Here is a 144,179-nt window from a genome sequence, read left to right as displayed (position 1 = left end):
ATAATAAGAGTTGGATCATTACTTTAATTTACATTTCTTTGACGTTGAATGATGCTTCACAGGTTGGATTGGCCTCATCTGTACTTTTTATAAGCTGGATGCTCATACCCTTTGCCTATGTGACACTGATATGTTTATCATAATACATCCTAGTATCTATGCATACTATACATGCCATGTTGTTAGGTTTCATTGAAACATGATCATAGTGGTGTTGAAGATACCTCTCATTTCTCTCTCTTTAGTCCTGAAATCACATGAAACTGTGGGTGAAGATTCTCCTGATAGTCCCAGAACACCCTCTCCATCCAGGAACCATGAGTAACCAGACAATGGTAACAGAGTTTATCCTGCAGGGCTTTTCAGAGCACCCAGAACACCATGTGCTCTTATTCAGTTGTTTTCTCTCCCTCTACTCAGTGGCCCTCACAGGGAACGTCCTCATCATCTGGGCCATCACCTTCAACCCTGGGCTCCATAACCCCATGTACTTTTTCCTGTTCAACTTGGCTACTATGGACATTATCTGTACCTCCTCCATCATGCCCAAGGCACTGGAGGGTCTGGTGTCAGAGAGGAGCTTCATATCCTATGGGGGCTGCATGGCACAGCTCTATTTCCTCACATGGTCTGCATCCTCAGAGCTGCTGCTCCTCACTGTCATGGCCTATGACCGGTATGCAGCCATCTGCCACCCACTGCATTACAGCACCATGATGAGCAAGGCATTCTGTAGCATGCTGGCCACCGGAGTGTGGGTGCTCTGTGCCTTCAACTCAGCCATCCACACAGGGCTGATGCTGCGTTTGAATTTCTGTGGCCCTAATGTCATTACCCATTTCTTCTGTGAGGTTCCTCCTCTGCTGCTTCTCTCCTGCAGCTCCACCTATGTGAACAGTGTCATGATTGTCCTGGCTGATGCTTTTTATGACATACTAAACTTCCTCATGACCCTCGTGTCCTATGGGTTCATCATTTCTAGCATCCTGAAGATGAGGACTTCAGAGGGGAAACAGAAAGCCTTCTCCACCTGCTCCTCCCACCTCATTGTGGTGTGCATGTATTACACCTCTGTCTTCTATGCCTACATAAGCCCTGTCTCCAGCTACAGTGCAGAGAAGAGCAAGGTGGCTGGTGTGCTATACGCTATGTTGAGTCCTACCCTCAACCCCCTCATCTATACTTTGAGAAACAAGGAGGTCAAAGCAGCTCTTGCCAAGTTCTTCCCCTTCTTCAGAAGTTAATTTGTGTTATCAGCAGCTCTTCTTCTTAGAGACTGCAGTTTTAGTGGGAATTGACCTTCCTGTGGTGGGTCTGAGGTGCAAGTTTCTGGAATGCAGGTAAGTAAGTCAGTCTCTTCCATCCCAGTAGAATGTCTGCATGGACGGGCTCAGGATTCTGTTGTCCTTAGATTGGCTGATGGAAGAGTGTGGCTAGGTTTGAGTCCACAACCTTGTGAGGGGTCTCATGGTCTGACTCCAGAATGCTTAATTTACAGGGTACAAAGCTTCCTAGGAGAAGAAAAGTGCTCCTAGTGCCTTAGGCTTACAGAATATGAAAATCTTTTCCTTTTCTTTCAAATGTACTATGCTCAAAGTGTAAATTGTTAAATCACACCTAGAATTTAGGTGCATGTACCTAATCAGAGTTAGGCAGGATGAGTGGAGTCCACAGCATTTGTAGAAATGTCAGACTGAAGAATTGCTTTAGGGTGACCACTGATCTCTGAGAAATCTTACCGTCTTACCTCATCTGCTTCCTTTGGAGACACTTCAACTTCATAAAGACAATTTGTTTTTGACTGTAATGTGAACTGTTGCTTCTCTTTTCCCTTTCTTTCTTACGGAGACTCAAAGTAAAACAGATTTGTAACATCAGAACTTTATCTTGAATACAAACATTCCAAGTATAAAAACTAATATGTGGTTTATGCACCTAGAAAAAATTGCCCCAAGGTTTTTCAGCCCTTGAATTTATTCTCAGTCCTTGAAGATATGACTATTTCTTTGGCCCACAGTTGAGACAACTGATATGATTCAATATTAACAGAAACATTGTAACATTGATTTCCTCAAATTTTTTCTGAATAAACTGAGTGGATAAGTTCTCTGTGCCCAGTGCTATTAAAAAAAATGTCCTGAAAAATCCATTGTCTTTATCATGATAAGAGAAGCAAGATGGGAATGTTAAGCGGTGTCTCTCCTACTGAATAAAAACATACCGTTGACTGTTTTAGGCAGAAGCTGAGAGAAGAGTTGGGTATTTGATTTCAATGGGACGAGTTGTCCTTCATTTTTCAACCAGTATTGTCATTATCCTTTATCAGAAGCACATTAATTCTGGGTAGGAAATTCAAGAATTTGATGAGTTGTGACGGACTGTGGCTTTGGCATGTAGATTGTTTAGGACAAGGGCTAATCTCTCCTGATAGAATTCTGAGCCCCCATTTACATGTTTGAAGTCCTCACGGGCCTTAAAGTCTTTTCATTGACCATGACTTTGAAAACTGGTAGCAAGGATTCCATTACTAATATGTTGCTTTTACATTTTCAACATGCCCCAAGGAGTATTTGTAGTGTTGTTCAACTTAGCTTCTTATAATTTTTACGTTTTCTACATTACACGATTGATTTTAAAAAGTAAGTAGTACATGGAAGTATGCTTAGAGTTTACGAGAAACAAACAATATAAAAAACCAGAAATAAGAGATTTGATCTATATTCTTAGAAAGCTGGTCACACAGTTAAACAGATATCAGAACCCACATTACTGAGTATGCAAAGAAAAGACATAAAGAGTATTGCATTTCACGCATGGAAAAATGGTGCTGTAGATGATCAGAGAGGAAGTATGAGTGTGGAAAGAGTCCTGATCTGGAAGGAGGAAGAACTGAGTTCAAATCCAGACTCTTTCAGAAGCACTCAGTCCATTTGAGGTCTAATTTCCTTCTAAGATGGATGACAAAAAACAACCTACAGATGCTGCCAAAATTTAATGAGATAATTGAATAAAATGATACAAAGTGCTATTAAGACATCATTGTTGTTAAGTGATCACTGAAGGCAGAGTGGCTAAGGCAACCTCAGTGCCACAGTCTCTGTCCCCTGTAGCTCAGAGTGCCTGCAGCGGTTGGCTGGGAAGGGTAAGGGTAAGGTGTGTGGCACCACACAGATAGGGGCTGTGGACAGCTGAGGACTAGGCTCTCCAAACATGATCCAGAGAGGAGAAGCAGCTGGGGTGCGTACATGAGAAAGCGTTCCAGTAACTGCTGATGCCAAAAGTAGATCTATGTCATTGGGCAGATGAATGACACCATCTCCATTCAGGAAAGTCCAAATGGGCATGTTCCCTACAGAGACGGGTTGTCACCCTTTCAACCTCAATGCTCTCCTGGTTCCCAAAAGCCCACCTTCCTCCAGTTCCAACGGTTTTTTTCCCTCTTCTCCAAAGAGGTTCATTTTAGTCTTTAGATGACCCTTCTCTGCTCTGTTCATCTTGTTCTTTCAGGTCCTACATGAGCAGCAGCCAATTCTCTCTACGTGTTCTTCCTGCAGGCAGAGCATCCCTAACTGCTGAGTTACTATTTTGCTTAGTGTCTGCTTCCTAGCAACATGTGTGTCCTTTTCCTCCAAAGGACCTAACAACTAAGACTTTGTTCTTTTTACAGCTTCTTTTCTAGGAACTGGCTCTGATTGCTGCCCCGTCCTTCACAAAATTCCTTTAACTGAGACAGAAACGAGCTTCTGCTTTCCTATAATGTTACCTCTTTTAACTTCTCCTGTGACAATGCAGACAAACTAGAGACCTCTATGCATTACACAGGCAACACCTCCTGTCACCAGCTGGCTGGTCAAAATATTTAAAAGATAGTATGCCACGATCAAGCAGGGTTCTCCCAGGGATGCAAGGTTGGTTCAACATCCAGAAATCAATAAATGTAATTCGCCATATGAACAGACTTAAACTTAAGAATAACACAATTATTTCAATAGATACAGAAAAAGCATTTGATAAAATTATAGCACGCCTTCATGCTGAAAAATACTAGAAAAATAGGGATAGTAGGAACATTCCTCAACATTGTAAAGGCTCTTTATGCTAAGTTTACCACCAATATCATTCTAAATGGAGATAATCTGAAAGCATTCCCCTTAAAAACTGGAACAAGGCAGGGGTGTCACCACTTTCACCACTTCTATACAACATCATCCTTGAAACTTTAGCCTGAGCAATTAGACCAATAAAATTAGAGTGATATGAATATGAAAAGAAGGATGCAAACTATCCCTATATGCTGATGACATGACTCTATATTTAGAGGAGTTGGGAAATTCCACCAGAAAACTTCTGGAACTCATAAAAGAATTCAGTAAAGTAGTAGGATATAATATCAATGCTCATAAATCTAATGCATTTTTATTCATATGTGTTGAGTCATCTGAAAGAGAATTTAGGAAAACTACCCATTCAAAATAGCCTGAAAAAAATTAAAACACTTGGGACTCAATCTAACAAAAGGGGTGAAGGACCACTACATTGAGAACTATAGAGCAGTAAAGAAAGAAATTAAACAAAACCTTAGAGGATGGAAAGATCCCCCATGTTCTTGGATAGGCAGAATTAATACTGTCAAAATGATCATTCAACCAAAAGTGCTATGTGAATTCAATGCAATTCCAATTAAAATTCCAATGACATACTTCATAGAAATAGAACAAACAATTATGAAATTCATTTGGAAAAATAAGAGACCCAGAATAACCAAAGCAATGCTTAGCAGGAAGAGTGAAGCACGGGGTAACACAATACAGAACTTCAACTATACTACAGAGAAATAATTTTTAAAAAATGGCATGATACTGACACCAAAATAGGCAGCTAGATCAATGGTACAAAATAGAGTACACAGAGACAAACCCACATAAATACAGTATTCTCTTACTAGACATAGTTGTCAAAAATATTCATTGGATAATAGGTAGCCTGTTCAACAAATGGTCCTGCGAAAACTGGAAATCCATATGCAGCAGAATGAAACTAAATCCTTACCTCTCAACCTACAAAAACTCAACTCAAAATGGATCAAGGACCTTAGATTCAGACCCGGGACTGTGCACATTATAGAAGAAAAAGTAGGTCCAAATCTTCATCATGTCAGCTTAGGATCAGACTTCCTAAACAGGACTCCGATAGCACAAGAAATAAAAGCAGGAATCAATAACTGGGATAGATTCAAACTAAAAGGTTTTCTCTTAACAAAGGAAACTATCAGCAATGTGAAGAGTGAGCCTACAGAGTGGGAGAAAATCTTTGCCACTCACACTTCAGATAGAGTCCTAATCTCCAGAATCTATATAAAGAAGACTAAAAACTTTACAGCAAGAATACAAATAATCCAATCAACACATGGGTTAAACTAAAGAGCGGAGACTTCACAGAAAAAGATCCACAAGCAATCAACAGATATATGAAAAAATATCCAACATTTCTATAAGTATGAGAAATGCAAATCAAAACTACCTTAAGATTTCATCGCACCCCAATTAGAATGGTGATCATAGAGAACACAAGCAACAATAGGTGTTGCCGAGGATGTGGGGAAAAAAGTATACTCATACATTACTGATAGGGTTGCAAATTAGTGCAGCCACTCTGGAAAGCAATATGGAGTTTCCTTAGATATTTGGAATGGAACCACCATTTGACCCAGCTATCCCACTCCTTGGCCTATACCCAAAGGATTTAAAATCAGCATACTACAGAGATGCAGTCACATCAATGTTCATAGCTGCACAATTCACCATAGCCAGATTGTGGATCCAACCTAGATGCCCTTCAGTTGATGAATGAATAAAGAAACTGTGGTATATATACACAATGAAATATTAGTCATAAAGTAGGATAAAATCATGGTATTTGCAGGCAAATGGATGTAGTTGGAGAATATCATACTAAGTGACATAAGCCAATCCCTAAAACCAAAGGATAAATGATCTCTCTCTTAAGTGGATGATGATACAGAATGGAAGGTAGGAGGAAGGCAAGAATGGAGGAAGAATGGATTGTATACAGGAAAAAGAGGGTAGGAGGATTGGGGAGAAGGAAAAATAACAGAATGAGACAAACATCATTACCCTAAGCACACGTATTATTACAGAAATGGTATGACTCTACTTCATGTACAACCAGAGAAACAAGTTGAACCCCTTTGTTTATAAGGAATCAAAATAAATTATTAAAAAAAAAGAATTCTTACATTCATTTCCTCAATTTTCTGTCTCATTGGATGTCTTGATCATTGGTTAACCATCTACTCCTTTTACCTTCTCTTCACTTTCCCCGTCATTACATTATAACTACATAATAATTCACCCTTCCTTTTTTGAATCTCATTTCTTAAGAATAGCATTTAAAATTCACTTTTATATTGAGGTCTTTTTTTCCCATTCCTATATCTCTAATTTCCTCTTAAATGTTTGTAGCAATTAAAAATTTCTTCCAAAATTTAATCTTCCCTTTTTCTGTACATATATCTTCCCAATTTGGCTACATCTACCAGCCTCCCTTGCAGCTGAGGCAACATAAGTACAATTTTTGCCAATCAAATGTGGACAGAAGTTCTGTGTGTAACATCTATCTCATGTGCATAAAATACATTGCTTTCCGTGAGTTCTCTGTTTCGTCACTTCTTTTATAAGGTGAATTGTAGAGCTTATGGCAACTTCATTATGACAAACCTAACAACAACCTACAAGATCAAGAATATTGACTGGGAAGGAATCTGGGGTCTTGAATGACTTGAAGGATCAAGGCTACCTCGTAGTCCGGAAATTTTCCCCTGACTCATGAGCACTTTAGATGATTGGGTGAGAGAAAAAACTTTAACACACTATGTATTTGCATCTCTTTATTATTACAGTTTGAACTTTAACCTAATTAATTTGTACACATTTATTCCAGAATGGCAACATATTGTTAGCATCTCAGGAAGAAAATCCCTTACTTACATACCTTTTATCATATTTTAAAAAAAGAGATATTTTGTTTGGATTTCACAACAAAAATGTAGAAGGAAGCTGTATCTGTCTAGACTGTGTCACGGGTTGTACACACTGACACCTCCATGGTGGTTGACAGAGAGAGGAAAGTCATACACAAGATCTATTAGCTCCACAAAGGTGAAATAAATTTTCTCAAGATAGTTGTGAATATTCTGAGTTGGGTTCATTCTATTTGGTGTTATAAAAATAGGAAAAGTTCTACTTGTAACCGTGTCTGCTTAGAATGGGCCCTTAACTGTAAGTAGACCTGCTGGTTTTATTTTGGTAACCTAGAGCCAGGAATATTTCAATATTTTCTGTGGCTATTACCATGATAAAGAAAACAACAAGAACAAATGGGATGCTAGAACTGCCTGAAATTTTGGGGTTTTAAATCCATAGCTCAACTCTAAGAAAAATCATATAAATTCTTAATTGCTATTTCTTTTTCTTTGTCATTTTTTTAAATATATTTCGAGAGTTGGTAATAGAGAGGCAATTGACAAATTACACAACAAGTAACTTTGGACTGAAATGACAAACCTTGGGATTAGATACTACCTTTGTCACAAATACTCTGTGTGACCAGGGTTAAGTCACTTAGATTCGCTTTGACTTTTCAATGAGCAGTTTGGACAAGGTCATCTTGAAAATGTCTTTCAGATATAATGATGCATGTTTGAAATTTTGTCCTGTTTAGAGTTTGTTTTCTGTTCTCAGAATATATTTACAATAGAAATATCTATCTTCATTTATAATAAATAGGCACTGGATTTTATATGGTTCTTGTGGAATTCCTTGCATCCCTTTAGAGATAAAATAATGAGGTAGTCAAATTTTTCTTTATTAATTATATACGTAGAAACAGTAATAATTGTACAGTTCTGCATTTATGGAGCTATGGAAAATAAATCGGAAGTAAGATAAAATTCCATGAAATGTAAATTGCAGTCCATGTAAAATTCAATCTATGTTTTGGAAAACCTCAATAAAATGAACATTTGAACTTCAGAGATTCAGTGCACCTATTATTTTTCTAAAGTGATGGAAATATTCTATGATATACTTTTATTTTCTAGGAAACTTGACCACCAAAATGTTAGATAAGAATAGAAAATAACCACTGTTTTAATTCCTATTGACTAGTCTCTGGGCATCATTGTGTTGTTTGACTTGAACAGGTGTATATTATTGTTTGATTGTATTGATTGCTATCTAAATTCTTTTCTTTCCCTTCAGATTCTTGGTAACAATTGGTGATTCTTGATGAGAATTAAAGCCAATGTCATCTGAACTTCCTGGGATGTTCTTACTTTCAGAGAAGGAATGACTGGCTGAGGTCCAGCAGGGACTTCATGGTCATCCTCATGGAAGGAGTCTTGGTGTCCTGACACTCATTTACCTAGCCTGGAAATCACAGTGAGTGGATAGCTATCTGAGGGTCAATTTGTTTCCTGAATGTGAATGGGTTTGTGAAAATTTTATTGTAACACACACCAGTTGAAATCCTTCATTTATGTAGCAGGTGTATTTAGATGTTTTTTTCCTAAACTCACTCTACAGCTGAGTTAAGAGAAAACACTGGGTTGAAGTTTCCTGTGTATCATAGGTTTTCTTTGTGCCTAGTGATGGCATGTGGCAGACCTGACCCTCGACTGCTCTCTAAGTGTTGGGTTGGATGCATTTTCCTCCTCCAGACTCTACTTCAGCACTACAGCTCTGGTGTGTCTGTCACACGTGATGTGGGAGGGGACCATGATGACTGGGGAAGTCGGGTGCTTGACACCCTGGGGGGATATTAGTGGGAAGTGGAGAAGCATGAGTGGGGTCAAGCCAAGTCTTCCTTTGTAACCGAACTCAGCTGTTCAGCCTACAGTGGTCCCTGGTGATGAGCAGGAATCAACCCCTAGGTCTTCAGCAAGGATCAAATAAAGTTAGTTCTTTCTCTACATCCCTAAGTCAAACTGGGTATGAGTAAGTATTCAGGATTGTTTGTGTTTGTTTTGCCAAACAAAAATGAAATCATCTAAAGCATATCATGTTTATTTCTACTTACCAAAATGCTTGAGCTGTCCTGATACCTTGCTCCTGGGAAGACACACAGACAGGACTTTGGTATTTTCATTAGTTGTTCTAGGTCATAATAAGTTTATGTATTTCTATTAAAAGAACAGTTTTCACCTCAATAAGGAGCGATGTAACACAAATCTTAGGTCAATATTTCTATAAGCCTCTTAATATTTTAGTTCTAAAAGCCCTGCAGGGCTTTTCAGAGCACCCAGAACACCATGTGCTCTTATTCAGTTGTTTTCTCTCCCTCTACTCAGTGGCCCTCACAGGGAACGTCCTCATCATCTTGACCATCACCTTCAACCCTGGGCTCCATAACCCCATGTACATTTTCCTGTTCAACTTGGCTACTATGGACATTATCTGTACCTCCTCCATCATGCCCAAGGCACTGGAGGGTCTGGTGTCAGAGAAGAGCTTCATATCCTACGGGAGCTGCATGGCACAGCTCTATTTCCTCATATGGTCTGCATCCTCAGAGCTGCTGCTCCTCACTGTCATGGCCTATGACCGGTACGCAGCCATCTGCCACCCACTGCATTACAGCACCATGATGAGCAAGGCATTCTGCAGCATGCTGGCCACCGGAGTGTGGGTGCTCTGTGCCTCCAATGCAGCCATCCACACAGGGCTGATGCTGCGTTTGAATTTCTGTGGCCCTAATGTCATTACCCATTTCTTCTGTGAGGCTCCTCCTCTGCTGCTTCTCTCCTGCAGTTCCACCTATATGAACAGTGTCATGATTGTCCTGGCTGATGCCTTTTATGGCATACTAGGACCCTTGTGTCCTATGGGTTCATCATTTCTAGCATCCTGAAGATGAGGACTTCAGAGGGGAAACAGAAAGCCTTCTCCACCTGCTCCTTCCACTTTATTGTAGTGTGCATGTATTACACTGCTGTCTTCTATGCCTACATAAGCCCTGTCTCCAGCTACAATGCAGAGAAGAGCAAGGTGGCTGGTGTGCTATACACTATGTTGAGTCCTACCCTCAACCCTCTCATCTATACTTTGAGAAACAAGGAGGTGAAAGCAGCTCTTCCCAAGTTCTTCCCCTTCTTCAGAAGGTATTTTGTGTTTTCAGCAACTCTTTTTCTTAGAGACTATAGTTTTATTGGGAACTGACCTTCCTTTGGGGTGTTTGATGAGCAAGTTTCTGGAATGCAGTTAAGTAAGTCAGTCTCCTCCATCCCAGTACAATATCTGCAATGGTGGGCTCGGAATTCTGTTATCCTGAGATTGGCTGATGGAAGATTGTGTCTGGGTTTGAGCCCACACCTTGTGATGGGTCTCATGGTCTGACTCCATGGTTCTAATTTACAAGGATACAAAAGTTCCTAGAAGGAAATGCTTCTAGTGTTTTAGACTTACTGAGTATGAAAATGTTTTTCTTTTCTTTCAGATGTACTATGCTCAATGTCCAAATTCTTAAATCACACCTAGAATTTAGGTGCATGCACCTACGAAAATTTAGGTAGGAGGAGTGGAGTTTACAGCATTTGGAGAATTGCTTTAAGGTGATCACTAATCTAAGAAAACTTCTACTATCTTACCTTAGCTGCTCCCTTGGAGACCATTCAAATTTACAAAGAAAATTTGTTCCTGATTGTAATGTGAGTTGCTGCTTCTCTTTTCCCATTTCTTCTTTATAAGTCTCAAGGTAAAACAGAATTTTAAGAATACAACTTTGCTTTGAATATAAACATTCCAAGTATAACAACTGATGTGTGGTTTATGCACCTAGACAAAATTGCCCCAAGATTTCTCAACCCTTGACTTTGTTCTCCGACCTTGAGGATATGACTACTTCATTGGCCTGAGTTGAGACAACTGATATGATTCAGCAGTAATAGGAAGATTGTAACACTGTTTTCCTCAAATTGTTTCTGAATAAACTTAGTGAATAAATTCTCTGTGCCCTGTGTTATTAAAAATCTGTCCTGGATAATCTATAGTCTTTATCATGATAAGAGAAGTAAGATGGGAATGTTTAACTGTGTCTCTTGTACTGAATAAAAAGATATCATTGGCTGTTTTAGGAAGAAGCTGATAGAAGAGTTGGGTATTTGATTTCAAAGGGACACGTTGTCTTTGATTTTTCAAGCACTATCGTCATTATCCATTGTGAGAAGCACATTAATTCTGGGTATGAAAATCAAGAATTTGGTGAATAGTGACTGACTGTGGCTTTTGCATGTAGATTGTTTTGGACAAGGGCTAAACTCTCCTGATAGAATTTCTGAGCCCCCATTTACATGTTGAAGTCCTTAGGGGTCTTAAAATCTTCTCACTAACCATGACTTTGAAAACTGCTAGCAAGGATTCCATTACTTATATGTTGCTAATATATTTTCAATATCCCACAAGGAGTATTTGTAGTGTTGTTCTACTTAGACTCGTAAAATTTTTATATTTTTTACATTGCACAATTGAATTCAAAATCGAAGAAATACTTGGCAAAGTACTGAGAGTTTAAAAGAAACAAATTGAAATACGACAATACAGAAATAGGAGATTTGATCTATATTCTTTTTTTTCTTTCTTTTTTCAATTTATTTTTATTGTAAACAAAAGGGACACATGTTGATTCTGTTTGTACATGGAGTAAGGCAACCATTTGTGTAATCATACATTACATAGGGTAATGTTGTTTGATTCATTCTGTTATTTTTTCCCTTACCCCCAACCCTTCCAGCCCTCTTTTCCCTCTATACAGTCCTTCCTTCCTCCATTCTTGCCTCCTCCCCTTTATTATGTGTCATCATCTGCTTATCAGTGAGATCATTCTTACTTTGGTTTTTTGAGATTGGCTTATCTCACTTAGCATGATATTCTCCAATTTCATCCATTTGCCTGCAATTGCCATAATTTTATTATACTTTATGGCTGAGTAATATTCCATTATATAAATATACCACAGTTTCTTTATCCATTCATCAATTGAAGGGTATCTAGGTTGGTTCCACAATCTGGCTATTGTGAATTGAGCAGCTATGAACATTGATGTAGGTGCATCTTTGTAGTATTTTGCTTTTAAGTCCTTTGGGTATAGGCCAAGGAGTGATATAGCAGGATGAAATGGTGGTTCCATTCCAGCTTTCTGAGGAATCTCCACACTGCTTTCCAAATTGGCTGCACTAATTTGCAACCCCACCAGCAATGCATGAGTGTATGTTTTTCCCCACTTCCTCGCCAAGACCTATTATTCCTTGTATTCTGGATAATCACCATTCTAGTTGGGGTGAGATGGAATCTCTGGGTAGTTTTGATTTGCATTTCTCTTATTACTAGAAAATTGAACTTTTTTTCATATGTCTGTTGATTGCTTGTTGATCTTCTGTGAAAGTCTGTTCATTTCTTAGCCCATTTGTTGATTGGATTATTTGTATTCTTGGTGTAGAGTTTTTTGAGTTCTTTATAGATTCTGGAGATTAGTGCTCTATCTGAAGTATGGGTGGCAAAGATTTTCTCCCACTCTGCTCTGTAGGCTTTCTCTTCACATTACTGTTAGTTTCCTTTGCTGAGAGAAAGCTTTTTAGCTTGAATCTATCCCAGTTATTGATTTTTGCTTATATTTCTTGTGCTATGGGAGTCCTGGTAAGGAAGTCTGATCCGGGGCCGACATGTTGAAGATTTGGACCTCTGTTTTCTTCTATAAAATGAAGGGTCTCTGGTCTGATTCCAAGGTCCTGATCCATTTTGAATTGAGTTTTGTGCAGGGTAAGGGATAGGGGTTTAGTTTCATTCTTCTGCATATGAATTTCCAGTTTTCCCAAAACCATTTGTTGAAGAGGCAATCTTTTCTCCATTGCATATTTTTGGCACCTTTGTCTAGTATGAGAAAATTGTATTTGTTTGGGTCTGTGTCCATGTCCTCTATTTTGTACCATTGATCTACCTTTCTATTTTGGTACCAATACCATACTGTTTTTTTTACTACTGTTTTGTAGTAGAGTTGAAGATCTGGTATTGCGATATTCCCTGCTTCACTCTTCCTGCTAAGGATTGCTTTAGCTATTGGGAGTTTTTTATTCTTTCAGATGAATTTCATGATTGCTTACTCTATTTCTGTAATGTATGTCATTGGGATTTTAATTGGAATTGCATTGAATCTGTGTAGCACTTTTGGTAGTATGGCCATTTTGACAATATTAATTCTGCCTATCCAAGAACATGGGAGATCTTTCCATCTTCTAAGGTGTTCTTTAATTTCTTTCCTTAGTGTTCTGTAGTTCTCATTGTAGAGGTCTTTCACCTCTTTTGTGAGATTGATTCCCAGTTTTTTTTTTTTGTTTTTTTTTTTGAGGCTATTGTGATTGGGGTACTTTTCCTAAATTCTTTCTGAAGATTAATTACTTAAATATAAAAATGATTTGAATTTATGAGCATTGATCTTATATCCTGCTGCTTTACTGAATTCATTTATGAGTTCTAAAAATTTTTGGTGGAATTTTCTGGTTCCGCTAAATCTATAATCATATCATCTGCAAAAAGGGATAGATAGTGTTCTTCTTTTCCAATTCATATCCCTTTAATTTCTTTGGTCTGTCTAATTGCTCTGGCTAGGGTTTCAAGGTCGATGTTGAATAGAAGTGGTGAAAGATGGCATCCCTGCCTTGTTCCAGTTTTTAGGGGAAATGCTTTCAGATTTTCACCATTTAGAATAATATTAGCCATGGGCTTAGCATAGATGGCCTTTATAATGTTAAGGAATGTTCCCACTATCCCCCTTTTTTTTTTCTAGTGTTTTGAGCATAAAGGGATGCCGTGTTTTATCAAATGCTTTTTCTGCAGCTATCAAAATAATCATGTGATTCTTGACTTTAAGTCTGTGGATATGATGATTTATGTTTATTGATTTCTGACTGTTGAACCAACCTTGCACCCCTGGGATAAAACCCACTTGATCTTTCTAATATATTTTTGTATGCGATTTGCTAAAAATTTGTTGAGAATTTTTGCATCGATGTTCATTAAGGATATTGGTCTGAAATTTTCCTTCCTCGAAGTGTCTCTGTCTGGTTTAGGAATCAGGGTGATTTTGTCTTCATAGAAAGAGTTTGGGAGGGTTCCCTCCTCTTCTATTTCATGGAATACTTTGAGGAGGATTGGAATGAGCTTTTCTTTAAAGGCTTTGTAGAACTCGGCTGAGAACCCATTATGTCCCAGACTTTTCTTTTTGGTAGGCTTTTGATGACTTCTTCTATTTTATTACTTGAAATTGATCTATTTAAGTTGTGTACGTCCTCCTGGTTCAGTTTAGGTAATTCATATGTCTCTAGAAACCTGTTGATGTCTTCGAAATTTTCTGATTTGTTGGAGTATAGATTTTCAAAATAGCTTCTAATTACATTTTGGATTTCACTCATGTCTGTTGTCATATTTTCTTGTTCATTCTGAATTTTAGTAATGTGAGTTTTCTCTCTCCTCTTTGTTAGTGTGGCTAAGGGTTTATCAATATTGTTTATTTTATTCAAAGAACCAACTACTTATTTTGTTAATTTTTTCTATTGTTTCTTTTGTTTCAATTTTCTTGACTTCAGGTCTGATTTTAACTATTTCCTGCCTTCTACTACTTTTGGTGTTGATCTGTTATTCTTTTTCTAGGGTTTTGAGCTGTAGTGCTAAGTCGTTAATTTGTTGATTTTTTTCTTCTTTTACTGAATACGCTCCATGAAATAAATCTTCCTCTAAGTACTGCTTTCATAGTGTCCCAGAAATTTTGTTATGATGTGTCTGTGTTCTTGTTTACTTCTAAGAATTTTTTATATCTCTCTTGATGTCTTCTGTTATCCATTCATCACATAATAGCATATCATTTAATCTCCTGTGTTGGAAGAGTTTCTGTTTTTTATTCTGTCATTTATTTCTAATTTCAATCCATTATGATCTGATAGAATACAATGTAGTAACTATATCTTCTTGTATTTGCTAACATTAGCTTTGTGGCATAAAATATGGTCTATTTTGGAGAAGGACCCTTGTGATGCTGAGAAGACGGTATATTTGCACTTTGTTGGATGGTATATTCTATATTTGTCAGTTAAGTCTAAATTGTTGATTGTGTTATTGAGATCTATGGTTTCTTTATTCAATTTTTGTTTGGAAGATCTATCTAGTGGTGAGAGAGGTGTGTTAAAATCACCTAGTATTATTGTGTTATGGTCTATTTGATTTCTGAAATTGAGAAGGATTTGTTTGACGTACATGGATGAGCCAATGTTCGGGGCATAGATGTTTATGATTGTTATGTCTTGCTGATTTATGCTTCCCTTAAGCAGTATGAAATGTCCTTATATATCCCTTCTGACTAACTTTGACTTGAAGTCCACATTATCTGATATGAGGATGGATACTCCAGCTTTTTGCTGTGTCCGTGTGCATGGTATGTTTTTTCCCATCCTTTCACCTTTAGTCTATGGGTATCTTTTTCTATGAGGTGAGTCTCTTGTAGGCAACATATTGTTGGATCTTTCTTTTTAATCCAATCTGCCAGTCTGTCTTTTGATTGATGAGTTCTGTCCATTAACATTCTAGGTTATTACTGTGATATGATTTGTATTCCCAGTCATTTGGCTCATTTTTGCTTTTTTGACATGACTTGGTTTCTCCTTTATTTGGCTATTCCTTTAGGCTAGTTCCTCCCTTTGCTAATTTGCATCTTTGTTTTTCATCTCTTCCTCATGGAATATTTTGCTGAAAATGTTCTGTAATGCGAGCTTTCTTTTTGTAAATTCTTTTAGTTTTTGTTTATCATGGAAGGATTTTATTTCATCATCAATCTGAAGGCAAGTTTTGCTGAGTATAAGATTCTTGGTTGGCATCCATTTTCGTTCAGGGCTTGATATATGTGATTCCAGGCTCTTCTAGCTTTTAGGGTCTGGATTGAAAAATCTGCTGATATCCGTTTTGGTTTCCCCCTGAACATACTTTGATTCTTTCCTCTCGCAGCCTGTAAAATTCTGTCTTTATTTTGTATGTTAGGTATTTTCATAATAACGTACCTTGCTGTGGGTCTGTTGTAATTTTGTGTATTTGGAGTTCTATAAGCCTCTTGTACTTGATTTTCCATTTCATTCTTCAGATTTGGGGAATTTTCTGATATTATTTCATTGAATAGATTGTTCATTCCTTTGGTTTGTTTTTCTAAGCCTTCCTCAATCCCAATAATTCTCAAATTTGGCCTTTTCATGATATCCCATAATTCTTGTAGATTCTGTTCATGATTTCTTACCATCTTCTCTATTTGGTCAACTTTGTTTTAAAGATTAAATATTTTTTCTTCAATGTCTGAGGTTCTGTCTTCCAGGTGTTCTATGCTATTGTCTATGCTTTCTACAGAGTTTTTAATTTGGTTTATTGTTTCCTTCATTTCAAGGATTTCTGTTTGGCTTTTTTCAATATCTCTATCTCTTTATTGAAATGATCTTTTGCTTCCCGTATTTGCTCTTTTAACTGTTGATTGGTGTGATCATTTACTGCCTGCATTTGCTCTTTCATCTCCTACTTCAATGCCTGCATTTGCTCTTTGATCTCCTCGTTTGCTTCCCTGATTGTTTTAATTATGTACATTCTGAACTCCCTTTCAGACATTTGTTCTGCCATGCTGTCATTGAATTTTATTGATATAGCATCTTGGTTTGTTTGGGACATTTTCTTCCCTTGTTTTCTCATATTGGTCAGATATCAGTGGGACTCTGAGATATTGCAGATTTCCTCTATTGGCTTATAGTGTCCCTGTAGATTTCCAGCATATCACCTCGTAATCTTCAATAGCCTGAAGTCTTGGAGGAACATGATAATGCAGTGTATCCGAAGAAAGCTGCCGTGGCCCGCTGCTGAGTGTGGTATTGGGGGATGGGTGTGTGCAGAAACCCTTTACTGGGCGGGTCTCCTCTGAGAAGCTGGCTGTGGAATGGGCCAGCCACCGGATGGAGCTGGGATGCTCGGGAAAGCATTTCGCTGCCCTGCCCTGCTCCGAAAGCTGCCCACTCTCCCGGCCTGCTGCCCGGGCAGAGCTTCACCCAGTGGGAGCAACTCACCCAGCCACTCTGAGTTGGTCCGAGTCTCTCCATACCCCCCTTATTGAATCCTGAGCTCTTGATTGACAGGAGATACAGTCACCCTCTAGTCCACCATCTTGAAGTCTCCTGATCTATATTCATGAAAGCTGGTCACACAATTAAACAGATATCAGAAACCACAATACTGAGTATGCAAAGACAAGACATAAAGAGTATTGCATTTCACTCATTGAAAAATGGTGCTGTAGATGCTCAGAGAGGAAGTATGAGTGTGGAAAGAGTGCTGAACTGTACGGAGGAAGATCTGAGTTCAAATCCAGACTCTTTCAAAAGCACTCAGCCCATTTGAGGCCTAATTTCCTTCTACGTTTGATGAGAAAAAAGCAAATACAGATACTGCCATAATTTAATGAGATAATAGAATAAAATGATACAAAGTGCTATAAAGACATTACTGTTGTTGTGATCACTGAAGGTGGAGTGGTGAAGGCAGCCTCACTGTCACAGCCTCTGTGCCCCCTGGCTCAGAGTGCCTGCAGTGGCAGGCTGGGAAGGGTAAGGGCAAGGTGTGTGGCACCGCACAGAGAGGAGCTGTGGACAGCTGTACACTTGCCTCTTCAAACATGATCCAGAGAGGAGAAGCAGCTGGGGTGCGTACATGAGAAAGCGTCCCAGTAACTGCTGATGCCAAAAGTAGATCTATGTCATTGGGCAGATGAATGACACCATCTCCACTCAGGAAAGTCCAAATGGGCATGTTCCCTACAGAGACGGGTTGTCAGCCTTTTATTCTGAATGCTCTCCTGGCTCCCCAAAGCCCACCTTCTTCCAGGCCTGACAGTTTTTTCTCCAAAAAGGTTCATTTTAGTCTTTAGATGACCCTTCTCTGCTCTGCTCATCTTGTTGTTTCAAGTCCTACATGAGCAGCAGGCAATTCTCTCTAAGCTATCTTGCTGCAGGCAGAGCATCCCTAGCTGCTGAGTTACTGTTTTGCTTAGTGTCTGCTTCCTAGCAACATGTACGTCCTTTTCCTCCAAAGGACCTAACAACTAAGACTTTGTTCTTTTTACACCTTTGTTTCTAAGAACTGGCTCTAATTTCTGCCCCCTTAATCCCGCAAATTTCCTTTAACTGAGACAGAAATGAGCTCTTTCTTTCCTATAATGTTACCTCTTTTAAATTCTCCTGTGACAACTCAGACAATTAGTGACCTCCACGCATTCCACAGGCAGCACCTCCTATCACCAGCTGGCTGGTGAACATATTTAAAGATAGTATGCCACAATTGAGTGAGATTTATCCCAGGGATGCAAGGTTGGTTCAACATCTAGAAATCAATAAATGTCATTCACCATATCAACGGACTTAAAGTTAAGAATCCCATGATTATTTCAATAGATGCAGAAAAAGCATTTGATAAAATACAGCACCCCTTCATGCTGAAAACACTATGAAAAACAGGGATAGTAGGAACATTCCTCAATATTGTAAATGCTATCTATGCTAAAGTCATGGCCAATATCATTCTAATGATGAAAAACTGAAAACATTCCCCCTAAAAACTGGAACAAGGCGGGGATGTCCTCTTTCACTACTTCTATTCAACAGCATCCTTGAAACTCTAGACCGAGCATTTCGACAGACCAAAGAAATTAAAGGGATATGAATAGGAAAAGAAGAGCACCAACGATCTCTGTTTGCCGATGAGATAACGGGAAAGTCCATCAGAAAACATTTAGAACTCATAAGTGAATTCAGTAAAGTAGCAGGATATAATATCAATGCTCATAAATCTAATGCACTTTTATTCATAAGTGATGAATCCTCTGAAAGAGAATTTAGGAAAACTACCCCATTCACAATAGCCTCAAAAAAAAAAAATACTTGGAAATCAATCTAACAAAAGGGGTTAAAGACCTCTAAAATCAGAACTACAGAACTGTAAATGAAGAAATTAAAGAAAACCTTAGAAGATGGAAAGATGGCTCATGTTCTTGGATAGGCAGAATTAATATTGTCAAAATGGCCATACTACCAAAGTCCTATACAGATTAAATGCAATTCCAATGAAAATTCTTATGACATTTTTCATAGAAATAGAGAAAACAATCATGAAATTCATTTGGAAAAATAAGAGACCCAAAATAACTAAAGCAATCCTTAGCAGGAAGAGTGAAGCAGGGAGTTTCACAATACCAGAACTTCAACTATAGTACAGAGCAAAAGTAACTAAAATGGCATAATACGGGCACCACAGTAGGCAAGTAGATCAATGGTACAAAACAGAGAACACAGAGACAAAACCACATAAATAGAGTTTTCTCATACTAGACATATTTGCCAAAAACATACAATGGAGGAAAGACAGCCTGTTCAATAAATGGTGCTGAGAAAACTGGAAATCCATATTCAGGAGAATGGAAATAAACCCCTACCTCTCACAGTGCAAAACACACAACTAAACATGGACCAATGACCCTCAAATCAGACCAGAGACCCTGCACCTTACAGAAGAAAAAGTAGGTCCAAATCTTCATCACATCAGCTTAGGATCAGACTTCCTTAACATGACTCCCAAAGCACAAGTAATAAAAGCAGGAATCAATAATTGGAATAGATTCAAACTAAAAAGCTTTTTCTTAGCAAAGAAAACTATCAGCAATGTGAAGAGAGAGCCTAAGGAATGGGAGAAAATCTTTGGCACTCACTCTTCAGATAGAGCACTAATCTCCAGAATCGAAAATGAACACTAAAAACTTTACAGCAAGAATGCAAATAACCCAATCAAAAAATGGGTTAAAGAAATGAGCAGACACTTCACAGAAGAAGATCTACAAGCAATCAATAGATATATGGAAAAGTTTTCAACATCTCTAGTAATGAGAGAAATGCAAATCAAAACTACCCTAAGATTTCCTCTCACCCCAATTAGAATGGCAACAATAGATGTTGGAGAGGATGTGGAGGAAAAGATATACTCATACACTGCTGGTGGGGTTGCAAGTTAGTGCAGCCACTCTGGAAAGCAATATGGAGATTCCTTAGAAATCTGGGAATGGAACCACCATTTGACCCAGCTATATCACTCCTTGGCCTATACCCAAAGGACTTAAAATCAGCATACTATAGTGATGCAGCCACATCAATGTTCATAGCTGCTCAATTCATAATAGCCAGATTGTGGAACCAACCTAGATGCCCTTCAGTTTATGAATGAATAAAGAAACTGTGGTATATATACACAATGGAATATTAGTCAGTCATAAAGTAGAATAAAATTATGGCATTTGCAGGCAAATGGGTGAATTTGGAGAATATCATGCTACGTGAGATAAGTCATTCCCAAAAAACCAAAGGATGAAGATATCTCTGCTAAGTGGATGATGATTCATAATGGAAGGTAGGAGGGAGGCAAGAATGGAGGAAGGATGGATTGTATAGAGAAAAAAAAGGAGTAGAATGATTTGGGAGAAGGAAAAATAACAACCATCATTACCCTACACACTTGTATTATTACACAAATGGTATGACTCTACTTCATGTACAACCAGAGAAACAAGTTGAATCAAAATAAATTATTAAAAACAGAATTCTTACATTCATTTCCTTGATTTTCACTCTTCCTGGAGGTGTTGATCATTTGTTAACCATCTACTCCTTTCACCTTCTCTTCACTTTCCCCTTCCTTACACTATAACTACATAATAATTCACCCTTCCTGTTTTGAATATCACTTATTAAGAATAGCATTTAAAATTCACCTTTATATCCAGGTCTTGTTTTTCCAGTCCTGTATCTCTAATATCCTCTTCCATGTTTGTAGCATTTTTAAATTTTTTCCAAAAGTTAAATCTTCCCATTTTCCTGTACATATATCTTCCCAATTTGGCTACATCTACCATCCTCCCTTGCAACTGAGGCAACATAAGTACAATTTTTGCCAATCAAATGTGGACAGAAGTTCTGTGTGTAACATCTGTCTCACGTTCATAAAATAAGATTTCTGTTTCATCACTTCTTTTGTAAGGTGAAGTGTAGAGCTTATGGCAACTTCATTACGACAAACCTAACAACAACCTACAAGATCAAGAATATTGACTTGGAAGAACATTGGGTTCTTTTATGACTTAAGGGATGAAGGCTACCTCATGGATCTGGAAATTTTCCCATGACTCATGAGCACTTTAGATGGTTTGGTGAGAGAAAAATCTTTAAGACACTATGTATTTGGGTCTCTCTGTAATTATAGATTGGCCTTTAACCTAATTAATTAGTACACATTTAAACCAGAATAGCAACATATTGTTAGCATCTCAGGAAGAAAAACCCTTGATTAGATATTTTATCTTGTTGATAAAAAGGAGGTATTTGTATGAATTTCAAAACAAAAAGGTAGAATATTTTTTTTAATTATTTCTACTAATGTCTCATCTACAATGACAACTACATAGTTTCTAAGATGGATTCATATACATCAATCTACTCCAAAAAAAATCAGGAAATATTTCAAGGACAATGTTCAATAGAAGTGGTGAAAGAGGGCATCCCTGCCTTGTTCCAGTTTTTAGGGGGAATGCATTCAGTTTTTCACCATTTAGAATGGATATTGGCCATGAGCTTAGTGTCGATGTTCTTTACAATGTTAAGGAATGTTCCCACTATCCCTTTTATTTGTAGTGTTTTGAGCTTAAAGGGGTGCTGTATTTTATCAAATGCTTTTTCTTCATCTATCGAAATAATCCTGTGATTCTTGACTTTAAGTCTATTGATATTGATATTACATTTATTGATTTCTGGATGTTGAACAAACCTTGCATCCCTGGGATAAAACCCAGTTGATCGTGGTGCACTATATTTTTAATATATTTTTGGATGCGATTTGCTAAAATTTTGTGAGAATTTTTGCTTCGATGTTCATTAAGGATATTGGTCTGAAATTTTCCTTCCTCGAAGTGTCTCTGTCTGGTTTAGGTATCAGGGTGATATTGGCTTCATAGAACGAGTTTGGGAGGGTTCCCTCCTCTTCTGTTTCATGGAATACTTTGAGGAGTATTGGAATGAGCTCTTCTATAAAGGTTTTGTAGAACTCAGCTGAGAATCCCGGACTTTTCTTTGTTGGTAGGCTTTTGATGACCTCTTCTATTTCATTGCTTGAAATTGATTTATTTAAGTTGTGTATGTCCTCCTCATTCAGTTTAGGTAATTCATATGTCTCTAGAAACTTGTTGATGTCTTCGAGGTTTTCTGTTTTGTTGGAGTATAGATTTTCAAAATAGCTTCTAATTATGTTTTGTATTTCACTCGTGTCTGTTGTGATATTCCTTGTTCATTCCGAATTTTAGTAATTTGAGTTTTCTCCCTCTTTCTCTTTGTTAGTGTGGCTAAGTGTTTATCAATTTTGTTTATTTTTTCAAAGAACCAACTATTTATTTTGTTAATTTTTCTGATTGTTTCTTTTGTTTCAATTTCGTTGATTTCAGTTCTGATTTTAACTATTTCCTGTCTTCTACTACTTTTGGTGTTGGTCTGTTCTTCTTTTTCTAGGGCTTTGAGCTGTAATGTTAAGTCGTTTATTTGTTGATTTTTACTTCTTTTTTTGAATGTGTCCCATGAAATAAATCTTCCTCTAAGTACTGCTTTCATTGTGTCCCAGAGATTTTGATATGATGTATCTTTGTTCTCGTTTACTTCTAAGAATTTTTTTATTTCCCTCCTGATATCTTCCGTTACCCATTCATCATATAATAGCATATTATTTAATCTCCAGGTATTGGAGAAGTTTCTCTTTCTTATTCTGTCATTTATTTCTAATTTCAATCCATTATGATCTAATAGAATACAAGGTAGTAACTCTATCTTCTTGTATTTGCTAACAGTAGCTTTGTGACATAAAATGTGGTCCATTTTAGAGAAGGATTCATGTGCTGCTGAGAAAAAAGTGTATTTGTTCTTTGTTGGATGTTATATTCTATATATGTCTGTTAAGTCCAAATTGTTGATTGTGTTATTGAGATCTATGGTTTCTTTATTCAAGTTTTGTTTGGAAGATCTATGCAGTGGTGAGAGAGGTGTGTTAAAATCGCCTAGTATTATTGTGTTGTGGTCTATTTGATTTCTGGAATTGAGAAGGATTTGTTTGACGTACATGGATGAGCCAATGTTCAGTGCATAGATATTTATGATTGTTATGTCCTGCTGATTTATGCTTCCCTTAAGCAGTATGTAATGTCCTTCTTTATCCCTTCTGACTAACTTTGGCTTGAAGTCCACATTATCTGAAATGAGAATGGATACTCCAGCTTTTTTGCTCTGTACATGTGCATGGTATGTTTTTTTCCCATCCTTTCACCTTTAGTCTATGGGTATCTCTTTCTATGAGATGAGTGTCTTTCAGGCAGCATATTGTTGGATGTTTCTTTTTAATCCAATCTGCCAGTCTATGTCTTTTGATTGATGAGTTCAGGCCATTAACATTTAGGATTATTATTGTGATATGATTTGTATTCCCAGTCAGTCATTTGACTCATTTTGTTTTTTGACATGACTTGGTTTCTCCTTTATTTGGCTATTCCTTTAGGCTAGTTCTTCCCTTTGCTGATTTGCATTGTTGTTTTTCATCTCTTCCTCATGGAATATTTTGCTGAGAATGTTCTCCAATGCCGGCTTTCTTTTTGTAAATTCTTTTAGTTTTTGTTTATCATGGAAGGATTTTATTTCATTGTCAAGTCTGAAAGTACGTTTTGCTGAGTATAAGATTCTTGGTTGGCATCCGTTTCCTTCAGGGCTTGGTCAATGTTGTTCCAGGCCCTTCTAGCTTTTAGGGTCTGGATTGAAAAATCTGCTGATATTCTTATTGGTTTCCCCTGAATGTAATTTGATTCTTTTCTCTCGTGGCCTTTAAAATTCTGTCTTTATTTTGTATGTTAGGTATTTTCATAATAATGTGCCTTGGTGTGGGTCTGTTGTAATTTTGTATATTTAGAGTCTTATAAGCCTCTTGTATCTGGTTTTCCATTTCATTCTTCAGATTTGGGGAATTTTCTGATATTATTTCATTGAATAGATTGTTCATTCCTTTGGTTTGTTTCTCTAAGCCTTCCTCAATCCCAATAATTCTCAAATTTGGCCTTTTCATGATATCCCATAATTCTTGTAGATTCTGTTCATGATTTCCTACCATCTTCTCTGTTTGGCCAACTTTGTTTTCAAGATTAAATATTTTGTCTTCAATGTCTGAGGTTCTGTCTTCCAGGTGTTCTATCCTATTGGTTATGCTTTCTATGGAGTTTTTAACTTGGTTTATTGTTTCCTTCATTTCAAAGATTTCTCTTTGTTTTTTTTTTTTTTTCAGTATCTCTAACTCTTTATTGAAATGATCTCTTGATTCCCGTATTTGCTCTTTTAACTGTTGATTGGTGTGATTATTTAATGCCTGCATTTGCTCTTTCATCTCCTCCTTCAATGCCTGCATTTGCTCTTTGATCTCCTCGTTTGCTTCCCTGATTGTTTTAATTATGTACATTCTGAACTCCCTTTCTGATATTTCTTCTGCTGTGCTGTCTTTGGGTTTTATTGATATAGTATCTAGGTTTGTTTGGGACATCTTCTTCTCTTGTTTTCTCATATTGGTCAGATATCAGTGGGACTCTGAGATATTGCAGATTTCCTCTATTGGCTTATAGTGTCCCTGTAGATTTCCAGTATATCACCTCCCAGCCTTCAGTAGCCTGAATCTTGAGGGAATCTGATAATGCAGTGCTTCCGAAGAAAGCTGCCCCTAGCCCACTACTGGTTCCAGGGATGGGAGCTGGTTCTGTGAGGAAAGGCTCTCACTGGGTGGCCTGTTCCGAGAAGATGGCTGTGGAAGGAGCCTGCCGCTGGAGGGAGCAGGGTTGCTTGGAGAAGTCTCTGGCTGCCCTTCCCTGGTCCCAGAGCTGCCTGTGGGCTGGAGCTTGCACTGGCATCGGGACCTGGAGCTGGCTCTGTGCAGAAATGCTCTCACCGGGCGGCCTGCTCCAAGAAGCTGGCTGTGGAACAAGCCTGCTGATGGAGGGGGCCTGGCTGCTTGGAGAAGTCTCTGACTGCCCTGCCCTGAAGCCACCTGCAGGCCTGCACCCGCTGCTGGGTCTGGGACTTGGAGCTGGCTCTGTGCAGAAAGGCTCTCACTAGGCAGCCTGCTCCAAGAAGCTGGCTGTGGAAGGAGCCTGCCACTGGAGGGAGCAGGGCTGCTTGGGGAAGACTCTAGCCTCCATGCCCTGCTCTGAGAAGCCGCCCCTGTCCAGGCCTGCCGCCCGGGCCAAGCTTCACCCGGTTGGGGAGACTCACCCTGCAGCTCTATGTTAGTCCGAGTCTCTCAATGCCTCCCCTTCTTGAATCCTGGGTTCTGGAGTGACAGGAGATGCAGTCACCCTCTAGTCCGCCATCTTGGATCCTCCCACCACTTTTTTTTAAGATGAGTAATATAGCCCAAATATTTGAACATAGAAAACACATCATTTTTCAGAGAAGTAATATATAACATTATGAAAATCACTATAATAATTCCTATTTGTTTTGCATAAGGGGTAAAAAATTGAGAAATGAGAATCTTTAAAAATATATGCACAGAAGTTAAATATTCCTAATACATATAGTGTGTAATCAAATTTATCAAAGTATTTGAAAATTTAATTAGGATTTTCTTTTAGTCATTATTTAAAATATTTAAAGAGTTTTCCATTGTCTTTCATTTTTTATACAAAGGAAACTTTTATTTTAAAAACTTATATCATAAAAGGATTTAGCATAGAAAAGAAAACCAGCATTACTGAGATTCTTCCACCATTGTCTGATTTATTTGTTCTCTTATTATTTGCAGATTGGGGAGATTGCTAGGTTAGAAAGAAAAGAAAAATGGGAAAGATTGAGCACCAGAATATTACTGCTAGAATGTTTAATTTGGTAGGATGGGGACACTCTTAATTTAAATGCTATTCATAGGAAGTGAGATTCAAAAAAGGAAGTGTGAATTATTATATAGTTATACTGTAATGAAGGGGAAACTGAAAAGAAGGTAAAAGAAGTAGATGGTTAACAAATGATCAACACCTCCAATAAGAGAGAAAATCAAGGAAATGAATGTAAGAATTCTTTTTTTTAATAATTTGTTTTGATTCCTATTAAACAAATGGTGTACAACTTGTTTCTCTGGTTGTACATGAAGTAGAGTCATACCATTTGTGTAATAATACAAGTGTATAGGGTAATGATGTTTGTCTCATTCTGTTATTTTTCCTTTTCCCCAATCCTTCTACCCCTCTTTTTCCTCTATACAATCCATCCTTCCTCCATTCTTTCCTCCCTCCTACCTCCCATTATGTATCATCATTGACTATCAGAGATATCATTCCTTCTTTGGTTTTTAGGGATTGGCTTATCTCACTTAGTATGATATTCTCCAACTTCATCCATTTGCCTGCAAATGCCATAATTTTATTCTTTATGACTGAGTAATATTCCATTGTGTATATATACCACAGTGTCTTTATTCATTCATTAACTGAAAGGCATCTAGGTTGCTTCCACAATCTGGTTATTGTAAATTGAGCATCTATGAACATTGATGTGGCTACATCACTGTAATATGCTGATTTTAAGTTCTTTGGGTATAGGCCAAGGAGTGGGATAACCGGGTCAAATGGTGGTTCCATTTCAAGATTTCTAAGGAATTTCCATATTGCTTTCCAGAGTGGCTGCACTAATTTGCAACCCCACCAGCAGTGTATGAGTATCCCTTTTTCCCCAAATCCTCACCAACACCTATTGTTGCTTGTATTCTCTATGATCACCATTCTAATTGGGGTGAGATGAAATCTTCGGGTAGTTTTGATTTGCATTTCTCATATTTCTAGAGATGTTGAACATTTTTTCATATATCTGTTGATTGCTTGTGGATCTTCTTCTGTGAAGTGTCTGCTCATTTCTTTAACCCAATTGTTGATTGGGTTATTTGTATTCTTGCTCTAAAGTTTTTTGAGTTCTTTATAGATTCTCGAGATTAGGACTCTATCTGAAGTGTGAGTGGCAAAGATTTTCTCCCACTCTGTAGGCTCGCTCTGCACATTGCTGCTAGTTTCCTTTGCTAAGAAAAAGCTTTTTCGTTTGAATCTATCTCAATTAATGATTCCTGCTTTTATTTCTTGTGCTTTGGGAGTCATGTTAAGGAAGTCTGATCCTAAGCCAATGTGATGAAGATTTGGACCTACTTTTTCTTCTGTAAGGTGCAGGGTCTCTGGTCTGATTCCAAGGTCCTTGATCCATTTTGAGTTGAGTATTGTGCAGGGTTAGAGATATGGTTTTAGTTTCATTCTGCTGCATATGGACTTCTAGTACTCCCAGCACCATTTGTTGAACAGGCTATCTTTCCTCCGTTGTATGTTTTTGGCAACTATGTCTCGTATGAGAAAACACTATTTATTTGGGTTTGTCTCTGTGTCCTCTATTTTGTAGCATTGATCTACCTGTGTATTTTGGTGCCAGTACCATGCCATTTTTGTTACTATTGCTTTGTAGTACAGGTGAATTTCTGGTATTGTGATACCCCTGCTTCACTCTTCCTGCTAAGCATTACTTTAGTTATTCTGGGTCTCATTCTTCCAAATGAATTTCATGATTGTTTGCTCTATTTCTATGAAGTATATCATTAGAATTTTAATTGGATTGCATGGAATTTGTATAGCACTTTTGGTAGAATGACTGTTTTGAAAAAATTAATTCTGCCTATCCAAGAATATGGGAGATCTTTCCATCCTCTAAGGTTTTCAATAATTTCTTTCTTTGCTGTTCTGTAGTTCTCATTGTAGTGGTCCTTCACCCCTTTCGTTAGATTGAATCTAGAGTTGTTTTTTTTTTTTTTTTCTTTTTTTGATGCTGTTGTGAATGGGGTAGTTTTCCTAAATTCTTTTTCAGAGGATTCATCACATATGAATAAAAATGCATTAGATTTATGAGCATTGATAATATATCCTACTAATTTACTGAATTTATTCAGGAGTTCCAGAAGTTTTCTGGTGGAATTTCCCAGCTCCTCCAAATATAGAGTCATGTCATCAGCATATAGGGATAGTTTGCATCCTTCTTTTCATATTCATATCACTCTAATTTTATTGGTCTTTCTAATTGCTCAGGCTAGAGTTTCAAGGATGATGTTGAATAGAGGTGGTGTAAGAGGACACCCCTGCCTTGTTCCAGTTTCTAAGAGGAATGGTTTCAGTTTATCTGCATTTAGAACGATATGGGCTGTAATCTTAGCATAAATAGCCTTTACAATGTCGAGAAATGTTTCTACTATCCCTGTTTTTTTAGTGTTTTCAGCATGAAGGGGTGCTGTATTTAATCAAATGCTTTTTCTGCATCAATTGAAATAATGGTCTGATTCTTTAGATTAAGTCTGTTGATGTGGTGAATTGAATTTGTTGATTTCTGGATGTTGAACCAAACTTGCATCCCTGGGAGAAACTGCACTTGATCGTGGCATACTATCTTTTAAATATGTTGACCAGCCAGCTGGTGACAGGAGGTGCTGCCTATGGAATGCCCATAGGTCACTAGTTTGTCTGTGATGTCAGAGGAGAAGTTAAAATAGGTAATATAGGAAAGCATGAGCTCATTTCTGTCTCACCTAAAGGAGTTTTGTGGAAGGAGGAGGGCAGTAATCAGAGCCAGTTCCTACAAAAGAAGTTGTAAAAAGAACAAAGTCTTAATTGTTAGTCTTTTGGAGGAAAAGGACACACATGTTGCTAGGAAGCAGACACTAAGCAAAACAGTAACTCAGCAGCTAGGGATGCTCTGCCTGCAGGAAGAACGCTTAGAGAGAATTGCCTGCTGCTCATGTAGGACTTGAAACAACAAGATGAGCAGAGCAGAGAAGGGTCATCTAAAGACTAAAATGAACCTTTCTGGAGAAGAGGGAAAAAAAACTGTCAGGCCTGGAAGAATGTGTGCTTTGGGGAGCCAGGAGAGCATTCAGGATGAAAGGCTGACCACCCGTCTGTGTCAGGGAACATAGCCATTTGGACCTTCCTGAGTGGAGATGGTGTCATTCATCTGCCCAATGACATAGATCTACTTTTGGCATCAGCAGTTACTGGAAAACTTTCTCATGTATACACTGCAGCTGCTTCTCTTCACTGGATCTTGTTTGGAGAGCCAAGTCCTCAGCTGTCCACAGCTCCTCTCTGTGTGGTGCCACACACCTTGCCCTTACCTTCCCAGCCAGCCACTGCAGGCACTCTGAGCCAGAGGGGACTGAGGCTGTGGCACTGAGGCTGCCTTAGCCACTCTGCCTTCAGTGATCAATTAACAACAGCAATGTCTTTATACCACTTTGTATCATTTTCTTCAGTTATCTTATTAAGTTTTGGCGGCATCTGTAGGTTGTTTTTTGTCATAAAACATAGAAGGAAATTACACCTCAAATGGGCTGATTGCTTCTGAAAGAGTCTGGATTTGAACTCAGATCTTCCTCCTTCCAGATCAGGACTCTTTCCACACTCATACTTCCTCTCTGAGCATCTACAGCACCATTTTTCCATGAGTGAAATGCAATACTCTTTATGTCTTTTCTTTGCATACTCAGTATTGTGGGTTCTGATATCTGTTTAACTGTGTGACCAGCTTTCTAAGAATATAGATCAGATCTCATATTTCTGTTTTTTCATATTTCTATTTGTTTTCTTAAACTCTCAGTACTTTTCATAGTACTTCTTATTTACTGAAATCAAGTGTGCAATGTAGAAAATTTTAAAATTATAGGAAATAAGTTGAACACCACTACAAAAACTCCTTGTGGCATGCTGAAAATCTATTAGTAACATATTAGTAATGAATCCTTGCTACCAGTTTTCAAAGTCATGGTTAGTGGAAAGACTTTAAGACCCCTGAGGAGTTCAACATATAAATGGGGGCTCAGAATTCAGGAGAGATTAGCCCTTGTCCAAAACAATCTACATGCCACAGCCAGAGTCAGTCACAATTCACAAAATTATTGAATTTTATATCCAGAATTAATGTGCTTCTGATAAAGGATAATGACAATACTCATTGAAAAACCAAACAACCTTGTCCCTTCAAAATCAGATACCCAACTCTTCTCTCAGCTTCTGCCTAAAGCAGCCAACAGTATGTTTTTATTCAGTATGAGACACAACATTCCCATCTTGTTTCTCTTATCATGATAAAGACAATAGATTTTTCAGGACATTTTTTTTTTTTAATAGCACAGGGCAGAGAGAATTTGTCCACACAGTTTATTCAGAATCAATTTGAGGAAAACAATATTACAATGTTTCTGTTACTGCTGAATCATATCAGGTGTCTCAGCTTAGGCCATTCAAGTAGTCATATACACAAGATCCAAGAGTAAAGTCAAGGGTTGAGAAATCTTGAGGAAATTTTTTCTAGGTGCATAAACCACAATCAGTTGTTATAATTTCAATGTTTACATTCAAGGCCAGTTTTGATTTTAAAATTGTTTTACCTGTATCTCAGTAGGAAGAAAACGGAAAAGAGAAGCAAGAGTTCACATTACACGAGAAACAAATTTTCTTTATGAACTAGAAGGTATCCAAAGGAAGCAGCTGAGGTAAGACGGTAAGATTTCTCAGAGATCAGTGGTCACACTAAAGCAATTCTTCAGTCTGACATTTCTACAAATGCTGTGGACTCCACTCATCCTGCCTAACTCTGATTAGGTACATGCACCTAAATTCTAGGTGTGATTTAACAATTTACACTTTGAGCATAGTACATTTGAAAGAAAAGAAAAAGTTTTCATACTCTGTAAGTCTAAAACATTTTACTTCTATTAGGAAGCTTTGTATCCCTGTGAATTAGAACCCTGGAGTCAGACCATGAGACCCCTCATAAGGTTTTGGGCTCAAAACCACCACCGTCGTCCATCATGCAATCTAAGGACAAAAAATCCCCAGCCCACAGTTGCAGACATTCTACTGGGATGGAAGAGACTGACTTACTTATCTGCATTCCAGAAACTTGCTCTTCAGACCCCCACAGGAAGGTCAATTCCCACTAAAACTGCAGTCTCTAAGAAGAAGAGCTGCTGATAACACAAATTAACTTCTGAAGAAGGGGAAGAACTTGGGAAGAGCTGCTTTCACCTCCTTGTTTCTCAACGTATAGATGAGAGGGTTGAGGTAGGACTCAACATAGTGTATAGCACACCAGCCACCTTGCTCTTCTCCGCACTGTAGCTGGAGACAGGGCTTATGTAGGCATAGAAGACAGAGGTGTAATACATGCACACCACAATGAGGTGGGAGGAGCAGGTGGAGAAGGCTTTCTGTTTCCCCTCTGAAGTCCTCATCTTCAGGATGCTAGAAATGATGAACCCATAGGACACGAGGGTCATGAGGAAGTTTAGTATGCCATAAAAGGCATCAGCCAGGACAATCATGACACTGTTCACATAGGTGGAGCTGCAGGAGAGAAGCAGCAGAGGAGGAGCCTCACAGAAGAAATGGGTAATGACATTAGGGCCACAGAAATTCAAACGCAGCATCAGCCCTGTGTGGATGGCTGCGTTGGAGGCACAGAGCACCCACACTCCGGTGGCCAGCATGCTGCAGAATGCCTTGCTCATCATGGTTCTGTAATGCAGTGGGTGGCAGATGGCTGCGTACCGGTCATAGGCCATGACAGTGAGGAGCAGCAGCTCTGAGGATGCAGACCATATGAGGAAATAGAGCTGTGCCATGCAGCCCCCATAGGATATGAAGCTCCTCTCTGACACCAGACCCTCCAGTGCCTTGGGCATGATGGAGGAGGTACAGATAATGTCCATAGTAGCCAAGTTGGACAGGAAAAAGTACATGGGGGTATGAAGTCCAGGGTTGAAGGAGATGGTCAAGATGATGAGGACGTTCCCTGTGAGGGCCACTGAGTAGAGGGAGAGAAAACAACTGAATAAGAGCACGTGGTGTTCTGGGTGCTCTGAGAAGCCCTGCAGGATAAACTCTGTTACCATTGTCTGGTTACTCATGGTCCCTGGGTGGAGAGGGTGTTCTGGGACTATCAGGAGAATCTTCACCCACAGTTTCATGTGATTTCAGGACTAAAGAGAGAGAAATGAGAGGTATCTTCAACACCACTACTATCATGTTTCAATGAAACCTAACAACATGGCATGTATAATATGCATAGATACTAGGATGTATTATGATAAACATATCAATATTACATAGGCAAAGGGCATGAGCATCCAGCTTATTAAATGTAGAGATGAGGCCAATTCAACCTATGAAGCATCATTCAACGTCAAAGAAATGTAAATTAAAGTAATGATCCAACTCTTATTATCCATCTTTCAATAAAGTTAGGAAACGTAGATATTGACTAGCATGTGAGGATGCAAGATGAAAGTCTTTCAAATGAAATGATGGCATTTGCAGGAAAAAGGATGGAACTAGAGACCATCGTGCAACTCAGAGGTTAAGGTTGTATGTTTTCTCTCATATGCAGAAGCCAGAGAGGAAAAGGAAAACAACAGTGGGGGTGGATCTCCTAAAAATCAAAGAGAGATCACAGGAAACGGACGGGGGTGTGGGAGGTGGGGAGAGAGGGAGGAAATGCTTGGAAGTGATCTTGGTCAAATGATATTGTTATAATGGGTGCATGTATGAATGTGTAACAAGCAATCCCATCAATATGTGCAATTAAAATGCATCAATAAAATGAGGAAATCAAATTATTTCTAATGATTAATTTAGAAAAAAGAAAACTGTTATGTCATTAGTAACTTACAAAACTTCATGTTCCATTGGAACCAAAATTTTTCTTTGTGGAAATTTATCCTAGGGAAATAATTTTAAACATCTTCAAGGTGTCAAAATAGCACTTTTTGTGATTGAGAATTTAAAAGTAATCTATACTCTTGAAGGCAAGTTTATTATGATATATTGATTCAATATAATGCTGGGCAGTTATAAAAACGGCACTTTGGAAGTGTTTTACTGATGCTTTTATAAACAGTGAGTCAGGCTTTGTGGCTGATGCTTGTAATCCCAGTAACTCCAGAGGGAGAGGTAGGAGGATTGCGAGTTCAATGCCAGTTTTAGCAACGTAACGAGACACTAAGAAACTCAGTGAGACCCTGTCTCTAAATACAATTTTATAAATGGTGGGGGATGTGGCTCAATGGTTGTTACTGTGTGTATTCACCCCCCAATGTATATTTTTTAAAAATCAGAAAAAACAAAAAGGAGAGTTAAAAATGCACAATGTGATCTCATCTGTTTCTATATTAAAATATATATCATATATATCCTTTTTGCAAGAATGCTATTAAAGTGATTATTAAATACATACAAACACACACACACACACACATAAATCTAGTGAGTGATAGACCAGAGTTTGAGCCATAGAAATGGACTATGATTGAATTTCCTTGATTTCATTGGTTTGGATTTTCCTATTTTCTTATGAATGACCTTTGTAAAAGGCTTGTGTTTCAATTAAGACTCCTAAGAAATCTTCTGAGACTCCTCATGTCCCTCAGAATTCTATACTGACTTGGCTCCATTCCTTGGGACTGCTTGGTCAAGTACCCACACATCTCTCACAGGTTGATGGATGTGCCCCATCTGTCTATGGACGACCTTCATGGACCATACCCCGTTCTTGGGTTTCAAACATGTTTGTTGAAATAATACTGAAGAACCATGTGGTGTGAATGAAAGCAGCATGATTTCTATTCTGAAGACAGCGCACACTAAGAGTTAAGATAAAAAGAGCTTGGTACCACGTCTGCTTTCTCTTTTTCAACTCCACTCACCAAAACAGTTAAGATTATTTTCATTTTAAATTCAGAATTACAATTTTGTTTCAACTTCACAAAATGCTTTCACCACTAAAATATTAAGAGGCTTATAGAAATATCAGCCTATGATTTGGGTTACATTCCTCCATATTAAGGTGAAGAGTGTTCTTTTAATAGAGAGACACAAACGTATTATGACCTAGAAGAACTAAAGAAAATACCAAAGTCCTGTCTGTGTGTCTTCCCAGGAGCAAGGTATCAGGACAGCTCAAGCATTTTGGTAAGTAGAAATAAACATGGTATGCTTTAGATGATTTCATTTTTGTTTGGCAAAACAAACACAAACAACCCTGAATACTTACTCTCGCCTAGTTTGACTTAGGGATGTAGAGAAAGAACGAACTTTATTTGCTCCTTGCTAATGACCTAGGGGTTGATTCCTGCTCATCACCAGGGACCACTGTAGGCTGAACAGCTGAGTTAGGTTACAAAGGAAGACTTGGCTTGACCCCATTCATGCTTCTCCACTTCCCACTAATATCCCCCCAGGGTATCAAGCACCCGGCGCCCCCAGTCATCATGGTCCACTCCCACATCACATGTGACAGACACACCAGAGCTGTAGTGCTGAAGTCGAGTCTGGAGGAGGAAAATGCATCCAACCCCAACACTTAGAGAGCAGTTGTGGGTCAGGCCTGCCACATGCCATCACTAGGCACAAAGAAAACCTATGATACACAGGAAGCTTCAACCCAGTGTTTCTCTTAACTCAGCTGTAGAGTGAGTTTAGGAAAAAAAATCTAAATGGACCTGCTACATAAATGAAGGATTTCAACTGGTGTTAGGTACAATAAAATCTTCACCAACCCCATTCACATTCAGGAAACAAATTAACCCTCACATAGCTATCCACTCACTGTGATTTCCAGGCTAGGTAGATGGTCACCTCCTCCAACTGGTCAATAGTGAGGTCAAAGTGTCAGGACACCAAGACTCCTTCCATGAGGATGACCATGAAGTCACTGCTGGAGTCAGCCAGTCATTCCTTCTTCTGAAAATAACAAAGATTATTTCCCCAGGATGTTCTGATGACATTGGCTTTAATTCTCATCAAGTAACACCAATTATTACCAAGGATCTGAAGGGAAAGAAAAAGAGTTTAGATAACAATTAATAACATTCAAACAATAATACACACCTGTTCAAGTCAAACAGTACAATGATGCCCCAGAGTCAAGTCCATAGGATAATAAAACAATAGTTATTTTCTATACTTATCACACATTTTGGTGGTCAAGATTCTTAGAAATTAAAAGTGTATCAAAGATTATTTCCATAACTTTAGAAAACAATAGGTGACTCAAAATCTCTGCAATTAAAATGTTCATTTTATTGAGGTTTTCCTAAACATAGATTGAATTTTATGTGGACTGCATTTTACTTTTCATGGAATTTTACCTTAGTTCTAATTTATTTTCCATATTTCCATAAGTGAAGGATTGTAGAATTGTTATGATTCAAGTTACTTAATTAATAATGAAAAAGTTGACTACTTCATTATTTTTATCTCTAAAGGGATGAAAGGATTTCCACAAACACCATATAAATTCCAGTGCCTTTTTATTACAAATGAAGAAACATATTTCTATTGTAAACACAATCCAAGGACAGAAAAAAGAAACTCAAAACATGACAAAATTTCAAACATGCATCATTAGATTTGAAAGACATTTTGAAGATGACCTTGTCCAGCCTGCTTATTAAAAAGTCAAAGTGAATCTAAGTGACTTAACCCTGGTCACACAGAGTATTTGTGACAAAGCTAGTATCTAATCCCAAGGCTTGGCATTTCAGTCCAAAGTTATTTGTTGTGTAATTTGTCAATTGCCTCTCTATTACCAACTCTCGAAATAAAAAAAAAAAAAAAAAAAAAGACTAAGAAATAGCAATTAAGAATTTATATGACTATTCTTAAGAGTTGAGCTACGGATTTGAAACCCTAAATTCTCAGTCAGTTTTAGCATCCCATTTGTTCACGTTGTTTCCTTTATCAGAGTAATAGCCACAGAAAATATTCAAATATTCCTGGCTCTAGGTTACCAAAATAAAACCAGCAGGTCTACTTACAGTTAAGGGCCCATTCTAAGCAGACACGGTTACAAGTAGAACCTTTCCTATTTTTATAACACCGAATAGAATGAACCCTCCTCAGAATATTCACAACTATCTTGAAAAATTCATTTCACCTTTGTGGAGCTAATAGATCTTGTGTATGATTTTCCTCTCTCTGTCAACCACCATGGAGGTGTCAGTGTGTACAACCCGTGACACAGTCTAGACAGATACAGCTTCCTTCCCATATTTAAGCTGATCTTGTCACAGAATTTGGACGTATCTTTAGCAACATCTCTTCCTGTCTGTGGGAGTCACTTGGGAGAGATGTTCACAGCCATTACTCTAAGTAGACCCTGAAGGAGCAATTAAATTTTAAGTCCCTATTTGCTGGGAACTTGGCTGACATGCGTGCTCACCCAAAGGCCAGTTGAAGCTTTGATCCAATGTGGGGCAAAAGGGTGTAAGCTTCTGTGGGGAGACACAGGACCACAATTGTTCCAGCTCAGAGTAACCACAGCAGGACTCTGGTGCTCAGGAAAATGTGATCACACCAAGGGACTGAGGAGAGAGTGATGGACCAGAAGCTAGATTCCTGACTGCCTTCCATGGAAATGAGGGGCCAGCTGCAACCACCCCTGAGCTCCTTGGCAAAACCCACTTCTGCTCACAGAGCTGCCCTCTCCTGGACCTCACTCAGCTCAGCTTCCTTACCTCCTCCCTTCTTCCCTTCCCCTATCCCTATATCTTCTCTGTGTGTGCAAATCCACCCAGATGAACTCCGTCTCCTCAGTCATACCATCCCTGATTCCCTGAGGAAACTGAGCACTCTGCCTGCTAAGCCTCTGTCACATCAGTAGTCCCCACCAAGCTTTGGTGGCACTATGGGCTTCAGAATCTTTACAGACCCAGGGTCCAATCTCATCTTGAAAACTAATGGTTGTGTGTCATAAACTCTAAAGAACTACTTAATAATATTAATAATAACAAAAAGACATCATTATCACAGTGTGTAATACATGAAAAGAGCTGGTCAAAGTTTTCACACACACACACATGTGCAAAAGCATACGTACATATACATGTATATATATATGATTTTTTCTTCTAGCAAGCAAAGTATGAATATCTATTTTCTATCATTCTAGGAATGTGCTCAAACATAACTAGTACTTAACACATAATTTAACACAAAATTGTGGATTCTAGGGCTGATTTGTTTGACCGAAAAATCAAGTGGGTTTGTTATTAATAAATATAGGTTAGTTTTACCAAGATCATATCCTAGGAACAAGAGCAAAACTTACCCCACTAATGGCTTTGGGGCATTACTCTTGTCATTTAATAGTTGTATGAATTTGTATAAGTCTTATGATCTCTTTGTATCCCAGTAGTATTCCTTTGATAGAATGAGATTAATAATGCCTATCTTCATGATTTTTCTTTGAAGTAGACTGATGTATATGAATCCATTTTAGAAACTATGTTAGTTGTCATTGTAGATGGGTCATTAGTAGAAATAATTAAAAAGAAAAATTCTACCTTTTTGTTGTGAAATCCAAACCAAATACCTCTTTTTTTTTTTTTTCAAAAAGATAAGAGATATGTAAGTAAGGGATTTTCTTCCTGAGATGCTAACAATATGTTGCCATTATGGAATAAATGTGTACAAAATAATTAGGTTCAAGGCAAAACTATAATTACAAAGAGACCCAAATACATAGTGTCCTAAGTTTTTTCTCTAACCCAACCATCTAAAGTGCTCACGAGTCATGGGATAATTTCTAGATTCATGAGGTATGCTTGATCCCTTAAGTCATTTAAGAACTCAGATTCCTTCCAAGTCAATATTCTTGATCTTGTAGGTTGTTGTTGGGTTTATCATAATGAAGTTGTCAGAAGCTCTACATTTCACCTTATAAAAGAAGTGACGAAACAGAGAACTCATGGAAAGCAATTTATTTTATGCAGGTGAGACAGATGTTACATACAGTATTTCTGTCCACATTTGATTGGCAAAAATTGTACTTATGTTGCCTCATCTGCAAGGGAGGCTTGTAGATGTAGCCAAATTGGGAAGATACATGTACAAGAGAAAGGGTAGATTAATTTTTGGAAAAAAATTAATAATTGCTATAGACATGGAAGAGGAAATTAGAGATATAAGAATGTGAGAAAAAGACATGGATATAAAAGTGAATTTTAAATGCTATTCTTAAGAATTGAGATTCAGATCAATGCTCATAAATCCATTGCATTTTTATACATAAGTGATGAATCCTCATAAAGAGAAATTATGAAAACTACCCCATTCACGATAGCATCAAAAAAAATAAAATACTTGGGAATCAATCTCACAAAAGAGGTGAAAGACCTCTACAATGAGAACTACAGAACACTAAAGAAAGAAATTAAAGAAAACCTTAGAAGATGGAAAGATCTCCCATGCTCTTGGATAGGCAGAATTAATATTGTTAAAAGTGCTATACAGATTCAATGCAATTCCAATTAAAATCCCAATGATGTACCTTACAGAAATAGAGCAAACAATCATGAAATTCATCTGGAAGAATAAGAAACCCAGAATAGCTAAAGCAATCCTTTGCAGGAAAAATGAAGCAGGGGGTATCGCAATACCCGAACTTCAACTTTATTACAAAGCAATAGTAACAAAGACGGCATGGTATTGGTACCAAAATAGATAGGTAGATCAATGGTACAGAATAGAGGACACGGACACAAACCCAAATAAATTTAAGAACTCAGATTCCTTCCAAGTCAATATTCTTGATCTTGTAGGTTGTTGTTGGGTTTATCATAATGAAGTTGTCTAATACTAGACAAAGGTGCCAAAAATATGCAATGGAGAAAAGATAGCCTCTTCAACAAATGGTGCTGGGAGAATTGGAAATCCATATGCAACAGAATGAAACTAAACCCATATCTCTCACCATGCATGAAACTAAACTCAAAATGGATTAAGGACCTTGGAATCAGACCAGAGACCCTGCAGATTATAGAAGAAAAAGTAGGTCCAGATCTTCAACATGTCGGCTTAGGACCAGACTTCCTCAACAGGACTCCCATAGCACAAGAAATAAAAGCAAGAATCAATAACTGGGATAGATTCAAACTAAAAAGCTTCCTCTCAGCAAAGGAAACTATCAGCAATGTGAAGAGAGAGCCTACAGAGTGGGAGAATATCTTTGCCAGTCATACTTCAGATGGAGCACTAATCTCCAGAATCTATAAAGAACTCAAAAAACTCTACACCAAGAATACAAATAATCCAATTGACAAATGGGCTAAGGAAATGAACAGACACTTCAAAAAGAAGATGTACAAGCAATCAACAAACATATGAAAAAATGTTCAACATCTCTAGTAATAAGAGAAATGCAAATGAAAACCACCCTAAGATTCCATCTCACCCCAATTAGAATGGCGATTACCAAGAACACAAGCAACAACAGGTGTTGGCGAGGATGTGGGGAGAAAGGTACACTCATACACTGCTGGTGGGGCTGCAAATTAGTGCAGCCACTCTGGAAAGCAGTGTGGAGATTCCTTAGAAAACTTGGTATGGAACCACCATTTGACCCAGCTATCCCACTCTTTGGTCTATGATAAGTGACGATAATACATAATGGGAGGTAGGAGGGAGGCAGGAATGGAGAAAGGATGGATTGTATAGAGGAAAAAGAGGGGCAGGAGGACTGCGGAGAAGGAAAAATAACAGAATGAGGAAAACATCATTGCCCTATGTACTTGTATGATTACACAAATGGTATGACTCTACTTCATGTACAACCAGAAAAACAAGTTGTACCCCATTTGTTTACAAGGAATCAAAATAAATAAATTATTTTAAAAAGTATTCTTACATTCATTTCCTCAATTTTCACTCTTACAGGAGGTGTTGATCATTTGTTAACCATCTACTCCTTTCACTTTCTCTTCAGTTTCCCCTTTCTTACAGTATAACTATATAATAATTCACCCTTCTTTTTGAATCTCAATTCTTTTTTTAAATATTTTTTATTTATTTTTTATTTTATTATTATTTTTTAATTTTAAACAAATGGGATACATGTTGTTTGTCTGTACATGGGTTAAAGGCATACCATTTGTATAATCATAAATTTACATATTTAAATCAGCATACTACAGAGATACAGCCACATCAATGTTCATAGCTGCTCAATTCACAATAGCCAGATTGTGGAACCAACCTAGATGTCCTTCAATTGATGAGTGGATAAAGAAACTGTGGTATATATATACAATGGAATATTACTCTGCCATAAAGAATGATAAAATTATGGCATTTGCAGGCAAATGGATGAAATTGGAGAACATCATTCTAAGTGAGATAAGCCAATCTCAAAAAACTAAAGGACGAATGATCTCGCTGATAAGTGGATTTTGACACATAAGGGAGAGGGCGGGAGGAGTTAGTGTTACGGTTAGGGTTAGGGTTAGGGTTAGGGAGGGGGGCAAGAATGGAGGAAGAAAGGACTGTTTAGAGGGAAAAGAAGGGTGGGAGGGGTGGGGGGGAAGGGAAAAAATAATAGAATGAAGCAAACAACATTACCATATGTAAATGATCAACACCTCCTCTAAGAGAGAAAATTGAGGAAATGAATGTAAGAATACTTTTTTAAATAATTTATTTATTTTGATTCCTTGTAAACAAATGGGGTACAACTTGTTTTTCTGGTTGTACATGAAGTAGAGTCATACCATTTGTGTAATCATACAAGTACATAGGGCAATGATGTTTTCCTCATTCTGTTATTTTTCCTTCTCCGCAGTCCTCCTGCCCCTCTTTTGCTCTATACAATCCATCCTTTCTCCATTCCTGCCTCCCTCCTACCTCCCATTATGTATCATCGTCACTTATCAGAGAGATAATTCATCCTTTGGTTTTTTTAGGATTGGCTTATCTCACTTATCATGATATTCTCCAACTTCATCCATTTGCCTGCAAATGTCATAATTTTATTCTTCTTTATGACTGACTAATATTCCATTTTGTATATATACCACAATTTCTTTATGCATTCATCAACTGAAGGGCATCTAGGTTGGTTCCAGAATCTATCTATTGTGAATTGGAATGTTGTGAATATTTTTTAAACTTTTTAATCATTTTTATTTAGATTTTAATTTTTTACAGACTGCATTTTGATTCATTGTACACAAATGGGGTACATAATTTCATTTCTATAGTTGTACGCAATGTAGATTCATACCATTCGTGCAATCATCCACGTACATAGGGCAATGATGTCTGTCTCATTCCACCATTTTTCATACCCTCCTCCCTCTCATTTTCTTCTACATATCCTAAAGTTCCCCCATTATTCTCTCATTCCCCACTCTCACCTCCATTATATATCATCCTCCACCTATCAGGGAAAACATTCATCCTTTTGTTTTTGGGGCTTGGCTTATTTCACTTAGCATAATATTCTCCAATTTCATCCATTTATTTGCAAATGCCATAATATTATTATTCTTCATGTCTGAATAGTATTCCATTGAGTATATATACCAGAGTTTCTTTATCTATTCATCTGTTGAAGGGCATCTAGTTTGGGTCTACAATGTAGCTATTGTGAACTGAGCTGCTATAAACATTGATGTGGCTGTGTTACTGTAGTTTGCTGATTTTAGGTCCTTTGGGTACAAACTGAGGAGTGGGATAACTGGGTCAAAAGGTAATTCCATTCCAAGTTTAATTAGGATTCTCTATACTGCTTTCCAGAGTGGCTGCACCAATTTGCAACTCCACCAGCAATGTAAAAGTGTGCTTTTTCCCCACATAAATGCCAACATCTATTATTGATTGTGTTCTTGGTAAAAGACATTGTAATTGGAATAAGATGAAACTTAGAGTTGTTTTAATTTGCATTTCTCTAATTACTAGACGTGTTGAACACTTTTTCATATATTTATTAATTGCCTTTTTGTCTTCTTCTGTAAAGTGTTTGTCCAGGTTCTTGGCCCATTTATTGAATGGGTTCTTTGTATTTTTGTTGTAAAGTTTTGTAAGTTCTTTATAAATTTTGGAGATAAGTGCTCTACCTGAAGTGCGTGAGGAAAAGATTTTCTCCCACTTGTAGGCTCTCTCTTCACATTCTTGATTGTATCCTTTGCCGAGAAAAAGCTTTTTAGTTTGAGTCCTTCCCATTTATTGATTCTTGCTTTGATTTCTTGTGCTTTGGGAGTCTTATTCAGTAAGTCTGATCCTGAGTCAACAAGATGAATATTTGGGCCTACTTTGCCTTCTATGAGACGCAGGGTCTCTGGTCTAATTCCTGTGTTTGATCCATTTTGAGTTGAGTTTTGTGCATGGTGAGAGGTAGAGGTTTAATTTCATTTTATTGCACATGGATTTCCAGTTTTTCCAACACCATTTGTTGAACAGGCTATCTTTTCTCCATTGTATGTTTTTGGCTCCTTTGTCTAGTACGAGGTAAAAGTATTTATGTGGTTTTGTCTCTGTGTCTTCTATTCTGTACCATTGGTCTGCCTGTCTATTTTGGTGCCAATACCATGCCAGTTGATAGATTGCATGCCTCGCATGCACAGGACCCTGGGTTCCAATCCCCAGCGCCACAATAAAAGGAAAAAACAAAGACACTTTGATATTTGTACATTTTTTAATAGCACAGGGCACAGAGAATTTGTCCACTCAGTTTATTCAGAAACAATTTGAGGAAAACAATGTTACAATGTTCCTGTTACCAGTGAATCATACCAGTTGTCTCAACTCCCGGCCAATGAAGTAGTCATATCCTCAAGGTCCAAAAACTAAGTCAAGGGTTGAGAAATCTCGGGGAAATTTTTTCTAGGTGCGTAAAACACATATCAGTTGTCATACGTGGAATGTATACATTCAAGGCAAAGTTCTGATCTTAAAATAATGTTTTACCTCGAATCTCAGTAAGAAGGGAAAAGAGAAGTAACAGTTACATTACAATCAGAAACAAATTTTCATTATAAAGTTGAAGTGTCTCCAAAGGAAGCAGTTGAGGTAAGACGGTAAGATTTCTTAGAGATCAGTGGTCACACTAAAGCAATTCTTCAGGATGACATTTCTACAAATGCTGTGGACTCCACTCATCCTGCCTAACTCTGCTTAGGCGCATGCACCTAAATTCTAGGTGTGATTTAACAATTTACACTTTGAGCACAGTACATTTAAAGAAAAGGAAAAGATTTTCATACTCTGTAAGTCTAAAACATTTTACTTCTACTAGGAAGCTTTGTATCCCAGTAAGTCAGAACCTTGGAGTCAGACCATGAGACCCCTCAGAAGTGTGTGGGCTCAAACCCACCACAGTCGTCTGTCAATCAGGCAATGTAAAGAAAACAGAATCCCGAGCCTGTCCATGCAGACATTCTACTGGGATGGAAGAAACAGGCTACTTATCTGCATTCCAGAAACTTGCTCCTCAGAACCCCCACAGGAAGGTCAATTCCCAATAAAACTATAGTCTCTAAGAAGAAGAGCTGCTGAAAACACAAATTACCTTCTGAAGAAGGGGAAGAACTTGGGAAGAGCTGCTTTCACCTCCTTGTTTCTCAACGTATAGATGAGAGGGTTGAGGGTAGGACTCAACATAGTGTATAGCACACCAGTCACCTTGCTCTTCTCTGCACTGTAGCTGGAGACAGGGCTTATGTAGGCATAGAAGACAGAGGTGTAATACATGCACACCACAATGAGGTGGGAGGAGCAGGTGGAGAAGGCTTTCTGTTTCCCCTCTGAAGTCCTCATCTTCAGGATGCTAGAAATGATGAACCCATAGGACACGAGGGTCATGAGGAAGTTTAGTATGCCATAAAAGGCATCAGCCAGGACAATCATGACACTGTTCACATAGGTGGAGCTGCAGGAGAGAAGCAGCAGAGGAGGAGCCTCACAGAAGAAATGGGTAATGACATTAGGGCCACAGAAATTCAAACACAGCATCAGCCCTGTGTGGATGGCTGAGTTGAAGGCACAGAGCACCCACACTCCAGTGGCCAGCATGCTGCAGAATGCCTTGCTCATCATGGTGCTGTAATGCAGTGGGTGGCAGATGGCTACATACCGGTCATAGGCCATGACAGTGAGGAGCAGCAGCTCTGAGGATCCAGACCATGTGAGGAAATAGAGCTGTGCCATGCAGCCCCCGTAGGATATGAAGCTCTTCTCTGATACCAGACCCTCCAGTGCCTTGGGCATGATGGAGGAGGTACAGATAATGTCCATAGTAGCCAAGTTGGACAGGAAAATGTACATGGGGGTATGGAGTCCAGGGTTGAAAGAGATGGTCAAGATGATGAGGACGTTCCCTGTGAGGGCCACTGAGTAAAGGGAGAGAAAACAACTGAATAAGAGCACGTGGTGTTCTGGGTGCTCTGAGAAGCCCTGCAGGATAAACTCTGTTACCATTGTCTGGTTACTCATGGTCCCTGGGTGGAGAGGGTGTTCTGGGACTATCAGGAGAATCTTCACCCACAGTTTCATGTGATTTCAGGACTAAAGAGAGAGAAATGAGAGGTATCTTCAACACCACTACTATCATGTTTCAATGAAACCTAACATCATGGCATGTATAGTATGCATAGATACTAGGATGTATTATGATAAACCTTTCAATATCACATAGGCATGAGCATCCAGCTTATTAAATGGACAGATGAGGCCAATTCAACCTATTCAATGTCAAAGAAATGTAAATTAAAGTAATGATCCAACTCTTATTATCCATCTTTCAATAAAGTTAGGAAACATAGATATTGACTAGCATGTGAGGATGCAAGATGAAAGTCTTTCAAATGAAATGATGGCGTTTGCAGGAAAATGGATGGAACTAGAGACCATCATGTTACTCAGAGGTTAAGGTTGTATGTTTTCTCTCATATGCAGAAGCCAGAGAGGAAAAGGAAAACAACAGTGGGGGTGGATCTCCTAAAAATCAAAGAGAGATCACAGGAAACGGACGGGGGTGTGGGAGGTGGGGAGAGAGGGAGGAAATGCTTGGAAGTGATCTTGGTCAAATGATATTGTTATACTGTATGCAAGTATGAATGTATTACAAGCAATCCCATCTATATGTACAATTAAAATGCATCAATAAAATATAAAGAAATAAAAAATTAATTTTAATGATCAATTCAGAATTAAAGAAAACTGTTATGTCATTAGTACCATGTAAAACAACATGCTCCATTTGAACCAAAGTTTTCTTTCTGGAAATTTATCCTAGGGAAATATTTTAAAACACCTTCAACACCTTCTGAAAACAGCACTATTTATGATTGAAATTTTAAAAGTAATCTATACTCTTGAAGGCAAGTTTATTATGATATATTGATTCAATATAATGCTGGGCAGTTATAAAAAAGGCACTTTGAAAGTGTTTTACTGATACTTTTATAAACAATGAGTCAGGCATAGTGGCCTATGAATGTACCCCAATAACTCCAGAGGCTGAGGTAGGAGGATTGCTAGTTCACAGCGAGTCTAAGCAATGTAGCAAGACCCTAGGTAACTCAGTGAGACCCTGTCTCTAAATACAATTTTATAAATGGTTGGGAGATGTGGCTCAATGTTTGAGACCGTGTGGATTCACTCCCCAATGTACGTTTATAAAAACTCAGAAAAAACAAAAGAAAAAACAAAATTGTAAAAAATGTACAATGTGATCACTTTTGTCTCTATATTAAAATATATATTATATATATCCTTTGTGTGACAATGCTATTAAAGTGATTATTGTATACACACACACACACACACACACACACACACACACACACACACATCTAGTGAGTGATAGACGGAGTTTGAGCCATAGGAATGGAATATGATTGACTTTCCTTGATTTTGATGGTTTGTTTTTTTTCCTATTTTCTTATTAATGACCTTTGTAAAAGACAGGTGTTTCATTTAAGTCTTCTATCAATTTTCTTGAGACTCCTCATCCTCTCAGAATTCTATACTGACGTGCCTCCAGTCCTTGGGACTGTTGGCCAAGTACACACCTATCTCTCACAGGTTGATGGATGTGCCCCATCTGTCTATGGACCTTCGTGGACCATACCCTGTGCTTGGCTTTCAAACATGTTTGTTGAAAAATGCTGAAGAACCATGTGGTGTGAATGAAAGCAGCATGATTTCTATTCTGAAGACAGCGCACACTAAGAGTTAAGATAAAAAGAGCTTGGTACCACGTCTGCTTTCTCTTTTTCAACTCCACTCACCAAAACAGTTAAGATTATTTTCATTTTAAATTCAGAATTACAATTTTGTTTCAACTTCACAAAATGCTTTCACTACTAAAATATTAAGAAGCTTATAGAAATATCGACCTATGATTTGGGTTATATCCCTCTCTCTATTCTTTTAATAGAAAAACATAAATTTATTATGACCTGGAACAACTAATGAAAACACCGAAGTCCCGTCTCTGTGTCTTCCCAGGAGCAAGGTATCAGGACAGCTCAAGCATTTTGGTAAGTAGAAATAAACACGGTATGCTTTAGATGATTTCATTTTTGTTTGGCAAAACAAACACAAACAACCCTGAATACGTACTCTTTTCCAGTTTGACTTAGGGATGTAGAGAAAGAACTAACTTTATTTGCTCCTTGCTGAAGACCTAGGGGTTGATTCCTGCTCATCACCAGGGACAACTGTAGGCTGAACAGCTGAGTTAGGTTACAAAGGAAGACTTGGCTTGACCCCACTCATGCTTCTCCACTTCCCACTAATATCCCCTCCCCCAGGGTGTCAAGCACCCGACTCCCCCAGTCATCATGGTCCACTCCCACATCACATGTGACAGACACACCAGAGCTGTAGTGCTGTAGTAGAGTCTGGAGGAGGAAAATGCATCCAACCCAACACTTAGAGAGCAGTCGTGGGTCAGGTCTGCCACATGCCATCACTAGGCACCAAGAAAACCTATGATACACAGGAAGCTTCAACCCAGTGTTTTCTCTTAATTCAGCTGTAGAGTGAGTTTAGGAGAAAACACTAAATGAACCTGCTACATAAATGAAGGATTTCAACAGGTGTTAGGTACAATAAAATTTTCACAAACCCATTCACATTCAGGAAATAAATTGACCCTCAGATAGCCATCCACTCACTGTGATTTCCAGGCTAGGTAGATGGTCACCTCCTCCAACTGGTCAATAGTGAGGTCAAAGTGTCAGGACACCAAGACTCCTTCCATGAGGATGACCATGAAGTCCCTGCTGGGCCTCAGCCAGTCATTCCTTCTCTGAAAGTAAGAACATCCCAGGATGTTCCGATGACATTGGCTTTAATTCTCATCAAGCATCACCAATTATTATCTAGTATCTGAAGGCAAAAATAAGGAATTTAGATAGCAATCAATAACACTCGAACAATAATACACACCTGTTCAAGTCAAACAACACAATGATGCCCCAGAGTCAAGTCAATAGGATATTAAAACAGTGTTTATTTTCTAGATTTATCACACATTTTGGTGGTTAAGCTTCCTAGAAAATAAAGGTTTATCATAGGTTATTTCCATCACTTTATAAAACAATAAGTGCCCTCAAAATCTCTGCAATTAAAATGTTCATTTTATTGAGTTTTTCCTAAACATAGATTGAATTTTACATGGACTGCAATTTAATTTTCATGGAATTTTATATTAGTTCCAATTTATTTTCTGTGCCTCCATAAGTTAAGGATTGTAGAATTATTACTGTTTCAAGGTACTTAATTAACAAAGAAAAAGTTGACTAGTTCATTATTTTTATCATTAAGGGATGCAAGGATTTCCAAAAACAGCATATAAAATCCAGTGCCTTTTTATTACAAATGAAGATAGATATTTCTGTTCTGAACATATTCCAATAACAGAAAACTGAAACTCAAAACATGACAGAATTTCAAACATGCATCATTAGATTTGAAAGACATCTTGAAGATGACCTTGTCCAGCCTGCTTATTAAAAAGTCAAAGTGAATCTAAGTGACTTAACCCTGGTCACACAGAGTATTTGTGACAAAGCTAGAATCTAATTCCAAGGCTTAGCATTTCAGTCCAAAGTTATTTGTTGTGTAATTTGTCCATTGCCTCTCTATTAACAACTCTTGAAATATTAAAAAAAATTACTAAGAAAAAGAAATAGCAATTAAGAATTTATATGACTATTCTTAGAGTTGATCTATGGATTTGAAACCCTAAATTCTCAGTCAGTTTTAGCATCCCATTTGTTCACGTTGTTTCCTTTATCAGAGTAATAGCCACAGAAAATATTCAAATATTCCTGGCTCTAGGATACCAAAATAAAACCAGCAGGTCTACTTACAGTTAAGGGCCCATTCTAAGCAGACATGGTTACAAGTAGAACCTTTCCTATTTTTATAACACCAAATAGAATGAACCCAACTCAGAATATTCACAACTATCTCAAAAAATTTATTTCACCTTTGTGGAGCTAATAGATCTTGTGTATGGCTTTCCTCTCTCTGTCAACCACCATGGAGGTGTCAGTGTGTACAACCCGTGACACAGTCTAGACAGATATAGCTTCCTTCCCATATTTAAGCTGATCTTGTCACAGAATTTAGACGTATCTTTAGCAACAACTCTCCCTGTCTGTGGGAGTCACTTGGGACAGATGTTCACAGCCAATACTCTAAGTAGACCCTGAAGGAGCAATTAAATTTTAAGTCCCTTTTGCTGGGAACTTGGCTGTCCTGGGTGTTCACCCAAAGGCCAGTTGAAGCTTTGATCCAATGTGGGGCAAAAGGGTGTAAGCTTCTGTGGGGAGACACAGGACCACAATTGTCCCAGCTCAGAGTAACCACAGCAGGGCTCTGGTGCTCAGGAAAATGTGATCACACCAAGGGACTGAGGAGAGAGTGATGGACCAGAAGCTAGATTCCTGACTGCCTTCCATGGGAATGAGGGGCCAGCTGCAACCACCCCTGAGCTCCTTGGCAAAACCCACTTCTGCTCACAGAGCTGCCCTCTCCTGGACCTCACTCACACCTCATTGTCCTTACTGCCTGCCTTCCTCCCTTCCCCTATCCCTATTATCTTCTCCCTGTGTGCAAATTCCCCCCAAATCCTAGTCCATCTCCTCAGTCATACCATCCCTGATTCCTTGAGGAAAATGATCACTGCCTGCTAAGCCTCTGTCACATCAGTAGTCCCCACCAAGCTTTGGTGGCACTATGGGCTTCAGAATCTTTACAGACCCAGGGTCCAATCTCATCTTGAAAACTAATGGTTGTGTGTCATAAACTCTAAAGAACTACTTAATAATATTAATATTAATAATAACAAAAAGACATATCATTATCACAGTGTGTAATACATGAAAAGAGCTGGTCAAAGTTTTCACACACACCCACATGTGCAAAAGCATACATACGTATACATGTATATATATATATATGATTTTTTCTTCTAGCAAGCAAAGGATGAATATCTATTTCTATCATTCTAGGAATGTGCTCAAACACTGCTAGTACTTAACACATAATTTAATACAAAATTGTGGATTCTCTGGCTGATTTGTTTGACTGAAAAATCAAGTGAGTTTGTGATTAATAAATATAGTTTAATTTTACCAAGATCATATCCTAGGAACAAGAGCTAAACTAATTACTCCACTAATGACTTTGGGGCGTTACTCTTGTCATTTAATAGCTATATGAATTTGTATAAATCTTATGATCTCTTTGTATTCCAGTAGTTTTCCTTTGATAGAATGAGATTAATAATACCTATCTTCATGATTTTTCTTTGGAGTAGACTGATGTATATGAATCCATTTTAGAAACTATGTTAGTTGTCATTGTAGATGGGTCATTAGTAGAAATAATTAAAAAGAAAAATTCTACCTTTTTGTTGTGAAAGCCATACAAAATATCTCTTTTTTTTCAACAAGATAAAATATATGTAAGCAAGAGATTTTCTTCCTGAGATGCTAACAATATGTTGCTATTCTGGAATAAATGTGTACAAATTAATTAGGGTAAAGTCCAAACTATAATTACAAAGAGACCCAAATACATAGTGTCGTAGTTTTTTTCTCTCACCAAACTATAAAGTGCTCATGAGTCATGGGAAAATTTCCATATCCATGAGATAGCCTTGATCCTTTAAGTCATTCAAGAACCCAGTTTCCTTACAAGTCAATATTCATGATCTTGTAGGTTGTTGTTAGTTTTGTCATAATGAAGTTGCCATAAGCTCTACATTTCACCTCATAAAAGAAGTGACGAAGCAGAAAACTCAAGAAAAGCAATTTATTTTATGCTCGTGAGACAGATGTTACACACAGAACTTCTGTCCACATTTGATTGGCAAAAATTGTACTTATGTTGCCTCAGCTGCAAGGAAGGCTGGTAGATGTAGCCAAATTGGGAAGATACATGTACAGGAAAATGGGAAGATTAATTTTTGGAAAAAATTAATAATTGCTACAAACATGGAATAGGAAATTAGAAATATAGGATTGGAAAAAAAATGTCCTGGATACAAAAGTGAATTTTAAATGCTATTCTTAAGAATTGAGATTCAGAAAAGAAAGGGTGAATTATTATATTGTTATACTGTAAGGAAGGGGAAAGTGAAGAGAAGGTGAAAGCAGTAGATGGTTAACAAATGATCAACACCTACAGTAAGAGAGAAAATCAAGAAAATGAATGTAAGATATCTAATCTCCTTAAGCAACATTCAGAAATAGTCCCAAAGCAAGAGGACTCTGCGAGGTTATGTAGAGCCTCATTCAGTGTCATGTGATCAACCGTGCTAAGCAGAGATGTGGCTTGCATCTGAGCTGCCAGGCCCAGCTGACAGGGAGACTGCTGGCCATAGAGATGCTTGGAAATTTTCGGAAACAGAGGGACATAGAGAATTAATTAGGAATCCTGAATGGACAGTTTCACTGTGCACTTTTCCTAGGCTTATGTCCTAACATCAATGGAGACCAGCTATTAAACATGGTCTTCAATACTTTTAAACTCATATCTCATTATCCAGCCATGACCTTGAGTACATTTTAAATTCTTTAAGTCCTCCCTCTTCCTTAATTCCCCCACACTCAATTATTGGCTTTGCCTCCTACATTCCTGAGGAGAGAAATATGTTCCTATCAGAGATTCTTAACTTGTTTTTTCCTACCTCTATCTTTCTACATCTTTTTAAATTTTATTTCAGATTTTATGGAACCCCATCCTCTGTGCTTATTCTATAAGAAACCAGCAAAATATCCAGGAAAAGTTCATTCCCCCCTAAAACAAAGTGTTCAGCATTGGTACTTTCTGTACATTTCCAGATCACCCCAGAACCTTGTCATCATTCCCAAGCATGGAATAATTTGCAGACCATACCTGCTAAGGATAGTTTGCCCAAAGGAAGAAAAATCAACTGAGAAATGACAAAAATAATGAGATGAGTGGACAAGGACATTAAAATAGTTCTAACTATATCCCATATGTTAGATTAACTACATTAAGGAGAAGCAAAGACGATACAAAATGATTGAATCTTTAGAGGTACAACCTACAAAGACTGAAGTTAATAATATGCTAGATGAGGTTAACAGCATATTAGACATTACAGAAAAAAGATTAGTAAGTTTGAATTAGAAAACAGCAACAAGTCTGCCCAAATGAAACAGATTGGAAAAACAAAAACATAAGAACAGTGCATAAGTGAGCTCTAAGGCACCTTCAATATCCTTATATATGTGTCATTAGACCCCGTGCTTGAACAGTAAAAAATGAAAAAATATTTGTGTGAATAATGACTAATACTTTTCAAATTTAATGACAAATAAAAACCTACATGTCTAATAAGTTCAGTGAACCCTGAACACTAGAAGCATGAAGAAATCACATCAAGACACATGCTTTAAAACCAGCATTAAAGAGAAAAACAAAGTGAAAAAATAAAACAACACTGAATACACAGAGACAAAGAAAGAATTTCTCTAAAAATCAATGCAGACAAGAACAATGGGAAAACATCTTTAAAGAACTAAAAGAAAAATGTCAATGTAGAATTTTATATCTAGTAAAAGTAATTTTCAAAAATAAAGATGAAATTATTTTTGAAAAATAAACTAAACAAATTCATCAGCAGAACACATACACAACAAGAAATATTACCCTTTAGTGAGAAGGAAAGTTGTATCATGGAAATCTGTATTTTAAGAAAGAAATGTAAAATGAATAAAAAAGTGTAACTCTGGCTCCATTTTAGTCAGTTTTTTGCTGCTGTGACTAAAAGACCTGGAAAGAACAATTTTAAGGAGGAAAAGTTTATTTTGGGACTCAGAGTTTCAGAAGTCTCTGTTCATAGAGGTCCAACTCCATTCATCAGGAATGGAGGAGAACATCTTGAGGCAGAACATCATGATGGAAGGGTGTGGCAGAGGAAAGCAACTGAGGACGTGGCACCAGGAAGTAGGGGGGGAGAGAAAGCAGGGGCAGTGCTTCACTCTCCAGCCCAAAATCTACACCCACAAAACACACCCTCTTGACATACCTCCTTCAACCATACTCTAGCTGCCTAGTGTTACCACCTAGTTAATCCCTATCAGGGGATTAATGCACTGATTATGTTAAGTATCTCATAACTCAATCATTTCACCTCTAAATTATCTTTCACATGAACTTTTAGGGGACACTTCATATCTAATCTATAACAGGGACTAAATGTAGTACTTCATTTCTTATTTAATTATCTGAAAAATTTACTACTACTTATAGAAAAATAGTAACAGGGTATGATAGGATTTAATACCATATGCAAAAGTAAAATGAACGATAATGACAAAAATTCCACCTCTAAAGAAATGAAATTATACTGTCATAATGTTCTTATACTATATATTAAAATGGTATGGTATCACTTGAGGTAATCTGTGACAAATTAAAGATAAATACTATAAAATCTAAAGTAATCACCATGATACCTTAAATATACAGTTATAATTAAGAAGCCCAAATTGGAAATCATATGTTATGGTTTGGATAAAAAGTTCAAAAGATCCCCCCCAAAATTTCTGTTAATGCAGAAATATCAGAAGTAAAATAAATGGATTGTGAGACTGTAACCTACTCAGTCTATCCTAGTTTGAATGGACCTTGTGCTGATGGTAGGCAGGTGGGGCATGGCTGGAGAATGTGGGTCACTGGAGTCGTGCCCTGGAAGGGTGTTAAACTTCCCTTTGGCCCCTCCCCCTCTAATTCCTGACCCCACCATGAACTGAGCAGCTTTACTCCACTGGGTCCTTCCCCAGGGTTGTGCTCTTACACTTTCAGTTGAGTGAAATGGAGTCCACCATACATGTACTGAGACCTCTGAAACCTCAGCCCCAAATAAAATTTCCCTCCTGTAAGTTGTACTTGTCAAGTTTTTTGGTTACAGCAACGAAAAAGCTGACTGAAACAAAATGAAATCACAAAAACACACTAGTAATGCAATAGAAGGCAAGAAATGGCAATAATAGATGAAGAATAGATAGACAAACAGAACGCAAATACCAAGACGGTATATTTGAGTATGATCATGTATCATTCAAGGAGAGTGATACATTCTGAGAAATATATCATTATGTGATTTTCTTGTTGCATGAACATTATAACATACTTAAGCTGAGATATCTACCATGTCACTAGGCTCTAAAGTCTTACAGGATGAATGTTGTGGTCATTGTCACTAACTGAAATACGATTATGCAGTGTGTGACTGAATTTAAGCCTTCAGGCACTACCAGAATACTGGATGTGGTGGTAAAAGACAATTGGAAATAGATTCATTTTAGTCCAACTGGTTCTAAGGAAACACATAGGTTGAAAAAGAAAGAATGGAAAAATATATCTTATGCAATGGAAAATACAAGAGAGCAGAGTTGGCTATACTAACATCAGACAAATGTGAAACTGTGAGCCCCAAATAAACTTTTCAGTTACAAGAGACAATGATATCATATATCAACATGTCAATCCAACAGAAAAAATAGAACAATTATAAATATGTATGTAGCCAATATCAGAAAACCTAAATATGTGAAGCAAACATTGACAGATCTGAAAGGAAAAACAGCAAAACAGTCATAGTGATAGTGATAGTGATTTCTGTACCTCCCCTTGAATAATAGATGAACAAGACAGAAGATCAGTAAGAGAATAGAAGATCCCTTCTATAGTCTATAAATCGATAGACCAGTTGTACTTGATAGACCTATAATACATTCCACCCATCAAAATCAGATTAGAATATACATTCTTCTCAAGTGTACATGGAACACAATCAAGGACAGATCACATGTGAGGTCACAGAACAAGTCTTAACAAATTTCAAAAGATTGAAATCATCCAAAAGTATCATTTCTGATTGCAGTGACATAGAACTAGGCAACAACAGTAGCAGGAACAGCAAAAAGAAAAAAAAAAAAAAAAAAAAACACAACCAACCAAAATTGCAAAATATCTTAAGGTGAATGAAAATGAAAATGCAATGTACCCAAAAGCACAAGATGCACAAAAGCAGTGCTAGAAAAGGAAGTGTGTAGCTATAGTGTGTATATTTAAAAAGAAGAAAGTCTCAGATAAAATCCTAACTTTGTACTTCAAGAAATTAGGAAAAGAAAAACTATACCTAAGATTAGCAGAAGGAAGGAAATGCTAGTGATTTAAGATAAATAAAATATAAAGAGAAAAAAATCAGCAGAGTTAAAAAAAAAATTTTTTTTAAACACCAAAATTGACAAATGCCTAGATAGGTTGACTAAGAACTAAAGGAATTGATTAACTTAAATCAGAAACTAAAGGATGGACATTACAAACAAGACCACAAATTTAAAAGGATTATAAGAAAATACTGAAAAACCATATGCTAATCACTTGGATGACATAGAAGAAGTAGATGGATTCCTAAAACCAATGTACCTACTAAAACTAAAGCATAAATACAAAATGTGAACAGACTGATAACTGCAAGGGAAATTTAATTGGCTCATCCCAGAACCAGATGACTGCACAAGAGAATTCTAACAAACATTTAAAGAATTAAATCCAATGTCTGCAAATTCATCCCTCCAAAATGAAGGCAAGGCAATGCTTTCTATGACTACACCCATTTTAGCTGCAGACGTAGCTCAGGAATAGAGTGCTTGCATGCATGTGTAGACACTGGTTGGACCCCTGCCATTGGGGAAAAAAAAATTCTAGCACTCATTTTATGAAGTCTACTTTACTCTCATGCTAAAGACAGATAATATAAGCAAACAACACTACAAATCAGTATCCCTAATGACCAAGTGGTTTTTATTCCTGGAACACAAGAATGATTCAACCTACAAAAAACAACCAATGCAACACACCATATTCATAGAATGAAAGGACAAAAACCACATGATCATTTCTATTGATGCAGAAAAAGTACTTAACGCATTTTCATCATAAAATATTTACTCAACTGACTAGGAATAGAATTCATACATAAACATAAGGGCCGTCCATGAAAAACTCACAGCTAATGTCATACAAAATAGTGAAAGAACCAGGCTAGAATGCCTATTTCTACCATTGCCACTTAACATCTTCCTAGACGTCCTAGCCAAACCACCTAGGCATGAAAAAGACCTAAAAGGACATTCATATTTGAAATGAAGAAGTTAAATTGTCTCTATTTGCAGAATATATGATTCTATATAGAGGAAATTCAAAAAAATTCACCAAAAACTACTAGATTTAATAAACAAATTCAATAAAACTGCAGGGTACAATATCAGCACGTGAGAAGTAATTGTGTTTCTACACACCAGCAATGATGGGTATGGTAATTTACTGCACTGTATTAATCACTTACTATGTTTATGTTTATCAAGATAGGGGCATTATGCTTGCTAAAATAAGTCACCTTGGAAGGACAAATATCATATGAAAGAACTGGTCATGGGTCTAAGTCCATTTGGACATGGATTTATGTTTAAATGACAGTTAAAATTCAAAATGTAATTGTAATAATTCTTGATGAGAATATTTCATCATTAAAATGTTAAGTAAACTGACTCAAAATGCAAGAATATGTCCAAAGAAATGAATCCATGGGTTATGGAGTGTGAAATTAGTTAGATAATTGTGTTAATTTCTTCCACTTTTATGTGGTATAATCAAATAAATAATGATCTTAAAGTTGATATAATGAAAATTATAGTAAGTAATGTTTAGACAGGGTCCAAAAGATCTGAGTAGGTGTTAACTGGGCAGAGAGAAAAGAATGCTGTAGGTATAGAGAATGGTCTGAGTCCAGAAAACAACTTGAGAAACTGAAAAATGTATGGCTAGATCATAGAGCATTAGAGAGGATGACATGAAAAGATACTGGATACACAGGGGACAGATCATTGTCTAGTAAAAGCATTTTAAATATTTTGAACTTTACACTAAGTGAATGGCAGAAGCATCTAGGATTTTAAATAAGCAACTTTTAACAAAACATTCATTAAACCAAATGAATGATGGAAATTTAAAGCCTTTTAAGTGGTAATAATGGAACAATATCATGAGATTCTTCTCTTTTCTAGAAAGCAATTGGAATAAGGATTTGAAGGGGTCAAGAATAGAAGCAGAGTGGTCATGTTAGCAATGGTGGAGTTGTGCAGTACTACAGACATGGGGAATTTTAACAAATATTTATGAAATAGAATCAACTGACATTCCAAATGACCAAATATAATAAGTGGTATAGGATAGGTAGAATTTCATGTTTACTCAAGTAACTCTGGCTTAATCAGATATATGATTGTTGATGACTTTTATTGAGATGCAGAATGTAGAAAGAGTTGACTTGTGAATGGAAACCATGAGAATAATTTGAACATTTTGAGTTTGCAGTGCCTGAGAGATATCCAAGTAAAAATAACAAAAAATGTCATATTGGATACATTCATATACACACTAACATATATTAATGCAAACAAAAAAGCAATAAAATTAACAAAAATGAGTTTCTTTACAGGATTGCATGAAAACTTCAAAATAAGAACATCTATTAATAAAATTCATATTCATTAGTCAAAGAAAAAATGTAATCTTATTAAATTTTCAAAAGATATTTAGTAATAGTTAACATTCAGTACTGACTTAACTATTTACTAAAATGAAAGTCTTTGTATGTTATATACACTATATGACAATGATATATTACAAAATTATATAACTTGTATAATATTTGATGATACCATTTGTGTCTACAATCACTTTTTCCTTTTATACAGGCACTTATATGGCCCTGATAAAGGATGCCCCTTCAGCCTATTTCCCAAGCAAAAGGAATGTGGAGCCAGGATGTAGCCAGTATGTTGTCAATGTGTAAAATGAGTGCCTGCCATTGAGATTTTAGACTTGTCTGTTAGTGCAGCATAACAATCCGAAGCTGACTAATATTGAAATTCTTACCTAGAAAGAGAATTGTGACTTAACAACAACAAGAAGTCATTAATCTAAAAGAGGTCATCTCTGGGGTGGGTTGTGAGCAGACTGGAATGATGGCACCCTCTGTGGTGTAATAGTAAAGCACTAATAAAAAGGTCAGTTGTGAAAATTGGAAGGCAAATAATGCACTAAGGACTTTGTGCTTTCAAGAGAGAAATTGGGAAAATAGAGTATTAAAAATGTGCCTTGATAGCTAGCATGCCTTTTGCTAAGAACTACATGAAACCAAGGCACTCAGGAAGCAATTGTGGAAGCAGTAAAGGGAATCCAGAAACACAGGACTTATAGTGCAGAAAGTTGCAACAACTTCTCTTCTGCAACTGCCAAAAGATAAAATTCAGAAAGACAACAAAGTCTTGTTACAATTCAGTCTCATGTGAAGTGCCAAGAAGTGGCTGTAACAGATTAGTTAAGCTCTGCATTAAGGTATCACATAACAAATTCTTTCAGTTGGACAAAATAACTCAGTGAAAAGAAACCAAGGACAGGAACTTGATTAGCTCAAGACACAATTAAGTTTAGATGGGAGTTCAAAAACAAACAGAAAGTGTGGTAATAACTATAAGCATGAATTTGACATTTCAAATAAACTGAAAGTTGACAAATTTTTGAGAAACTCATATAGAGTATATGTGTATGTATGTGTTCATAGTCATATATAGTCATGAATTGCATAATATTATTGCATAATAATATTTTGTTCAATGATACGCCACATATACGATGGTTGTCCCATGAGATGATATTGTCTAGTGATATTCTAGGCATCTTAGTTTGTGTAAGTACATTCTGTAATATGATATTTGTGCAACAAAATCCCTTAACCAAGTATTTCTCAGAACATATTCTCATCACTAATCCACTAATGATTCTATGTATGTGTGTGTATGCACATCTGTGTGTGCAAGTGTGTGTGTGTGTGTGTGTGTGTGCACGTGTGTATGTCCAGGATTTTTTCAGCCATTGAAAATAACGGTCTGTTTTAGTCAGCTTTTTCGCTGCTGTGACTAAAAGATCTGACCAGAACAATTTTAGGGGAGGAAAAGTTTGAGTGCTCATGGTTTCAGAGGTCTTAGTCTATAGAAGGCAAAAGACCCCATTCCTTGGGGTTAGATGTGAGACAGAACATCCTGGAGGAAGAGTGTAGCAGAAGGAAGCAGTTCACATGGTAATAAGGAGATAGAGAGAAAGACACTGTTCCAGACACAAAATATATACCCCACAGCCACGTCCCCAACAAACCATTCCTCTAACCTCACCACCTGCCTCCAGGCTATGACCCAATCTTTTCTCCTCCAAACCTTCTAGCGTAATCTCACATATGAACTTTTGAACCTTATATCCAAACCATAACAAGGTCCTATGAATATTTGTATGGTCTTTGTATGGAAGAATGTTTCATTTCTCTTGACTAAATAAATACTTAGAATGGGTGAATCAGATGGTTTAGTTAAGAAACTTGCAAACTGCCTCCAAAGTGTTTGTCTAATTTTACCTTCCTGCCAGCAGCATAGAAGTGCCAGCTGTTTTTTCTTATTAATTGGTTTACATATTTATTAATGTCCCCTTTTCACACATGATTTGCAAATAATGTTATTTCAGCCTATGGCTTGTCTTTTCAATCTCTTAATAATTTGCTGTGAACAATCAATATTTTTATTTTGATAAAGTCCATTTTTTTCTCTATGTATTATGCTTTTAGTGTCATACAGAGAAAAAAAAATTGCCTAGACTTTGTGTCACCTAGGTTGCTGTTGCCTTCTCTTGTTTCTGTCTTTGAAAGAAGAAACTATTTAACTATATATATTACAGATCTGGCATGACCTATTAATGAGAAAAAGAAAACTCTATTGCACATATTGTAATCAGATAGATGTCAACCCTATTGTATCCCTATTCAAATCATACACAAAAAAATCAATTTCAATTTAAAATTTTTCAATAATTGAAATTACTATTTTCATAAGACAAGGTAGGAGTGTATCTTTGTGTCCTCATGGTAGTAGAAGATATATGAAACAAGATAAAAATAGTCAAAATCATAGAGGAAAAGATTAATGAATCTGACTACAATAAAACCAAAAAAATTATCTTTATGAAGAAACAAAATACCACATACAGAATGAAAATATAAAGTCTCAAATAGGAAGAACGTTTTTAAAGTACATATTGCCAACAAAGCATTTGTATCTGGACTGTATCTACAAAATTAAAAATTATTTTTTAAAGAAAAGACAACAGAAATATAGGTAGAAGAATCTACCAGGTATAACTTCAAGGAGGAAATCAAAATTACCAACAAGTTTATAAAGTTTCTCCGTTTCATTAGTATTAATGAAATGAAAATTCACACCTAAGCGTGATACCATTTTATACTCACCAGATTGAGGGGTATTAAATCTGACAATCTAATATTATTGAAAATGTGGAGCAGTCAGACTCTCATACACTACTATTGTGTCATAATTATCAACATCCAATAAAGTTAAAGGCACACATGATCTTTGACCCTGAAATTTACTTCCAGATGTATGCCTTCAGGATTTCTTGCATGCATGTATAAAGAGACTTGAACAAGAATATTCACAGCAATAATAATCAACATAGCAAACATTAAAAACGATCAAGTGGGGAAGGGATAGTATCTTGGTGAGTCCTCACTCAAAGCAACATTATGAAAGTAAGCATATTATCATAAACTTATGAATACACTGATTTCCTGGTAGCCTGGGTCGAAAATAGCCACTAGCACCTATTTTAAACCTGTTTACGATTCGGAACAGCTTGTCCCAGTGAACACACTTTTTCAATTCTTCAGGATCAACCTCTCACTTCTGAAATCCAGTCAATCAGGGAGGGATGAGTTAGTAATACATGCGAGTGCCAACCAATCAACAGCAGCCTCACAGTCTGTGAATGACATCAACCTTTGCAGAGGTTGCAACCTCTGAAAGTCCACCAATCATTGGTTTATTGGACAAGATTAAGTGAGAGGAAATAAAATGAAAACTATTTAAAGAACAGTGATTTGCCTAATTACAAAACACAGAATTTAAGCAAGAAGCAATTTCATTGGTTCAACATTTATTAAGCACCTACCAAGTACAAATCCCTATGCTAAGCCCTGAGTGGTTGGTGATGAAGGCAGCTTCTTTTCAAAACCAGGAAGCCTCAAAGACCTTTCTGACACTTCAGAAAAAGTGCCTGGGTTAGTGAGGATGTGAGTCATAACAAAGACAGTCACACCTAAATTCACCCTTCATGTTCTGTCCCTCTTACTCTCTCCTTCTGCCTACTGTTAATATAAAAATCAGGGGGCCTAGTATCCTCCCTGTGCCCTACTTCCTTGAGAGCACTTCTTAAGTGGTATCAGTCCAGCACCTTAGTGCCCTAGTCATACCAACCTGCTAAGTCCAGAGATGTAAAGTGCCGGTTCCCCTGGCTAGGTGAAGAGGACAGGGTTATGTCAATCCTTACCTAGGCTTCCCTCTTCACTCTTCTCAAGGACATTTAGTTCTAGACTTGGGCCCTGGGGAGCTTGCACCTTGTGTGAAAATCTTACCAGTCTACAGTCCTGAATAGCTGAACCTCAGGAATAGACTGGCTCGTGACTGTTGGTCAAGTTGTGTTGCCCTCCCAAGTTTCTCTTTCCCAACTGTCAACTGAGAATAACAACTAACACTCTGATCTCCCATCTGAAAATCATTGTCATGCTTTGCAATGTACAAGGTGCTATGCAAATGTTAGTGGACACTATTATCATTAGTCTCATGGATCAAAAATTCTTGATCTCTAAACATAACTCTTGAAAGAAGAGTGTTCTTTTTCATTCACTTTACAAATTTCACCTTCCTTCTTTCCCACAGTTTTGGGTAAGAAGCAGACCCTGAAATTAGACTGTTCCATCACTTAACTACCTATGTAACCCTGGGAAAGTTACTCAATCCTTTGCTATTTCAGTTCTATAATTTAGATCTTGAATGTCCCACAAAGGCCATGTGCAAAAGGCTTAGTCCTCATGGTGGTACTGTCAGAAGGTGGTGGAACTTTTAAGAGTTAGGTGCTAGTGGGTGGTCCTTAGTTGATTTGGGACATATCTTTGAAGGGGATGCTTGACCCCAATCCCTGTCTTATTCTCTTTTGCTTCCTGGATGTGAGATGAGCAATTTTGCTCCACTATGAATTCTAGCCATGATGTGCTAACTCACCACAGACCCAACCAATAGAACCAATTGATTGTGGACTAGATCTTCTAAAACTGAGTCAAAATAAACCTTTTCTTTTTATAACTTGATTTTCTCAGGTATTTCATCATGGTGATATGAAAGCTGACTACACACCCAGTATCCCCACTTGTAAGATGGGGATATTTACTAGATGGTACCTAACTAAATAAAATGCCCAATACAGTTCTTAGCAGCATGAAGTCCAGTAAAGATTGATTAACCTCATACCCATCTTTAAATGTTAGATTTTCATAAGCATTTTCCCTTTTCAGTTCTTTTTCACTCTAATTAACATTTTCCTAAATATTAATTGAAGTCTTCACATACTGAAAACTTTGAAACACACATGATTACCATTTAGAAGATATTTAAACTTGGGTTTCCTTCTCCATAAAATTGAAATTTACTACTGTTGAGATTTAGCACTGTTGTGGAAACCAATACTCTAGTGTATGAAAAGTTTCTTAGCGCAGAATGCTTTAAAAATTGCTAGTTCCCTCTCTTCCCACACCCATGCTTCACCACAAATCTTTGTTTGAGAATAACATGTGAAAGTTAACAAAACTGACATGATCGTATAGTGCTTGGCCTCTATTGGGACACAAAACAAAACAAAACCCAAACAAAACAAAAAGTAAACAAGGACAGGTTAGTTAGTGGTGATTGCAACAAAAAAAGTCATGTAGAAAGAAGAGAAAGAATAACTAATGACCCTTTTTGATGGGGGACAAGGAAAGATCCATGCCCGTGCTTGGGCTGAATGACTCCTCTTGTGATTGTTCACTCAGGGCTGATAGAGATAATCCATTGTGATATTTAATTTTTGAATGAACATAATCTTAGTATGAAAAATATTCTCCATTTTGGGAAAAAAAGCACAAACAAAAACAGAATCAAGGTCACACCCAACTCAGATATAAGAAGTCCATTTAAATCTTGGGCTTTCATGGATTGAAAGACATCTTTGCTCAAGAAGAACATTCATTAATGGTGTTTCCCTAAATAAAGCAGAATGGCTGAGTTGAACCTTGGAAGGTAAACTTCAGTCTTAGAGAGTAGAAGCTGAGGTAAGGTAATGGGGCGTGGCCCACCCACTTCTTATGTCACAGCCTTGAGGGAGGAAAGAAACCAATAGATGACAGATTGGTCTTGTTCTGGAAGTCACAAATGTGAAGAAGATCAGGGAATGCTCATCCAAAAATGATTGAGCTCTGACCTCAGAATGAAGAAACTGCAATAGGTCTTTCATTATTATCCTCCCAACAGTGTCTTCATGAAGTCATAGGTCTATCTTAAAACTTATCCCTCTTCTGATTCTTCCTGGGATAGAATAAATAAGTAATGGGCCAAGAGATGCTGCTGACCATGATCCTAAAGGTAAGTCTTCCAGGACATATGGATACCTTTCATATTAGGGAAGGGTGAGATACAGGGTCTGGACAATTTAAAGTTCTTAAAAATAGACCTGAGGTTTCTCTGAGGACCAAGAAATTCATCCCATGTATAGTAACATCAACTCCTGCTTAAGAATTTCCAGGCTGCCCTTCTGGATGGTTTGCCTTACAGACGTCAGACTTGCCTAGTCCCATATTCACATAAGCTAAGTCCCTACAATAAATCTCTTACCAGGTACATATATTCTTGGGGTTCTTTTCCTCTGATGGAACCCTGAGTAATCCTCATGGGACTGGAATCAGGGCGTACATGATTTTCTTTACCTAAACCCTTAATGAATTAGTTTATATTTATGGTTCTCAGTTATTAAAGAAATCTTAATTTCACTTATCTACGTCAATAGGCCAGGGAAAACTGAAATAGGTTATAAATATTTAGAGTGGACCAAAACAACGTGTGGTTTATAACATAACTTCCACAGGAAAGTGACTGCTTATACAGACAGGTTCCAGAACACTTCTCTGACCAGCTAGAGCCAGGACCATTTTTTCCTGCTGGAGGGTATTCTTTTCCTGTTGCAATTACAAATGCAGTGGCTTCCTGTGGCCTTGCCAAAATTTCCACTCCATGAGTCAGGGGTTCATGCAACCAGCTAGGGGAAGTTAGAGCAATCTCGAGCTTAGCCTTCTGCTGCCTATCTGCTTTGCCAATTACAAAAACCATTCTTTTCTAGCGAGGCTAGCTGCAGGCTCTCCAACAACTCAACCTATTAAGATCAACTTACATATTTTTTGTACCTGGCATCTTGCTGGAGATCAAGAAATGAATAAAATACAGACACAGTCCTCAGGTACCTCAGAAGGTAATGGGAGAGCAGCAGACAGAAGCCAATGTTGGTCGAGCAGAGTAGCAATGTGCTAAAATATGAGTTTGAGCAAAGGCTATGGAAGCTAAATGAGGAGCAACTAATTTTGCCTGGAAGAGTCAGGAAGGGTTCCACAGGAGAAATAATGTTCATGCAGGTTCTGGGAGAAGTTCAGGAGAGAAAGGAGATTGTAGGAATGTTCCAACCTGAGGAAGGAAGTATGTAAAGATTGCATGGGGTTGAGAAGATGTAAACTGCTCAGGAAAGCGCACAGTTGAAGCATGGTTTGTTTTAAGTGTCAACATGGCCACTCTACAGTACCCAATTATTGAATCAAACACTGATCAATGTGTTGCTGTGAAGGTATATTTTAGAAGTTATTAATTACACATCATCTCAGATTATCTAGGTGGACTTGACCCAAGAACTGAAAGGTGGTAAGATTAGAACTGAGGTTTCTCTGAGGAAGAGGAAATCCATCCTGTGTACAGCAGCATTGACTCCAGTTTGCCCTTCTTGATGGTTTTCCTCGCAGATTTCAAACTTACCTAGCCAGCCCCCATAATTACATAAGTCAATTCCTAATGATAAATCTAATCCCACATATACACATCTATTTCCAATGGAACCCCGACTGATAGCCTTGGGAAGGTGGAAGCAGGGATTGGATAAGAATATGCAGGGCAAGACCATGGCATGGATTGGATGCCTTATCCTAAAGGCAAATGATTTTCCAAAAGTATCCCCAGCTACATTATGGGTCTGGGGAATGGGTGGGGGTGTGGAAAAAGGAAAAACCAACCAATCAGAACTTCCATCCCTTTTATTGTTTCACTTTATTTTCAACCAGAGCTTCTCCATTTTCATTTGCTTCCTTGCAGGATTTCATTTCTATTTGTCAGTTTATATTGTTATAACAAATACCTGAGATAATCAATTTATAAAAAAAAAAGAAAGTGTTTGTTTTGACTAGTTTGAGAGTTTTCAGTCTATGATCTGTTGGTCAACTGCTTTTAGACCCGTGGTGAGGCAGCACATCATGGCAGAATCACATTACAGAGAAAAACTACTCACTTAGGGCCCAGGGAGTGGAAAAGAATGCAGAAGGGCCAGGGTTTAACTTCCGCCTTCAATAGCATACCTCCAATGACCTAAATACCTCCTTCCAGACCCCAATTCTTAAAGGTTACACCACCTCCCATTATTGGCGACCTGAGAAGTAAGCTTTTACTATGTGGACATTTCAGGAACACTTAAGATCTAAACCACAGCATTAGTTCACTTTATGTCCAACCAGAACATCTCCATTTTATCTGATTCCTTTTAGAATATCATTTGGAAGAAGGATTTATTTTTCAGGAGTTAGAGATCAGTGATAGGAGAAGCACTTCCAGAATGACAGAAGGAGGAGTTCTACACACATTATCTAATTGATACAACTGCAATTGGTTAAAATAAAAAATAAACCAATCAAAAATGTTAAAATGTTTGGAAATTATACTAATGGCATACTCCAAACGAAGAAACTCGACCACCCTGAGAGAGAGCAGTGTTTAAGCCATGGCCCATTCCCTCTCTGTATTGCAACTGGGTTAGTGAGACAAAGACTATAGGGATGTGCAAACAAAAGAGTACCCTTCTCCTCCAACTCCCAGAGTAGGAGCAGATCACCAACACTTCTCCCCTCCTCCCACCCCCTGACTCCATGCTGCAGAAGCTCTAGGAAAGGTGAATCAAAGGCCTGAAACTTCCGTCATTTACTCAACCTCTACTCTTAGGACATGAACTCAACCTCTACTCTTAGGACATGAACTCTATCTCAAATGTAGCAGTCCAAGAATACTAGGCCCTGAACGCTCTCACCCATGTTACTCATAGGGCAGAGATTCCCTGCTAGGAGAGGAGATTCCTTGAAAGGCAGAAAATAAAGAATACTTCCCTTCCCAGTATTTAACCCTGGAGATAGGAAGATGCCTGAGACAAGCATGCCAAGTAGCTGCAGAGGAGTGGCACAGAGGATCTTCCCAGGGGAAAATATAGGCCATGAGAAAGAAAGGCTATATGTCACCTTAAGGGAGAAAGAATTACCATGTGACAATACAATCCAACAATTACACTTGTGCATTTATGCCCCAAATCAGGGTCTCAAAAAATATTTATGTACCTATTTTCTTAATGTCATCACTCACACCAGCGGAGAAATAGAAGAAACCCAAGTGTCTATTAAAAGATGAATAGATAAGCCTTAAAACTGAAGGGATTTATCAATTTTGTTTATTTTTTCAAAGCACCAACTATTTATTTTGTTAATTTTTCCGATTGTTTCTTTTGTTTCAATTTCCTTGATTTCGGTTCTGATTTTAACTATTTCCTGTCTTCTACTAATTTTGATGTTGGTCTGCTCTTCTTTTTGTCGGGCTTTGAGCTGTAGTGTTAAGTCGTTTATTTGTTGAAGGTGTTTGAAAAAATAAACAAAATTGATAAACCCTTAGCCACACTAACAAAGAGAAAGAGGGAGAAAACTCAAATTACTAAAATTCGGAATGAACAAGGAAATATCACAACAGACAAGAGTGAAATACAAAACATAATTAGAAGCTATTTTGAAAATCTATACTCCAACAAAACAGAAAACTTTGGAGACATCAACAAGTTTCTAGAGACATATGAACTACCTAAACTGAACGAGGAGGACATACACAACTTAAATAAATCAATTTCAAGCAATGAAATAGAAGAAGTCATCAAAAGCCTACCAACAAAGAAAAATCCGGGACCAGATGGGTTTTCAGCCGAGTTCTACAAAACCTTTAAAGAAGAGCTCATTCCAATACTCCTCAAAGTACTCCATGAAATAGAAGAGGAGGGAACCCTCCCAAACTCATTCTATGAAGCCAATATCACCCTGATACATAAACCAGACAGAGACACTTCGAGGAAAGAAAATTTCAGACCAATATCCTTAATAGAACATCGAAGCAAAAATTCTCAACAAAATTTTAGCAAATCGCATACAAAAACATTAAAAAGATAGTGCACCACAATCAAGTGGGTTTTATCCCAGGATGTAAGGTTGGTTCAACATCCAGAAATCAATAAATGTCATTCACCATATCAACAGACTTAAAGTTAAGAATCATGATTATTTCGATAGATGCAGAAAAAGCATTTGATAAAATACAGCATCCCTTCATGCTCAACATATTAGAAAAAATAGGGATAGTGGGGACATTCCTTAACATTGTAAAGGCCATCTATGCTCAGCCCATGGCCAATGTCATTCTAAATGGTGAAAAACTGAAAGCATTCCCCCTAAAAACTGGAACAAGGCAGGAATGTCCTCTTTCACCACTTCTATTCAACATCGTTCTTGAGACTCTAGCCAGAGCAATTAGACAAACCAAAGAAATTAAAGGGATACGAATTGGAAAAGAAGAACTCAAACTATCCCTGATTGCTGATGACATGATTATATATTTAGAGGAACCTGGAAATTCCACCAGAAAACTTTTAGAACTCATAAGTGAATTCAGTAAAGTAGCAGGTTACAAGATCAATGCTCATAAATCCAATGCATTTTTATACATAAGTGATGAATCTTCAGAAAGATTCATCGATATTTTTCGATAGCATTGAAAAAAATAAAATACTTCGGAATCAATCTCACAAAAGAGGTGAAAGACCTCTACAATGAGAACTATACAACACTAAAGAAAGAAATTAAAGAACACCTTAGAAGATGGAAAGATCTTCCATGTTCTTGGATAGGAAGAATTAATATTGTCAAAATGGCCATACTACCAAAAGTGCTATACAGATTCAATGCAATTCCAATTAAAATCCCAATGACGCACCTTACAGAAATAGAGCAAGCAATTATGAAATTCATCTGGAAGAATAAGAAACCCAGAATAGCTAAAGAAATCTTTAGCAGGAAGAGTGAAGCAGGGGATATTGCAATACCAGATCTTCAACTCTACTACAAAGCAATAGTAACAAAAACGGCATGGTATTGGTACCAAAATAGACAGGTAGATCAATGGTACAGAATAGAGGACATGGACACAAACCCAAATAAATACAATTTTCTCATACTAGACAAAGGGGCCAAAAATATGCAATGGAGAAAAGAGCCTCTTCAACAAATGGTGCTGGGAAAACTGGAAATCCATATGCAACAGAATGAAATTAAATCCCTATCCCTCACCCTGCACAAAACTCAACTCAAAATGGATCAAGAACCTCGGAATCAGACCAGAGACCCTGCATCTTATAGAAGAAAATGTAGGTCCAAATGTTCATCATGTCGGCCCAGGATCAGACTTCCTTAACAGGACTCCCATAGCACAAGAAATAAAAGCAAGAATCAACAACTGAGATAGATTCAAACTAAAAAGCTTTCACTCAGCAAAGGAAATATCAGTAATGTGAAGAGAGAGCCTACAGAGTGGGAGAAAATCTTTGCCACTCATAATTCAGATAGAGCACTTATTTCCAGAATATATAAAGAACTCAAAAAACTCTACATCAATAATACAAATAACCCAATCAACAAATGGGCTAAGGAAATGAACAGACACTTCAAAAAGAAGATGTACAAGCAATCAACAGATATATGAAAAAATGTTCAACATCTCTAGTATTAAGAGAAATGCAAATCAAAACTACACTAAGATTCCATCTCACCCCAATTAGAATGGCGATTATCAAGAACACAAGCAACAATAGGTGTTGGCGAAGATGTGGGGAAAAAGGTATACTCATACATTGCTGGTGGGGTTGCAAATTAGTGCAGCCACTCTGGAAAATAGTATGGAGATTCCTCAGAAAGCTTGGAATGGAACCACCATTTGACTCAGCTATCCCACTCCTTGGTCTATACCCAAAGGACTTAAAATCAGCATACTATAGAAATACAGCCACATCAATGTTCATAGCTGCTCAATTCACCATAGCCAGATTGTAGAACCAACCTAGATGTCTTCAATTGATGAATGGATAAAGAAACTGTGGCATGTATATACAATGGAATATTACTCAGCCATAAAGAATAATAAAATTATGACTTTTCCAGGCAAATTGATGAAATTGGAGAATATCATGCTAAGTGAGATAAGCTAATCTCAAAAAACCAAAGGACGAATGATCTCTCTGATAAGTGGATGATGACATATAATGGGGGGTGGGAGGGTTTAGTGTTAGGGTTAGGGTTAGGTTTAGGTTTAGTGTTAAGGAGGGTGGCAAGAATGGAGGAAGGAAGGACTGTATAGAGGGAAAAGAGGGGTGGGAGTGGTAGAGGGAACGAAAAAATAACGGAATGAATCAAACAACATTACCCTATGTAAATTTATGATTACACAAATGGTATGCATTTACTCCATGTACAAACAGATAAACAACATGTATCCCATTTGTTTACAATAAAAAAAATGAAGGGAGTTCTGATGCGTGCTGCAAAGGCAAACTTAGAGGGCACTCTGCTAAGTGAAACAAGCCAAGCACAAAAGGACAAATACTGTATGATTCCCTCATATGAGATACCTGGAGCAGTCGATTAAGAGACAGAGAAAGTAAAATGGTGGTAGCCGGGACAGATTCTTTTTTACTTTTTTTTTTAGCCTTTTGTTCCTTTTTTATTTTTTTAATTTGTTCTAATTAGTTATACATGACAGCATTCTGCATAATGTCAGCATTCATGTGTGCATTGATACATCACACATAAATGGAGTATAACTTTTCATTCTTCTGGTTGTACATGATGTAGGATCACACCAGCAGTATAGTCCTATATACACAGGTCATTAATGTCCCAGTCATTCTACTATCCTCCCACTCCCATGCCCTCTCCCCTCCCTTCACTCCCCTCTGCCTAATCCAAAGTACCTGTATTCTTCCCTAGTCACGCCCCCCCCCCACCTTATTGTGAATTAGCTTCTGGAATATCAGAGAAAACATTTGGCTTTTGGTTTTTTTGGGATTGACTTATTTCACTTAGCATGATATTCTCCAGCTCCATCCATTTACCAGCAAATGCCATCATTTCATTCTTCTTTAAGACTGAGTAATATTCCATTGTATTTATATACCACATTTTCTTTATCTATTCATCTGTTGAAAGGCATCTAAGTTAATTCCACATTTTAGCTATTGTGAATTTTGCTGCTATAAACATTGATGTGGTTGTGTCACTGTAGTATGCTGATTTTAAGTCCTTTGTGTATAAACAGAGGAGTAGGATAGCTGGGTCAAATGGTGGTTCCATTCCAATTTTCCTGAGGAGAGGAAAAATGGGCACAGAATTGGAAAATAAGATCATTCTGGAGATGAATAATGATGTTGGTAACACAGAACTATGAATGTACTTAATGCCACTGAACTATATATCTAAAACAACTAAAATAGTAAATGTCATTGTAATGTATATTTTACTATTTTTTAAAGTTATAAAATAGAATTACTAGAAACATGAAAAAAGAAAGAAAATTTAATTTAATGTTACATATATTTTATCACAATAGAAATGTATTTCTTTTCATTGGTTCTTTTTAGTTGTACATAACATTAGGATTCATTTTGACATAATTTTATAAAAGCATGGTATGTAATGTGTTCTAATGCTGTCCCTGGTACTTCCCCTTTACTTCCTGTCCTTCCTCCCCTATTCCCTTCCCCTTACTGTACTCATCTTTCTGCTATTTACTTATTTTTTTTAATTAGTGTCTTGTGGATGTACATGAGGGTGAGATTCACTGTGGTTTATTTATATATGTACACAATTCTTCCTCTCTACCCTTCAATGCCCTACCTCTACTCCACTGATCTTTCTTCTATTTGGATGAAATATACACCCCCTTTATTTTCTTAAAAGAGGAATCTTATGTCTAGCAAAACTAGATTTTAAACATGGAGATGACATTCCTAGATATTTTAAAAGAATTGAGATAATTCATTGCTAGTAGACTTGTCTTAAAAGAAATACTAAAGTAACTTCTTTAAACTGAAAACAAGTAACATGAGACAATAACTTGTATCTATTCTAATAAACAAAAGTAGTTGTAGAAGTAATTATGTGTATAATTATAAAAGGCATTAGACTTTATTATTTTTTTCCTTCTCTTAACTAATTTAAAAAGCAATTGGATAAAACAATATGTATGTAATTGTATCATTGACTCTATCACATACAGAAATGTACCTTAAGAGCACAAAGGAGTTAAGTGGGAACAAAGTTGTACTGGATTAAGGAAATGTCACAAAATGGTAAAAGAAATGAAAATAACAAGAATAACAAATGAAAGATTGAAATAAATTTTATGAATATATGCTTGTTTTTTCTTCTCTAAGCTTCTTTAAAATTAAATTAAGAAAAAATTATGTTACTCTATTTCTGTGTTTATATGTGTATAGTATAACAGAAACAGGATTGAATAAAAGGAAAGGGGATAGACCTATGTCAGGGTAACATTCTTATATCTCACTGGAATTAAGTTTAGCATAAATCAAAGATAGATTGTGATATTTTAGGCCCTAGGACATCCACTAAGAAAATAGTTCAAAATATTCCCAAAAAGTATTAAAGAAATTTAAACGTACTCTAAAAATTTTACTTAATGCAAAACAATAAGCAAAGAAGCAACAGATAGCAAAAATGGCAGAAATAAATCCAACCACATCAAAAATGGCATTAAAGATTAATAAATTAGGTGGGTGTGGTGGTACACAGATGCAATACCAGCTACTTGAGAGGCTGAGGCAAGAGGATCACAAGTTTGAGACTAGCCTAGGCATTGAATAAGACCCAGTCTCAGAATAAAAATAAAAAATAACAAGAGTTGGGGATGTAGCTCAGTGCACAAGTGCCTTGTTTTACTGCTAGTATTGAAAAAAAAACTAAATTAAAAATTCAAAGTGAAGAAATCATCAGACTGGATAAAATAAGATCAAACTTGTAGGAATATGATTTCCATAAAATACAAAATTTAGATTAAAAATACAAATAGATTGAAAGTAAAAAGATTGAAATAGCAGCCATAAGGTAGCTAAATTAGTTATGTTATCAAACAGAAAATTGTTATTGGAGATAAACATGGATACTTTATGATAAGTTCAATCCGTTGGCAATATATAACAATTATAAACATACATGCATCTAACCACAGAACCCCCAAATTTATGAAAAAAGATCGGAAGTCATTAAAGGGAGAAATCAGTAATTAACAGTAAAATTTGGAAACTTACACTACTTTCAATATAGAACACCTAAGGAATAGACCAACAAGTACATAAGAACTGGAAAATAGTACAAAACAGCTAGGCCTAACAATACAGAACTTTTCATTTTTTATTTTATATTATTAGTACATTATAGTTATATGTAATATTGGGGTTCATTTTGACATAATCATACATGCATGGAATATAATTTGTTCTACTTCAGTCCCCATTATGTTCCCTTTCCCTCCAGACCTCCCTACCCGGGTTATTCTTCCTGTGGTCTTCCTTCTATTTATTTATAATTTTTAAAAATTAGTGCTATACACACACACACACACACAGTGAAAGGTGAAATTTACTGTGGTACATTCATATATATACATAGCATAATTTGGTCAATTCATTCTGCAGTTCCTCCCTTTCCCCCTTCCCTTCTCCCTCTGATTCAATGCCCTTCCTGTATGTCACTGATCTCCCTACAATTTTCATGGGATTCCTCCAACCTCCTGTTCCCTACCTCCCCCTTATTTTGGTCTAGCTTCTACATATGACAGAAAGCATTTAACCCTTACTTTCTGAGTTTAGTTATTTTACTAGCATGATGTTTTCCAATTCCATCTATTTATCAGCAAATGCCATTATTTTATTTTTCTTTATGGCTGAGTACAACTCCAACGTGTATATATACCACATTTTTTTGATCGTTCATCTGTTGACAGGCACCTGGGCTTGGTTCCATATCTTGGCTATTGTGCTATAAGCAGAACTTTCCTCAAAAAATTTACATCTGTAAATGACTACACTAAAAAAAAAAAAAAAAAAAAAACTCAAGAAATGATTTATCCTTCACCTAAAGACACTACCAAAAAGAAGAGAGAATTAAACCTAAAGAAGGAAATAAGGATCAAAGTGAATATGAACAGATAACAAATTGATGAAATCTATGAAACTTAAAGTTGATCTTTGAAATATTTTATTTCATTAAATATTACTGAGTTTGTGATCACTGAATCATGCTCAGACGACCCAGTGCTGAAGACTAGCAGGAGGACAAAGGGGCCGTTGGAGGTAATGAGTGGGGATAGATTTCAGGTCAAGCTATAGCCCTGAAAAACTTCCTTTCAACTTACAAAGCCTTCTACCACAATCCTTGTGGATCTCTGCCCACTACAATTTAGAAAGAAGACCCATTACCCCACAAGGCAGCCGATTCCCCCAAATTCCGGGAACATTATTTAAAAATTGTGATAATAAATTTTATTTCAGATATTCATAACATTTATATTTTTAAACATAGCAATATATTTTATTTTTTATTTATTATTTTTCTTCTTTTCCTGGAACATTCTTGATGTGTAATTGATTCTTTCTCTAGAACGTCCGTCCAGTCAGTGGTCCACTCCCTGAACTACCTTCAACCAAGTCTATCTCCTTTCCCACCACATGCCCCTGCTTTCCCAAGTGTGCTGACTTGCCCTTGCAGGAACAGATTGGAACTTTCCTCTCCTGGCTGCCCCTATCCTCCCTCTGTTCACTGACAGTAGTGGCTTGCTCCCTTCCAAGTATGAGGGCGCCGGGCACAGCCAGATGCTCATTCCATAACGTGAGGAAGTCAGGACTAACAGAAGTCTCTGTGATATAAATTCCACCCTTAGTATCAGCTCAGCAGGTGGGTTCCCTCTTCCCCTATGCGCTTGCAGAGACCCTGATCCAAGTCACCACTCCATGAGTATAGTCGGGGTCGCGTCGCCCCCCACTCATACTGGGAACTTGGTGAGGAGAGGGTTAGGGATCTTGGGAGCCCAACTCCAGCGACTTAAGGGAGCCTGACACTAAGGGAAGCAGAGGCAAGAACGAAGGGTGGAAGCGATAAGAAACGGAATGAATGAATGAATGAATGAATGAATGAATGAATGAATGAATGAATGAATGAATGAGGGGGGCCACCTAGGTAGTACCCATTCCGTCGCTGTTAGAACATGCACCTACCATGCGGAGATGAGCTGCAGAAATGGATGATCCCTCTCCAGCCAGAGACTAGCAGTTAGAGACCAGAGCGCCACAGGACCGCAGGGTGGGGTAATACGTGGGGGAAAGGAGGCGGGGCTATTGTTAGAGGCGGTGTTGGGGCCAGGGGGCCGGACAGGCGACTGCAGCCCGCGGTGAACAGAAGCCACCGACGTGGCCCCGCCAGGTACCGTCGGGCGCGGAAGTTACCAGCTTTGTCTGAGCCCGTTGCCCCCGGCGCTCAGTGTTTGCAACTATGCCCTCCTACACGGTCACTGTGGCCACTGGCAACCAATGGTTCGCAGGTACAGACGACTACATATACCTCAGCCTCGTGGGCTCCGCGGGCTGCAGCGAGAAGCACCTGCTGGACAAGGCGTTCTACAACGACTTTGAGCGGGGCGCGGTGAGGACGCGCGGCGGGGACGTGAGGGCGCGGGGCTGCCTCCGGGCTGAGAGACCTGAGCGCTGGAGGAGGGCGTGGCCTGAGGGCCAGTCGGGGCAAACAGATCAGGACCGGGAGGACTGGGGCTGAATTGGGATGTAATGGACTGGAGTTGGGACTGGGGTCTTCCAAGAGTGGTCAGGGCAGTTGAGATCTTGCTGGAGGCACGTTCAAGATTCAGCAGTGGGGGCGGCCAGGTCTAGGCTGAGAGCACCTGAGACCCTATCAGCGCGAGCTGTACTGCAGTGGGGTAAAGTCCTGGATTTCCTGGCCTCAGGGATCCGGTAGGGGACCTTGAGTTGCCTGTGTGCCCTCTGCAGGGTGCGGTCGCTTCTTCCATGGGGGAAGGAACAAAGTTTCCACTTCGTTTCACTAAATGGAGCGCTGAGACTGTGAGAGATCCCTTCTTTGGGCAAGTGCTGTAGACCGTATTTCTTCTGCCCTTGCTTTGTAGGGCGCTAACTCGGGTCGCAAAGGGGATGAGAGAGGTCCTTTGTCCTGAGTCCTTTGCCTTTCTGTGAGGCACAGACACCATCTCAGAAAAACATGAGCTGTGAGAAGAAAGTGCAAATCAGGGAGTTCAGAGACCCTAGTCCAAACCTGGGTTTGACCACTAGTTTGATCCTTTGTCTTCCCTGTGGACCTCACTTACCCCAACTGTAAAATAGGTTAACTTCAGTCTGGTCCATGAGTAATGGTCCCACCTGGTGACTGGGAGTAGCACTAGCAAGTGTCTTTTACACCAGGACAGCTTCAGTGCTTAGGACAGGCCCCAGAGTTTAAAGGGAAGAATAAAGCCAACTCAGGTGAAGAGGGACCTTTGGGAAACCTGGGGGTATTTGCCACTTCTAGCAAAAGTACACCAGGGAACACTTCCATCGTAGGCAGGTAAATGAGGGAAAGGGCTTCCCTTCATTCCTCTTCAGTAGAGGTTCCCTGGAACCTCAGAATTTGAGGAGCAAATGCAGACCACATTTATTGAACCTCTAGTCTGTAATGCCAGACATTGTGAGAAGCCATGCACAGGTGACCTCGTTTAGCAGCAAACTCCTAATGCTGACTGGGGTGTGAATTTCACTCCATGGCTTTCTCTGGTGAGCATGTGCAGGTCACAGTTTTCAGTGCCTCATTTATCACCTGGTACATAGGAAGTGCTCACCAAATAACTACCCATAATAGTCCTAGACATATTGCAAATGCATAGGAAAAAACCCATTTCCTTCCACTACCCCACAACCAAAAAGATTCAGTCTCTATCAAGCTGCTTTCTCACCATTTCGTTTATTTGGTCAACTCACATGAAACTTGTTAGAACTATTTGCAACAAACACAGCTTGCAATTTTCATATTTCAACTTAATTCTTCTTGGTAAATATCATAGTGTCCTGGCCTGCAGAACCTCAAGTAAGGAAATAACAGTCTGCTCTTTTGCTTGATTCCAAAAGTGAGCTGAATTCCTATTCTGCAGCCTCAGAAACTTACTGTAACCTGACTTGGCACTTAAATTTAACATACTCTTAACCTGGCTTCAGCTCCCTTCAAGGAAATTTATATACTGAGTGTCAGAACAACTTCTATTGCTTGGTTCTCAATTGAAGAACTGGACCTGAGAATCATGATGCAGTGGAGTTGTGATGTCCATTTGGATTGTTGGTGCCCTCTACCATTTCTGAAGTCCCTTCATTTATCTCAATTTTATCATGGATTCCCCCCACCCCAGTACCTCGGGCAGGAAAACAGAGAACAGATTAGTTCCCCTTTATAAATGAACTGCAGTGGACCCCGTTTCTCCAGACACTGCAAAGTTCTAGAAGCGTAAGGTTATCAGTGTGCTCAAGCTTTGCAGTATAACTTATATACCCCACGTATGTTTCCTCCCAGGAGGAGACACAGTGACAGAGCAGTCCTTAGACAAAAAGTGAGAGTGCCCTTCTGTTCATTATTTCCATTTCTCTGTTTTGTCTCCCTACCCTGAGAAGTCATTCAAATGACATTATGGTTGAACACCTCAGTGAAAATTCCAGAGGCAAATTTCAGGAGAGATTTGCATGTCACATTTCCATTGGATTGAGGGCGGTCATCAAGAGGGGCAGCTGCACTATCGGGGAACCAGCTGGGTGCGAAAGGTCCTTTGGAAAAAAAAAAAAAATCAGCTTTTGAGAAAGTTCCTGTTGATGCAAAATTACTTCACACTTTGTCTTGCACAGCCTGGAACTGCTTCCTCATTCTCTAGGGAGTATATCTTTTAAAGACAAGCTGTTCCTTTTGGTTAAAGATAGGAGAGAAATCTTAGCAGAAGTACTTGCTGAGAAGATAAGGCTATTCCATTTTATCTAGAAAAGTGTTGTAATGATTGCCATTAACAAAAGTAAGAATAACAATAATAAAATTTATTTCCACACAATCAATTCAATTATTTCCAGTTCTACCATTCCAGGTTTTAGCAGGTCAACAACCCCCTCCCTCAAAACACAGTTCAATCCAGTAATGGACAGGACTGATTTTTTATTTTTTTCAATAAATTGAGTTACAGATTCCTGACTTTTCTCATCAGATGGTGTTTCAGCTCAAGACCAGGAACAGAGTCCCTCCCAGGTGGGATTCTCCTATGAGCATCATATGTTCATTGGTTCCCTGTTGTCTGCTGGGCAAAGCTGGGTTGATACACTGAATGACCTTGTTCCCAGAGGCTAGCTGGACTCTAGGCAAATATGAAAAATTAATTTGTTTCTTTAACTCTATAAACTTAAAGCAATTTAAGTCAAATGGAATGACCTTAACAGTTCTGAAGATTTCTGGGGAAATTTAGTTGGCCCAATTCACTCTTTGGTAGTACCTTCAATAACATTACAGGAGGACAGGGAGTGTAGCTCAGTGGGAGAGTGCTTGCCTAGCATGCTCAAGGCACCGAGTTTAGTCCCCAGCACAACACACACACACACACACACACACACACACACACACACACACACACAAGCTAAGGGCTGTAGGATGAGGTTCAATGTATGATTTTTGAATATATTCAGAAGTTTAAATTATTAATGATATATTCTTAAATAAATTCAGTGAACATTCTTATATTCTTAAAGAATGAATTCTAGAATACCTCCTTCTCAAGAAGAATATATTAATAGAGAAGAAATATTTCTTTTGTATGATCTTCTCTCTATATGTCCCAATACTCCCTCCCTGCCCCATTTATTCCCTATATTCTGCCCCCTCTTCTTCTTCCTCTTTCTTCTGCTACCTGTTTCCCCAATGGCCCCATTTCCTCTCTCCATACTACAACTCTTTCCTTTCCTGCTCCAATATCTCCTTTCCTCCTTGTATTCAGCCACCTCTAACAGGCCCCTCTCTGTTCCCTCAATCCCTAGCTCTCTGCTCCACATTTCCCCTCCTTCTACCCTAAGTCTCCTCACCCATTGTCCCTTTCACATTCTCTCAGCCCTTTGGTCTCCTCAGCTCTTTCTTCTAGTCTCCCTGTCTTTGGTCCAGTCTCTCCTTTGTCTTCTCCCAGTATCCTTTCTTCTCTTTTCTAGAGCCTTTCCCCCACAAGCCTCTCATTAGTCCCTCTCCAAGATGGTGCATCCCTGGTGGGCCACATCCTTGCTCCAGCAGAGGGATCCTTCTCCCCATCCATCCCACAGAGCAATAGCTGAGGTCTGAAGCAGAGACAAATGAATTCATGAATGACCTTTCTTAAAATACTGATAGCTCAAATGGAAACTGATCAACTAACACTTCAATGAAATACATCATGCACCACATAATGATGTTTTGATCAACAGTGGACTGCATATTTGATATTGTTCCCACAAGATTATATTGGAGATGAAAAATTGCTATCGCCAAGCATTTTTCTATGTTTAGATATGTTTAGATGTATGAATACTTATCATTGTGTTACAAGTGCCTACAGTATTGAATACAGTTTTCTAATCTAGGAGCCTCAGGCTATGCCTTATTTCCTAAGCATGAAGTAATCTATACCATCTAGGTTTGTGTAAGTACACACTGGATTGCTGCACAATGACTAAATTGCCTCATAATGCAGTTCTCAGAACATATCTCTCTCATTAGCAAAGTATGACTGTATTCAAAAGCCTTAAAATCGTATATCCAATACGGAGTTGAAAACAGCAATGAAATTAGCCAAATGGACTTCCTGACCTGAGGCTGGTGAATTACAGGTTTCTTACGTTTCTCTCCAGCATCTTGACCACTGTATCATCTACCTCCATCTGCTGAAACTCTGTACCTTAGCCTTCCTTCCTCTGCATGCAATTCCCTGTCTTAGGACTCCTTTTCTCCAAGTTCCCTATATCTGAAATGCCCTGCCTACCCCTTGTCCCCACTTACCTCACCTCTGAATCTGACCAGTTCCAAAAAGCTGCCTCAAACACCATCTCTCTTAGGAAGGTTTTCTGTGTCCTCCCATCTCTGGCCTTCCTTCACACTGTGGAGTAGATGAGTCAGGGCTCAATGCTGAGTCTTTGGTTCCCAGTTCAGGCCTTCTCTTAAGACATGGCTGTGAGGAGCAGGGGGCATGCTGGGCTGCTACAGAGGTGTGGATACTAATCATGGGGCCACAGATGCTCACTAGCATTATAGTGGCCTCACCTCTCTGAGCACTTATGTGTATCTATAAAATGAAATGACATTCACTCAGCTATGCACATGTACAGCATTCATTGAGTACCCTATGTTGTCTGATTACTATCTCTAGTGTCCACCATGAAGAATTCCATGTGTCACAACACAGAGACAACAAATAAAGCATTACGCCAGCATGCCTGGCCCTCAGAGTGAAGGGAGGAAGTTCAGGACATCTGGTGGTTCCATAAAACTTCCTGAGGCCTTATTTTACTTATGTGGCCTGGTAGCTTTCTAGAGGGAGGATTTTCTCCATTGTCTGTGACACTTGCAGTAGATGCCCCCTGGGATGCTAGAGTCACAGCCACATGGCTTTGACCCCTAAGACTTCCTGAGTTGGTCCTGGTTGAATCCCTGAGACCCTGTTCATCTCCTGTTATGTCCAAGGTCAGGCCAAAGCCCCTGGGCTGGCCAGAGACAAGTCACAGTGCGGGCCTGACCTGCGTCCCCTGAGAATGACCCTGTCAGATGGCAGATTGAGTCCTTGTAAGACTTTTCAGTGATTTCATCGCAGGTGCAACTTCAGGGTTCTCTGCTAGATGACTGAAGGCATGGGTCGGGCAGGAGTCCTGAAGTGTCCCATTCTATTGTGACTGTACAAAAAATGTGTTGAAGGGTCACCCTGCTATCCCCACCCTCAGAGTAGCTGCTCAGTCTCTACTGTGGGTTACCACTCCCAGATAGAAAGTTGTCTGTTTCATTCCAAGGTCCTGAACGTTTTCCTCCCATAAGAGTATCCCCCTCAGATCCTCTTGATACCTGTTACTTTAGAATGAGTGTCCTCTCTACCCTCACCCCAGCCTTCCTAGCATCTATACGCTGGGATATCCACCAACTCCTCCTACCCCTCAGAGTCACGGGAAAGTCACTTCCCCTGCAGCAGCTGCCCTGGGACAGGGTCCAGGCCTCTTGGTGGCCCCCCTTCAGTCCTGATCATGCTCTGACTTCCTTCTTCTCTGCTTGCACCACCATTTCCTAAAATGCCTCTGGTTCTTCTGTGTCCTCATAGCCCCTTCTCGACCCTCACAGGAATTCCCTCCAGGTTTTGAGACAAGAGTTTGAGCACATGGGTTTAGCTTTTTCCTCCAACATGTACCTCTGGCTGCTCTGCTGTGCCCATGATGGACCACAGAGCAGGGCCTGGGCTATGTTGCTGCTGCTCACAGGTAGTGCTATAACCTCCAGAGGTCAGGGAGAGAAGACAGGGTGGTTCTGATGCACACAGCCTTGCAGAAAGGTAACATAGGCATCATGTTATTTAGAATTCTCAATAGTCCTATTCCAAAGGTGTTATATCCACATGAATGATGAAGAAACAGTCTCGGAAAGTGAAGCAATTTGTCCAGGCTACATGGTCAGTCACTTTGAAACTAGAATATGAACTCAAAGCTCCAGACACCAGGGCTCACCTGTCCTCTAGCCATGTGTTTCTCACTGCCCTCCCCATTAGTAGGATTAGGAATCTCCATCTTGGCCCACAGGAGAGCTGAGGCCTCATAGATCCTTGGGGTGTGTGGGTCCTGGCATGGGTGAATAGTTGGTCTGCAGGTATCCAGTTCTGGGCTATCCCATCCCCATTGTGTTCTTCTAGATGGCCCCAAGGCCCTGGAGATTGGACCTCTTATTCCACTAGATCCTTTCCTTACCTGCTGATGTGTTGGTGAAAAAGTTTCCTTCTCTTCCCCCAATAAAAACCACCCTTCAAGAGATGCACCCTTTTTCTCTCCTTTTATTCCAGGTCATTGCTCCCCACCCCTCATTTGTGTTTCTGTCCCCAGTTGGACATCATGAGCCCTTCTGACTTTTCCCAGTGAATCACCACCCTATAATAGGACAGGGCTCCTGCCTGAGATTCTACAGGCTCTTGGGATAATGTTGTATCTATGTAGCCTTGTCAGAGCCCCCAGAACAAACTGTGGGTCAGAAGAGGTCTTTCTTAGGGGTGCCCAGGCAAGACCTGTCCCCTCCCTGCAAAGGGGTATTCTGGTGGGACAGAGGATCATACACTAGGGAAAGGACCCGGACTTGTGATCTCAAACACAGAGGCCTGGCTCATTTATCTATGAAACTGTTCTTAACTGCAGACCCTGGCCCAGACCACAGGGCCTGAAGAGGAAGCTTCTGCTTTCTGACCACAGAGTCTGGCTTTGGCCCCAGTCACCACATGCAAAACTGTTCCTCATGTTCAGAGCTGAGAGGTTAGCTTCAATCACCCAACTTCCCTTCCTCTTAGTAAGTTCTCCAGGGGTTCTCCTGGCAGCTTGGAGAGAGGGGAATGGACATAGAAGTGAAGAAACCACATGTAGGATGAACACTCCTAGTCCCTTTGATTGATTCACTATCTCACCAAGAACTCTGGTTTCTACTGCCACGGGAAAGAGTCAAGGAAATCTGGCTTAGAAATTACCTTGGAGAACATGGAGTCTGGGGTTTCCCAAATCTGCTGGTCATTGGAACATAACTGGTATGCTTGAGCCCTCATCCTTATTCCTTATCTGCTGATGGTTGCAGAACAAGCCAAGCAGAAGCCCTAGTCACTGCTTCTGTGCCCACCCGAGCCCTGGAGGAAGGAGGAGCTAGGCATGCTCAGGGCACCGAGCATCTAGGTCCCAGGGCCTGGGTGGCAGTGCTGCTCACAACCTGGGGTGGCACCTTTTAGTGGCAGGGTGACCCTAATCTACCACTAGTGCCACAGATGCTGGGGGAAATGCTTGGTCTGATTGTTCTTAGCATCACTATATGGCTATGAACTTCCATTGTTCCAGGGGTACTTGAATCCTTATGATCTCACTTGTCTCTGAGCCTTCTCTTTTTACCCAGTTATTGACCTAATTGAAAACTAATAAAGATGAAGTACTGTGGCAGGAAAGCCTGGAATGGAATTCCAGCTTATTAATGACTGAAGTGGGTCCTATTGGGCCTCAGCATCCTCCTCTGTGAAACAAGTCATAATATCTCTCTACCTCTCAAAGTCATTGTGTCAGTCACAGACATTGTCAGCAAGCCTTTCAAGCATGGCAAAGAGTTAGCCTAGGTAAGGGCCAGCTTTTCATCTCTGGCCCACAGGAGCAGCTAAAGAGGACCCTTATGGATTTTGGCCTGGCAGGAGTCAGCCTATGCCTGGGCATATCCCTTTACTCCAGCATGTGTACACCAGGCCCTGGGCCACTAGAGTTCATCTACATGAAGGCAGAGCACAGAACTTGACCATCTCTGCCACTCCAGGTACAGTACAGAGATTTGTCTAAGGAGACATTTTGGTATATGCCTTGACTAAATGAATTAAAGGGTTCACTTAAGGGGACCATTGAGAATCTTGGTCCAAGATATGTAGTCAACTAGAGAACCTATCAGCAAAAGAATAAAGAAAATATGATATTATTAAATATGATATTAGAAATATCATAAGAAATATATTAGAGAATGAAATTTTGTCATTTGTGGCAATATGATGAGCTTGAAGGACATCATGTTAAGTGAAATAGGCCAAGAACCAAAAGACAAACTGTATACTCAGTCTCTCTCCATGTCCCACTCATGTGGGAGCTAAAAATGTTGATAGCATAGATGGAGAGAGGAAAAATAGAGGTCACTACCATGTTGGGAATGGTAGTGGGGATAGAGAGAAGTTGGATAATGGATACCAAAAAGCAGATAGGAGTTCTAATTTTCTACAGCACAGCATTATGATAATAGATAATAATAATAATAATAATAATTTATTGCATATTTTAAAATATCTATAAGATAGGATTTTAAATGTTTCTATAAAAGAGAAATAAATGTTTGAGGTGGTGGAAATGCTCATTACCATAGTTTGATCAGTATAAATTGTTTACATGTATCAAAGTATCTCCCATACTCCATAAGTATGTACGATTGTCAATTTCAACTTTTTAAGAACAAAAACCTTGGCTAAATAAACTATGAGGGAGCCAAACTTACCTCTTCCCTTTTTTGACTGGGTCTGAGAATTAACCTGTCATGAGAAAAATTGAAAGGAGAAAAATATACAAATTTATTTAATTAAAGTTATACATGACATAGTAGCCCTCAAAAAGAAATAAAAACCCCACCAAAAGCAAAGTCAATCACTTATATACTGAATTATACAAAGAATAGTAAGTTGTGAAATGTAATAAGGGGTTTGGTCAAGAGTAGTTAGATGAAGAAAGAAACTAGGAAGATAGTGATACCACAGAAGGGAGCTTTAAACTTCTTGATAGGAGATGTGAAATCAAGTCAAATGTGCACACATACACAGGCAAGGCTTTAATTGGGACTTCGGCTGAAGGGAGACAGCACTGATTGAGAGATGAGGCTGCTTCATAAACAAAAGTGGGGATGCCAGCTTTCAGTTATTTGCTGAAGTCGGGTGGGTCTTGTAATTTTCCACTGGAGCCGGGTACAGTTCCAAAAGATGTCTCTTCTTGCCTGGGACTCAGATCACTGAGAAGTTACAGTAAACTTGTCCCAGCAACTACCAAGTTACTCTTGCAGCTGGTGCCATCATCTTTTGGACACAAACTGATCTTGTGGCTGGATGGGGTCCTTATGATAGGGCTGAAGGACTTTAGGTGACTAGGCAGCTATTGCTGCTGAAAAATGCACAGACCAGCTCCAATGGGTATTCAACACTGCATGAAGAGCTGAAAGAATCTGATCCAAAAGTTAAGGTGATTAAGGGGACTGACATAATATGAAGACAGAGATGCCAAGCCTTTTCATCCAATTTTAGTCAAGCATCAGACATCTATCTGCAGGCCTAAGTAAAGGGTCTTTGTTTTCAGTAAAAGCAGGCTTCAGGTCACTGAAAAGTAATCCAGGCAACCATTATCATATAACTCACACATTAGATGTGTTATCTACAGCAAAGCTAGTGGGAAAGTAATAATGTATTGCCCAGCTGTGTGACCTCCAAAATGAGTGATTTCTAAGTTGACTATGAACTTCTATTGAAGCTGGAGGGTTTATTTAGGTTTCTCCCTGGTAACAATTTCATCTTGTGCGAAGATTCTGTTTCTGTGGGTTTATCAGGGTCTTGTAACAGGTCTGTTGAAAAGAACACAAAGGTAGAGAAGCCTAAAAAGGGCAATAGTTTACTGCGTTGACCCAGCCTTTGTCCCACAATTAGAGTCCCTGATTGTCTCAATAAGGGTTAGGTTAATAAAGTCTATTTTTACAGATTTCCTTCAGCTTCAACTTCCTATTCTTGATTAAAAGAATTGTACTTTCCTGCTAGTATAGGAAGAATGTCTTTCACCTGAGACTTTCTTTTTATTATTATTATTGCTATTATTGTTAGTTCTTTTTAGTTTTATATGACAGTAGAATCTATTTTGATGTATTTATCCAAGCACAGAACATATCTTATTCTAATTAGGATCCCAGTCTTGTGGATGTACATGATGTTGAGATTCATTGTGGTGTATTCATAGATATACATAGAAAAGTTATGTCAGATTCATTCCACTGTCTTTCCTATTTTTAGTCCCCCTTCCTTCCCTTTATTCACCTTTGTCTAATCCACTGACCCTCTATTCTTCACCCCCTGCCTTGGGTTAGCATCCACATCTCAAAAAGAACATTTAACCTTCGGGTTTTTGGGGAATTGGCTTATTTTACTCAGCATGATAGTCTCCAGATCCAACTATTTGCTGGCAAATGTCCTAAAGTCATTCTTCTTTATGGTTTAGTAATATCCCATTCTGTATACATACCACATTTTTTTTACCCATTCATCTGTTTATGGGCATCTAGGTTGGTTCCAGAACTTGGCTATTGTGAATTGTGCTGCTGAAAACATTGATGTGGCTGTATCACTGTAGTATGCTAGTTTTAACTCCTTTGGACATATACTGAAGTGTGGGTCAAATGGTAGTTCCATTCCCAGTTTTTTGAGGAAGAATCTCCATACTGCTTTTCAGAGTGGTTGCACTGATTTGAAGACCCAGAAAGAACGTATGAGTGTACCATTTTCCTCACATCCTTGCCAATATATATTGTTATTTGTATTCTTGATAATGGCCATTCTGGTTGGAGTAAGGTAGAATCTCAGTGTAGTTTTAATTTACAAATGTTAACCATTTTCTCATATATTTGTTAACCATTCTTCTTTTAAGATGAGTCTGTTTAGTTCTTTTGCCCATTTACTGATTGTGTGTGTGTGTGTGTGTGTGTGTGTGTGAGAGAGAGAGAGAGAGAGAGTGTGTGTGTGTGTGTTAAGCTTTTTCAATTCTTTGTATATCTTGAATATTAATGCCTTATCTGAGGTGTGGATAGCAAATATTTTTTTCCCATTTTATAGATCTCTCTTCACACTCTTGATTGTTTCCTTTGCTGCGAAGCAGCTTTTTAGTTTGACACCACATCCCATTTATTGATTTTTAACTTTTACTTCTTTTGCTTTACAAAGAACTAACACCAATCTTCCTCAAATTATTCCATGAAATAGCAAAGGAGGGAAACCTTCCAAACTAATTCTGTGAATCTAGAATTATCCCAAAATCAGACAGACACATCAAGGAAAGAAAACTTCAGACTAATAACCCTGATGTAGATAGATGCAAAAATTCTTAATGAAATTCTGGCAAATTGCATACAAAAAATATTAAAAATATAGTGTAGGGATCATTCAAGGATGCAAGGCTGTTTCAATATATGGAAATCAATAAATGTAATTCATCACATCAATAGACTTATAGAAGAGAATCACATGATTATCACAAGAGATGCATAAAAAGAATCTAGCATAATTCAGCATTCATTCATGTTTAAAACATTGGAAAAACATACCTTAGCATTGTAAAAGCAATATATGCTAAACTAGGACCAAAATCATTCTAAAAGGGGAAAAATTGAAAGCATTCCCTTTAAAACCTGGAACAAGACAGTGATACCCTATTTTCATCACTTCTAGTCAACATAGTCATTGAAACCCTAGCCACAGAAATTAGACAAAAGAAATAAATTAAAGGGATAGTAATAGAAAAAGAAGAGCTCAGTGTATCCTATTTGCTGACAAACTTGATTCTGTATGTAGAAGACCCAAAAACCTCCACCAGAAAGCTTCTAGATCTCATAAATGAATTCAGCAAAGTAACAGGATATAAAATTAAAACCCATAAATCAACCATGTTTCTATACATTAGTAATGAATCTGCTGAAAGAGAAATTAAGAAAACTACCCCATTAACAAATAGCCTTTCCTCTGTTTGGTCAGCTTTGTGTTCAAGATTAAATATTTTGTTTTCATTGTCTGAGGTTCTGTCTTCCAAGAATGCGAAGTGAAATAAGTCAATCCCAAAAAACAAAAGGCCAAATGATTTCTCTGATAAGTGGTTGATGATACATCATGGGGAGGGCAGGTAAGGGAATAATTGAAGAAGGATGTATTGTGTAGACAGAAATGAGAGGTAGGAAGGGGGCAGGGGAAGGAAAGATAATAGAATGAGACAAATAGCGTTACCCTATGTACATGTATGATTACGCAAATGGTATGACTCTGCTTCGTGTACAACCAGTGAAACCATAGTTGTACTCCATTTGTATACAGTGAATCAAAACAACAACAACAACAAATAGCCTCAAAAAATATTTTGGAATTAATATAACAAAAGAGATCTATACTGAAAACTACAGAACACTAAAGAAATTGAAGACCTTAGAAGATGGAAGTATCTTCCTTGTTCTTAGATAGGCAGAATTAATATTGTCAAAATGGCCAAAATGTATACCAAAAGCGTATACAGATTTAATGCAATTACCATTAAAATTCCGATAATGTTCTTTATAGAAATAGAAAAAGCAGTCATGCAATTCATTTGGAAAAATAAGAGGACCAGAATAGGCAAAGCAATCCTTAGAAAAGTGAAGCAGCAGGCATCACAATACCAGACCTTAAACAATAGTACAGAGCTATAGTAACAAAACCAGCATGGTGTTGGCAACAAAACAGACATGAAGACCAATGGAATAGAATAGAAGACACAGAGATAAACCCACATTCATACAGTTATCTCATAACTAGACAAAGGTGCCTAAAACATACATTGGAGAAAAGATAGCCTGTTCAACAAATGGTGCCAGAAAACTGGAAATCCTTCTGTAACAGAATGAAATTTAACCTCTGTCATCCTGTCCAAAACTCAGCTTAATGTGAATTAAAGACCTATGAATTAGACCAGAAACCCTACACCTACCACAAGAAAATGTAGGCCTAATACTCCAACATGTAAGCTGAGGAACCGACTTCCTCAATAAGACTTCTAAAGTGCAAGAAGTAAAATCACCTGAGACTTTCATCTTCTGCTTTTAAGAAACAAAGTGAAGGTCAGATTCATCTTCCTGTAGAAGTAATTTTTTAAGCACCTTTAGCTGAAAGTATTCAATATGCCAAAACAACATGTTTGAGGTGTTGTGTTCATAACTTCGTCAGATCTCAGGCTTAAATGGGCTAATTCTCTTCTTCTACTCAGGTTGATTCTTATGATATGACTGTGGATGAAGAACTGGGGGAGATCCAGCTGGTCAGAATTGAGAAGCGCAAGTACTGGATCCACGATGACTGGTACCTGAAGTACATCACACTGAAGACACCCCATGGGGATTACATTGAGTTCCCCTGCTACCGCTGGATCACGGGTGAGGGTGAAATCGTCCTGAGAGATGGACGAGGTGAGCAGCTCTGGCTCCTGCCACCCCTTGGCTTTCTGGGAACTGAAAGGTCTTCCTCTCCTCAAAGAACTGTATTCCTGGGAGAAAAACTCTGCTATGCTGGGTGGAGCTCCTGCTCTGTGCTCTGATATAGCTTCAGGAGGTATGATCTTCCTCAGGTACTAATAAGCCTCAGGGTGAATTGAGTGGCCCCAGGACACATGGCTAGCTGTGACCTCCCTCTACAACCCTATGGGGAGTTGGGACCTTAGCAAAAGTTACCTGTGGGACTTACCTCTGGGCAGTTCTCCAGGTGTCAATGTTGGTGAGATCACAGTACCACTTGGGTGCTCAGTACTCTGAGCAGGCCTAAGAAGGTAAGGGCTGGAAAAGGAGCACCCCCAGAAAACCATGGGCAAACCTGGGGTTCAGTGTCATCAGTTCTTAAACCCATAGTCTCACTTTTTGCTCCAAGAGGGAAGAACCTAAAATCTGCACTCCTTTGCAGCAAAACCTAGCACTAAGATCATTCTTTTTTAGGGACATAACACAGGATCAGAGAGAGAAGCAGATGTCAGAGGTCAGCAAGGTCACTCTCTCCCTGGATGACTGTCCCTCAAAAGCCAGCCTCTTAATGTGCATGAGTAAAATTCAGGTCTTGGCAAACTTCTACCTCACTTCCAGTCATAGTCCTTTGGTTTGTTACATCCTGGCAGTCTAAAAGCTGAAATGATAAACCTGCAAATGCCAGACAGGCACTGTAATCATAGGGAAGAGGATAGTTGCTTCTGTTTATGATCACATGTAACACTTGTCATTGATGAAGCATTCCCTATCACTGGTTCATTTGTTCTTCACGGAAGTTTGGTGTGTGAGACAGTGAGGATTATTAATCACCTTTTTGATAAGAAAGTGGAGGCAAAGAAGAAAATGTTCTCCACTTGATGCATTTCTACCATCAGACACATCCTATTGTTCCTGTTAGGGAATCTGATTTACCAAGAAAATGTCTTGGATGTTTGGGAATAGGAGGATTTTTGTCCCCTACCTCATAGCAGGGAAAAGGGTCACAAAATTGACTTTTTTGGGGCCTGAATGTGGAAAGTTGTAGACAGGGTGCTTCTCTTTGGTTGTGAAGTCTATCTTCTCATAGATCCTGTACCTCTTCCCAACAAAAACAAGATGTTACTGTCAGATTAAGATGATTCAAGGAGGGTTCAAGAAAGGGACTTTAAAAAAGAGTGGGACAGTGTGCAGAGGGGCCATATCTGTGTGTGGGGTCATCAGCGTAACAATCCTAAGAAGGTGGGGGAGGGAAAAATGACAGAATAATGCAGAAGAGGAGTATCCTGGAGACAGCTCCCATGGAGGAGCTGTGGCCCACAGTAGAGAGGCAGGCACTCTAGGAGACACTGCAGAGGAAAGCTGGGGAGGACATGGCCATTCCTCATTCCCCTAAAGCCTCCACTCTGCTCAGGGTCTCAGTGACTGAGTCCAATGGGAAGGCCACTGATTCAATCTATTTCTCTCACCTTCAAGGACAGGACAGGGTAGAGGGTGGGTCTGGAGTGGCAAAGAGAAGCTGTCTCTGGAGTTCTACTCCATTCCTAGGTAACCAGCCATCTTAGTGGCTTTGAACAACCAATAAATTTTTGCTCATAATATTATGGGTCTGGCATTTGGGATAAGGCTTCAGGGAGCAGTTCCTTTGTGTTCTCCATGGCATCAGCTGATGGTGCAGGAGTTGGAATATTTCCTTCTCAGATGGTTTTTGTTCTTACTCTAGCACTTCAGGGCTCCACGGCCTGTCTAAACATGGCATGTTATTTTTCAAGGTTTCTCACAGCATGGTGGCCTCAGAGTAGCTGTACTTCTTACATACTAGCTTCTAAGCACAAGTATTACAAGGAACAGGAAGTAAAAGCTATCTCTTCAGGCCCAGACCTGGAAATTGGCATAGTGTAACTCTACCTTATTCTGTTGATCTGAGTAGTCACAAAGCCCACCCATACTCAAGGGGAAGAGCTGTCAACATCCAATGGAAGGAATGCCAACAAAGGGGTGGGTATTATTAATCCACCACATGGTACAACAGCCACACCTTTGAACAATCTGGGAAGAATGGGGCACAACCCACAACACTTCTGTCATTTACCACATCATAGCCTCTTAAATCTACCATTTCACCTCTGCAACCAAAAAAGTCAGAGGACTGTCTTGGTGATCCTGAGCATCTGTGTGAAGGGTCAGCTTCCTTCAGGCACTCACATCAGACCTTGGGAGCTGCTCCTGAACCCTGCTGCAGTCATCCAGGTGTGTCATATTGCCATTTCCCCAGATGTCCCAGCAGTCTCAGGACCTGGAGAAATAGCCATTATCTTTGTGACACTTGCCATGTTGCAGTTCCAAATGTTCTGATTTATTCATACCTTGAAGTTGAAGAAGTGCAACTCTTCACAGCTGAGGTGCCTAAGTCATAGGCTAGTTTTTTGAGGTAGATTAGCAAAGAGGAATGTTGAGTGCCCACAGCAGTGCTTCCTACAGCCAGTGGCAGCGGAGTCATTGTCACAATTCATATTCATCTCGCCTTCAGTGGTGGTGAACCTCCCATACTGGCTGTTTCTATATCCCCAGGGATAATTCTGGGGTGTCCCCATCATCTTCCTCTCTGGGTCCTGGTTTCAGGCTCCAGAGTGGATCTTCTTCAGCCTGAAGGTAAAATGAGCCAGAGAGCTCTTGGGGTGATCTCAGAACTGTTGGACATAGGTTTGCACTCAGGTAAAGATAGAAACTAAGAGATGGCGTTTTGGAAACTTTTTTCATTTTTTATTTTTTTTTTTTTTTTGGTACAGGGGATTGGACTCAGTGGCACTTTACCACTAAGCCACATCCCCAGCCCTTTTTGTTTTTTGTTTTGAGACAGGGTCTTGCTAAGTTACTCAGGGCCTTATTAAGTTGTTGAGGCTGGTTTTGAACTTAAGATTCTCATGCCTCAGCCTCCTGAACTCTGAGATCATAGGCAGGCACCACTGCACCTGGCTATGTTTTGAAAACTTTGATAGCAACCTGGCACAATAGTTTTATGATGGTTACATTACATATAATACTTTTAAAAAATGAGGCTAGAATATTTGAATGTCTTTGGTTCATTTCCTAAAAAAATTTTGCTGCTATATAAAAAATAAAAATTGTACATATTGATGGACTAGCATGTAATGTTTGATAATATATACATGTATAATGTATATCATTTAAACATTGTGTCATCATGTAAACATTGTATAATGTTTAAATCAGATTGAACATATTTATCTCCTCAAATATTCATCATTTTTTTGTGATGAAGACTTTCGAAATTGCTTCACCTAGCTTTTTGAAATGTGCAGTACATAATTGTCATCTATAGTCACCATACTGTGCACTAGTACTCCAGAGCGTCTTTCTACTATCTAACTGTACCCTAACACCCATTGACCAATGTTTCCTCAATCCTTCCCCACCTTTAGTTTGTTTTTCTTTTAAATTTCATTTTCTAGTAATTAGTTTTTAGTGTATTTTACAAAAATATCAATGTTTGGTAGAATGGAACGTTTTAAAACCTAATCCTTCCCCACAGAGTATATTATATTATATTGTATCATACTATGTTAATTATATTATAATATAGATCATAGTGTCATTTTCAAGAAATCTGAGTTCCTCATACCTAGGACTCTCTTGACTCTGTCCACTGCTTTTACCTTAAATAACAGTATAAAATACAATCATGATATGATCTCATCTGGGCTCTAATAGACCTGAGAAATGAACTCCCCTTAGTTACCTGCCAAACTCCTGAAATGAGATATAACAGCAGGACAGACCAAGAGACAAGCCACCTTTGATGCCTAGGCTTAGAGCCAGAAAGGAAAACCTCAGGCCCATTTTGGTAATTAACATGGTGAAATAACCATAATTCCCAGTTATTGGGCATTTACTAGGTGCCAATGCTGTAGAGTACTTGCTTGTGTTCTCACACTAAATCTCCACCAGCACCCTGGGAAGTGAGCATTATTATCTCCATTTTACATGTGAGGAAGCCAAGGTAACTTGTTCTGGGTCACATGGCTTTAAGTGACTGAACTAAGTCCAAGTCCAGATGTGTTTCCTTTAACACCCAAAGCCTAAGGGACAACATTGTTTTAGAAGGAAGCTTTCTTCTCAGTGTCCTGTGTTTAGGCCATGCAGGGAGTGAGACAGTGTCCACATCTGTATTTTGGGTCTGAAGTCATACATTTCTTCATGAAGCAACTAAATGGACTTAAAAACTGTGGGTTCTGCTGATCTCTAAGGCAATAATAAATGCCTACATTGCCTGCTGTTTTGGTTCAGCATAAGAATCACAGGGCTATTCTGTTTTAAAAATATTCACCAAAGACTATAAAATGTCTTCCCTGAAGTAAGCATGTAGCTCTGCACCAGGAGCCCCAGGATTCCTGCAGACACAATGTTCTGAAAGGTCCAGTGGAAGCTGAGAGTCCCCAGGTGGAAATACACAGCAAGCCAGAACTGTAGGGCACCTGCCACAGAGAGGCAGAGAATTATTGTTCCCACCCTATAAAGACTAATGAGAACCAAGCCTGACTCATGCATTCAAATCTGATTCTGTGATCATACACAGTTTTGCTGAGTGCTAGGGCAGGAAGATGAGGAAATGAACTTATCTTTTGTAAAGGGGATGACTAAGAGCCTGAGATTTGAGTCTTGTGTTGCAAATGCATTAATTAAGTGTATGATTTTGGGCAGAGCTTAAGGGCAAAGCTCTTCAACCTCCCCAAGGCTCCATTTCTTAACCATAAAATGAGGGTGTGTTCTGAGGCATAAATGAGATGTCACATATAAAACACGCAACGTGGGATGGAGTCTGAAGAAAACATTAACACTGGACATTGTTATCCTTCTTTCTTCTGTTCCTTTCATACTTATCCTTCTTTCTTAGCAAAGTTGGCCCGAGATGACCAAATTCACATTCTCAAGCAGCACAGACGTAAAGAATTGGAAACTCGGCAGAAACAGTACCGGTGAGTCATGACATTAGATCAAGTTGGCCACGCGTCGTGGTTTCTTCCCTCTGAGGTGCGTAGTATTATCTAGATAAACCCTGATCACAGCTTATGACCCCACACTGCAGGTAAGTCATGAAGGCACCTGCTCCCCGTGGTGGCTCCACAGTCACCAAAGTTCACATTACCTACCATTTGAGGCAGAAATGGTGAAGAGAAAGAGGCTTGCGAGTGGAGGGGGGGGAGGCGTGAGACCAGCCAAGTCGCCTGTAGGAAGGAGAGAGTAGCACAAACTCTAGTTTAAATGAAATTCTCCCACCTACTGTGGTAGGGGTTGCCTTTGACTTTTGTGTCTTCTAATAATACTTGATTTATATAAGTGGTACATGATCTACAACGAAACTGACAAACCTTAGCTCACTGACCAAGAAAAAAGAGAAAATTCAAATTATTAACATTAGAAATGAGAGGAAAAGTCAATAAAAATCACAAATATTAGAATTAATTAAAAGAGAAGGCTGCCAGGCCTGGTGGTGCATGCTTGTGATTCCAGCTACTTGGAAAACTGAGTCAGGAGGCAGACAAATTCACAGGCAGCCTCAGAAAATTAGCAAGAAGTTGTTTCAAACAAAACAAACAAACCAAAAAGAAATGATGAAGGTGCCATAGCTTAATGGTAGAGCACCCAGGAGTTCAATCCCTAGTTCTGCAGGAAAAAAGAAAAAGAACAGCATGAAAATCTGTATGCCAACAAATTAGTCAACTTAGTTAAAATGAACAAATGCTAGAAAAATACAAATTACCAAACTGACTTAGAAAGTAATAATGAGTAAATCTCTCATAAGCAAAAATATTAAATTAATACTTTTACAACTTCCTACAAATAAGAACACAGATTCAGATGGCTTCACTGGTTGAATTCTCACACGTTTAAGGAATTAATACCAAAATTGAATAAACTCATCAAAAAATAGAGAAGGTTATACTTAACTCTTGCATGACACAGGTATCATAATAAAATCAGATGAAGACCACATAAGATCAACAATACACTAAAATCCCATATGAATATGGGTATAGATATTTTCAACAAAATACTACCAAACCAAATTCATCTATGTGGAAAAGGAATTATACAATATGAACACATGGGCCTTTGTTTGCCCAAGTATACAAGTTTGGTTTAACACCCCAAAATCAATTATTCTAATAATACATTGTATCATCAAAGAAAAACAAAACAACAACAACAAAAACTCACTCCACAACTCCATTTTATAGATAAACAAAAAGCATTTAAAAAATTCAACACCCTTTCATGATAAAAATACTAAGTAGTAATTAAAAACAACTTCCTAAACATGATAAAGGACATCTGCATAAAACTTATACTTAACATCATTGTTATTGGGTAATACTGAATGTTTTCACCCTACAATCCAGGAACAAGGTAATAATGTCCGTGTTTGCCACTTCTATTCAACCTTGCACTAGAAGGTTGGTCTATCCAGGTCAATAAAATAAGAAATAAAGACACCTATTCTGGAGTACAATAAGCAAAATGATCACAATTCAGAGATGACACAATTGTGTATATACAAAACCCTAAGAAAATCACCAAAAAGAAAAAAAAAAAAGAAAAGAAAAAGAAAAACCACTAGGACTAATTAACACTGCAGAGTTAAAAACTATAAGATAAATATACAAAAATCAATTATTTTTATATATTCTAGCAACCAACAAAATGGAAATAAAAATAAAGATTTCCATTTATAATAACCTCAAAAGGAGAAACTATGTATGAATAAATTTAACAAAAGTAGTCCAAGACTTATACAATGAAACTCTAAAACAATGCTGAAAATAATTGAAGAAGACCATAATAAGTTGGACTATATATCATGTTCATCAGAGAACTTAATTTAGTTAAAATGGCACTATTACCCCAAATGATAAATAGATTTAGTGCAATTTCTACCAAAATGCCAGATACAATTCATATGGAAATGCAAAAGATCAAAATACCCTAACAATTAAACAGAAAAAAGAAAGTTGTAGGACTAATACTTGCCAATATCAAAATTACTAGACAGTTATGGTATTTAAGAAAATGTGATATTGGCCTGGTGTGGTGGCACATGCTTGTAATCCTAGCTGCTTGGAGACTGAGCCAGGAGCATTAAAGTTCCAGGCCTGTCTGAGCAACTTAGCAATACTCTCTCAAAATTTAAAAATATAAATAAAGGACTGGGGATGTAGTTCAATAGTAGAATGCCCCTGAATTCAATATTCATTACTGGGAAAGAAAAGAAAAAAGAAGAAGAAAAGAAACAGAAGAACAGAAAAAGAAAAAAAAGAAAAAAGAAAAGAAGAAATGTGATATAGACATAGAATAGATATATTGATCAATGGAATAGAATTGAAAGTTTAAGGAAATAGAATTTAAAGTTCCAAAATAATCCCTTACAGTTATCAATTGATTTTTTACAAAAGCAGCAAGACAATTCAATATAAATTGAACAACAAGTAGTGCTGGGAAAACTGGACAGCCAATATGTAAAAAAAACCAAAAAACTAAATAAAATAAAAAGAAAGATGTTGGATGCTTACCTAACACCACATACACATATATACATAAATCAATAAGTCACTCAAAATGCAACAGTTACTAACTGTAAGAACCCAAACTGTAAAACTCTTTGAAGAAACCCTTTGTGAATTTTAATTTGACGAAGTATTCTTAGAAATAACATCCAAAGCAGAAGCAATGAAAGAAAACTAGATAAATTGATAGTCACATTTTAAAACATTTATTTTTCAAAAGGCACTTAAGAAAGTAGAAAAGTCACAGGATGAGAAAGAATATTTGCAAATAAAAAAAAAGAATATTTGCAAATCATGTATCTGATAAGAGACTTAAACTAAGACAAGTGACTCAGTTAAAAGGTAGGTAAGTATCTGAATACATATTTCTTCAAGGAAAATATACAAATGGACTATGAGCACATGAAAAAGATGCTTGACAGGTTAGTCATCTGGGAAATGCAAATCAGCATCACATTGAGAAAAATACGAGGATGGGAAAAATCAAAAAGTCAGATCCTAAGGGTTGATAAGGTGTGGAAAAATCAGAACCCTCACATATTGCTTATGGGAATGTAAATGGCACAGCTGCCTTAGAAAATGATCTGATAGTTTCTCAAACTGTTTAACAAGAGTCACCATATGATCCAGCAATTCCACTGCCAGGCATGTACTCAGTGCTTCTCACCATCGTGTATATCCACAAGAATGGGGTCCTAATAAGATATATTATTCCATGCTTATATAATTATATGAAAATGGATTCTACAGTCATGTATAACTAAAAAGAACCAATAAAAAATAAAAATGAATCTAGGGGAAAAAAATGAAAGCTTATGTCCATACAAAAACTTGTATATGCATGCTTATTACAGTATTATCCATAATAGCCAAAAGGTGTGCACAACCCAAAAGCCCATTCACTGGCATCTATATCATATAATCATAAAGAAGAATAAAGTATCAACAGATGATACCACATGGTTTACATTACAACATAATATAAACCTTGAAAACATTTTGCTAAGTGGAAGAAACTAGTCACAAAATGTCATCTGTTATATTATTCTCTTTATATGCAATATCCAGAACAAGGAAATCTTTAAAGACAGAAAGGAGACCAGTGATTGTTGTGCAGTTAGCTTTCCATCACTGTGACTAACTACCTGAGATAATCAACCTAAGAAAGATTTGCTTTGACTCACTGTTTTGGAAATTTCAGTCCATAGTCAGGAGACCCCACTGTTTCTGGTTCTGTGGCGAAATAGCACATCGTGGAACAGAGGGATTGGTGGAGCAAAGGTTCTCACCTTAGAGCAGCTGGGAAGCAAAAACGGGCCAGGGTCCCAATATGCCCTTCAAAGGCACACACTGGATGACCAGACTTCCACTAGGTCCCGCTTCTTAAAAATTCTACTAACTCCCAAGAGTGCAACAGGCTGGGGACCAAGACTTTAACCCATGGATCTTTGGGGACCACTTACCTGAAATATAGCAGTGGCCTAGGCAGGGGATCTGGGTGGTGATAAGAGAGATCGCTAAAATAGACATGGTTCTCTTCTAGGATGATGAAAATGTTCTAAAATTGACTCTTGTGATGGTTGCACATGTCTGTAAATATTCTGAAAAGTGAATTATGCACTTGAATTTTATGGTATTGAAATTAGGTTTCAATAAAGCTGGAAAAATTTAAAAATTAACTCAAAATGGATCATAGACCTAAATGAAAAAGCTAAAACTATAAAATTCTTAGAAAGCATAGGAGTAAGTCTTTTTTACTCTTGGGTTCAGCAAAACCTCTTAGATATGACAACAAGAGCACAGATGGAAAAAAAATAATAATAATCCAGTTGGACTTTGTCAAAATTTAAAACTTCTGTTCCAAAGAAACATCAAGAAAGTGAAAAGACCACTCACAGAATGGAAAAATATCTGCCAATCACATATTTAACAAAAGGACTTGAATTCAGAATATATCAAGAACTCTGACAACTCAATTTTTTAAAACATACAAATAATTCGATTTAAAAATTAGCAAAGAATTTAAGTAGACACTTCTCCGCATGAAATTTGTGAATTTCGTGAAATTTGTGAATCACATGAAAAAGATGCTCAACATTCTTAGTCATTAGGAAAATGCAAATTGGACCTACAAGATAACAAGTCACGCCCTCTAGGATGGCTAACATCAAAAAGAAAAATCAACAAGTGCAGACAAAGATGTGGGGGAACTGGAGACCTGAGACACCACTGGGAGAATGTAGAGCAATGCAGTCACTTTGGGAAAGAGTTCATCAGTATCTTAAGCGTGATTTACTTAAAAAGCAGCCTGGCTGGTTCCTGTTTCAACAAATACTTGCAATCTTCAAGTTCCATCTCTCCTCCCTCTCTCTCTCTCAACTTTTCTGATTTGTAAAAGCATCTCTCATCTCCTAGGATCCTTCTCCTTCATCCTTTGCTTGGGAACCCATTCCACTGAGAATGTGATTGTCTGAGCCTCAAAACCTTTAGCTTCACCCCCTTTATGTTAGAAACATTTCCCCAAAACAGAATAAAGAAATGAGAAACAGAGCCATACATCCATGGACACTTGGTATGTTAAAGAGGGCACTTTTGATCAACATTGCTGGGGTGCTGGATGTCTATCTGGAAGAAGGAGAGTGGCCAATGTGGAGGAAAGAGAGAGGAGAAAAAGCAGATAAAGATCTCGGTTTGTACCTCTTGTCATTCAGAAAATTCAGCTTGGGGATTGGTTAGACTTAAAGGTTAAAGGCAAAACTATAAGCCTTTTAGACTATAGGAGATTCTTCTTCATAATCTCCAGGTTAAAAAAAAATTCAAACAAGGTTCAAAAGCATATTAACGGTAAAGGAAAGGATTGGTAAGTTTCCCTATGTCAAAATGAAGAACTTCTCTTTATTCAAAGACACCATGCCAGGCATAGTGGTATAGAACTATAGTCCCAGCTATTAGCGAGGCTGAAGTGGGAGAATCCCTTGAGTTCAAAACCAGCCAGAGCAACATAGTGAGACCTTCTCTTAAACAACCAACCAAACAAAAAACACAAAACAGGAAAGAGTGAAAGTTAAGACTGGTCATGGAGTGATTGACAAGGGCCATTATTCCTAGTACTTCTAGTATATAAAGCATTCCTATAAATCAATAAAAGTGAGACTCTTGATCTAGTGAAAAATGTTCAAGCAGTTAGAGCATCATTGCATAAAATATTAAAAGCAAATATGAAAAAATGTGCTTTGCTTTAGTGCTGATCACAGGAATCAGAGGTGGGAGCACAATGAACCCAGGTGTGTAAAACAACAACAATTTGACAATTCCCAAGTATTAAACAGGTGTGAAGAAGTGGGAACACTCACATACTGCTGGCAGTATACAACCTTTGGGGAACGAGGTTTTGTACAAACTATGACCTAGACATTCTGTTCCTAGATTCAAATGCATGTGCATGTGTACCTGTATGTTAACATCACCATTACTCACGGTAGCCAACAAATGGAAACAAGTCAATGTCCATCAACAGTAGATCAAATAAATAAAATGTCATAATTTTAGAAAACAATGTGGATGAACCTCACAAATACAATGTTTTTAAGGGAAGAAGTCAGAGACAACAAATTTGACCATTCCATAAAGTTTGAATTATATCGTTTAAGTTAATGTATAGTAGTGGAAAGAACAAAGGAGTAACAAAGAATTAACTATCATAACAGTAAGGATGTGTTGGCACTTATCTGTAGTCCCAGCTACTTGGGAAGCCAAAGTGGGAAGATCTTTTGAGTTCAAGGTCAGCCTTGTCTCAAAAACAGACATATAAAAAAGTAAACATAATAGTTACAAAGACTAGGGGTTGAAGTTGATGAGTGTTCTCATTGATGATCTTGGGAGGTAATCAGGTAATTTGTGGATTTTTCTGTATGTGTGTGCATACACATACACATGCATACATGCATTTATATATTCTATTTCACAAAAAAAATTAAAAATAAAACTGAATATGCCTGTAGTGTCAGGTGTGACACTGTGATCTGATTTTTTTTGAGGGGATTGAACTCAGGGGTATTCAACCTCTGAGCCACATTCCCAGCACTATTTTGTATTTTATTTGGAGATAGAGTCTCACTGAGTTGCTTAGCACCTTGCCATTGCTGAGGCTGGCTTTGAACTCACTATTCTCCTATCTCAGCCTCCTGAGCCCCTGGGATTACAGGCATGTGCCACCGGGGCCAGCTTGTGTTTTGAGACATTTGTAGTTGGTACAATGCACAGGGTCTTGTCTGACAGTGCTGCTCCCATCAGTTTTTTTTTTTTTTTTTCCAGTTTTATGTTTCTTCCTTGGTCTCCCTCCCAACCTCAAATACCTGCACAAAGTCCTTACAGCCAATTCTCTGAGCACTTCTAGCTTGTGAAACTGGGTTAAGACAAAATGTCCATCAGATTAATTTTAATTTGTTCTCAGCCTTAGTACTTGAATCTTAGTGGCAACCTGATTAGATTAGCTGTCCCCTTATCTACCAGAATTCTCTGAAAACTGTTTAACCTCATCACAATCTAGGACTTGTGGTGAGGACTAGAGGATTTGTTTTGGTGAAATATTTTTTGATTTTCTTTGGGGGGGTGAGATATTTTGCCCCTAACTTAGGCCTAATTGTCATTTTTTTCTTCCCCCTTCTACTCATCTGGCCTTTTCAGACTCTCTCCTCTGCTTCCGATCAGGAAACACTGAACTGTGTGGGACCTGCATAGTGCTGGAGTTCCTCTTTCACATGAATTCTCAGGTTTCCAGATTAGAGTATGGAAGTAAAACAACTAAGAATAGTCCCCAATAAGTCAGAAAGTCACATATGCAGCTGACCAGCCTCCCTGGCTCAACAATGCAGGGAGAGAGAGCAGCTGAGCCAAGTGGTAACTCTGCAGCCCAAGACTGTGAGTGTGGCACCCTAGAACAGGCATAGCTGTAGAGTTTGTATGTTCTGTCATCTACATCATTTGACCTAATCTATCTGTTGCCTCACATTTTCACTCACCTTTATGTTTTGAAGAGCATGCAGCTGATACATATAGATGCCATTCCTTAATTTTAACTTTGGTGTAGTGAAGCATTGTTTTTGTTTTTTGTTTTTGTTTTTTTGTTTTTTGTTTTTGTTTTTTGTTTTGTTTTGTTTTTTTGTTTTTTGTTTTTTTTTGTTTGTTTGTTTGTTTTGTTTTGTTTTGTTTTGTTTTGTTTTGTTTTTGCATTGCCAGTGCTCGGCAGTGCACCCAGGCTCTCTAAGGCTAGGCAAGGGCTCTCTTACTGAGCTGCATCCCCAGCCTCGGCATCATTCTATGAATAATCCTCTATGCTCACCTGCTCTTCAGTTGATGGGAATGTGGACTGTCTTTAACTTTCCTGCTGTTTCTTTCAGATGTTTATGTGTTCTCAGGGAAGAGTTACTTTAGGGAATTTTCCCAGAAGTAAACATTCAGGGTCACAAACCACATACATTTAAGTGTTCTAGATATTGAAGGTTGATTTCCCCAAACGGATCTGCCAAATCACACCCTTAGAAGATGTTCCTGATAATTACTGTTTCCCTACATCATCAGCAGGCTTCCCATCTTGAGACTTTTTCGTTCTTGTTCATCTACTGCAGGTGAAATACTATCTCATTGTTTTCCTCTTTGTAAATTGCCATGGATTTCTTGCTTCATGTGGATGTATCATAAACTCAATCAACCATTCCCTTAATAATGGACATTCAGCTGGTTTCCCTTTTGTATGTGTGTTCGTTTTGGACATTGCAAACAGTGCTGCAAAGAGGAAACCTGTACAAACATTTTTATGGACTGGAGTAGATCCATTTCCAAAACTTCCATTGCTGGGTCAAGTCAGCACTTTTTATTTCAAGAGCTACTGACAAAAATTCTTTACAAAATATTATAATGTTTTCAGTCCCACCTATTGCATATGAAAAAAGATACTTTTACTCATAGCTTTGCCAATAACTGATGACATCCATCTTTTCAATATTTGACAGTCAAAAAATCCCTAAGTGAGACCTTAGTGCTGTTTTAATCTGCATTCCCCTGACCACTGAACAGTTAAGTATCTATGCATTGCCTGTTATTTAAATTGCCTGTTTGTATGCTTTATTTCTCTGTGGATTCTTTTCTTATTATCTATGATATCTCTTACATATGTAAGTATGGTTTCTCTTTGCTTTTTGCTTTGTCACAAAATATTTCAGTTTTTAAAATTTTCTTAACTGTATGTATTGTTTTTCCTTTTTAACCTCTAGGCTTCTTTCTTTGCTTAATAAAATCTTCCACACTCCAGTATTAAACAAATACTTCTGTGTATTTGCCTGATACTCTTATAATTTTGTTTTTAGTTAGACTCTTAATTCATCTACCCTGTGTCTTTATACATGATGTAAAGTAAGAGTCAAACTTTTCCAGCCTCATTTGTTATATAATACATTTTTTTGCTGCTCACTGGGGATGATACCCAAAGCACACAGCAGCACAGGATGGCAGTTGTGTGCAAGGACCAAGAGCAGAGTGAGGGGCTCAGATCCCACTTATTCTGTGTCCTGTGGGCCTGAATTCCCTCATCTTTAAATGGAAAAAATAATTACCTATATTGGTTCATTTTATGTTTCTATGATAAGATATCCGAGGCTGGGAATTATTTGACTCATAATTCTGATAGCCGGTGGGCCTAAACAACATGGTACCAACATCCTGGTGAGGAACCGCTGACTGAATCACAACATGGCAGAGAAGTAGAAAGGATAACAACTGTGAAGAGAAGGCGCCAAAGTGTGGGTGGTCTGACTTTATAACAAACCAGCTCTCTTAAGAACTAATCCAGTCGCAGGAGACCTGACCCACTCCCTGGAGAGAGCATTAATCCACTAACAAGAGCAGAGTCCCCTCTGACCCAAGGACTTTCCACTGGGCCCCATCTCTTAAAGGTCCCAGCACACTGGGTCAAGCTTCCAACACATGAACCTTTGGGGAATGAACCACACCACAGCACAACCTTGTAAGTATTTTGTTCACTTCTAATTTTAATCATACATAATAATGGAATTCATGGTGACATAGTCATACATGCACAAAGCATAATTTGTTTTATTTCATCCTCCTATGCCCTCCTTCCCTTCCCACTCTTCCCTTCCCTGACCGCCTTTCTCTAGTCTAATGGTCTCTCTTCTATTTTCATGAGGTCCCTCTTCTTTTCTTTTCTCTCTCTTGCTTTTATATATGAGAGAAAACTTAAGACCCTTCACTTTTGGCATCTGATTCTGATTAATTTCACTTAGCACAGCATCCTCTAGTTCCATCCATGTTCTCGAAAATGACATAACTTTGTTCCTCTTTTTTCACTGAATAAAACCACATTATATATATATATATATATATCACATTTCTTTATCCTTTTATCCATTGATAGACACTTAGGTTAGTTTCATAATTCAGCTATTGTGAATTATGCTGCTATAAACACTTCATAAGTTTTTGAGATAACTAAATAGGTTTAATGATTTTTACCTTGTATTGGCACCTTACTAAACTCTTTTATTGGTTCTGATCACTTGTTTACTTTTTAGTTAAGTCTGTGTTGTTACTTAGTTATTTTGTCACAGTATTAGAACAATAATTTTGTCTCTTTTTTTCCTGATTTACACCACTGTTATTCTTCATATCATATGGATGGAATCTCCAGAAGAAGTTAATAGTGCTAATGATGAACATCCCTCTCAAAATTTGTGTTTATTTGTTTAACATTATATTTACTGTTGCTTTATAATGAGCACTCTTTAGTATAGTATTTCATGTTTCGTTCAAATTTAATTTTTGAATGTTTTTTGAGTTTTTTAAAATTCATTTTTATTGTAAACAAATGGGATACATCTTGTTTCTCAGTTTGTACATAAAGTAGAGGCATACCATTTTTGTAATCATACATTTACCTAGGGTAATAGTTTTTGATTCTTTGTTATTTTTTTTTCTTCCCCCCACCCCTCCCACCCCTCCTATCCCTCTATACAGTCCCTCCTTCCTCCATTCTTGCCCCCCTACCACCCCCCATTATGTGTCATCATCCACTTATCAGCGATCAAATTTAATTTTTATGTAGTTGAATTTGTTCAGTTAATTTCCTCAGAAGGGTTCATGGGTAGTATATCTGAGTCTGTGCCTCATTTATCCCCATCTAACACTTGACTTGTAAAAAGATGATGTAAAAACAATGCCTGTAAACCTTTTACATAGCCTTCCTAACTTCGCTGTAATAAATGAGAAATATATTAACAGTATAATTTTTCCTTTCTACCTGGGACTGAGAAAATTGAAATTATTTTTCAGTTTAAGGACATTTTCTTCTATATCTTTGATTTTGTTTAAACTTCTCCATGTGTTCCTCTCTCATTTGGGACTTCTTACTGTTTGGATTTTAAATCTTCTGTGTCTGGGTTTCATGACTCTCATAGTTTTATTCTTGACTTCCATTTCTTTGTAGTTCTGCTCCGTCTTTGTGTTACATTTCCTTCTATTTTTGTATGTAACACTTCCTGCCTGTATAAAATGTGCTAAAAAATTATAGAATGAATTGATTTTGTCTTCTAGGAGACCAGTCATACTCAAAATGATTATTCTCTTTATTAAATTCCTAACTTAGAAACCGTATTTTGTGGCTGGGGAAAGTCATTTTACATTGAATTGCACTATTTGCATCTCCTTAAGATATTCTCTCTGTCTCTGTCTTTTTTGTCTGTCTGTCTCTCTCTCTCTCTCCACACATACACACACACACACACGCATGCACCTACAAATTAAATGTCTTTCCTGCTTCGTCCTTACTTCTGCCTAGTTGTTCAACTTGATCTTCCTCAGTGGCGTGCTATTGTTTTCTTTGCTTATGTCTGTGGGCATGAGATCTTTGGTTCCTGTGGGTCAGTCTGTCAGGGTATCTCAGGCTTTAGCCGAAGGAACACTGGGGTTTGGTTTCAGGGGCCAGTAGCAAACTTACTGGCAAACTGTTCCATCTCTGCACGCTAGGACCCATCTTCTCTTAACCTTTCACTATGGGGCATTTCTGCCCACTGGTGCTGCAATCAAAGGAGATTGAGGAAGGACAGGCAGAGAGAAGGTTTTGTCTGTTAGGAAAAGTTCTTGACTTTCTCTTCTAAATAAACTCCCAACTTAAAATGTGAAAGCCAACTGCTGTCTTGTGTGTTATTTTGGGGCTCACTGAAAAATCTAGGTCCAATAAGCTCTTACTGTTCACTAGGCTCATAAACTGCCAGTGGCAAGGAGGAAATCATTAGTAATTTAAGCTGGTGTGACTGATAATTAAGAGGTAACTACCATAGTTACTGCCAGAGGGGCTCCCAAACGACTGGCTCAATTTTAGACCTATATTGGAGATGCCTTGAATCATTTTCCACCACAAAAGAAAATTATTTGCATACTTGTCCACATTTTTCTCTTATTAGCATCAGCATTCATGCAAATAATGAAAAAAATAAAATTAAGAAAGTAGAATGTTATAAAATCTAAGAAAGTAGAATGATATAAGTAAGTCAACAGTTAGAAATGCAAGGTGCCATGTAACAGAAAACACTTTCCACAATGCTACTGTTGTTGGAGGCACTCTATCTGGTTCCTGGTCACCTCTTATGATCCTAGAGGGATCCCATTGGGCTGCAGAACACCTTGAAAAACATGAGGAGTTCCATAACAGTAAAAGCACAAGATCTTATTAAAAGTACTTTAGACTTTTTAAGGCTCTCAAGTTTTCCCCTCAGGAAATTAAAAAGGAAGGAGAGTCAGAAATTCAAGTGGAAAATCTGAAATCTCAGAATGTAAGTTTTGGTTGGTTATGGTGGTACATGCCTATAATCCCACAATTTGAGAAACTGAAGTAGGAGGATTGCAAATTCTAGACCAGCGTCAGAAATGTAGTGAGGCCCTAAGCAACTTTGGAAAACCCTGTCTCAAAATTTAAATAAAAAAAAAAAAAAAAAGCCTGTGATGCTTAGTGGTTAAGTGTCCCTTAGTTCAACCCCCAGTTTCCAAAAAAAAAAAAAAAAGTAAATTTTGGTTTTTAAATAAACACTGGATTATCTTTCTTACCCCCCAAAATGAACACCAATTTTGCTTTGTTTTGTCTTGTTTTTGTAGTTGAGGTTCGGCAAATAAATAAGCAGAAGAAAAGTAAAGTAGAAAAATAAAACATAAGTGTCCAATGCTTTCAGTTTCAAGGGTACCACAATCTCAAAATTCTTAATGGATTTAGTGCATGGCTCATTTTGGGAGGGAGCAATTTTAATTGTAATAATCTCTAAACCTGCTGTTGGCTGGTAGGTTAGAAAAGGCAACCCCTCTATACTCTGTGCCTGGGGATCTTCATTCATTTCTCCATGACATGTGGCCCTATTGTGAAGGCATCAGAACTGTCCCCTGTCTCCTTTCCCTTGACCACCACATGCAGAACATGCACACAGTCCAAGGGTGTACACTGATCAAGCTGAATGAACACTGGACACCCAAGTTGGTTGTGGCTTGGCAGCCTTAACAACTTCTGCCTCCTGTAACCAGCAAGACGAGCCTGTGCTATGGGATACATTGTTGTTTAAAGTTGCCTCTAATAAGTGAGGTCTCCTGAGGATTCCTTCACTGCTTCTGATGTACTAGTACACACCTATTCCGTTCACTATTCCTTGGCTGTAAGCCAGGCTCAGATCTCCCCGTTATGGTCAGAGCACAGCAAAGTTGGCTGCCACAGGAAAGGGGTCCCAGTACCTCGCTGGATGCAGGGTCCATCTGCGATGTGTCAAGCACTAGATATACATATCAGACAACACAGGCAGCCTTTGGCTGAGGGGAGCAAACCAAAGGTTAGCATTTAACTCAGTTTTCTCCTTTCTCATGCTAGATGGATGGAGTGGAACCCTGGCTTTCCCTTGAGTATCGATGCCAAGTGTCATAAGGATTTGCCCCGTGATATCCAATTTGATAGTGAGAAAGGAGTGGACTTTGTTCTGAACTACTCCAAAGCGTGAGTGTCTGAGAACTTAAGGATGCTGGGTGGCCCTTTTGGTGACCAGGGCTGGGTGTGGGACCCTTTCTCCTTTCCTCACTGGGACTTTGGGTTGGGTGAGTAGCAACCAATGCATTTGATTATATCCTGGCCATAGAGTGAATTCTCAATGTACTACCACAGGATAACCTCTAGCACAGTCATAACCTGAGGATTCTAGACACCAAGCACTGCTGTGTTTTCAGCCACAGGTGGGCGTTATTGCTTGGAATATGCAGTTGCCACCCACATCTTATCTCCTCTATGACCAAATCAAGTAGACAGTGTCTAGGTACTGGATGGAGGGATGGAAGAAAGGAAGGGAGACAGGAAGGTGAAGTGAAGGCCAGGAAGTGCCTTTCTTATATCTACTCAGTGTTCCTTAAGGTCATTGTCATCTCTGTATCTCAGGATCCTGGCACAGCAGCTGCCACAGAATAGGTGCTCAGTCAACTCTGTCAAAATGAATTGTGTGACCCTCCTGGCTACTCAGGGGCCAGCATTGCTACCTCCCAGGCCTTCACTTCACTGTGGGAAAAGACACACACACATATGACACAGGTACCTTCTCCTCATACATCTCCTTCATGGCTTGTAGCAACCAAGACCAGAGATTCTCAATCCTGACTACATTTAATATTATAGATTCCTTGCTGTTCTGCCCCTCCCCATATAGATCATTGAACGATGGTCTTTGCATTGCTGACTGGGGCATATTTTAAATGTTCCTGGGAGAATCAAATGTGCAGCCAGAGTTAAAATCACTGGCCTAGAGGCTTCTGTGGGCCTAACCCACTTTCACACACCAGATGCATGTATGATCAAGTCCATGTGCTGGGGTCTCAGGGAACTTGTCCTGCTCTCTCAGCTCCATCATCTCTCCCTGGTACTAATGCTCTTGGGAACACCCTTCTATCTGCTCCCCTGGGCTCCATATCACAGCATTTGGGTGGCTTATTAATTGTTGGAGGTTCTTTATATAAAAGCAAATATAATTCTTTCACTCTCCTCCCTGAAATCCTTCAGTGATTGTCCCAATTTCAGGTGAGAGCCCAGGTGTGTCTATCTAGATTTCAAGATACATTCAAGTGGACCTGCCATACCCAGCCTTCTCTCCTCCCAACCTGCCCAGGCTGCTCCAGCTACATGAATCCAGAATTATCTACAGGGCATCTCTGTGGCCCCCTATCTTTTCCCATGTTGTTTCCTCTGCCACAAACACCCTTCCCATTTCTTTGCCAGTGTGTGGGTAACAGACCCTTCTCCCAGAAGCTCCTGACAGCCCCTGGGCCCAGTGAGGTCTACCCTCCTGTGCTGCTACACCCCAGCCCACACTGGCCACCAGCCTTTCAGTAACACTGCACCCTATCTTTTCCCACATCATCTTGGGTACTCAGCCTCTTGAATAATGGACTGTTTGGCAGGAAAAAAGCAAAGAAATCCTAAGATGGGCCCTTCAGCTCCTGCTACCACAGCATAGCTGGGACAGTCAGCTGAGCACTGACTCTGTGTTGGCAGGTTGGACCCAGATCCATGAGATCAAAGAGACAAGAGGACTTTCCCCTGAGCCATGTGGGCTGAATCTTAGGGAGGCAGAGGCAACTCAGAGGAAGCTACCCTACAGGGACACATGGGAGAGGGCTGTTGCTAGTGTGGGCAATCCTAAAATGTTGTCTAGTTTCTCTGAGCCTCAATGTTGTCCTCTGGAAAAGAAGGACAGCTCCTACTCAGGATTATGAAACTGAAATTGAGCTACTTAACCCATCCCAGCTGACACATGGAAGGGTACCCCTAAAAATGCTAGTCTTCGCCCATTCTTAATAATGGAGTGAGACTCACTGGGTGCTTCTCCAGCACCACCTGGCCACTGAGCAGCTGCCCCCTCAGACAGGGGTACATAAAGAGACTCTGTCCACCTAGACATTCTCTTATTGATGGGGCCCAGGAAGGATTCACATCCAAGGGACATTTGGCCTGGCTTTGTTGCTGGCCAGGCAAACACATGTGGGGGCCTGACAACAGGCTGGGATGCTGGGATGGGGACAGCACCGTTTGCAAAGGTGTGCCATGGCCAGGTCAGACCTCCTGGGGAACCCAGTGGGCTGTAAAAGTTCCTGGTGGCTTCACAGGAGGAGCAGCTTTTGTGTCTATCCAACTATGCACTCACTGTTTGGAGCCTGGAGAGTAGAGACAGAGCACCACAGAGGGGGCAGATTTTTAGTGGAAGAAGTAAAACTCAGAGCCAGCATGGAGCAGAGGGAAAACCCCAAGGCTGAGGCCTGAGAAGTGACCACAAAAGGAATGGAGAGGAGGGAAGCTGAGAAAACTCATTCACATAACTGTGGAAAGCAGAGCTATGAGTTTTGCATGGGAAAGAGACCCTGTTTTTGCCACCCCACCTCAAAAACCAGTTGGCCCCATGTCACTGAAGTGCTTTTAGATAAGAGCATCATTCCCTTAACTTCACGAATGCTACCCCTAAATGCTGAACTTCTTGGAAATTTTAAAAATAATCCTGTCCTTCTGCCAACATTGTCTGTAAGATATATTTCCATATATCAGCTCTATTTCCTTATGCTGAGTTTTGTTATAAAATCAGAGATGTGTCAACCAGAAAAACAGCTGGGAAAATGTTGGGGAAGAAATCCCATCTAAAAGTTGGGATAAGCCTGGAAGATTTAAATTTGATTTACTAAGATCACAAAGCATAGAGTTTCCCTAAGAAAGCATTTGTTCAATAGATTAATTTGGAAATCATTGCAAATTCTTCATCAGTGCCTCTCATGCCATGGTGGCCCCTCGATATCTTTGGAGGATATGTTTCAAGAGCCCCAGTAGTTGCCTGAGACTTTGGATAGTTCTGAACCCTATATATACCATGGTTTCTCCTGTGCATACACACCTATGATGAACTTCTACCTTGTCAAATTAAATGGGGCACTTTGCAGCTTCTCTTTGGCATATGGAAATTATCTGCATTATTCCTTTTGCACTTTGGGACCCTTATTAAGTAAAACAAGGGTTACTTGACCACAATCACTGTGACACCACTACAGTAAATCTTATATCTGAGATGGCTATAAAATAACGAATAGGTGGGTGCACTGGATAAAAGAATGATTCATATCCTGGGTGGATGGAGCAGGATGGCAAAAAAAGACTAAGTTCTTGATCCTGTCTTCCTGTTGCATATGTAGACTAGAGTGGGGGGATCAGATGAAAAATAGAGCCCTCCAGAAGAGAAGATGCCCAAGCTGAGTGTTGAAGGGTGAATAGACATTTGCCATGATGATTGGATGGGAGGAGTGGAAACAGATGTCCACTCTGTGGAAGTAAGATTCACAGCAATCCAGGAGGACCAGGGTGGGGGCTTGTGTAGAGAAGTGGGGCTAAGGCTGCCAAGAGTAGGAGACTGACAAGGAGTCTCTCCTCTACCTGGGTAGGCATGACCATGGCAGTTGGAAGCAAGGGCAAAGTCCAAGGGGCAGAGAATGTCAAAGGGCAGACACTTAGTGTTAAGAAAGGACAGATCACTTGTCAGAAGCTTCCAGAGATTAGCGGATCTCAGAGCTAATCAGTGTCCTTTGGCTGTGGTCACTTTGAAATATTAGTTCCAGGGGCAGAGAACACAGGGGTAAAGAGGAGTTCATATGTAAATTTTTTCTATAAATTGGGTGCAAAGGGCAGAAAGGAGTCAAATGAATTAGATAGAGGGAACAGGGGAAGGGAAAGAGACCAGTACTAGCTGCTGACCAACTTTATAAATAGTTTCCATAGAACACAAGGGCCTGGGTTGTAGACTTTGATGTTAAACAGCAAGTGGTAACCATGGTAATGGTCACTATATCTATTGACAGATAGCCATGCTTATGTACTTCATGTCAGCCCTGGGAGACAGTGACCATCTTTATGTCCTTTTCATAGATGAGGTAACTATGGCACTGTGAAGGTAAGGGGCTTACTCAAGTCCGTGTGGCTAGGAAGTGCTGGGACTGGAATTTTAGACCAGACCCTTATGTTCTGTGCTGATCTGTACTCCTCAGCTGCCCTCTCTCCTGTGCCTGGGTGGACTACCAACAGGAACAATCTTGTGTTCAAGATTCTTGTGTTCAGACCCTCAGCACATCATGGGGGTGCAGGGGAATCGGCACCCTCTGATACAATCCCGTCTGATAGGGAGACCCTCAGCATTCATGGATCTTGAGGATGGAGTGCTGAGAAAGTGCATATCCAGGATCCTGTCCCCCATGGATGATGCTGTGGAAGTACTTCTCTGCCTATGATGAACTAGTCCCCGTGGTAGAAGACTGAAACTTGTGACTGAGGTCACCCAGGAGGCCTTCCCCATTGAGTCTCTGCAGAGCTTTGTTTCCTCCCTACTTCTGGGTAACTGAAGTATTTCCTTTGAGCCACCTGCTGTGCCTGGAAGGAGGCCAACCCTCTTCTGTAAGCTTTGTGCCCCACCCCAAACAGCACACTGTGAAATGGAAAGTGGAGAAGCTGTTAGAAGGAAAAAAGCAGGGGCAGGCAAAGGAGGCAAGAGTTCCCGCCTTTCTTGGTACCAACAGCTGGTGTCCAGCCCAGGCCAACAGATCAGCATAGGAGAAAGCCATGGACTCAGACAGTCTGGGCTCCTCTCTGGATCCATATTTATGTGTCCACATCTTCCCCTGGTTGTGTTGCTACCTCATGGTGTCATTACCTGGCAGTGTCTTTATCTGGCTATGCCCTTACCTTGCTATGCTCTTACTTGGCTATGTGACCTTGAATAAATCAGGTGCCCTCTCTGGGCTTCGAGTTTTCTTTTGTGCAAAAACAGTTCTTTAAAGTCCCAAATATTTCAGTTGTCTGTAAACATATAGAAATATTTTGCTTCCAGCATACATGTAAATATTTTCCCTCTCAACCCCACTTCTTCCTGAATCTGTAGCTTCCTCTGAGTACTGCCACACCCCTCCCTATTTCAGTGCCAACATTCTGTTTTGAGGTCAGAAAGACCCAGCTGGGGAGACATGACTCACTTCCAGTTCCCCACATACTCCCCCCGGCATAGGACCTTATTCTTGGGCACCATCCAGAACTGAGCCATCCTTGAGCCCCAGTAGGATCTTAGGAGCCTGGAAAAGCTTCTCTCTTCCAGAAATAAGTCCTTTTCTACATCCATACTGATACCAGATGCCACAGTGAGATATACTCCTCTAGCTTCACAAGGGTTTCTGTCCAGGACACTGGATATTGGGTGAGGAAGGAGATAATGAGACTGAAGGGAGTCAAGCTGGGGAGTTCTTTGGCCCTGACTGTATCACCATCATGCTGGTGAGTTTGCAGCATCCTGCCCTGAAAAGTAGGACAAGCATAGGTGGAAAACCTCTGCCTTCCACAAGGGAAGGGCAAGGAAAAGACGAGGAGGCATCTGTCTACAGCTCTGAGGTGCTGTACATCTACTGTGTGCAGTCACCACAAAGACAGCCACACTGCCCAGGCTGTGCTCCAGCAACTTGCACCAACACGTTCCCTCGATAACCTGACACTCACAAATGTCTCCAGCCTCCATGCTCCCATGAACTTCTCCTGAGCAGCACAGGCATCCTCTCCTAGGGGACAGAATGGCCAGTACAAAGAAGAGGATCATCTGCTGAACTGCAGAAGGAGTCAAAAGGAACTCACATAACCTTCCTGGGCCTGTTGAGGCCAGGAGAGCTCCCAGCATTCCCTGCTTGTCCACAGAGTTCCTTTAGTGTCTCTGACTGACTGCTTCATACACGTCCATGGGGTGTCTCCCCTGGGACAGCAGAGCTTGACAACCCTGAGTTCTCTGTTCCATCAATCAAATTCATCTGGACAGAATACTGCAACCTCAGTCCTTGGGTTTTGCTGGGTTGGGAGATTCAAGGAGGCTGCTGAACTCCCAACCTTGCCCCTGACAAAACTCCTTGTATGTTGGTAGCTGGGTCACAGCCAAATCATCACACAAGGTCAGAGTCCAACCAGGGTGCTGGGCTGTTGGTATTCAGGGCTGCTTCTCCTGATGGACTTGGCTTTGCCCGTCACCCATGGAAGGTGGTGGGTAGGAGGAGAACACACTGGAGGAACTCCACTACATGGTCCCCTCCACTAGGTATCTAGGGCACCTCTCAGTTAATAAGGCAATGTTCTCTGAGTCCCTCTGCATGCTGGAAGGCCTGGGCTCCGTGCTGAGTCATGCAGACATGCCCTTGCCTTTGGGGTGCTTAAGGCAGCAGGCAAGAATTCAAGATCTTGAATTGCCCCTAAGCTGTGATGAGTTCTGCTTAACACAGGAGAGAGAGCACCAGCCTTGGGAAAGGGAGACTTCTCTGAGAAAGGGACACCTTCCCTGAAATAGAAGGAAAGTGAGGTGAACGCTGGTTGAGCCCTCCAAACACTCTAACTCACATGGTCAGCAGGAGGATGTTTTAATCCTGAGGTGCTGTGATAACAAAATACTCCAGGAATTTCTTTCTCACAATTCCAGAAGCTGGAAGTCTTAAGATGAAGGTGACAATACATTTTGGTTCTGTCAAAGGTTTTTGTCCTGGTTTGTTGATAATAATCTTCTTATGATATGGATGAGGGAGAGAGAAAGCCAGCAAAGTCACTGGTGTCTCTTTTATAAGGGCACTAACTCTCATAAGGACCCCATTAAAATGTAATTACCCCCGCAAAGTCTCACTCGTCTCTTTCAAAAATTATTTTATTGGCTTATTTTAGTTACACAAGACAATAGAGACCATTTTGATATAATTATTCAAGTGTTTAATATATCTTATTCTAATTAGGACCCCAGTCTTGTGGACGTACACTCATCACTTAGTACTATCACACTGGAGGTTAGGGCCTCAACAAAGGAATGGGAAGGGCATAGTTCAGTCCATAGAAGAGAAGAAAGAGAAGTGTAGACCAAGACCATCCCAATCAGGGGGAACCCTTCAAGCAAATGACAAAGCAGGTGGAGAGACCTGAACTCTGAGAGGCCGTCAGAAGCATGGCAAAGGAGTGGGAAGAAAGCCCTGAGAGTGGGAGGAAACAGGGTAAATTGTATTCTCATTACTTTCAGCTGTGTGTGCCAGAGAGACAAACTGAGGCAGAGTGTGACACAGTGAGAAGTAGCCAAGACTCCCAGGCTCTGTCCTGCACCCTGCTTGGTCATGTAGGAAGACAGAGAAGACTCTCTCTTCTTCTTCACCTTTCTGGATGCATCCCACACACTACCTCCTCAGTAAAGCCCCTGGGATTGCTCAGGCCACTCACATCTCCCTTCTTTTACCTAAATATTGCATTTTGAATTTAGTAAGCTCTCGTCTTGGGTTTTTATTTTCTTGTCCTATGTAATGAGCATATGAATTTGTGCCCTTCTAAGTACCACATACAGAGCCAGGCAGAAGATAACTAAGGATCATCTCAATTGAACCCATCCCTCCAAATCCAGACTGTTAGGTTGAATAGCTGCACAGAAGGTATAGCATTTTGTCCCTGGGAGCTTGCTCAGGAACTGACCCACTCAGTGGTGGTAGCAAATGACTGATGAATGAATGCATGGATATATGCATTGATAGGATGCAAGGCATTAGGCTGTTTGGGAGGGAACTGGCCTGACCTCTTCCATAGGTGAAGTACAGTAGGAAGAGCATCAGGTGTAGGTGCCAGTTTCTGTCCTGGTTCCACAAAACCATCACCTGCTACTGGAAGCTCTTGGGAGTATCATAAAGATCCTGAGGAGATGTGTGGTGGAATGTGTGAGGGTGACCTGTCTTCTGGTCTGCAGAATGGAGAATTTGTTCATCAACCGTTTCATGCACATGTTCCAGTCATCCTGGAATGACTTTGCTGACTTTGAGAAAATCTTTGTCAAGATCAGCAACACTATTTCTGGTGAGTGTGCCTTTGGGACTCTTGCAGTACTGGGGAGGGGGATGCTGTTTTCTTGTTCAAGTCATGCCAGGAAATTGGCAAGGGCGTGCCACCAGGCTAGCACCTGCTGTATCCCATGCCACTTGCCTCACTTGTGGTTACCCTCACTTCCCGAGGTTTCTCCTCCTTGAACACTCAAGCTCATACACCCTCAACCTCATTTTGCCATCAAAATTTTCAAAAATTGGTATTTTTCTTTATCTGATATGGAACTATTTTTCACAGATATCAATAATTCATGGTGCTTCTGGACACAGTAATGTCAAGACTTAGCTTTGTTTCTTTAAGCATTTATATAAAAGCAAAGTTGGATCCTTTGAACTAGGACGTGTTTTGTTAGAATACTGGCTTGGTAATTGGCAGTAATGATATCAGAAGGAAACAGTCACAGAAAGTTAAGGAGATGAGTGGTTGAATAAAGAGCAGATGAAATCAGCACACAGGGAAATGACTTTGGTCAACACCACTCCAGTATCCCCTCTGCTCCCCTCATCTCCCTCCATGATGGGGTAAAGGACCTGAGTTCTTGAGAGAGGGATGGGTATTTTGGGAGGCTTGTGAGCCACTGAGAGCCAGTTCAGGGAAGACAGGGTGGCATTGTAGCCTGAACCAGTAGCTGGCAGAGGCACATAGTTGGGCATGGTTAGTGAAGTCTGTGGCCATCAGGCTGTCCAGTAGTGCCCAGGAGAGGAGACCCAGCAGATACTCTGCTCTAGTATAAGGGTCAAGGGGACTGCCTTCTGCTCAGGGCTTATCCTGGGCCTCATTTCTCTCCCCAGAGCGGGTCATGAGTCACTGGCAAGAAGACCTCATGTTTGGCTACCAGTTTCTGAATGGATGCAACCCTGTGCTCATCAGGCGCTGCACAAAGCTGCCTGAGAAGCTCCCAGTGACCACGGAGATGGTGGAGTGCAGCCTAGAACGGCAGCTCACCTTGGAACAGGAGGTCCAGGTAGGGACTAGATGGCAATGCCACACTTTGTCACCAGAAGACACTTTCTACTAGCCAGTGCCCACTAGTACCCAGACCACTATCTCCAGACCTGTCTGGTCAGCCGATGGCATGAGGTCAGTGACTACTTCCTTTTCCTGGAGCAGTACTAATGAGATTCCTGGTCATTGTGCAAACTGTCTTATGCAACATCAAAAGAGGAATCAAAGGTGATGTTTTTCCATGGTGCTCACATTTGTGGGAGTATATTGTTAACTTTGATACCAATAATTACAAAAACTACCCCTGACTCGGGGCCTGTGCTAGACAAACCATTGTGACAGATGCTTTCCATCAAATGATCATGCACCTTGTGAAGTGAAAAAACTTGAGAAAGAAGCATGCTTTGTTTAAGAAAAAAGGGTAGGAGCTGAAAGAATTCTTTACAATCTAATTAGAAATGTTAGTGCCATCTGCTTCTGCCTCATCCTCCCCCAATACTTCTCTAGGTCCTCAAGAGAGGAGGTGAAGTCTCAGCTCCCCATCTTAGGCTCTAAAGAGCTGACATAGTCTTGAGACAGAAAGGTTTCAAACCACTGGAATCTAACATCAGGCACTTTCCACGAGATGGACTGCTGGTCTCAACCATCTCATCCTTTGCCTCTTTCTGGCACACTGGGCTTCCCACCACCCAGCCCCTGCTACCCATCCCCAGTTGTCCATTTGGCCTCTGCTGCTCGTGATCTTGTGTGCCTACCTAACTTTGGGGATCTAGACAGATATTCCATCCCCAACATCCTGCACACCTGACTCTGAAGGGCCACCCACCCTGCCAAAGTCCCTGGACAGGGTCCCTGCCCCATTGCAAACAGTGCTAGCCTCCTCCTTCTGCCTTGAGCCCCAGGACATTACTGATGCCAGACTCAGAACTTTGACATGATGACAGAAACAAAATAGAGTCACACAAGTACAAATAGGCAAAGTCTTTATTGGGCTTCTACTTAATGAATGAGACAACTCTGATAAATATCAGGCTGGTTCCCTGGAACAAAAGAGGAGAGCTGATTTAATGGCTGCTTGCAGAGGTGGGCTTGGGATTAGGACATTAATTGGCCGTACGTATGACCTGTGAGGGTGCTTCAACTCTACCATCTCTTCCCTGTTATAAGGATGAGTTAGGTGAAAGCACCTGGCTCTAATGATGCACCTGGTACTGTTTGAGGATGAATAAATAAGTCACATTTGGAATCTAACAAACTGAGTTAAGGTCAGATCTTTTAATGGTCGTCAGGCTATGAGCCAAAGTCCAGGAGTGCCTTTGCCCTTTGTTCCTATGGTGGTCCCTGACTGTCTCATTTACCCAATCACGCAAACAACTGACAATAACAACAATACACACCCAAACACACACACAAAACCCACCACATATATACAGCACAGTATTTCTCTGTAGATCTAATTGCCAGATGTGGTAACATTGACTTAGAGGCTATAAGTTTTAAACTTCAAATCAGAAAATCATAGATCTCTAAAAACCAGAGAATACTGGAATTGAAAAGAATTGAGCAGCCATTGTGCCCTCTGACCACCCATGAAGGGATACTTAGTGACCTCCCAAATAAAGCCACAACCTCCCACTGCTGCCTCCAGGTCAGGTGGTTACAGGCCATCTCTCCTTTGAGGTGACCCTCCTCATGGTCACTCAGCTGTGCTTTGGATTATGAGACAATAATCTAATAGTCACCAGTGATTAGACTTTTACATCTAATCACTCCTCTGTCTTTTACACTGCCCTCTACCACACAGCAACATCATTGTTAATTCCCACATTCATGCCACCTTTCTTTGGCAGACTCTTGGCACTATCTGGTAAGCTTGTGAACTATTAAAACTGCCAAATTGTTAAATTGTTTCTTTTTAAAAATTTTCTCCTGTGCAATTTATTTTTGGAACATAAATAGAAATTCTATCCTATTGTTGGTTTGGGGGTTTTTGTTTTCTGATTCATAATGTGTGTGTGTGTGTGTGTGTGTGTGTGTGTGTGTGTATTCCCTTGCACGCACAGGTGTGTATGTGTTCCTGCTGTTGGTTTTGATTCATTATTCTAATTCTCCAAGATTGCTTTATTTTTTAGATTTTATATCAGTCACAAAAATCAAATCAATCTGACTTTCTCCAAGAAATGTACTGGTTCAAAGCAGAGCTAATGAGCTCAGGCGTAGCAGGATCAGGCTCAGATGATATATTGGCTTTCTCTCTTCATTGTTCAACCCTCTGCCTCTGACGGACTTTTTTCTTAGAATGGTCTCTTTACCTGGATTTAAAAATGATAGCTTCAGGCTTGGCTTCCACCAATTAGTAAATACATCCCTCCCGCCTCCCAACATTCCCAGCTAACCCCAACAAAGGTCCACGTTTGAATCCTGAGATAATCCCCTGAACCAATCACCACTGCCAGTAAAATGGAATTTGCTGACCAAAAGAGGACCCAGATCCTAGGGCAGGCCAGAATATCCATGTCTCTGAAAAAATCCTGGTGTCTCAGAACTGAGATAGGCCCTGTTTTCCAAAAGGATGTCTTGGGATAAAAGATATGTCCCAGATTCCAGGCCTGCTGGCTCCTAGACCTGGGTTTCTGGGAACTCCCTTTGGGGTATGATATTGGGTTATCTATTTCAAGGTCGGATTCGCAGCTTTTCCTTCTGGGAAGTCGTCATTAAACTGTCCAGCCCGTCCTAGAAGCCCAGCCAGCCCTGCTCCTCACTTTTCAATAGGCCCAAATCCTTGACAAGATGTTCGGATGGTCCTAGAAGATGGCCTCCAAAACCCACCCTCCCCATTTTGAGGGCACTAGAATGACACGTCCAGAGAACATTCCTAATGTCAGACAAGAAAAGGAGGGCAGTGGCAATGGCGGTGGCAGGCTCTGGGGCGTCCTCTCGTGCCTCGCTAAGATACCGCAGCTGGTGTTAGGCGCATGCGCAGTTGGCGCAGCTGCCTCTGTCGCTGAGCTGTGGATCCGCTGAGCCACCAGAGCAGGCAGTGGTCACTTGGTGATGTCTCCAGACATCTCAGACCCTAAAACCTTCCCAGCTGGGACGTCCTTGACCCCAGCTGAACTCCGCCTTTCTGCCGGAGCCGGCGACATTCCGCTGCACCGGATCTCCGCGCGGTGGTCTGGCTCCCTCTAGAGGACTCCTGGAGCAGTAGTCACAACAGATGTCCACCGCCCGGATCACAGGAGCGCTTGTTTTGCATTGGGATGTGTTCAGAACTGCAGAGAAGGGCAGGCATCTGGAGTCAGCAAGCCCTATGGATTTCTACCAAGTGACTCACCATGTCGCCAGCCTCAGACCAGGAGGTCACAAAACATGTCAACCCTGCAGACCCTCCCACTGAATCGACCCCTTTTCTCCATTCCCTACCTACTTCTCCTTGCCTCTCTAGGGGAACTTTTGCCAGAGGTGGGGGTGGGGGCTCCCACAATGGCTACTTTGCCCAGTTTTAAACTTTATGCACCACTTTTTGGTATATGACTTCTCTCATCCATTTAATCTGAACTTTGTCTTCTTTTTATAAAACTGACACTCTTTCACCATCTTTCACGAGGGTCAAGCTTGTTTCAGGTACAAGAAATGCAAAATCAGCTGCGTCAGTTCTTTTTCTACTTGTGAAAATATTCCGAGTGAGTGAACCTTTGAATTAGAGGCCAAAAGAACTATAAATTTTGAACTCCTGGGAAGAGAGAGGGCTCCCAAAAACCACATTTTCTACCCCTGACCCAATCTGACTCTTGGGTTCCTCTCTGCTGATAGTGATTTGGATTGTTCTGCCTCCTGCAGCAAGGGAACATTTTCATTGTGGACTATGAGCTGCTGGATGGAATTGATGCCAACAAAACAGACCCCTGCACACATCAGTTCCTAGCTGCTCCCATATGCCTGCTGTATAAGAACCTGGCCAACAAGATTGTCCCCATTGCCATCCAGGTAGGCTGCCTGTCTCCAATTTTTCTGGACCTCTCTGCCCTCAGAGGTGGGGGTGGGGATGGGGGTCTGAGGGAGGAATTTCCTGGGCAACTTCATCTGTTTCTCCAGGACAGGGAAACAGCTCTCCCCTGTGGTCATAAGGAAGGTGCTGAAGCTGAAAGAAAAATAAGACATTAGGACTTTTTTGCCTCTGTGGGTGGGTCACCACCATCATGGAGGAAGAGAGGGCTCCATTCTTCCAGACATACTTGATAAATCCCTGGCAGGGTGAGGCATGCTGTGGAGGACCTGCCCTGAAATGATAGCACCCTAACCAAGGCCCCTAAATCAAGGTGCCCACAGGGGTCAGGTAGGTGAAGTTGAGAATTGAGCTGGAGAATGAGGTCACCAAGAGGTGCCATGGGCACAAATGTCAGGAAGTGGGACAGCCCTGGGACACCTTTCTTGATGCCTATGGGTTCTTGCATTCTCAAAAATAGTGGAGGATGGAGGAAACAGTCTGGAAGAAGCAGTTCTACACAAAGCTTCATCTGTCCTGCACAATGGGAGCAAGTACATAGACAGCAGGGACCAGGACCAGAACAGGCAGGACAGAACTAAATATAGGCCCTCTGGGGGTGGTGAGAGAATGCACAGAACCCCGGAGGGTGGGAGGATAGGCAGATGCACATTCAGTAAACAATGCCTGTGCGCTGGACACTGGATGTTAAGAGCATATGGCAGCTGCATTTGTCAGGCACTGACTATACTCCAAGACTATCTAAGGGTTACCTGCACAGTCCTCAAAAACTTACCCTCAATTCTGAAATCTAAAAAATTCTGAAAGCTGTATGTATTTCAAAACCATATAGCAAATTAATTGGCTGCAAATAAACCTTCTCTGAACCAAAAAGAAAGGTTATTTGGAGTCCCCTCCATTCCATGTGATATGTAAATGGAGTGCTGCAGAAATTGTACTGTAATATAAAATATTATGTTATCCTAGACCCAGAGAGGGTGGACCAGTCACCTAAGGAAGTATAACCACTGCTAAAATTTAAAAAAAAAAAAAAAAAAACAAAAAAAACTCTGAATTCTAAAGCACATTTGGCCCCTGGGGTTTCAGACAGGGAACTGTCTTCATTCATGTGGATCATTTTCCTCAGATAAGGAAACTGAGGCACAGGTGTACACTATCAACCACAGTACTGGGATGTAAGCCAGCTCATCTGGCTAGAGATTCCCATTCTTCCCCCAGTCCCCCAGGGGCACATCTCCCCACCCCTAGAAGCCCCCAGGATGTTATCAGAGAGAGGCCCTATGCCTGAGAAAGTGAGGCAGAAGGTGAAGGGACAGGTAACATAAGGGAAGAAATCATCACTGGGAGATGCCAGAAAAAGGGCTGGTTGCCACTGACAGATGCCTCCAGGGGAGCCTGTCCAGGAGAGAGGCTTAAATCCCAACTCTGCCACTTGACAGCAGGTCCTGGGACCCTGGGCAAGCCATAGGAACTTCTGAGTTTCTCTCCTCTCCGGAAAATGCAAATTTTGCACACTGTAAAGTGCATCACCCATGTGTGTATGTATCACCCATGTGATACATAAAGGTACCAAAGGGAATTTCACCTTTATGTAAATGTAGAAGAAAGGAAGTTTTGTAGAATAGAGGAGGAAAAATATGGGAAAGGAGGAGGGAAGGAAAAGGGGAGTAGAAAATGGGGATTAAAATCAAATTGGTAACATGTATGATTTTGTCAAAATGAACCCCAAAACAATGTATAATTATAAAATAAAACATGTAAATGAATGCAAGAGGACAATAAATATGAAATCTGGTTCTGAGAGGCCCAAAAGAAAAAAAACAGAACTTCTCATTAGGCTGATGGGGGAAAAGTGGAGAGGGGCTACTCAGTAGTAGAGCTCATGCCTAGCTTGCACAAGGTCCTGGCTTCTATCCAAGTTCCAAAAACAAAAAGGAGAGAGAAAGCAAAATATACAAGAGTAGGAAAAAGAAAGGAGATAAAAATAGAGAATAATTGTCATTACAGATTTGTTGTGTGACAAGAAGTTTGGAAAGAAAAAACTATAGGAAATTCATTAAAAGCTTGGAAAATATAAATTAGAAGAAACTAGAAAACAGTCCAGTTTCCATATAAACAACAGAAAATAGATTAAATGTCTAGACTAGTGCAAGGTGCACATTCTGAGCAGCTAGGTTTTAGCCAACCTTTAGACAGCAGATGTTTCCCAAGCTCTTTGAGGTATTGATATGCCCTCAAATTCATTCTTTGCAGCTGGCATATTCTTAGTTCTGAAACTGGATAAAGTAGGCTGCAAAAGAAAATCTAATCTAAGTTATTAATCAACGTTGAAAAATAAATCTTAAAATGATACTAGCAAAGTGCCAGTAGTGTAATAATGACTAATATGTTACAACTACATAGGTTTATTTGAGGTATTTCAATATCAATAGAGCTCCCAATGCAATGTATTATACCAATAAGGAGAAAGCTTATGTCAATTGACCCAAAAAGGGAATTTAATAACATGTTGTAACCACAAGTAATACAAGTTAAAATAGTGACAGAATGGACTTATGTAGAAGCTAGGCAAGCTTCACTCAAAAAGATACAACTCTAAAGCTATTTCCATTAAAATCATAAACAGGAGTGCTGATATGGGGCTGGGGATGTAGCTCAATCAGTGCTTACCTAGCACATGAGAAGCCCTAAGTTCATTCCCAGCACCTCGAAACCAAACCACAACCAAACAAAGCAAAAATGCTTATCTGCATTGTCATTCAACATTATTTTAGAAGTCCTAGCACATGAAATAAAGCAGGAAATAAAATAAACAATAAGCAAATTGTAAGAGAATAAGGAAGATTATTTTTTCTAGTAGTGATGTGATGGTGGACATAGAAAACACAAGAGATTTTCATTTTAAAAAAAGCTACTTGAGTAAATAAGTTTAGCTAAGTGTCCAGACAGATATATCCCCAATAAATTGAATAGCCTTTCTCCATGCCAATGACAAAATATAATGTTCATATCAAGAAAATCTACAATCATTTTAAAGGATATGTAAATAAATCTTAACAATGATTTGACATTGAAGAGAACACTTGAATGATATAAAGATACCACTAATAATGCACTAGTACAAACATTTAGGAAAATGCCAATTCTATCAAATTTTATTATGTAAACTTAATGTGCTTCCAATTAAAACCTTAACCAGGTTTTCCTTTTTGTTGGGGATGGTGTGATGAGACTAAAAAAATAGTTAAGACAACTAAATAAAAATAATTGAAAGATTCATATAGGAAAAGAAATCTTCAAGGAAGGCACAAATTTTTGAAAAAGAAAAACACAGAGAGGGACCTTCCCCTATGAAGAAATATTTTAAGGTCATTGGTTAAAGCAGATCTGTGAATGAGGGCAGGTTGAGGGTGAGGATAGTGCAAAGAGTCTAGAAATGGACCCCCCATACAGAGAAATTTAAGGTGGATTTTCAACTCAGGGAAAGAGAATGGCATTTTCATGGTGTTATTATACTACCATTGAATAGGGAGAAAACAAACTGGACCCTCTCCTTTGTGCTAATAACAAAAATAAGATTCAAGTGAAATAAATATTAAAATTTAAAAAAGTAAAAGAGAATGCAGAAAAATAATGAATAATGGAGGGATTGATTTCTTTTAAAATGAAAACAAGAAACCAAGAACTTACAAGGGAAAAGATAGGCATATTTGATTAGGTAATATTTAAAAATTGATAGTAAAATACACCATAAACAAAGTCAAAAGGCAATAATAAAGTAGGTGAAATGACTGCCACGCCAGTCCCAGATAAAGGATGAAAATCTATGAGATACAAAGAGTTCCTTCAAAGAGATAAGGAAAAGACAAATCCCTCAATTAAAAAAAAAAAATGGGCAGAGAATATGAACAGGCTATTCACAGAAAAAGGAGATGTAAGTAGACAGGCACCATATGGAAAAATGCCCCACTTCACCAGTAGTTAGGGAAGCAAATTAAAGTTAATAATGCATTAGATATGCCCCAGATGTCCTTGGGGCAGGGGTTCTAAGACACATTAACACAATGGAAAAGCAAGAAAAAGAGTATAGATAAGATGAACTCATTTATGTAAAAAGAATGCAAGGACAGAAGACACCATGTACTTGGGCAGATACTGGTCATCCACTTGGGAACACTGGGGATGAGTGTGTTGGGGGTCAGATGTGCAAAGGAAGAAGAGACAGATGTTCCTTCAAATAAGATTCAGTTTATCGAAAAGTCAACAGATAAATGCAAACATATTCAAAGACCTAACAAAGAAGACTTACCAGAAGGTGGTGGTTAGACTTCAGATCTGGATCATGAAATGTTCTCTTTCTTAAACTCTTTAATAACCGAATATTTATTTTTTAACAATGAGCAGATACTATTTTCTAATCAGAAACAAACAGCTACTTCCTTACCCACCCCTCCACCAAAAAAAAAAAAAAAAAAAAAAATTAAAATACACAAGCCAATTTTCCAGGGGACATTCTAGATTCCCATGGTGGACTGAGACCCTGGACAGGGGTGGAAGGCTGTGAAGGATATGTGGGAGGGTAAGGTGTATAGTGGGCCTAAAAGCTCATTGAGGAAATGTGAGTGCAGTGCAGATTGGCAGAGAGAGGAGAAAGGGGAGAAAGCCATGTAGTAGATCTGAAATGGGCAGAGAGCAGAGCTGTCTCAGATCAGCACTTTGCCACCTGTGTGACTTGGGAGAGCTACTGATTCCACTCAGTTTCTTCCTGTGTAAAATGGGAATGAAAAGGAATACCTGCTTTGCAGAGTCATCATGAGGATTAAGTGAGATAGTACAGGTAAAACCCCTACCATGCAGCAGAGGGTCTCCAGGTCCCAAAGCCTATCAGGGAACATGTAAGGAATGTATTAGAGCATGTCAGGACTTTATTACAGGGTACCTGGGAGGCAGAGAGCACAGCAGCAGGTGCCTGTGGGTAAGGCAGCCAATGCAAATGAATAAAACCTCAGAGAGGGACTTTGAGCCCTGGGACTACTTTAAAAGGGGAAGATTTTGTTCTGTACACAGTTCTCCCAACTCCTAATTTTTCAAGAAAACCTGATCATTCAAATTTTAGCTGAAATTATCTAATAAAGATGGACAGTGAATCCCATTAATAAAAAAAAAAAAAAAAACAATGAATACCGTGAAGGTCAAACTCTGCTCTCCTCTCCTCCCACCCATCTCTCTCTACCAGAAGCAACTGAAGTGAACTGCTAGAGCAGCTCTGTCCCTTAGCCTGTGCAGGAACCACTGGCCTCTCATGACTCTGGAGCGCTTGAAACTCAACTAGTCCAAACCAAGAAATGCTGTAGGTGCAAAGTACACGCTAGATTTCAAAGACTTAGAATGGGGGGTGAAATATCCCATTTAATAGTTGCAGATTAGTTTCATGTTGAAGTGAATATTTCAAATATAGTTGGTAAAATAAAATTATTATTAACCTAAATTTCACCTGTTTCCTTTTTTTTCCCACCTATTTCCTTTTATATTTTAAAATGTGACTTCCTGAAAATTTGAAGCACCTCGTGTAGCTTGCATTATACTTCAAAAGGATAGGCCTGTTTTAGAGGAAGAAACAAACAAAGAAGTCATGTTCCAAAATAGTGGGACCCATCGGAGTCCTTTCTCAGCTGGGTCAGTTCCCTGTCTTTGATGGAAACACACTGAACTCCCCAACTGCCCCAAACCCAGCCAAGTGTCTTCCCAGCCTGCTCTCAGCCTCAGCATCTGCTGCTGGCACATTGTTTCCCCAGGTCACCTTAAATGCCAGCCCCTCCAAGACTTCCTGTCCTAAGAGATGGGGTAGCCCTAGCCTCTGCCATCCAGGCTCCCCAGAGATCTCACTGTTGGGTTCTGAAGTGGGGCTGGTATTTCATGAGTGATGAGTGGGGTTCGGATGTGGCTCAGTGTTATAGTGCTTGCCTAGCATGCATTAGGCTCTGGGTTTGAGCCCCAGCATTTCTCTCTCTCTCTCTCCCTCTCTCTCTCTCTCTCTCTCTCTCTCTCTCTCTTTCTGTGCATGCCCGCACGCGCGCGTGTATACACACACACACACACACACACAAAGTGATGATGATGATTGAGGATGACTGCTGCCACAGGCAAAGCTAGGGATCAATGGTGGGCCAGGAAGAGAGGGTGAAAAGGCCAGAATGCGGTGTACAGAGGCATTGGAGGCCAGATCACGAAGGAGTTTGGGGACTTTATTTTGTGGCATTAAGAGATGACTGAATGTTTTTCAAGAGGTGGTTAATATAACATGACTTGTACATTAGAGAAAAATTGCCTTGGCCCCAGTGTGGAGTTCAAACTGGAAAGGAGAAGGTAAGCTGGTCCTGTGCTACAGGCCACATCCAGCTACAGGTCTAGAGCCCCGAGCAGGACTCAAACTACTCGTCTAGGGTACTGGGCAGCATGAGGGCCCCAGAGCCCCAGGCCCAGGAGGAGCTAACTGAGGGCAAGAAGGGATGACATGAGCACCTGGGAAAACCCTGGGGAGCCCTAGACTTCAAAGGAAGGGTAGTTTAACCTCTCCTTCCCAGAGAGAAGAGTGTGGAAGGTCAAAGAACAGCAATGGGAGACCAGGGAGGAAGCCAAGAGGGAAGAGGACAAGAGCAGGATCATATCCATCTGCACCTCCCTGTTTCTTGTGATGTCTCCATGTGGCCTTATCATAACTCATGAGGAATTACTGGGCTCAGAAAGACTTGGTTACTCATCTAGGGTTGTCCAGGTTATAAGAGTCATAGCTAGAACACAAAAAATGAACCCTGCGCCCCTGGAAGTCCTCCATCCTCTTATGATTTGAAAGTCACTATTGAAGACATTTAGATTATTCTGTAGTCTAGAACAAAATATACAATGTATTTTTTTTTCTTCAATCTATCAGCTCAACCAAACCCCAGGAGAGGAGAACCCTATTTTTCTCCCTTCGGATGCCAAATATGACTGGCTTTTGGCCAAAATTTGGGTGCGTTCCAGTGACTTCCACATACACCAGACCATCACCCACCTTCTGTGCACACACCTGGTATCTGAGGTTTTTGGTATCGCCATGTATCGCCAGCTGCCTGCTGTGCACCCCATTTTCAAGGTACAGCCAGTTACCACCCCACCTGCAGAGTGAGAACACTGGGTATGGTAGCTGTCTTCCCCTCAGGGGGTCTGTGGCTGGGAGTGAGTAGCAGAGAGGGACCTCAGGAGAAATGCTCAGGGAGTCAGTAATGCCCTACAAGGAAGAAAGCTGCTGGAAGCTTTATGGGTCCTTCAGATGTAAAGCTAGGGCAGGGGCCAGGGCCTAGACCTGACATGGAGCCTGGCTGGCTGGAAAGTAGAGGTTGAAAGGCAAATGAGCTCACTGTCACTTTCTTTCTATCTTCCTGCATCCTCTCAGCAATGATTGCTAGAGTAACTGAAGGCTTAAAAAAAAAAAAAAAAAAAAAAAAAAAAAAAAAAAAAAACACCTCCATAGCTCAGTTTCTCATCTATAAAGAAAGTGAAAGTAATACCCTGCCTCTTAGGATGATGGTCAGGATTAAAATAATTAATACATTTAATACATTCAGAGAGTTTAAGCAATGCCTAGCACATAGGTAAGCATTAGACAAGTGTTGACTATCATCCTTTTTATCATTATTGCCATTGCCATCAAAGCTGTGTCCTCCAGGCCTCCAGCAATTACTTAGCACGAAGACGGGCACCCAGACGTTTGCTTACTGTGTTAAGCATCACCCCTTGCACTATGGGCTGGGGTGGGCATGCTCAGTGTCCCAGGGGGCCCTCTCTGAGGTCTTTGCTCTTTCCCTTCCAAGCTGTTGGTGGCACATGTGAGGTTCACCATCGCCATCAACACCAAGGCCCGTGAACAGCTCATCTGCGAGTATGGCCTCTTTGACAAGGTAGGTGCCCTCCAACACACAGTACCTGGAAGATTCCTGCTTAGTGGCCTCTACAACCCATCTGAAGTTCAGATTCCCTTTCAGGAGATCAGGCCACTGGGTGGAGGTTTGGAAAAGGCAGAAGACTGGATGCTGTACTTGCAGCTAATTCCCAGCTTCTATGACTAACCTCCAGCCCTTTCCACCCGTCAAGGCACCCTCTCCTCTTCTCAGGGTGTTACCATGTCTTCCTCCTTGTGATGTCTGTTTGTCACCTCCTACTACGCTTCTCCTCTCCAAGCCCAGTCACACTCTTCATAGACCACTGACCCATATACACTAAAGTTCTGTGTCACTTTCCCACATTGCACAGCCCTACCATTTCTGCCTGGGACCTGCCTAACGTTCTGAGCACAGCCTCCCACCCTCTTTCCTTCTAGGCCCTTAATGTTCTCGACCCACAACCCAGTCTTCTCCCAGCAGGGCATCAGGAAAGCAGGTCCCCCACTGGTGGGTGCCCACCCTTCCCCTGCCAGCTGCCTGGTTGCCTTCCTGCAGGTGGGAGCCTGGCCCTCCCTCCTGCAGTGCTGTAATACATGGTGATTCAGCCCCTTTCATTGGAGAGGAGAGACTTCTCTCTATCACCTCTTCATGGGGGTTGGAAGGCTAGGCCTTCTACAAATCAAACATCACTCCTCCCCACCTCACATGCAAAAGGTTTGCCCATCTTGCTCTGTCACCCCATTGCCCTCCCACTTTCTCACGGATGCAGGGATGAACTCCTGGGCTGGACAGCTGGGCAGGAAAGCCATCCTCGTTCAGGGGCTCTCTCCTCCTACCCAGGCCAATGCCACTGGAGGTGGTGGGCACGTGCAGATGGTGCAGAGGGCCATGAAAGACCTGACCTATGCTTCCCTGTGCTTCCCCATGGCCATCAAGGCCCGGGGCATGGAGAGCACTGAGGACATCCCCTACTACTTCTACCGAGATGATGGGCTGCTGGTGTGGGAGGCCATTCAGACGTGAGTAGTGGCTGGGGTCTGGGGGAAGGAAGCCCCAGGAGGAGTCATCGGGTCCTGACCTGGCTCCGTGGTTAGTTGCTGCTGGAGGGAAGGGATGTGGGAATTCTGAGTCCTGACGTTAAGGAGTGATATTAAGGTCAACGTGGGGCATTCATTCCTGCCGGCCCCCTTCTGGGCCAGGTTCACATCTGAAGTGGTGGGCATCTACTATGAGAGTGACCAGGTTGTAGAAGAGGACCAGGAGCTTCAGGACTTTGTGAAGGACGTTTACGTATATGGCATGCGGGGCAAAAAGGCCTCAGGTAGGTCACAGCCGCTCTTTCTAACCCTCTGGACTACTCTGGGAGACTGATCCGATCCCTCCCAGTGGTGTGCTTGGAGCGGTTCTCCGCTCCTGGAGTGTCTTTAGCAGCAGGAATCTCTCCAGCACTTGGGGGACGCTGAGACACCATGGGAGGGCGGGGTCCCAGGGGTCCCTCCTCCCGGGGGAAGGGCTCAGCAGCCATGACTCCGCCTCAGGCTTCCCCAAGTCAATCAAGAGCCGGGAGAAGTTGTCCGAGTACCTGACTGTGGTGATCTTTACCGCCTCGGCCCAGCACGCAGCGGTGAACTTCGGCCAGGTAGGCTGCACCAGGGCAACCCCCTCTCTGGGCGGGAACTCATTCAGATGCCCTCCATCCACTGCTAGCTGGCCAAGTGAGGCCCGCTTTTTCCTCCTCCTTCCACTTCAGGCACTGTCCTTTCTGCCTCGTTACTGCCTCACCCTTGGCAGCCTCTGGGCCTGGAATCAGTGTCTACAGGCACCTGTTCCAGCTAAGGGCTCCCTCCACTCAAAAGGAGGGACGCGCTGCCGGGCTGCTACAGGAAGATTAGGGTGAGGGTCTCCCTCTAGGAAGGAGGGAATGGAACCTCAGAGATGAGGGATGGTACCTCAGGAGGGATGGGGACACCCAAGAGGAGGGGTAAAGGTGACCAGGCAGGTGCTTTCCAGGTCAGGCAGGTGCAGATGTGGTGGGTTGCAGGTGGTCTGGCATCTGGACTTCCAGATCACCACTTCTGTGGGTGCTGTTTCCGCAGTACGACTGGTGTTCCTGGATCCCCAATGCTCCCCCAACCATGCGTGCCCCACCGCCCAAGGCCAAGGGAATGGTGAACATAGAGCAGATCGTGGATACTCTGCCCGACCGTGGCCGCTCATGCTGGCATCTGGGTGCAGTGTGGGCTCTGAGCCAGTTTCAGGACAATGAGGTAAGACTGGACAGGTTGAGGGACTGTGCAGGTCTCCCAATGTTTAATCCATTTCTCAAATTCAAGGTTTTGTTTGTGACAAAGGGATCAGGGTGGACACCTACAGCAAGGAATCCTGACTTCCAAGGCTGGAGGGCCCAAAATTAGCTGCAGGTGCTACCTGGTTTTCAAGGCAGCACCTAGAGAGATCTCAGAGTGGGTGGGGCAAGAGAGGACACAGGCTTTGCTCCATTTAAGGTGATTGACCAGAGGGGGGTGAGTGATAACCACTCCCTACCTCCCACTGCTTTCAGCGACGGTCAAGATCTTCCATGTGGTTTCTTCTCTGGCCTCCCAAGGGGAACAACAAAGTTTCCTGGTTTCTTCCAAACACCTAAACCTGGTAATCTAACACCCAATCTAGTATCTTGACTGACACAGCCCTTGGCAGTACTTGCAGTGCTGCACAGAAGGGATCGGATGTCTGAGTGGCCTTTGCTAATGTCTTGTTTCCTCACTAGATATCGTTGTACATGTGTCTTTGATGTGTTCAGCATGGCCAGAGGAAACATTTCTAGTAGAGAAATTTCTCGGTCAAAGAATGTCAAGACTGAATTGCTCTCTGCAAACTAAATTCAAAAACCCACCATCCCCTTTCTAGTCTGAAATTTTGATTTTAATAATCCAGTTTTTAAAAAAAAGATGTCTAATGTATATTTTCAGACATTTGTGTGAGCAAGCGGGTGACCCACCCAGAGAGGATAACCACCACTTCCACACCCTGCACCACAAGGCGGGGCCATGGCTCTCCTGGGCAGGAGGCTACCAGTACCCGTACTTGCCTACATAGGGAGTGCTGTGAAGGGCAGAGCACCAGGGTCACACTCCCACAACCGAGATACTAGCAGCCTCTTCACTCACCTGCACCATTACACAGGCTTCTAATTACCCAGCAGTGAGGCAAAACTTTTCCCATTTATTGATAAAGTCCCAGCTCTGGAGCATGTTGAAAAGGCATTATTTTTTAGGGAAAGCAGGTTGAAAAGGCATTATTTTTTAAAGTTTCATTTTGTTTTTGATTGATACATTATAATTATACATATTTATGCGGTGCAAAGTGATATTTTAGTACATGTATACATTGGGTAAAGGTCAAATTGTGGCATTTAGAAAACCCATCACCTCAAATATTTATCTTTCATTTCCTTGTGGTGAACATTCAGAAACTTCTAGTTATTATGAAACATAAACTACAATATTGTGAACTTTAGTTACCTTACTATGCTATAAAACACTACAACTCTTTCTTCCTATCTAACTGTAGCTTTTTATCCCCTGATCATCCTCTCTCCTTTTCTCCTACATCCCTCCCCTCCCCTTCCCTCTGGTAACTATTATTCTGCTATCAACTTCTAGGAGATCAGCTGTTTAAGGCTTCACATATTAGTGAGATCATACAGTATTTGACTTACTGTGCCAGGTTTATTTCATTTAACATAATGTCCTCTAGGTTCATCCATGTTGTTGCAAGTGACAGAATTTCATTCTTTTTTATGACTGAATAGTATTCCATTGTTTACATATACTACACCTGCATAGTGGCAGGTGGCAGAAGGTAGAGGAAAAGGGAAGGTGAGCAGATGCTCCCTCCCTGTCCTCACAAGTTGTGGTCCATACGGGTGGGACAAGGCCTATCAGTTTATGTGGTCTCATCTTAGATTGAGCTTTCTCTCCATGTCTGTGCCCTCAGCTGTTCCTAGGCATGTACCCAGAAGAGCACTTCATTGAGAAGCCTGTGAAGGAGGCCATGGCCCGATTTCGCAAGAACCTGGATGCCATTGTCAGCGTGATTGCTGAGCGCAACAAGAACAAAAAGCTGCCCTATTACTACTTGTCTCCAGACCGAATACCGAACAGTGTGGCCATCTGAACCCTGCCTGTGGCAGTCTCACCCGAGGAAGGCCAGCCAGACTCCAGCTTGTGTGGCAGGCTCTGGGGCTGACCTCCTGGCAGCTCACCTCTCTTCCACCAAGCCTAGCAAGTATGTTGGGGTTTCTTGATGGGCCAGTTACAAACCAAAGTCTCCTCCAGGACGTGTCAGGATGTACCAAAGCTTCAGAGCATTTTCCTGTTTATCCATCCATCTGTAGTGAATCCCATAGTTTGATCAAAGCATGCAAATATTTCAGAGACCCTTCTATATAGAGGACTTCAGAGCCTCCTGCCCAGGCTCAGATGAGTCCTTCCACACTAAGAGCAACAGAAAATCAGGATAACAGATGCCAGTTCGTTTTGGACATGGGGAATTTCTGTGCTACTTATCCTTAGTTTAATTTCTTGCATGTAGTAGGTGCCCAAATAACTTCTTGCTGAATGAATTAAGAATTGGTTGCCATAAAAATAAAGTAGTTATCTAAAGCAGGTTTCGTTCCACATTGTATATTCCACTCACCCCAAACAGTTCACTTACCCATCTCTGCCACCGCCCCTGCCCCATGTGTGTGCATCATATTTGCTGTGATTTCATCTGAGCAAAAGCCTGCCTACCCAAGTCTGGCTAGCAGGTGCCTTTTTCCTAGACTGCTCTCACCCATTCTTCAGAACATATCCGAAATGCCATCACCTCTGGGAAGGCATACTTCATTGCTCAGATAGAGCTTGTCTCTTCCCAGTGCTTTGTGTGACTGTGTTGTTGCTCTCCTGTGTGTTCTCCCCCTAAGAAGGGGAGCCCCTGGAAGGTCAGGGAACCCACCTTGTCTGTTCCTGTGCCCTGAGGATGACATGAAACAACAGCACTAAATTACTCCCTTGTTTTCCTGCTGGCAGGGCTGACAGATTCCAGGCATTGTGTTTGGAGCTGGGTACTAGTTTTCTTCTGCATCAGGGTTTACAGCATGACTTGCAGAAAAAGTGGGACCTGGACAACTTAATTTGGTCACTGTTTAGACTAAACTTAATTCATTATGTGTTAAATTTACCAAAAAAATGAATATTTTAATAAAAATTAATTAATTATATAATTTTAACAGTAAAAATGCTTCCTCACACAAAAGATTTTACCTCCCATAGGTTCAGTGGGGAGCCCTTACAGTGCATGTAAGTCCTTTTTCTAAATGACAATATTCCGAGAGAAGGCAAACTTTAAAATATTTCAAAAGCCAAAATCAATATATGTCATTTAGAAAGAGAAAGAGAAATTTTTAAACTTTTATCAAATACATATTATGATAGTAATATGCATCTGTATATATTATCTATATTAAAGCAGTTCAAATATATTCTAATGTCCACTAAAATCAGTAGATAAAAATGTTTAACTATATTTGCTGATTTCTTACATTGAAAGGAAATAGGGTGGAAAATTATTGTTGTATTTAAACACCAAAGCTCTCATTCTGAAAGGTTATGGTCTGTTGATTCTAAATGCTTATACTGAAAGGCAATTATATTTGGCCTAACTTATATTATTAAAGTAAGGAAAACAATATGAAACCAGGAATTTAAATGATTACATGTTTACATAACTGTGGCTGGTTATTTTCTGTGCCATAAAGCCTTATTTTGCCCATCTTCTGATTTTACTTCTAAATGGAGTGCTATTGACAAATGGTAATATTTACTAAAACTACTTAGAGAAAGGGATAGCCTAACAAAAAAGAAAGAAAACAGCAAAAATAATAACAAATTTTTAAAATTTTCTATTAGTAACAAATTAAGCTTAATCTTTAGTTGAATGTTTGCTGCTTTTTGTTTTATCTGATTTTATTTACTTGCATGTGTGTGTGATACTGGGGATTGAACCCAGGGTCTTGTGCATACTTAGTAAGCACTCTACTCTCAAATTCCTTTACAGACATTTTTATTTTACTTTAAAACAAAGTCTCTCTAAAGTTCCCAGGTTGTTCATTGCTCAGATAGAGCTGCCATCCTCCTGCCTCAACCTCTGAAGTAGCTGGGATTACAGATGTGTTCCATTGCACCCTGCTAATATTGACCTCTCTAGGAAATACCTCTATTTACCCCAAACTGCAACAAACCACTTGGAGAGACATAATAAAGTTTATGTATGTCAAATCCAAAGTCAATAGGATACTGAATGGTGAATTTAAAGCATTTTCTCTAAAATCAAGAACAAGACAAGTATGTGCAAATTCACCACTCCTATACAATGTAGTGTTGGAAATTTTAGCCAGAGCAATTAGGCAAGAGGAAACAAAAGAGAAACAAACAATAAAAAGTGAAATTACCCTTTTTGCAGGTAATATAATCCTATTTTAGAAGAACCTAAACACTCTACTGGAAAAATTCTAGATGTTATAAGCAAATTTAAGTGAGTAGCAGGATACAAAATTGACATGCAAAATACTATTTTTCTATATACCAATAACAAACCCACTGAGATTGAAAACAAGATAACTCCATTCACAATACCTTCAAATAAAAAAAGAGAAAGAAAAGAAGAAGAAAAAAACCAAGGAGATTAAAATCCTATTCAAGTAAATTACAGAATGCTGAAAAAAGAAGTTGATGACATTAGAAGATAAAAAAACCTACTATGTTCAGTATTAATACGGTGAAAATAATCATATTATGGAAAGTCATCCACACATTGCATGCAATTCTCATCAAATTCCAGTGATATACTCACAGAAGTATAAAAAATAACCCTAAAATTCTTTTTTTCTATTTTTAAAATTTATTTTGATTCATTGTACACAAATGGGGTACAACTATTGTTTCTCTGGTAGTACATAGAGTTGTACCATTTGTGTAATCATACATGTACATAGGGTAATGATGTTTATCTCGTTATTTTTCCTTCCCTCCCCCCTCCCCACCCCAATCCTAAAATTTTAATGGAAGAAAAAAAATGAATAACTAAAACAATCCTGAATAATAAGAGAAATTCTGAAGACATCAGGATACCCAATTTTGAAGCATAATACAATTCACAATATGGAAAATAACATGGTACTGACCCAAATGCAGACTCATAGACCAATAGACTAGAATAGAATACCGAGAGACAATCTCACACATCTATAGTCATCTGATTTTTAAAAGAGGTGGCAAAATGGACTGGGGACATAGCTCAGTGGTAGAAAGCCTCCTTAGCATGCCCAAGGCCCTGAGTTCTATCTGTAGTATAAAAAAAAATGACAAAAACATATGTTACAGAAGAGTCTTTAAAATATATTTCTGGGTAAACTAGATCCCATGTGTAGAAAAATGAAATGAGATCCCTATTTTTCCCCTGTGTGCAAGATTAAACTCAAAAGGGATCAAAGACCTAGGTATAAGCCCAGAAACCTTGCAACTGGTGGGAGAAAATATAAGGCAAACACTTCAGTACATAAACAGACTATGACTCCCTCAACAGGAAGATGATAATTCAATAAATAATAGCAAGGACAGATAAATGAGAAGGTGTCAAATTAGGTTTCTGCAAATCAAACAACTCACAGTGTGAAGACAGCCTCCAGAATGAGGGACAATCTTTGCCAGTTACTTTTTTGAGAAAGGATTAATATCTTGAATGGAAACAACTAAAAAAAAAAAAAAAAAAAAAAAAACTCAAAAAGAAAACCTATTCAACCAATGGGTAAATGAAATGAAATGAATAGATAGTTTTCAAAGGAAGAGGAACAAAAGGTCAACACTTAAATGAAAAAATATCAGCTATCTTTGGTCACCAGAGAAATGAAAATCAAAACTACATAGTGATTCCATCTTAACCCACTCAGAATGGCAATTGTCAAGATACGAATAATAAATTCTGGGGAAGAAGTGGGGAAAAGGCATTTTTATACATTGCTGGTGGAACTGTAAATTATTATAGCCACTATGGAAATAAGTAGGAAGGATACTCAAAGAATGAAAATGGAACTACCATGTAATACTGGTATGCCATTCCTCAGTATTTATTGGAAGAATTGGAGTCAGCATAGTTTAGAGATACATGAATATCCATGTTTATCATGGCATTAGTCACAATGGCCAAGTTATATAATCAGCCTAGGTGTCTGTCAACAGACAAATGGATAAAGAAAATGTGGTATATATACAAAGAAATATTTTTAAGCCATAAAAAGAACAAAATTTTATCATTCATAGGAAAATAGATGGAACTAGAAAGCATAATGTTAAGTAAAGTAAGTCAGACTCAGAAGGAAAAATATATTTTCTCAAGATGTGGAAGCCAGTAGGATGAAAAATGTTCATCATAAAAGTTGAAGGAAGACCATTGGTGTGGAGGAAGATGATTGAGAGTTGAATTCATCAGACTAAGTTATATACATGTATAAATATGCCACAATGAAACCCTCTGTTCTGTATAATTAATGTATACCAATACAATAGTTTTATCATCCTAACCATTTTAAGTCTATCATATATTAGTGTTAAGTTTAAAAAGTGCTTACACGCCTCAATGAGAAAGGAAGAGAATATTACCAATTATCTGTCTGACTCCTTCCCTTTCTGCAGTAGTCAGCTCACATTTAGAGAAACAACCCTTCACTGACTCCAGAAGTCCACTTCCACTCTGAATTGCAAATTCCTTAAGTGCAAAAGAAGTAAGGACTAACATTTTCTTTCAGTTCATTAAAGAGAACTAAGTCTTTTAGAATAATGTAGTTTATACGAGAGTTCTTGCTCTCCTTAACTTCACTACTTCTGTTGTGTTTTTATAATATCTTTCATCTTATTCAATCTTGATATTTATATTGCCATTCTTAAAAAAATGTTCCCAATTCATGCCCATTCTCAACTAAATATTTATCTAGCTGTTCTTTTGATTTGCTTTCTAATTCTTTCCATCCTTAAATGGCACACCTAAGAATTGTTTTCTCTCACTAATTTCTATAGATCTCAACCCTGTATATCCATCTCTCTCCTATCATGTACCTGAATTTTTTATTATGAACTGTGGCCTTGTATTTTTTGTAGGATCTTTGTCATCATCATGTGGACATTGAAGATGGTATGTGAAAAAATATAGGAAAATAATTTTTAAAAACGCCTTACCCTTAAAGTCAGGTGATGGAAAGGAAGGATCATAAACGTTCTTTACTTTGATTGATCTTGTAAGAGTGGTCTCAATAACTTTGGACTATTAGCATCACTGTAGTCAAGTGGGGTTCTATTTTCTGGTTTCTCAATGTCATATTCTGCTTCAAAGACAATAAAAAATGTATATTAAAATGTCTGTCATTTCAAGTCAATGAGCAGCAGAAGAATAAGCAGTCTTCAGATATCATCTTTCCTGGATTGCTGAAAAGTTTAACATAGTTCTTTTTTTCCTTTGATACATTTTGGGAAGAAAAATAATAATAAGCATCAAGTTTGATGAAATAATTATAATATTCAACATACTACATGACACAAGAGAAGAATGGATTTTTGAGCCATTCAGACATAGAGTCAAACTTCCATTTGCCATTTACTACCTACATCTGCCAATGGAGTGAGGATTATGAGAGATGAAAGAACTCCAAAATATTACTTCCCTCATCACTAATCAATTATTACACAAAGACCAAGATATATATGATAGTATTTTTTGAGTAATAATAACTTTAATAATAGTTAGTTCTTAAATATATGGATTTTTTTTTTTTTTTTTTTTTTTTTTTTTTGTGGTGCTGGGGATCAAACCCAGGGTCTTGTGCATGCAAGGCAAGCACTCTACCGACTGAGCTATCTCCCCAGCCCTGGATTTTTTTTGAAAGACAGCACTCACTGTTTCTTTTTTATTATTAAATTATTTATTTATTTTTTAATATTTTCCAGACTGCATTTTGATTCATTGTACACAAATGGGGTACATCATTTTGTTTCCATGGTTGTTTACAATGTAGATTCATATCATTCGTGTAATCATACATGTGCATAGGTAATGATGTCTGTCTCATTCCACCATTTTTCATATCCCCTCTCCCTCTCATTTCCTTCTACATAATCCAAAGTTCCTCCATTCTTCTCTTACTCCCCACATTCCTCACCCCCATTATATATCAATTTTCTTAACCTAAATAATCTTGGAAAAACATTTAATCCATCTATAGTTTGGGACACATTGGAAGGAATTACCATTTTAAGAAATTTGAAATAATAATGTGGTATTTTAATGTACTTTCATAATTTATATTTGCCTGAATGACCTCTTGGGAGGAAAAATACAAAAGCAGAGGTTTTAGGAATAGCTTATAATAAGATGGGTTACAATCACAATAGCTAAAGAAAATAGATTAATAAATTCAGCTCCACCTAGGAGAAAGAGAAGAAAGAAAAGACTAAATCCTTTTGGGCAATGATTGAGGAATGAAAGTCACACACAACAAGAAAGGATAACTCAATAAGTGAATGGAGACAGATTGTTGAAATAAAAGATACTGAAAATTATTTTTCAAGGAAATACTGACTCTTAGGGTAAATAATTTTTTAAAAGGTAAGGGAGGAGAAAGAAACACAGAGAAGTAAGAATATAACTTTAAGCAAAAGAACAAAAGAAAAGGAATTTAGAGTAAGGTATGGAAAGAAACAACACAAAGCTTTATTCATGTTAATAACACTGATAAGATTGATTTGTGTTACAGAACAATTACTTTTTTGTAATTATTTCCATAATAAAGCATTTAGTTTATTACTATAAAATAGGTAATTCAATTCATTAAACATGGTTATAAACCTCTATCTTCAATCTGTAACATTTTCGGCAGGGAAAAAAAAAGTAAAAGAAATGTTTCATTAATTTTTCTCTGAAGGAAAAAATTGATAATCAGAATTCTGGAGTATATGCAGCTTGAAAAGATGCATTTAAAAGCATATGGGGTGGGGTTCAAAAGAAGTTTAAGATATTTTAATGTAAAGTTTTAATTTAAGGTCATACTTGGAAGATGCTAAGGATATTCTGGTACCTATATTCATGTTTATGACTTTTCTCTCATTTGTTTGCCTCTTACTTATGACATCACTTCAAGATAATGCACTTAAATTTATACTCCCTAAACCTTAGAAGAGTATATAAAATTAAGTATATAAAATTAGAAATTCAGTAACCTTCATTTTTAGCTATCTCATGCATATGATATTGTTTAGAACACTTCATTATATAGAACTCTTTCCCCCAATTTATTCTTGTTCAAAAATAGTAATTTTTTTTTACATCCAATACCTTATTCTAGGTACTCTATGATACACAGAAATATGTTTCCTGACCTCCAATAGCTTAGAGAATGAATTTTTAAATAACTATAGAATCTTCTAAAACTTGAAATCTTAGAATGTAATGTAAGAACTTTGAATGGACATTTTTTAAACTAAAATGCAAAAAGCTCCTCAGTTAAAATCTTACCATATGATTATTGAAAGTCTCTGCATCTAGAACTGGCTATCATTTTGCACAAAATATATATTCTTCAATTAGATGAAGAGATTTAAATTTACTCTAAATGTAAAGACTCAGAAAACATGGGGTGATCCCTTTTTAATCTGAATGTTGAGAAGCAGACTTAAATTTCTAAATTTCCACAATTTCTAATATTATTTTAGTGTAAATACAGAACCAAAGATCAAAATAGAGAAAAAGCTCTCCTAAAAACTATACAATGCTAAATTATAAAGTGTTCAAGAGAAAAAAATTGCATGTAATGTGCTGTGTAGCTTTCAAACTTAATTTTAAACTTAAAATTCAGTGATTACTATAAAATCTGATTCAATTTATTTAAGATTTATTTAGGTATGTATATTGTAAGACATGAGAATATGATTTAAAAGTCACAATAAAATAAATTAATACAAATAATTCTTGACCAAATTTCATATTTCCTCTTCCATTAGAATGCTTTTCCTAATGTACTTTTTGTTGTTGTTGCCCATTCTTTTTTCCAAACCACACTAACCTAAAGTATTTGACAGACCATTGGTATTTACAAAAGTAAAATTTTAAACATTTAACATACTTCTACAGAACTGTTTCTACTGAGCAAATTTTTATACAAAATGACAAGGAGACCATTGAAAAATTTTAATAGTAAACACTTCACAAAACAAAATCAGAGAAAGAAAATTAATTTCACAAAAGAGCACTTCACCTTGGTATCAGATTTATTTTCACTGTTATCTCAGGAATCACCAGGGCCAAGTTTGTTGGAAAACTTCCAGAGCAAAACCATATAACAAAAATGGGTAAGCCCCAGTATTTTGAAAAAGTAAATATGGTGGATGTTTGATTATTACTACATTAAATAATGTCTTTTAAATTTTTTTTAAATTCATTCTTTTGGTTGTACATGACAGTAGAATGTATTTTGACATATCAAATATACACGGAGTATAACTTCCTTTTTTTGTGGTTGTACATGATGTGAAGTTACACTGGTGGTGTATTCATTTATGAACATAGGAATGTTATGTCTGTTTCATTCTACTGTTTGTCCTATTCCCATATGCCTCCCTTATTGTGAATTAGCATCTGCATATCAGAGAGAACATTCGACCTTTGGTTTTGTGGGATTGGTTTATTTCACTTAGCATGATAGTCTCCATTTCCATCCATTAAGTGATGCTTATTGATTGATTGATATGATTAAAATATAATTAAAAACTTTTTTTTTTTTACCACTTTCTGCCTCTACTTCTCCCATTCTGTGAAACATTCAATGAAAGCACACTTCTTGGTATTTAAGAGCAATAGTCAGTATACTGGTGGAGCTTGAGAATAATTTATCTTCATAAATTGTCTGTCCTAAAAGTTGAACTGAAAATATAACTAATAGCTGACATGACTTTTACCTGAATGGACAGAAACCTGATAACCCAAGTCAAGGTAAAAGTTACACTGTCCGCTTCTCCACTGTCTATTCATGGATCAAATACTAAGCTGGGAGCAAGGTGTGGTGGTACACACCTGTATTCCCAGAGTCTCAGGAGGCTGAGGCAGAAGGATGGCAAGTTCGAAGCCAGCATCAGCAACTTAGCAAGACCCTAAAGCAACTTAGTGGGACTCAGTTTCAAAATAAAAAATAAAAAGAGCTAAGGATGTAGCTTAGTGGTTAAGTGCCCCTGGGTTCAATATCTAGTACCAAAAGTGGCAGCCTGGTGCTTCAGCATGGTGCAAACCACCTACTAAAACCACCATATTGCTTTCCTTTACCCAAAAACAGCACAGGGATTTCCCTGAAACGTTTGAATGTACAGTAGTAAAAGAACAAATGTATGTGTTGTTATTGGTAGTACTTTTCACAGAAACATTATAAATTACAAAATCCAATTATTTTTCCTAAAAAGAACCTGTCTTATTCAGATTCACATAAGCTAATAATCCCTTCATAGGTTCTCATTCAATGGGGATGGTTACCTATGAAGTAGAGTACTTCTATTTCCCTAAGTACTATCTAAGTACCTTCCTTCCAATGGGCTTTCACTCCCAAATCCCTCTTGTACAGAGCCCAGTGACAGTCTCCAACCTTTAAATCCTCATCCTACAAAGATGCAGTTTCCTGAAACAAGGTTGGCTTCAAGGACCAAGAATGGGAGATCTCTCTCTCCCTATTCCTAGAAAACAAGTTAAATGGCGTCTCATTCACTAGTCTCAGCATAAGCATGTTACCAACTACCCACCTAAAACTCCATGAAGGCTTTTCAACCAAACATGCCCCTGTCCTACCCTACATTACATAGGAAGGACATGAGTTGATAAAAGTGATGGACGTGAGAATATGCCGACTCTAGGGCATAGATCCTGTGGTTCAGCAACTTCTAGTTCTTTGTTATTCAGGGTTCTATAAGCCATTCTCACATTCCTATGTTCTCTGGAGACTCTTCCCAGTAGCTCAAATTATTTTAATATCTTTCAACATAAATCTTGAAATTGATCAATTCCTCCAAGAAATCAAAGACCTGTTGAGGACACCTTGAATTCCCCCCTATCTTAACTTGCCTTTCTAGATAGCCCCTAACATCCTATATCATTAATTCCTATTTTGTCTTTATCAAACTGGTTGTAATCCACAATATTCTGATCTTTTTTAAAATCCCCATTGCTTCAAAACCTGGCATTGTTCCTCTTAAAACCTGTACTCCTTCTGTTAGTTCTATTCTGAGCTTCATCACAGAGTTTATGCACTAATTTCATTCTGATTTTTTGCATTGAAGGTTCACTGGATTCAATCTCTGACTCTATTGTGTAAATACTCACCTACAAAACAGTAACACTGTATAATCTTGGCCTTCAATTAAGGAACCTGAGTTCATTCAGATATTACTATGGACACTTACTATATCCAGAAAATTACTTTAATATCTTTAGGTTGTATGTTGTTGATCATAACAACCATTTTGCCAGGATGTTAGACACATTTTAAATTACTAAAGGCTATCTTGGGTGGTTGCTAAAATTCCTTAAAATCTTGAAATTCTCAGTGCTTTTGAATCTGTCTATATTAACACACACACACACACACACACACACACACACACTTAGCTACAGAAAAATCTTTTTAATTGATAGTAAAGTGAAACAGACATTATTACCTCATGTACTTATATGACTTCATGACCAATGTGATTCTGCAATATGTATAATCAGAAAAATGGGAGATTATACTCTCGTTATGTATGATCTATCAAAATGTATAAAAGATTTCTACTGTCATGTACAACTAATTAGAACAAATGAAATTTTAAAAATTTAAAAACACCAAAATAAACACGAAAAAAAGCAGAAAAGAGAATAATTTTTTCCAAGAAAAGATTATAGTCAGAGAAAAAGGAAAAAGTATAAAAAAAAAAAAAGAGAAAATATTTATAGGACTAGACAGGGGTAGTAACCTGAAGGGAAATCTAAACTCAAAATCAGAAATAGAGAGTGATGATATCTGCTTTCTTGGGTTTCAAGTATATAATTAAAATGTTTATATAGTAGGTACTTGTGTTTTACTTTGTTCAAAATGTTGGCTACTTTCATAAAATGTTCATAAAATGTTTTTCTTTTACTGATTGGAAAGCTGTTTTTGCAATATTAAAATAAGTTTATTATTTGAAAAAAAGAAATAGAGAATCAACTAAAATGTCTTCTAAAAATATGCTAAATATAATTAATATAATATGATAGATGATGAAATACAAGAAGAAATCCAGGCTTAAATCCATGTTTTGAAATTTCTAAACATCAGAGAGAAAATCCTAAAAGTCTAAATTGGAGGAAAATTGTAAACAACAACAAAAACAAAAGTGGATTAAACTGACATTTTTCTCATTTGACAACATTGACTCAAAAGACAATGGAACAGTATCTTTGAAATCCTGGGATGAAACTAATTTCACCATAGCTTGAGTATGTTGGTACACATGTTGGAAGCTTGGTCCGTGCTAGGGTGGAGCTGAGAGGTAGTGAGACTTTTAAGAGCTGGAACCTTGTAGGAGACCCTTAGGTCATTGGAAAAACTGCCCTCAGAAGGAATTGAGGTTGCTCTTGTGGAAACTGAGCTCTAGCATCAGTGAGTTGTTATGAAAGAGAGCGTGACCCCTCACTTCCTCTCTGAATTCCTTTTTAGTGGCATGATCTCTTGTTCTCTGTCAGAAGAAATGATTCATGTCCATATGGTGACCTTGAGGTACTCCTGCATGATGCCATTAAGACCCTCTTCAGAGATTAAAACAATGGAGCTAACTTTGAATTTAAGCCTCCAAAGCTGTGAGCTAAATAAACCTCATCTTTATAAAATCAGCCTGACTTGGGAATTTTTAGTAACAAAAATGGGCTAATGCAAAAATTTTAATTCTATACTCAATCCATAAGTAAAATGTGAGGACAAATATAAAACATCTTAAGGTAAGAAGTTCTGTTTACAACTAACATGGTTACTTAGGAATTATTAGAGGATGTACTTCATCAAAATAAAATATGAATACAAGAAAAGGTAACATACAAGAAAAGATGTGAAGAGCAATACCAGTGAAACCTAACAATTCTAATTAACTATTGACAATATTATGAGTAGAATGTATTGATTATATTATATGTAATTTTAACAACCTGGAACTAATGTTAAGCTTAGTCCTTGTCCCAGGTCCTGATCCAAATAATGAGGACAAGGTTTTGAATAAAAGGAAAACTAAGATATATTTACTTGCTAGCAAATGAAGAAAGTAGCATACTAGTGCCTAAAGAGCTACTGTTCCACTTATGAGGACTGCAAATAGGGATTTATGAGAGAAATTCAGAGACTAGGCTATGGGATACTTGTCAGAAGACATGATTCATGTCCATATGGTGACTTTGAGGTACCCATTGTTTGGAGGTGTTGACTTCATTTTCCAAGTCTGCACATCTTGCTGACCCAGATTTCTTTATTCTTGTGGTCAGTGAGCTGAAGGGCTTGATAACCTGGCCAGTAGTGGAT

At 39.1% G+C, this 144,179-nt stretch overlaps 4 protein-coding genes and 1 pseudogene across 9 annotated transcripts; 3 read left to right on the top strand and 2 right to left on the bottom strand.

The window, feature by feature from the left end:
* Positions 1-257: 257 nt before the first annotated feature.
* Positions 258-1,385, top strand: LOC306658717 (olfactory receptor 13A1-like; the record flags this gene model as incomplete). The annotated part of the gene is made up of 1 exon (XM_079135911.1): positions 258-1,385. One exon carries the CDS (start codon positions 258-260, stop codon positions 1,242-1,244), a length of 987 nt encoding a protein of 328 aa, XP_078992037.1. The 3' UTR covers positions 1,245-1,385.
* Positions 1,386-9,010: 7,625 nt separating this feature from the next.
* Positions 9,011-10,235, top strand: LOC306658948 (olfactory receptor 13A1-like; annotated as a pseudogene). Its single transcript has 2 exons — positions 9,011-9,014; positions 9,287-10,235. The product of its transcript is annotated as an olfactory receptor 13A1-like (transcript).
* Positions 10,236-31,301: 21,066 nt separating this feature from the next.
* On the bottom strand, positions 31,302-34,980 carry LOC306659812 (olfactory receptor 13A1-like; the record flags this gene model as incomplete). Its single annotated transcript, XM_079137606.1, has 2 exons — positions 34,868-34,980; positions 31,302-32,243 (listed from the first exon to the last, which is right to left on the bottom strand). The coding sequence occupies exon 2, from the start codon at positions 32,229-32,231 to the stop codon at positions 31,302-31,304; it is 930 nt and encodes a 309-aa protein (XP_078993732.1). The 5' UTR covers positions 32,232-32,243; positions 34,868-34,980.
* An 8,619-nt stretch (positions 34,981-43,599) lies between these two features.
* LOC306658946 (olfactory receptor 13A1-like) lies at positions 43,600-74,334 on the bottom strand (the record flags this gene model as incomplete). Its single annotated transcript, XM_079136227.1, has 3 exons — positions 74,260-74,334; positions 47,217-47,430; positions 43,600-44,598 (listed from the first exon to the last, which is right to left on the bottom strand). The coding sequence occupies exon 3, from the start codon at positions 44,584-44,586 to the stop codon at positions 43,600-43,602; it is 987 nt and encodes a 328-aa protein (XP_078992353.1). The 5' UTR covers positions 44,587-44,598; positions 47,217-47,430; positions 74,260-74,334.
* A 116-nt stretch (positions 74,335-74,450) lies between these two features.
* On the top strand, positions 74,451-134,890 carry ALOX5 (arachidonate 5-lipoxygenase). Of its 5 annotated transcripts, none has more exons than XM_079137598.1 (14): positions 74,451-74,582; positions 87,853-88,051; positions 93,009-93,090; positions 106,595-106,717; positions 114,522-114,628; positions 115,447-115,619; positions 119,441-119,587; positions 126,538-126,741; positions 127,460-127,546; positions 128,348-128,547; positions 128,728-128,849; positions 129,067-129,167; positions 129,625-129,795; positions 131,525-134,890. In XM_079137598.1, the coding sequence occupies exons 2-14, from the start codon at positions 87,868-87,870 to the stop codon at positions 131,702-131,704; spliced, it is 1,881 nt and encodes a 626-aa protein (XP_078993724.1). In that variant the 5' UTR covers positions 74,451-74,582; positions 87,853-87,867; the 3' UTR covers positions 131,705-134,890. The 5 variants fall into 5 exon arrangements, with proteins under 5 accessions (XP_078993724.1, XP_078993723.1, XP_078993721.1 ...); XM_079137597.1 differs by having other exon boundaries at positions 74,526-74,683; positions 87,853-88,018; positions 131,525-134,889; XM_079137595.1 differs by having other exon boundaries at positions 74,526-74,683; positions 131,525-134,888.
* Positions 134,891-144,179: the final 9,289 nt, after the last annotated feature.

Source organism: Sciurus vulgaris, assembly GCF_902686455.1.
Source record: "Sciurus vulgaris genome assembly, chromosome: 4".
NCBI lineage: Eukaryota > Metazoa > Chordata > Mammalia > Rodentia > Sciuridae > Sciurus > Sciurus vulgaris.
This window is presented reverse-complemented; position numbering and strand designations above follow the sequence as displayed.

Coding starts and splice junctions, on each gene's coding strand:
- ALOX5 (XM_079137595.1), top strand. CDS start 74,534: ATGCCCTCCTACACGGTCACTGTGGCCACTGGCAACCAATGGTTCGCA. Junction 126,742..127,459: donor CTGTGCACCCCATTTTCAAG/GTACAGCCAGTT, acceptor TTCCCTTCCAAG/CTGTTGGTGGCACATGTGAG. Junction 127,547..128,347: donor AGTATGGCCTCTTTGACAAG/GTAGGTGCCCTC, acceptor ATCCTCGTTCAG/GGGCTCTCTCCTCCTACCCA.